At 41.1% G+C, this 144,179-nt stretch overlaps 2 protein-coding genes and 1 long non-coding RNA gene across 4 annotated transcripts; 2 read left to right on the top strand and 1 right to left on the bottom strand.

Moving 5' to 3' along the window:
* Positions 1-37,404: 37,404 nt before the first annotated feature.
* Positions 37,405-53,940, bottom strand: LOC132767381 (uncharacterized). Its single transcript, XR_009630635.2, has 2 exons — positions 53,826-53,940; positions 37,405-43,895 (listed from the first exon to the last, which is right to left on the bottom strand). It is a non-coding gene; the product is annotated as an uncharacterized lncRNA (long non-coding RNA).
* A 292-nt stretch (positions 53,941-54,232) lies between these two features.
* On the top strand, positions 54,233-85,277 carry VLDLR (very low density lipoprotein receptor). 2 transcript variants are annotated; one of them, XM_060762264.2, is made up of 19 exons: positions 54,233-54,740; positions 65,708-65,827; positions 67,317-67,439; positions 69,771-69,893; positions 71,705-72,085; positions 72,175-72,297; positions 72,675-72,797; positions 73,469-73,588; positions 73,671-73,796; positions 74,123-74,294; positions 75,237-75,461; positions 76,567-76,685; positions 78,766-78,905; positions 79,263-79,404; positions 80,702-80,851; positions 81,791-81,868; positions 83,332-83,412; positions 83,538-83,707; positions 84,642-85,277. In XM_060762264.2, the coding sequence occupies exons 1-19, from the start codon at positions 54,656-54,658 to the stop codon at positions 84,675-84,677; spliced, it is 2,637 nt and encodes an 878-aa protein (XP_060618247.2). In that variant the 5' UTR covers positions 54,233-54,655; the 3' UTR covers positions 84,678-85,277. The 2 variants fall into 2 exon arrangements, with proteins under 2 accessions (XP_060618247.2, XP_060618248.2); XM_060762265.2 differs by lacking the exon at positions 81,791-81,868 and having other exon boundaries at positions 54,234-54,740.
* Positions 85,278-99,043: 13,766 nt separating this feature from the next.
* Positions 99,044-140,863, top strand: KCNV2 (potassium voltage-gated channel modifier subfamily V member 2). The gene is made up of 3 exons (XM_060762266.2): positions 99,044-99,260; positions 131,608-133,371; positions 140,432-140,863. Exons 2-3 carry the CDS (start codon positions 131,944-131,946, stop codon positions 140,687-140,689), a joined length of 1,686 nt encoding a protein of 561 aa, XP_060618249.2. The 5' UTR covers positions 99,044-99,260; positions 131,608-131,943; the 3' UTR covers positions 140,690-140,863.
* Positions 140,864-144,179: the final 3,316 nt, after the last annotated feature.

Raw genomic sequence — 144,179 nt, 5'->3', positions numbered from 1 at the left:
GTTTAGCTAGCGACCTCATCAGACGGGCTTAAAATTGGCTGCATATGTCAGTTCCTTTCCATTTGTGCCAGGGAGCTCACCGGCTCCCATCTCATGATGTAGAGCTACTTCCAGCAAGGCTTAGTGTTGCAAATGGAGAAGAGCCAGCAGAGGCCACTGCCACAGCAACACAGGAGGCATCCCGTGTTGGATAGGGATCAATGGGTGGACAATTTCCCTTGTGGGATGAGGTTTGGGATAAGATGGGCAATGCAGGGTGTGGAGCGACGGATTTCCCATGCTGCCCACTGGACACCCCTGGATTTGCCACGATCCATGGTGATTTCGGTAGCCAATGTGATCAGGTCAAAAGAGAAAAGAAAACTGAGAGGAGTCGTGACAACCATGTTTAAGTATCTTAACAGATGTCACATTGAGGGAGGTGTAAGTTTGTTTTCTCATGCACTGGAGACTAGGACATTGAGCAATGGATTCAAATTGCAGGAAAAGAGATTCCACCTAAACATCAGGAAGACCTTCCTAATGGTAAGAGCTGTTCAGCAATGGATGTTCTGGCTTGAAGTGTGGTGCTTGATCTGTTTCTACATGACAGGGAGCTGGACCGGATGGCCCTTGTGTTCTTTTCCAACCCAGGGCCCTTCCACACAACCCTGTATCCCAGAATATCAAGGCATAAATCCCACAAAATCTGTTTTGAACTGGGTTATATGAGTCCACAACTCCATATATTCCAACTCAAACAGATAATGTGGGATTTTCTACCTTGACAGGACTGTGTGGAAGTGCTATCTGTGATTCTATGAGACTGAGTCCCCTTCTGCACTGAGCCTATATCCCAGGATCTGATCCCATATTATTTTCTTAACCCAGATTATCTGGCAGTATAAACTCATATAATTCAGTTCAAAGCAAATAATCTGGGATCAGATCTTCTGATATAGGGCAGCGTAGAAGGGGCCTAACAGAATGTGATTTGCCCAAGGCCACCCAGTCCGTTTTCATGGCTGAGTGAGACCCTGGCCTCCCTATGATCCTAGTCCAGCACTCAAAAACTATACCATGCTGCCTCTCTTGCCCGGTGAAACATTTTCTTGGGTGCTTTGGCCAGAGGCCTGAAAAACTCAGAAAATATGAATCTGTTCTGGGATTCCACTTGGCCTTCTATCTCATTTCAGATTTATTTATTTACAGTATTTATATTCCGCCCTTCTCACCCCACAGGGGACTCAGGGGATTACAATGCACATATACATGGCAAACATTCATTGTCATTAGACATACAACATATATAGACAGACACAGAAGCAATTTAACATTCCAGCTTTCTAGCTTCATGAGTGTATGCTTTATTCTGGCCACCGGGGGAGCTGTTGCTTCATCATCCACTTGTGACACTGAATCTTTTTGATGGAGTACCTCCTCATTCTTTTGCATGCTGCTGGAGGTTTTTATGGCATCTTGAATTAGTTAAATTAGCCTCCCCACATAAAGTGGTACCTAAATTTCCTACTTGACAGATGCAACTGTCTTTCGGGCTGCATAGGTCAACAGCAAGCAAGACTATTAATAGTCAGGAGCTCACTCTGATCCTGGTTGACTTCGAGCTCATGACCTCTTGGTCAGTAGTGATCTAATGCAGCTGGCTACTAATTAGCTGCACCACAGCCCGGCCCCATGTCTGTGTCCAACTGTCTGCCTCGATTTCCCACCTGTTAAAAAAGGGGGAGAAATGGAGAGAGTAGCCATTATCTGCCTGTTCTAAAGAGAACATTATGATTCCCAAAGCATTTTTCAGTTAAACTGCTATTTTAAATAATACATCTTCTAATCTCTGCTGCTGCTGATAATGAATGAAATGTAATACACCATGTATACTGAGGATTTCATCTTCTGTTTTGCCAGTACAGCCTGATGAGGACAGCTCCTCATTCCAGTTATTGAAGATGAAAGAACAGATGGGCTGAGTGGAACAGCACGCGCTGGAAAAAAGAATCACGAGTTACCTCTTTACTATCTGAACCCTTTTTAGCATGCAAGTATCCAAGGGGAACCAGTTTCATTTCAGCTTAGATTGAACAATGATGTAAAAATTTCGATAAGGATCTGGGGATTGGGCTGACAAGAAAAAAGGATCGTTTTGATGAAATAATCCCAGCATTTTTCTTCCTGCATTTCTAAGACATGTCGGCATAAGTTATTGTTGCCACAAACTTCCACATGCACGCAGAGAGATGGATTGTTCTTATAACAATATTCAACCCTTTGAAACAGTGTGCTTTTAACAGCAGGCAACTGTCTCCCTAAAGAGATTCTGCTCTGTTTGGTTAGACGCTTCTCTTTTTTTTCCTTTTTGGGAATTTCAGTTTTGTGAGGCAGTAGCAGCATTTGAAAGAGAATGCAAGAGGCATGGTAAAACTACAACTCTCATAATTCCATAGCATTGGTCCATAGTAGTTAAAGTGACATCAAACTGAATTAATTCCATAATATAAATGGGTCCAAGAACTTGTGACAAGGATCTAATTTCCAGTTGTTGCCCTCTTGCTCACTGGCAGGAGAGGCTGGATGCATCATCTTCCTTATGCTCTGCTCAGAAGCTGAATGGTTTTCTTTCCTCTAATCTGGCTCCTAGCTCTTGAAGTTGGTTAGAGTGGTGTTTAAGTATGCTAACAGTAGTCTTATAAATACAGATGAGTTATGGATCCACAACTCTGGGTCACAAATCTATTGATAGTACTGTATATTGCACTGTAGTATATTTGTGTGTGTGTGTATCTCAATTTGTTATGCTTACTAGACGTATTATATTCATCCAATCATAGCTTATTATGTTAACAGATAGGTGTTCTGACAATATAATATCTGACATATTGTTCTGACAATATAATATATTTATTTATCATATCAGAAGCAAACCAAGGGTACAGTTCTAATGTATTTAGAAAGCACAATATTGAATGTCATTTGACCAGAGGCTGGCCACTTGGAGTGACTCTCGTGTTATTATAAGAAGATGCTCCATTGTGCATGTGGCAGGGCACAGGTTGCATTGTAGTAGGTGGTCTCCACAGTCACATGTTGTGGACTCCACTTTGTAGCCCCATCTCTTAAGCTTGGCTCTACATCTTGTGGTACCAAAGCACAGGCTGTTTAGCACCTCCCAAGTCGTCCAGTCTTCTGTGTGCCCTGGGGGGAGTCTCTCATTTGGTATCAGCCACTGATTGAGGTTCTGGGTTTTAGCCTGCCACTTTTGGACTCTCGCTTACTGAGGTGGTCCTGTGAGTAGGTCTTAGAAAACTATTTCTTGATTTAAGCACTAGCATGCTGGTGAGCTATGGTGCAGCTAGTTAGTAGCCAGCTTCATTAGATCACTACTGACAAAGAGGTCATGAGTTCGAAGACAGCCCAGATCAGAGTAAGCTCCCAACCATTAATAGTCTAGCTTGCTGTCAATCTATGCAGCCCAAAAGACAGTTGCATATGTCAAGTAGGAAATTTAGGTACCGCTTTATGCGGGTAGGCTAATTTAACTAATTTACAATGCCATAAAACCTTCCAGCAGCGTACAGAAGAATAAGGAAGTACTCCATCAAAGGACCTGAGGTCACAAGTGGACAGTGAAGCGGCAGCTCCCCCTGTGGCTGGAGCCAAGCATACCCTCATGAAGCTGGAAAAGCTGCAATGCTAAATTGCCTCTATGTCTGTCTATATATGTTGTATATCTAAATGGCATTGAATGTTTGGCATGTATATGTGCATTGTTATTCACCCTGTGTCCCCTGTGGGGAGAGAAGGGCAGAATATAAATACTGTAAATAAATAAATAAATATCTGATGTCTAAACAGAAATATTTTGCCAGACTGGATTTGGGGGATAGGAATTCCTCAGTTTGGACCATTGCTGCAGATTGAACAATTGTTAATGGAATGGCTTGGTGTTGTCATTTCAATATATCACTATTGTTGCCAAGCCCATAGCCAGGATTTTGATGGGGGGGGGCTGAGTTTGATTCGGGGGGGGGGGCTGATTCTGAGTGAAAGAGTCTACCCTAGCAAACCTTTTGTATCGTTACCCCAATACCCCCATGCATATGAGATATATTGAGCATGGTGATCAGATCATGATACGAATAAACATAACAGTTTAAATAATGTACTAGTAAGGCCTTTTCGCAGACCACCATGAGAATTTCAGGGGGGGGTGAAGCCCCCAAAGGCCCCCCCCCCCCCCAGCTACATGCCTGATTGTTGCAATATTGAGTGTCACTTGGTACCTTTTGCTTATTGCCCTGGTTTCCACCTTCCACTGATGTTTACCAGCAGACACTTCCTCCCACCCCAAATTCAGTCTTGAGACCTCTTTTTAGAAGAGATCAACTCCATAAGTGGCCTATTTATTCAGTAATGTGCATCTTAATTTGTTTATCCTTCTCCTCGGCTTCTCATTTTGGCTTGCCACATCAGGTAAGAGAGATTTTGCTCCAGAGGCACCAGTTTATCAACACCCTCTTCGTGCCCCTGCTGCTTCTGAGATGGCCTTTCCAGCAACCGTCACAAATCTAAATTCTAATTTGAAAATTGTATGTTTAAATTGACAAAGCCTCCCTATATCCTCCCTCATTAACTAATTCCTATTGGCTTGGAAATTAACCCCCTAGAAGTGTTTATAAGCTGGCTGAAGGACCGTAAAACTTGCCAGTGATAAATGACAATTTTCATGAGGACTGATACAGTTTAATTTAATAGGAATTATGCTGTTGGCTTGATTGGCATGGGCAATAGCAACATGGAAGAAGGGGAGCATACAGCAGAGAGAGAAATATTCTCCATCTAATTAGACAGATGTTGTGGATTTCAGCAAATACAGAGAGAGCGTGGTGACACCAAGGTAGGTTGAAAAGACCAGACCAGATGTCAGTGATTGATTGAAATATAGAAAAACTAATCTCTGACAATAATACTGTATTAACTGGTATTAGCAGAAGTGGAACTCGCAAATAACAGGGAATAGAAGAGATTACTTTTGGTGGGATTACAGTTTGCAAATCCAGCAGCCGGTGCATTCTTGAGTTGTGGTCCAAAAAATAGCCTTTCCGAGCTCTGGATACATCTATCATTCAAGAAAAAGCGCAAAATACAGCACCTTTGAAGTGATTACATTGCAGCATTGGAATACTCTCTACAGGCAGTCCCCAAGTTATGAACAAGATAGGTTCTGTCAGAACAGGTACATTTTAAAGTGTAACTCCAAATAATAATAATAATAATACCAACAACAACAACAGCAGCAACAACAACAACTTTATTTTTATACCCCACCTCCATCTCCCCGAAGGGACTCAGGGCAGCTTACATGGGAACGAGACCAATCACACAAAGTTAAAAACATAGTATGTAAAAATATAACAACAGTGTAAAACAACATAGAACAACATTATAAAAATAATAAAACAGGCATCATAAGCAACCACCAAAGATACACTTCGAGTCTCGTTGTGAGTGTGTGTATGTATGTATGTATGCACACAAACACACATGCATGTGTGTTTTGGATAGCATAGGAGAGAGTTAACACCCCTGTGGTGTTTGTTTTGCTGATTGTGCCCCTGTTGTGAGGATGCCTCACAACCTCTAAGGATGCTTGCCACAGATGCAGGTGAAACATCAGGAGAGAATGCTTCTAGAACATGGCCATACAGCCGGAAAAACCTACAACAACACAATCACCTGCACTCTCAGGGCCAAATGTTTCCCAATCCTCGTTTAAGGTTCCCTAAGGCCCTTGTGTTAATAACTATAGTGCTTGGTAACTATATGTGACTTAGGACCTCATCACTCTAGAGCATCTATCCACTTTAAAACCAGTTTCTACCTCGTGCAGCTTTCTGGGGTTTGTGGCTTAGGGCGAGACCTTTAAACGGTTCAACCAGAGAAGTTCTGGGCCTTACTAAACTACAAATTCCAGAATTCTGCAAGAGAAAGCAACTGGATTTAAAGTGGATAGATGCTCTAGTGTGATTAAGTCCGAAGGCTGTAGCAGGCTGAAAAGATTGTCATTGGGCATAGTGAGAGCAGTGTTTGAGAAGACTGGAAGCAATGCTTCCTGTCATCATTAGACTGAGTGAAATAGGATGATTTTATTCAATCATGTCAATATATAGCTATATCAGCTAGAACGTGATGATATTTACAATGTGTTTTCTGTTTGGCTAGGATTTGGTAGTGGAAACCCCTTTCAAGCAAAAAGATGGTGCTGAAAGAGCTAGATGTTAAGGAAACAGTGGCTAACCTCCTGTTACTGATGTTATGTATATCTAAGTTGCACCACATATCTGGAGGATTTTTTGTATCCAGCTCATAGAAATTGAGTTCTGCTTATAGAACCATTGCATATGCAATGTAGTAGTGTATTAAAGTGCAAAGAGAGCTTGTGCATGTGGTCATGAATTGTTGTTCCAAGAGTAGTGTCCAATAAATGCTGGGACATCATCCCATGTCTACTAAGCCACTTGTGCATATATATATTGTAAAACAACAATGTTCTGTATAGGCATTGTGTAATGCAAGCATAACATAAAACCACCACAATGTTTATGCTTTGCTGGAGATATGTAGGTTACCACCCACTGTTTGCAAACATGCATGGAGGAAATAGGCAGAAGAAAGAAAGATGGGGATTCATGGTGAGACTAATGTTGATAAAGTTGATGGTGGCAGGAAGAAAAGGGCCCTGATTGCATGATGTTAAGCACTGGAAAAATAGACCAGATGCCACAATGATGTACACCCACCTACTTAGAGCTGGAAGATTATGTCTGCTATCTCTTGACACCTCTATGTGACCTTGAAAAAAGCATAACAGCGAATGGGGTGTACCAAAATAATCCTGGCCCTTCAAGGAACACTTCTCATACAATTCTCAAATGGCAACTTCTCTGATTAAAAACTGGACAAAATAATCAATGCAGCATTGATGAGGTGGCCTGCAGCTATTGAGATGATCGAATGGGGAAAGTCCATGAGGTCCTCCTGACCCCATTGGCATATAAATAGGTGATATGGCAAAAATGAGAAAGGAAAAAAGGAAAAAGAGAAGAGGGAGGGAAGGAAGCAAAGTTGGTTTTACTAAAAGGAATTGGTGAGATGCTCCCTTCACTTCAAAACACTTACGATGGTTCCTGTAGCTTCCATCTCCATTACATCAGTATAGTATGATATAGCGGTATTTTATTAAAATAAATAACCAACATATTTATTCAATATTAATAAGATGAGCACAAATGGCATTGCTTGCCATTCCTTCCTGAAGCGATACAAAGCTGATTAGGGATGGTGGATTGGGAATGGTTGAAAAGCCAGCTGGTCAAATAATTGGTCATGGAAACAATTAAAACGCAGTATTCTTCAGCTTCGTGTGTGATAGCTATTTCTGTGCGAGCCCTTGGGAGATATGAACATAGCAGCATGGAGAATACAAAGTGCTTGAAGAAAATGGACTCAGCTGCTATTCTTGGCCAACTATGGTAATGTAATCTAACACAAAGGTTCAGCAAACAATGCACACTAATTAAAGATATGAAAATTAGTAAACAGACTTTTTATTAAATAAAGCCATTTTAGAGGAAATCCTGAGATGATTAAAGTGCCTGTGGAATTAATGAATGACTACATATTCAGACATTCCTGGATGTGTAGTCAAACATCATAGCAAGAGGGGGGAAATTGGTGGTTCTCCCACCCGCATGGAAGGAAAATCCTTTATTGGTGGGTTATAATAATAAGGATACAAAGCACCACAGAGAAAAAAATAGTATTTGTTTGTTTCTATCATGCCACAATGATGTACTCCCATCTAAAAACCATTAATTGCACACATGCATTTGTATGGCTATTACTAATGGGAGCTGACCATCGTAAGGAGCATTGCTCCACTATTCCTCCTTATTAGGGAGGGAGTACCATTGAACTAAAGTGTATATGTAATAGGCAGCAATGCTTCTTAAAGAGTCAAGAAGGGAAAGGATGGTGGTTACCAGGACTTCTAAATGGCTTCCAACGCCTTTCCATGATGTTCTTTGACTGGATCCATGATTGCCACTCCAAGCTTTTGACTGCTGTGTAGCAGAGAAGGGTAACACTTGGTCTTCGAGATACTGTTGGCCTGCAGTCAGAGCTTGGAAAAGTTATTCTTTTTTTGACCACACCATGAGTGCATCTACACTGTAAAATCAATGCAGTTCGACATCACTGTAACTGACTTAGCTCAATGCTATGAAATCCTGGATGTTGTAATTTTACAGGGTCATTAACCTTCTCTGTCAAAGAGTGCTGGTGCCTCACCAAACTGCAAATCCCGGGATTCCATAGTCTGGAGCCATGGCTGTTTAAGTAGATTTAAACTGCATTAATTCTAAAGCAGAGGTCCTCAAACTAAAGCCCGGGGGCCAGATACGGCCCTCCAAGGTCATTTACCTGGCCCTTGCTCAGGGTCAACCTAAGTCTGAAATTACTTGAAAGCACACAACAACAACAACAATCCTATCTCATCAGCCAAAAGCAGGCCCACACTGCCCATTGAAATACTAATAAGTTTATATTTGTTAAAATTGTTCTTCATTTTAATTATTGTATTGCTTTAAGTGTTTTTGAACTACAAATAAGATATGTGCAGTTTGCATAGGAATTCATTCATGTTTTTTTTTCAAATTATAATCTGGCCCTCCAACAGTTTGAGGGACTGTGTCCTGGTCCTCTATTTAAAAAGTTTGAGGACCCCTTTTCTAGAGTATACATGCACTTCTTGGCCATGCTGGCTACAGGATCTGGAAGCCATAATGCAAAAAAGCATGTTCCCAAGCTCTGACTAAAATTTTCAACCCTGAGGAGGCCTATGTTCCCTAACAGTGGTCTAGAAGAACCTACAGAACAACCTGATCTGGCTACGGTGGTACATGTCTTGGTTACATCCCGTTTAGACTTCTGCAATATGCTCTACATGGGGCTACTTCAGAAGAGTGTTCAGAAGCCCCAGCTGATTCAAAAGTCAGTAGCCAGATTGCTAACAGGGGCTGGTTACAGGGAAAAAACTACCCCCCCCCCCCCCACTAAAACAACTGCACAGCTACCAGTCAGCTTCTGGGTGCAATTCAAAGTGCTGGTCTTAACCTATAAAGCCCTAGACGACTTGGGCCCAGTCTACTTAAAAGACCACATCACCTTCTATGAACCTTCCTGAGTCCTGAGATCAACAAGAAAGGCCCTTCTCTCGGTCCCACCACTGTTGCAAATACGATTGGTGGGAACGAGAGAGAGGGCCTTCTTGGTGGTTGCTCCACGGCTATGGAACTCCCTTCCAAAAGACATCAGAATGGCCCCCTCCCTACTAACTTTCAGGAGTCAGATAAAAACTCTTCTCTGGAATCAGGCCTTTAATGAAGATTAACACAAGAGCAATAGGCGCCATAGTAACATTTGAGGCTGAACTTTTCCGTGCAATACCTTATGGACAAATGGCAATGGGAAGGGTAATGGCTTTCGTTTAGGTTTATTTAGTTTTTAACTGTAATAATAATAATAATAAATTAATAAATAATAAACTTTATTTATACCCCGCCACCATCTCCCTCACAGAAGCACTCCAAGTGCCGGACAGAAAATAAACAATACATAAGCATATACACAATGACAACATATACTGTAGTTACAACAGCAAACACACATAAAAGTCACACAATAAGTTGTTATTATGGACTATGTCTATTTGCTTTTTGTCCCAATGGACTTGTATATTTTATACTTTGTTGTTAGCTGCTTTGAATCCCTGATGGGGGAGAAAAGCAGGATATAAATAAATTGATAAATAATAAAAAGTAGCAGAATAACCTTTTTTTCCTTTCTATTCTGTTCCTTTTTATAATCCTGCTCCTACGGTCAATTGTGGAAAACAAAGTCAAGAACAAATATTGTAAGCAAAATCCTCTCTGCCTTCCCTCTGAGCACTAATGTGCTAAGACTGAAGTCTGCCACTGGCCTTGCCAGCTGAGGGATTCTGTGAACTGTTGCCCAAAAAAGGGAGCACGTTTTCCCAAGCTTTGGTGGTATGAAGATCAGAAAGCAACAGATGTAAAAGGCTGGCAGAAAATTAAATTTCTCAGTGATGCTATGTGCGATTCTAGGAAACTGCATCTTTTCAAAGAGCATTGGGACATTGAAGCATTAAAAAACCTACCTCTCTCAGGAACATGAAATAGCACAAGTAATATGGCCATCCAAAATGCAGGCAAAATCAAGCACTTCTTAATAGGTTCTCTCAAACCTACATTTTAATATAGCTCTTGACCCTTTAATAAAGAACAATGCAAATTGCATTCCCTTTAGACCTAAGCTGATGTTAATTAGGATTCTCAGGCAGAAATAACAACACATCCCATAAAAGGAGAATTAATTGCAAGGCCAATATTTAATATCCTATGTTAACAGCAGCAGTACAGAGCATTACCGTATGTCATGTCAGTCAACTACCATAAGTATAATGATTTATATGGCAGTAGGAAGAGCATACATCCATAATTTATTTTCTTGTTATGAACCTTCAAATCAAGTCTGTCTTATGACAATCTTCTTATAGGCTTTTCTTGGTGAGATGTATTCTGGAGAGGTTTGCCCGTGCCCTTTTCTGAGGATGAGACAGTGTGACTTCTGGAACTCATTGCCCGGAGAGATTAGGAAAGCCCCCACCTTAGAAACGTTCAAGAAGGATCTCAAAACCTGGCTTTTCCGTTGCACTTTCGGAGAGTAGCCACACAACCATACACTATTGTTCCCTTCAATGTTTCTGTTCCTGGAGTACACTTCCCCCGCTTGTATGAAGGCCTGTTTTTTACAACCCTGATTCTTTATGAACTCTCCCTCACAAATAATCTGCTCCTCTTTTATCTCACCCTGAGTTTTAGCATTTTATCTTGCACATGCAGTCCACTCATTGTTATTGTGTGTCTGAATTATTTTGGAAACCTTTCCTGGTGAGTTAATGAGCAGATGGTATCTTGAAAATATAATAAAACCTTAAACATTGTCCATATTACACTATTTAAGATATGACTATTATTGTTCATTCCAACTACAGTAGACGCACAGAATCAATAAGATTTACCCATATGTAGAATTAATACAGTTTGAGACCACTTTAATGCTATGGAATCATGGGTGTTGCAGTTTTACAAGGACTTTAGTGCTGGTTCCTCACCAAACTACAAATCCCACAATTCCTTTCCATTGACACTATTTGTTCTTGAATTGCTCATTGCTGAGGATCTACATATGACTTTGTAACATAGGTTACCTCCAAGCATTTAGCACCTGGAAAGAAACACTATGCAGACCTCACAACCTCTGAGTGGGTGAAACGTCAGGAGAGAATGCTTCTGGAACATTTCTCCTGGGTGAAACGTCAGGAGAGAATGCTTCTGGAACATGGCCATATAGCCCGGAAAACTTACAGGAACCCAACACTATGCAAGTACTTTGCAACCTCCCCCCCCCCCCCAATTGCTTTAGGAATGCACAAATGATTAATGTGCATATTTTTGTAGTTCCCTTCCTTATGTGGTTACACTGGAAGAAATGCTCAGTCCTAAGCAATGCCTATATTGGAGAGAAGGTTTTCTGCAGCACTGTCAAAAACTATCCATAAGATGTTTGTTTGGACACCCAGTGATGCCTACAAGAAGAAACTGCACTGTAGAAAAAATGTCATGTTACAGTGCAGAAAATTCTGGTTTCTTTTTAAACTTAGGAGTTTCTGAGATCAATAGGCTATGCTGAAATCAGCAAATGTCTTTCATGTTTCCAGCTGACTTGTTTCGGCTGAAGGCATGAATTTATGCCACTTCCCCTTTAAGTGGCCAAGATAGACAGTGCCTCACGAGGTCATATTGATTGCGTGTTTTAAAGTTCTGTTAACTGTTTCAGAAGAAAGTTTATGCATTTCATCAGCAGACCTCCTTGTGCTACATGGCATGTTGAGTGAATGAATCCTCCGTGACACAAAGTCTTTTCTTCAACAATCCAATTTTATTAGGGGAACAATTCATTCATTTTGCTGCCTTTATAGATTTTTGTGCAACGTGTTGGTTTTCTGAAGGTGAAAATCAATTCCCTTTTGCCCAGAATCCAGGCAAGGTCTATGACAATGGATTGGTTATCACCTGGAAACATTTCTTAGGGGAAATGTGCTGCATACTTGTAGGGCTGGTCTCGTTACAGGAATACAAATAGGATGAAATAGAGCAGCAGACAATGGAGCGTCGCTCTCGGCATCTTGTGTTTGCTTTCCAAAACATACAATGAACAATGTAAGAAGAATGACATGCAAGGATGACAACTGTAGCACAAATTTGGTGGAAAGCACAGTAAAACAGCCACATAATGCCAAGAGTCCCAATTGTATATCAGAACTCATCAAGTTTCTAAACTAAAAGACCAGTATCCTGAGCCCAAGAAGAATAATATGTTGTTGTTGTTGTTGTTGTTGTTGTTGATGATGACACACTTTATTCATATTCTGCCTTTCTCTCCTAGGGGACTCAAAGCAGATTATAGTATTTACATACATAGGCAAACATTAAATGCCTTTGCAGTCATATACAATGAGATACACAAACAAAGGCAGAAGCTTCTCCTTTCATTTCCGGCTTCTGGAAGCGGTGCTCATCTCTAGGTCTGGGGAAGTGCTTTTCTCCATTTTCAAGCTGAGAAGCCTACATTGTCACCTCCTGGTTGTGCAGCCAGCAAGACTGCTTGAAGTGTCTCTTTGCCAAAGCTGTACCTATTTATCTATTCACATTTGCATGTTTTCGAATTGCTAGGTTGCCAAGAGCTGTAGCTGACAGATGGGAGCTCACCTTGTCTCGCAGATTCAAACTGCCAACTTTCAAGTCAGCAGTTCAGCAGCACAAGGATTTATTCCATTGCACCACCATAGTTACTAAGCACCACTGCAGCTGTTATAATATAAGATGTTATCATACATTAATGCAACTATTTCAGTGTATTTTTGAGCTGAAAACTGCATCATAAAAGTGTACAGATTAATTCAGGGATTGCATGTCAGGCTGGTTCACTTTGGAAATGTGAACTGAATAAAATATTACACAGCTTTAGAGCCAATTTTATATTAGGTCTCACTCTACCACCTTAAGGACAGTGAGAAGGTCAGTAATGGCAGACATATTTCCCCGAGAGACTGTTGTGTTTTGTTGACTAAGGCAGAAGAAATGTGAAGAGCAGAATGGTGCTCACCCTACATTCATTGTTTGGCTACAAAATGAAATCTTTAGGAGCTCTGTCTCTCATAACTGAGAATGTGTGAGGTGGAGTTCCTCAAACCAGGCTCAAGTAAAGAGCCTCCACATGATCTAAACCTGAAAATGAGCTGCATTGTCTTGTGACTTTTTTCTACTCCAATCCATAATGTTCGAGAATTGCTTGGTGGGTTGCCTCTGTTGATCTTCCCCTGAATATATAACCCTAAAATTGTGTGTTCTATGTTTTTTTTTTTTTTAGTTCAAACATAGGAGAAAGGCTCTATGAATCCAGTCAATGTCCTGCATCAATTTATTGTGCACCTTGTAATAGTGATTCCCAACATGTAGTCCATCATTCACCTGTGGTCCATCAACTACTTATGGTTCACAGTGGTATTGCATAGTCTGTTGGGGCTTTCATTGGCCCTTGAAGACATGCTTTGAGATGATTTTGTCCTTTTGATTTTTGTGTTTATGCTGAAAATATTTGATATGACTTGTCTTACATGGATATTGATGAAAATGTAGTGGTCCAAATAAGACAAAAAGCAGTTGGCAGTTGAGTACACTTGTGGTTTCCATGTTAGAGAGGCAGTGATCAATTCTGGACTTTCACTCGGGCTGTAAAGGAGTTATTCAAGGTGCCAAAACCAAATCCAGAAACGGGTTCAGCAGCTCAGAGAGTTTCTTTGAAGTTAAGACTAAAACCTAGAGATGACTAATCACTTCATTGACCTGGGAGCCATCAGGTATCATTGGGTTTATCCATAAAAGACATCCCAGGGTTCATCAGGGAAACCCAATGCAAATTCTGCCTGGGAGCTCAAAACTTTGAATCTCTTACTGAATTGGAATGAGAAAGCTAAAACCACATTAACACTGACTGATCAATGGAACAATCTGAAACACCTGTATCACATCACCCAGCTCTTTGAAACTTCAGGGCAAGGCACATGATTTGCATCCACCGAGATCCTATTGTATTCTATCCTACCCTCACAAGTGCATAAATATGGGTTGCTGTGAGTTTTCTGAGCGGTATGACCATGTTCCAGAAGCATTCTCTCCTGATGTTTCGCCCACATCTATGGCAGGCATCCTCAGAGGTTGTGAGGAAAAACCTCACAATCTCTGAGGATTCCTGCCATAGATATGGGTGAAACATCAGGAGAGAATGCTTCTGGAACATGGCCATACAGCCCCGAAAACTCACAGCAACCCAGTGATTCCAGCCATGAAAACCTTTGACAACACATTGCATAAATATGCTTTATGCCTAAGAGCTTACCACCACTTGGGACTGCATCTGAAATATTGTGTTTATATCCTTGAAAGCCTTTGCAACAAACCCCTAGTTAGTCTTAAAGGTGCTTCCACATTTATTTTTCCCCCTCTTCCTTCCTTCCTCCTTTTTATTTTAATACCTCAAGGCTGGAATTACATAATCTTCTATCTGGGAGTAATTCTCACGGAAATCAATACGACTTCCTTACTTCAAGGGCACAGTGAAGGACCATACTGTGCAAGTTTGAATATGCAATTGTATGCTTTTAATGATGACCCTGAAAAACTTTGTACAGGCCTTACTTATCTATACTGTATTTTAAAGTGACAGTGTTTGTCAATACTTTTTTTAAAAAAAATCAGGACATGTATTACCAGCAAAACAAAAGTCTGCTCACAGTTGAATATATTGTATACCTCCAAATAGCATTTGTATTTTTTTTTAATTTTTTTATATTTGCATTCCTTGATGTTGTCCTACATATTCTCCATGCCAGTCTCTGCTGTCTTGTGTTTCGTTTGAGTTTCTTTTGAAGTGCAGCTCGGTCTGCTACTTTCCTTCAGCCACTGGCTTTTTATTTTAAAAATAATTGTTTCCTTTTTAAAAGATCTCTTATTCTTAGCCTTTGGGTTCTCCATATACAGAACCTCTCAAAACCTGCTTCTTACCTAGCAAACACTGGGTGGTGTTTTGCATAACCTTTTAAATCTGTGGGCTATTAAGATGTAAGCATGCATGGAAGAAGGGAAACTGTTATTTTTAGTAGGGGGAAAGAAAATCTGTACAATTTATATGCGAATTGCCTTAAATCTAACATCCATTCCCTCGGCATAGGAGAAATATGAATATGTGGGCCTTTGCTATGCAAAGCTGTATGCCCTCTATAAAACTCCTGCAGTCACTCTGCATTGCCATTCTGTGCTTCATTGCAATGAGGTAGGATCAGATAAGCTTCTCTATAGCCAGAAAAACAATGATCATAGCAGTACTGAAATCCCTAGAGGACCCAGCAAGTCTCAGTGCTGATGTCATATTGTACATCTGGCTATAGCAGTGGTTCCCAACCTGTGGTCAGTGGACGACCAATGGTCCATAAGAATGAAAAGATGGTTCATGGCTTCACCATTACTACACCGTTGCCTCGAAACCACATAGCAACGAGCACGACTGGTCTCTCTTAAAGTGCCAAGGCAACGGGAATGTCGAGAGGGGAGAGGCTGACTACCCACAAAAAATTATTACTTCCACATCAGCTCTAGATTATTAAATATGGCTTTCTGTGGCCAAGCAGATGGCAACTACTGGATGGCATATGTTCTGTATCAGAAACTAGAGCTGATGTGGACTATCCAATGCAATTTTCTGTTACTGCACCCCAAATAACCAAACCAAATCTAAAGTAGACCAAAAACTGATTTGTAACCCTTTTGGCACTAATGTTGGAGAATGGTTCCTGGTCAAAGTGGGCCCTGCTCAGGTGATTCCTGGTCTAGTGGTCCCTGGTCAAAAAAAAGGTTAGAAACACTGGGCTACAGGGACACAGCCAGAGGCATCTTCAATCCTGCCCATTTTGCACAAAGCTCAAAATTTCTGTGTAGAGTGGCTTCAGGGACTTTATTGGATATCAGGGAGGGTCTTTTGACACTGTCAAAAGACAACAAGAATACCAACCTTCACAGCAGCTGAAAAAGATCATTCACATGCATAATCCACACAAGAGTACAATTCTGGCTACTAAGTGTGTGTATGCTTATGCTTATATGTGTGTATACATATAGGCAAACATTAGTGACAAAAGTAGATTCATGTTGAGTGGGTGATATTCATGTTGAGTGAGGTTTTTTTGGACAATCCATAAGTTGCATCTGACTCAACAGCAGTACGTGTGAAAAAGATCTTGGAGTCCTCGTGGACAACAACTTAAACACGAGCCAACAATGTCATGAGATGGCAAAAAAAGTCAGTGGGATTTTGGCCTGCATAAATAGGAGTATAGTGTCTAGATCCAGGGAAGTCATACTACCCCTCTATTCTGCCTTGGTCAGACCACACCTGGAATACTGTGTCCTGTTCTGGGCACCGCAATTGAAGGGAGATGTTGACAAGCTGAATGTGTCCAGAGGAAGGTGACTAAAATGATCAAGGGTCTGGAGAACACATTCTATGAAGAGTGGCTTAAAGAGCTGGGCATGTCTAACCTGAAGAAGAGAAGGCTGAGAGGAGACATGATGGTCATGTATAAATATGTGAGAGGAAGTCATAGGGAGGAGAGAGCAAGTTTGTTTTCTGCTGCCCTGGAGACTAGGTCCCGGAACAATGGCTTCAAACTACAGGAAAGGAGATTCCACCTGAACATTAGGAAGAACTTCCTAATTGTGGGAGCTGTTCAGCAGTGGAACTCTCTGCCCCAGAGTGTGGTGGCAGCTCCTTCTTTGGAGGCTTTTAAACAGATGCTGGATGGCCATCTGTCATGGGTGCTTTGAATGCGATTTTCCTGCTTCTTGGCAGGGGGTTGGACTGAATGGCCCACGAGGTCTCTTTCAACTCTATGGTTGTATGACTGATAGTAAGATAAGCAGAATTGCATCTATAAAATCATTGCACTAAAACATTGAAAATTAAAGTGCACAAAGTGGTGTGTGCGTTGCGTCTATGCTTTGCCTTTATGCATTTGGCTTTGTAATTGTGCAGTGGGTTACCAGGCATACACATGTATCTATGTGTGATGACTAAATTGGTATTCAGGATAAGGGTCAAGTAATGTACCATACTCTTAACTCTGCTGCCAGATTTTTATCCTGTCCTGAAGCCATCTAGGATCTGGGCCATGATATGATAGTAACAAATCTCTGTGTGTTGACTTCTGATATCAATACATCTCAAAGAAGGCAAGCGAATGCCTGTGACTGTGAGTCAGCGTGGAGGACAGGTAAATGAAGGAATGGATTTTCTTTGAAGCCAAAAATAGCGCTAAAGTGTCTTGATCTCTAGGGAAATTAAAGGAATTTAGACAGGTGTACTATTATTGCCTTTGAAAGTCTCCCTCATGAAAAAGAAACCAATAGGATAGCTTCTGATTTCATCCTTTCCACGTTGTCTTGTATGCATTTACATGAATGTATGCCATCAGGCATGAAATCAACATTCCTGCTTATTATTATGGAGAATTATTAGCTCTAGAAACACATTTTCTTCCACTTAATATCTTTCTCTGAAGAAGTATTCAGTACCAAATTACGTTCAAATATAAGAAAAAGAAGCATTGGGACCATTTTAAACCCATTTTTTCTACTGACTGGGTGCCAAGTTTTGTAATAAATTTTGGTTGCCACTATATTTCTTCTCACATCAAATTATGTTCAACCAAGAACATTTTAAAAAGTCTGAAATAATTTGCTCAAAACAGCTGCGGCCTGTAAATCAGAATGGAGGATTGGGCCAGGAAACACAAATAGCTGATCTAGGCCTCTAGTTGCCTCTTTTTTGAAAGGCAACTTTCAGAATGCCTGGCATGAAAGACTCCAAAAAGTATCATTTACATTTACAAGATTTCCCCCAGATGCTCATGCAGATGTAGATGGATGGAACATTTGCCATTGCTCCATTCCAGTAGACTATTGATTTGTGCCCATCCTTTTTCATACAATCTTGTCACACAGCCAACAGAGTTTTTCTGTGTCACTGGGGCTGTGGAGAACCCGGTGCCCCATGCCCCACATCACCTGAATCCTCTCCCAGCTGATCCCATGGGGGGAAGCGTGGGGAGTGAGTGGAGTGTGTGGCTTCCCTGCATTGTTTGTAATAGTAAGACGGGAAGCGCCAGGTCCGCCCTCCTTCACCCATGGAGCCACGCCGGTGGCCAGTGGGCTCCATGGGTGGCCAGTGGGCCAGTGGGCCAGTGGGCTTGATGGGAGCCAGTGGGCTCCATGAAATTCTCAATATCTCTCTCTCTCTCTCTCTCTCTGTGTGTGTGTGTCTGTGTGTGTGTGTGTGTGTTTGTGTGAAACATACTGTTGCCTTCAATGTTTCTTGCAGGCTTTCTTCAACATTTTTTAAAAAAATATCTCAGCATGTGTGTGAAGGGAGGTGCCAGCCCATCACAACTCAGGGAATGATATGAAGCAGGGCCTTCGCAGATAAGGGGGAAATGGCCTAGAGATAGGGAAAAGCTGTAATAGAAATAGGACAGTCAAGAAAGGGGAAGGACTGAATAAGGTTTGCAGGAGCTGTGAATGATTCAATAGCTCAGGGATTAATGTGTGATCTAAATGTGTCTTTATAACCTTCCATGTGTTTATTCTCTTTTTCTTACAACCATGTGTATCTATATTTCAGAACCGATGCAGCTTGACACCACTTTAACTGTCATGACTCAATGCTACAGAATCAAGGGAGATGTAATTGGTGAGGCTTTTAGTCAGAACTTGGTAACATGCTTTTTTGTATTGTGGCTCCCAGATCTTGTAGCCAGCATCATCATGATAGACATGTATACTATAGAATCCATGCAGTTTCACCCCACTTGAACAGCCATGTCTTCAGGCTATGGAATCCCAGGATTTGCAGCTTGGTGAGGCACCAGCACTTCTAGTCAGAGAAGGCTAATGACCTTGTAAAATTACAACTCCCAGAATTCCATAGCATTGAGCCATGGCAGTTAAAGTGGGGTCAAACTACATTTATTCAACAGTATAGATGCACTCTATGCCTGATTGTTAGAGAGAGACCATAGCAAACCCACAGAAGCCCAAGTACCTGACCTTGGGGGGGGGGGGAGGTGGAGAAAGTGATTGAAAGGATCCGAAGGGTTTGAGATCCTTCATGGACAACCCAGAGAGGGATCTGTCACAATGTGTGTCACTAATATTTGTGAATGATAACTGATTCCATCAGCAGATAAGACACTTTAGGTTAACTGACTTCTTTCTCAGATTTTCTTCCCAAAACCACATGCTCCACAGATGGTTGAAAGAACCTTCTCAGTTGGTCATTCTGTGATACAGAGGGGTATGGGGATCTCTGAAAATTGAATATCATCTCATGATTTGGAGCTTTATCTATGGTCGATAACTTATCCAAACTTCAAAAAATCCTCTTCTGACCCTGTCTCCCGCACTACAACAGACCCAATTCACAATAGCCCCCATTTTGTGCATTGCCCAGTGGGGAAGCGGGAGGAGTGAGAACTGCTTCTATAGATTCCAATCCATCAGCACTACATTTAATTCCATCCCAATTGTATTCAAACTTTTTTTTTCTTTGAGAAAGTATCAAGAAAGCTCTTTGTGCTCAATTCATCATGTATTTGGGCCAAAAGTTAACATTGCACAGCTTACAAAACAAATAAGCAACACATATTAAACATGGGAGCCCAGGATCAGCTCTTCACTTATCCAGGATTTCTTTTTAACTGAAGCATGAAGCAGTTGCATTCTGTAGAGTATTTCGGAGAGGGCTATAATACTGGAAAATGAGAAAGAGGAATAAGCTTTCTTTGTGGATTTGAGCAGGATGGCAATTTTATCTGAGATAGGAGTTTATATGTTATTTTTCTGCTGGTCAGACTTCCAATCAATGGCTTCCAAGCCTTTGCTTTAAAACCAAATGAAATTATTTAAAGAAGATCAATGTCAGGCTGATATTTTTAAAAGACATTTGAAGATAGAGGTGGGTTTAAGGTTCTGCATTCTCATGATTACTTAGTTTTAGCAGGACTAGCAGGGATTCTAATAAAACTTGAAACCAGTTTCGAAAATATCACTCTCTCTGCCTTAAGACTTTTGCCAACTTGATAGATATCTTTCCCCCACTTTCTCCCACATAGTTTTTCCCCCTCTCCATCTCCTATTTGTCATCCTGATTAGTCTGAGGAAGAGATCTGGGAATCTAAAAGCTCACACAGTTCTGTGGCTGGTATTAATCAATTCACCCAACTGCTAATTTTGTATTTACACATATACCAAGATGGCAATGACTGCAATTCTCTATCACAGTGACAAATGTGTAACCTAGAGTTATGACTGTTACATATTCATGAATCCTACATAGCCCCTAGAATTATATAGGTACCATCAAAGTCCACTAATCCTACTTCCTGAGCAACAGCTACTGCCATTGATAGAGATTTGTTCCCCTTTGGGAAGGAGACTACCTTGTAACCAATTCAGTGCAAATTGGCATATTATTGGTGCAATACTAGCTAATTTATGGTGATTACAACCAAAGCATCTTAGAAATATAGTTTGGTGAAGATGAGACCATTCTCTCAGAGGTTCCTAGCCCTCCTTCAAAGACCTAGAATACCTCAATAATCACTGTCAAATGAGTTTACATCTGAAGCACTGATGTGTTAGGAATAAAGGTAACTGCCTTACATCATATCAAACGTTGGTCCATCTACCATACCACTGTTAATACTAACTAGCAGTGGCATTCTTGTAGCTAGTGGAGATGTGTCTGGCTACATTCCCACAGCCAGATACACAATGATGATGGCTGGATCTATGCTGCCTTATGTCCCATGGTCTGATCTCAGATTATCTGCTTATCCCAGATTATCTGGCAGTGTAGGCTCATATAATCCAGTTCAAAGCAGATAATCTGGGATCAGATCCTGGGATTATAGGGCAGTGTAGATCCAGCCCTAGTAATCCTTCAGGGCTTTCAGAAAGTCCTAGAGAATGATGTTGTTATGCCTCTGATTATAGGGACATAGCTGGACACTTCTTGGCTGCCATAATTTATTGTGGAGCAAGAGACTTCAGGAAATGAGAGAAAAGGAGATAGAGTGGAGTTTTACCCAGGTGGAACTGTATGCTCTTCCCACTCAGGATTTCTGCTCATGTAACCACTCACAGAATCTCGGCATTAATTTTTCCCCATGTCCTTTATTTATTTTGATGCTCAGACAACCAGCTCACTAAAAGTGAAGACTTCCATTGTAATGAAACCAGACTTTCACTCTCTCTGTGTATAAATGTTCTAAGTGCAACAGTGGAAACATTGCAGGAAACTAATTAGAAATTGTAAGAGATTTAATTGCAGAGTGTACGACCCACAGAGCAGTTTCAATTTCCAGTAACATCCCAGGTGAGCTTGTTATAGAAAGGCAAAGCTGAAGAAAAAGAGAGACTAATTGGAACAATTAATTGAAAGAAAACACAATTAATTTCAGTGATGACAACCTTGACTGTGTTGCTGTCTATCAATGTGAAGAGTGGAGAGGATGTTGACACACCATACATGGAGACTCCTATGCAACAAAGTGCACTATCAAATATAATTTGTAATATGTCAATAAGTGTCTGGTCTATCCCAGTAGGTCCATGCTCAGCTACCTCAAAGGACCAAGGAGTGGTAAATTGATACGTTTAAATTGGGGGTGATTTGGAACTTCATTCATGGTTGATAACTTCTATTTTTCCTTCACCAAAGGGGTAATCTCTATATTATGGTCTTGATGTTGGGTAAGATTAGATGAGTATTTTACTTTCTCCCATATTCAGATTACTTTGTTACCAAATGCTTTCCATCACAGTTATGAAAAAATTCCAAAAATATGATGTTAATGATAATAACAACAAGTTACACCCTCACCTATTAACACTGGCCAAATTCAGTGGATATAGCTATTCCTAGTAAGGAGAGGATTATATAATACTTGCCAACTGTTAATAAAAAGAGATAAGAACCCCAATCAGAATCACAAATATGGTTGAATGCTGTGGGGATGTCAGTGCTACATGAGTGGGGTGTCAAATGTCCTCTGTTTATGTAGACTTTAAAGGAGCCCTCCAAGGAACTGAATCTATTTCAGGGAAGGCTTTCGGGACCTTGGACAGCTCCCTGAAAATGCATTGCCCTATAAAATCACAGCAACCCCTGGAGAATACACTCAAAATCTTCTGTCAAGTTGAACAAAACTGTCAACATTACTTTATCCAGCATTTAATTTTTAAATTCTCATCACAAGGTACTTCTGTTTTCTTTAGGAATAATTTTATTTTTTTTTTGGTCTGTTTTAGAAATTTCTTTAAAGTAGCAAATGGCATTTTTAATCATCTCAAGTGGCAAAAATCCACATGCAGAATATAAGAAACAACATAGAAAGATCAAATAGATGTCCTAATGTGGTTTTGGGTTTTATTTTTTTATTTTTTTTTATCAGCAGGTCTCTCGCCAAGAGTTTTAGGTCTATGATAGTAATTAACCCTATTTCTTCCAAAGTGGAAATCATGCTCAATGAGAAAGAATCAAACTTCCACTCATCAACCATCCCACTATGTTATTCTTGGGACCAGAGAAATGATATAACACTATTGTGATCTGAACTAGTGGCAATCTAGTTTGGTGGAAAGAATTAGGGAATAAATTCCAGAGCCAGTTCATGGCAAATGCTATCACCAATCCACATGGATGAAGGTGTATTGTATCCAAATGCCAGTCATGTTACTTTGACACAAGGTTCAGACAATCCTTCAGCTCCACAGTATCATAAATAACACAATGTAATGTCACTTTAAATCTGCTGTCCAAATGACAGAACTGACCCTGAAGAGGTATTAGTACTAAGGGACAAAATAACTACAAATAGTAAATGCTCTTTTCCTTTTGAATATTTACCATTGGAGAGAGACAGGTCATATAGGAATAGTTTTTCTTCTCTTCCCTCCTATGCTTTTTATCACTTTTGCTTGATGGTGAAGCCAGAGATGCTTGGAAAACTCACATGATTTTTTTTTTTGCATTTTTGGTTGGCCCAAGAAAAATATTGGTGTTTTTTGGATTTTGGATGTTGTTTTCCATAGGTATATGGTATGCATTCACATCTTATTCTCTACAGGAAACTCCCTTTGCTTCTTTTTAAAACAGGACATTAATCAAATAGTTTTTGGTTAGTATTTCTTTCATATCTGCAGTTAAAATCTATCTAATCTAAGAAACAAGACAACACATTATTTAAAAATGTAACCAAATATTTCCTGTTTTTGATTTGGGTTGTTCAGACTACTATGGTGATAGAAGCAGAGTCCTCATGAAAGTCAGTCATGGAGAGGGGCATGCATCCTCCTGTATTTACAATTATACCACTTATCTAGATCAACTTAAGTAGCACTTTCCTTATTTCTGTTCATGAAAGAAGCACTGTATATTCATGCAATGCATTCCTAGAAAGAATCTTATCATTGTTGAACAAGGCCACCCTTTAATTTCCCCCAAATTTATACTTACTAAAGTATTTATGGCTGTTGTTATTTAACTACTTTTGTTTTCCCAGAGTACCAAAAACAGAATGCTATTAACTTGATTCTCTAAAGTCATCAAACCACCCAAGTATGTATAATAGTCATCTATTTTGCAATTAAAGCAATGTTCACACAGTAATTAATTTCATTCTGATTCAGTCTCATGCAGGCAGCCCTGATCCCAATACCATGAGCACTGTTGCACACACAGATATGCATATAGCTATGTGCACATTAAACATAAACTAGTGGTGCCTTTAACACTAATCCCTGAACCCATCCAAAGAAAGCTAAATAGATGTCCTTCATCCCATCCAGTAGTTGCCTCTTAATGGCCCAATGACATACAGATATCTTGGGCAGTTGCCTGTAACAGAGCATTGACCTTGACTGTGCTAATCAATGAGGATTATCCAGAAAGTAAGGTTACAAAGCACATAGCTCTTGCGGGGAATTTTCTTGGGGGAAGTTGGTATCACTGTTGTGTAGTAGGAAGCCAACAGAAGCGAACGAGCAGTGCCAGTCATCAGTAGCTCATCGACTGGTGTTGTGGTGAAGGTTAGAGATGAACGCCCACATTCCATTTCCCTCCAAATACAAAGTTTGCACTGTAATACGCTACCTAAACACTAAGGGCATGAACGCCATGGCAATTCATTGCAAAATTGTTTCAATTTATGGAGAGTTCATAATATCAAGACAGCATGTGATAAAATGGGTATGGAATATATTGTGAGACCATGAAGAAACTTCGTAGAGCCATCCAAAACAAATGATGTGGGATGTTGACAGCAAAACTCTGTCTTCTTCATTACAATGCACATCTGCACAGCGTTCATGCAACACAAGAGTTGTTGACTTCATTTGGTTGGGATGTTTTAAGCGACCCTTCTCACAACCCCAATCTCACACCCAGTGACTATAATCTGTTCACTAAATTAAAGGAACACCTTGGTGGAAAACACTTTTCTTACAATGATGAGGTGAAAATCAAAGTGACAAACTGGCAGAAAAACGCAGAGGGAAACTTCTGTGACACGGGCATCAAATACTTGTCTCACGGATGACAAAATGTATTGGACTGAATTGTGATTATGTGGAAAAATAATGTGATACCTATGTTACAATCCATGTACGTTTTATTAAATACATTCAATCTTTGTATTTTAAAAAGATCTTGTAACCTTACTTTCCAGATAACCCTCATATTTGTTGTTGCTGTGTGCTTTGAAAGTTATTTCCATTTTCAGGCGACCCCAGGACAAATCTATCATGGAATCCTCTGGGGCTGAGAGTATATGACTCACCTATGGTCTTTCTGTAGGTTTCCATGGCTGAGTGGAGAACTGAATTGTCATCCAGAACTGTAGTCTAACAGATAATTTACTTACCCCCATCACGCAGGAGCACCTCCTCCCAGCTCAACCATCTGCTAGAGGAGACAGAAAGCATAATTCTCTCCATGGGCTCCCTTCCCATCTGCTTACTCTTGAGGAGACAGGAGGCATAATTCTTAAAGCATAATTCTTAAAACAGACACTATTTCTCTCCATGGGCTTCAATAATCTTTTATATACATGTTATACATATAGACTAACTATAGTTTTATACTTGATATTTTTACTATTTTTTTGCATGAAATAAAGATTGTGTTCATCAAACCATGAGAAAACAAAACAATTGCTATCGGAGCCACACATTTGGACAGTTTTGGGTTTCAGATTTCTGAATGAGAGATATTTATTTATTTATTTGCCATATTTATATACTGCCCCTCTCAGCCCGAAGGCGACTCGAGGCGGTTACTCAGTCTGTAAAGAAGTTGGTGGAGTCTCAAAACTAATAGTCATGAGGTTGAGCAACAGTCTCCCTGTAAAAACTCCTAAGAATATTTAGCAAAAAAAGGACCTGAACCACTGCAAACAATGGTACCAAGCGTCAGCTAAATGGTCCAAAAGGATACCATAGTTGATGGCAATGAATAGGATATGTTCTTTCATCATCATCAGACATCATCATTGCAAACAAGGTTCCTTCTGTCTTATAACCAGCGCTGAACTCAGATTGTGATGGATTGAGATAATCCATGTTTCATGCATGATTTGAATTATGCTGTTTCCTCTATCCCTAAGACCTTACTTAGAAAAGGAGATTACAAAAGGGCTAATTAAGGTTGGTAGAATCTAGTGAAGATCTGTATGGGTGCATCTACACTGCAGAATTAATAAAAAATTAAACCCACTTTAACTGCCACGGCTCCATGCTATGGAATCCTGGGAGTTGTAGTTTGTGAAGCACCAGTACTCTTTGCCTGAAAAAAAGCAAAATACCTTGTAAAGTTACAGCCCCTATGATTCCATAGCATTGAACCATGTGCATTAATTCTAAACGGTTCCGGCCCAGCTTACCTGTCCAAATGTATCTCCCTCTATGAACCACCTCAGAGGTTAAGATCAACTGGGGAGGCCCTGCTTTCAATCCCACCTCCTTCACAGGTGTGGTTGGTGGGGACAAGAGACATGACCTTCTCAGTGGTGGCTCCTCATCTATAGAACTCCCTCCACAACAAAATTAGATCATTTCCCTCTCTCCTGACTTTCAGGAAAAAAACTAAAAATATGGCTATAGGACCAAGCCTTTGGTCAGTAATTTTCAAACAGTGCAATAAGTGGATACGAAATAGTGCAATGACAAATGGAATGGCTCTGGATTATTACTTTGGACTACGTGGTTTTAATGAACTGTTTTAATGTCTAATGTTTGGTGTTTTTAACTTTTTGGATTTTAATGTATTTTTTTTATTTATCAAATGTATTTGTGTGGCATTGAATTGTTGCCTACTGTAAGACTGCTCTGAGTCCCCTTCAGGGTGAGAAGGGCAGGATATAAATGTGGTAATTAATTAATTAATTAATTAAATGTAGGTGCACCCTTAGGCAGGATTTACACTGTCCTATAGCTTTGATCCCAGACTATCTGTTTATCCCTGATTATCTGGAAGTGTAGACTCAATCCAGTTCAAAGCACATAATCTGGGATCAGATCCTGGGATATAGGACAGTATAGATTTAATTAGATAGCAGTCTTCTAACTGCTTCTTTAAGAGAAACTGGATCACAGACAGGTCTCCAAGAAAAATTTGTAGCCTCCACCAATTGGCCAACCCTCCTCTGACACTTTTAATCAGTCAAGGTTGACATGAGTTTGATAAATAAGTGGCTGGCCTCATTTTATCATGCCACTTGCCCATTCATCATATTGAACAAACTGAAACTTATCCCTCAAAACTAGACAAGCAAGAGCCACAGTTACCATCTATCTACCTTCAATGTGGAGTCCAATTTGGTACAGAACAGCATGAATTTTAGCCTTGTAATAATTGAATATCATTTTATAATGATTAAACACTGTTTTGCAGATGGTGCAGTGTTTGAGTATCTAAAACAAAACAAAAATACTCTAGCTATTTAATGTGCAGTTGCTACTCACAACTGAATATAAGTCCAGCTTCCCCAGTGTCGCTATAATGTGGATTTTGACACAAAGAAATAACAGCTAGAGCTTGTTCCCCACCCACATTGTGCCTAATTATCAATTGTGTTATGCAAATGTTCTAGTTCAGTAAAATGTTCAGTAAAATGTCAATGGCTGTAGATATTCCTCCCCATCCTGTGGCTAACATTTTTTATTTTTCTCATCAGCGTCGTTTCCTTTACTAATACTGATATTTTACGCTGTGTTCTACCAGTATCAAGATGTTCAATGTGTGAAATAGTATAATTGCTTGGGATACAACACACACACATATGCACACAGAAAAAGGGGGAGGGGACATTTTGAAAGACATTTAGCAAGGATTCGATATAAATAGGCTATTAGTCACTGTATTGTGGGATGGTCCTGGAGATGTGCATTACTGACTTCTTAGGCACCATCTGCACTGTCTTATAAAATCCAGATTATCTGCTTTGAACTGGATTATATGGCAGTGTAGATCGAGCCTTAGGGTAAATCTACATTGTAGAATTAATGCAGCTTGATACCACTTGCCTTATCTCAAGGCTGTGGAATCTTGGGAGTTGTAGCTTTACAAGGGCTTTAGCCTTCGCTGCCAAGGAATGCTAGCTCCTCACCAAACTACACTTCCCATGATTCTGTAGCTTTGCGCCATTGCAGTTAATGTGATGTCAAACTGGATTAATTCTACAGGACATGTGCATCCTTGGTCATCTTCTATATAACCTAGATGCCTTCAAGGCATCTGTTAATTTATGGTGATCCCATGAGAGGCCAGTAGTCGAGGCTCTTATATTCCAAACAATAAACATGTTGATATCTACCCATTTGTGTTTCTCTGTGTAATCCTTCGTAGGAGTCTTCTCCAGAGCTACATAGCTTGGAACTGAGATATCTGACAGGAGGATTGAGAAGGTCGCTATCTCCAACAGGAACAGGCCTAAAAACTAAGACACCAATTTTTTGTTGTTGTTGTTGGCCCGTGTAATAGATTCTGACGCCACCCATGGGCAGACAATATATTCCTTACCATTATGCCAGTAACTACAATTTGCCCACACACACCTGGATCTAGTGCTATGGGTTTCAGAGAGAGAGAGCAGGGAGACATGCAGATTATGAAATTATAGTACTATAGTTCAACTATAGTTCAACTATAGTAGTTCTCTCATATAAAATCCTGGGGTTGGCAGTTTAGAGTTCTCAACCAGATCACTCCAAACTAAAAAACTGAGGATTGCTTGGGATGGAATCAAGAGAATTCAAGTGGAAGTATAGTACTAGGATTATGTAGAGTGGATAAGCCTTATGTTAGCCAGGATATGGGATCCATTTGCACCCATTCAGTAATTGAGCACTACTACTTTGCTGACAATACAAAATGCAATATGGTAGGGGAAAAATCCCTGGTAGACATGAACAGGTGGGCAAGACCCACAAGAAAGTAGCAAACTGCAATTTAAAAAAACTTTATTGTTATTCTATCTCTAAAGGTCTTCCAACATAACCCTGTGGTCAGCATCCCATGAAAATTGACTGAGAATGCCACAAGAGAAGTAAGAAATTCTTATAGAAAACATTTTAATCAAATGGCAAATAATTAAATCCTCAAAAGTCAAACCCACAGATGTAGAAGGCTAACTGTGTATTTGAATGCTGCTTTTGAAACTGGGGATACTACACGGCTATCATGACTATTAGCCTTTGCCGGATTTATTTCCCTTTACATTGTAGTAAACGCCTATTAAAGCCACCCAATTTGGTGGCCATCCCCACAACAACAATGTGGAAGTGAATATAAAATCTGGGACATTGCTTCTAACTCTGTCGAGTATTGTAATTGTAGTCTTTGTAAGTTAATACACAGGCCTTGTGACCTAATTTTTTCCACCACCAAAAGCAATGGAAGTCTTAATAGCTCCCTCCCCTTTCTTAATAGATGTGCTATTTATAGAATAATCTATTGCTAAAAAGAATTAACAACCTAGTTTTACCTGTAAAGGGTTGCTTCTCTCACCCAAAAGATTGTTTAAAAATTAAGAGTCTATAATTGGCAGTAACTGACATCCTATCGACACCTTTTTCAGCGTATGAAAACCGGCGCATCAAAAACTCTGGCTATTACAGTTTGAAGTGTTTGTTTCTCGGGACATTTATGACATTGTTAGCTCTAATGGCCTACTTCCAAGAGTTTTCTCACACAATATGTAAAAGAACATTTTTAGCCTCTTCCATTGTTGTTTAGGCACTTGTGAAAGCGATGTTTCAACCGAATTAAAATCCAAAACTGATTATGGCCAATGCAAGCATGATCACTTTGCAAGGAGTGTGAAAACCCAATTTAAGCTTTGCATGTGAAAAATACATAATTAACATACTTTTTCATCACATTTTTCCTTTCAAATGTACTGCTCAGGAATCTTTACAGACAGAAAGATTTAATGCCAGAACTTCTTCTAAAAAGAACTTCGGAATATTTTTCCCAAATGAGCAGAAGAAAGCCATTTCTGTATCACAGTAAACTAGCCCCCTTCGGCATCCACAAGGTTATCAAAGCAGAAAATCTACATTATTTGATTTGAACTGGATTATAGTTTACACTGTTTTATAATCCAGTTCAAAGCAGATTTTATATGGCAGTGTATAAGGGGCCCTAGAACTATTATTGGTGCCTCAGGGCCCTTTCACACAACCATATAACTCAGAACATCAAGGCAGATAATCCAGAATATCTGCTTTGAACTAGATTATTTGAGTCCACACTGCCATATAATCCAGTTCAATGTGGATTTTATACAGCTGTGTGGAAAAGCCCTCAGTGTTCCAAAAAACTAATTAATAATCTGAAAAATAACAACCTAGGCTAGGTCAACAAAGTCAATGTTGTGTAAATTCAAATATTCTTCGTGAAAATTCTAGAAAAGCAGAGTTACTTTTAGGATTTTTGTTCTGGATGAATTTCTTGATAACTATATCAAAGATGTCTAAACGTCCCATTCAGGCTCCTTCTACACAGCTGTATAAAATCCAGATTATCTACTTTGAACTGGATGATATGGCAGTGTAGGCTCAGATAATCCAGTTCAAATCAGATAATGTGGATTATATGGCAGTGTAGAAGGGCCCTCAGATGTCCCTCCTCTCCCTGAATTTAGCTGCAGTCTTCAAAATCACTTTGAGGTAGAGGATTTTCTCAATAACAATACAGTCAAGTCTCAGTACTCACAGATTCTGCATCTACAAATTCAACCAACGGTGATTTTGAAATAATTCCAAAAATCAAACCTTGTTTTTGCTATTTTATATATAGTTTGACTTGATCATGTCTTGATTTTTAATATCCACAGTGGATCCTGGAATCAAACCCCAATGAATACCAAGGGCCTTCTGCAAGTTGTTGTGTATTATCCTCGTTTTAATGCAAAATCTTTGGAGACTTAGGGTCCTTCCACACAGTGATATATCCCGGAATATCAAGGCAGAAAATCCCACAGTACCTGCTTTGAACTGGGTTATCTAAGTCCACACTCAGATAATGTGGGATTTTCTGCCTTGATATTCTGGGATATAGGGCTGTGTGGTGGTGCCCTAAGACTTAAATGAACAATCAAGACTCATTAGGTGTACAAAAATTCATTTTGACAGCAAATTTGTACACTTTCTTCATAATGTAAAGCTATGTGTTACACTTTGAGCTTCTGTTTGTATATGTTACAAGGTGACCCCATTAACTTCATAGGGCTTTCTTAGGCAAGGGATACCTCTAAAGGAGGTTTTGCCAGTTGCAATCCTTGAAATATACCTACAGCACATGGAATTCCTCCACAGTCCCCCATCCAAGTCCTAACCAGGTCCTGCACTGATCAACTTCCAAAACCAGAGAAGATCTGGTTTTTCTGGGTATTTTTACAATGGCAGAGAAATGAATAAAATGATCCTTGGGGTTCCTTCCACCTTCTTAAGTTCATGATTTTTTCAGCGACAACAGGAAAGATACATGGTTCTGTTGGACCAATCTGACAGTTTTTCCAGGCCTTGTGCAGCATCTTGTGAGTGAGCAATTTACTCTTCACTAGCAAGTATTAGCAAGTCTTTTCTAAAATCCACACCACCTTTCTATTCATTATTATTACCTGCATAGCTTTCTAATGGTGTCTACCTCACAGCTTTTATAATAGTATCAGGGCTCGCCTAATATTGTGAGCAATGAAGGATTTAAAAGGAAGAAGATGTAATCATCCAAATTAGGGCATATATTGATGGCCTGCATCATTTGAAAAAGATTGTTTCCGTGAAGTAGGAACTGAGCTTCATCAAGCCCATATTGATATTGACTTTATTTGTACATCTTGTTTGTACTAATAATGTGTCTTGAAAGGGCTGGAAAAGCTCAAATGTATTTAAGGATGTAAACAGAAACGATGACATTAGTAAGCCTTCAATTGATTTAATTAAGCATTTAAAATTAAAGAGTGAATATGTTTTGCCTGTGGTATTCAAGACAGCTCAGTTCCTCGAGATTCAGCAGATGAAGAAAAATAATCAGTACCTTATCAATCAATGTACTGTTTACCAGGAGTAGGTGCTATTTCGAACCTAACAAAATTAAATGTTTGACTCCAGTTAGAAATCTAACATTGTAATACTGTAGATTGGGACGTAAGTATCCTAAAGGCACCTGATCCCATCTGATTTTGGAAGCAGAGTGGGATCAGTCCTGATTAGTACTTGGATGGGAGACCTCCAACAAATACCAGCTGCTATAGGCTATGGCCCCTTCTACACTGCCATATAAAATCTAGATTATCTGCTTTGAACTGGATTATGTGGTTGTGTAGACTCAGATAATCCAGTTCAAAGCAGATATTTTGGAATACTTGCTTGATCTGGATTATATGGCAGTGTAGAAGGGGCCTATATTTCAGAGGAAGGAATTGGCAAAACCACCTCTGAGTATTCCCTGCCTAAGAAAACCATATGAAAGCCCTGGGATTACGATAAATCAACAGGTGACTGGAAGCACACTCATACAAAATGCTGTGATTTTCAGGTCAGGTAGAGATAACACGGTGCTTGTTTATAAAGCTATTGTCCTCCCAACCTTGCTACATGCCTGCGAAACATGGACTATCTACAGACGTCACATGCAACTCCTGGAATGATTCCAGCAGCGTTGCCTCCGAAAAATCCTGCAAATCTCTTGGGAAGACAGGCAAACAAGCTTCAGCGTGCTGGAAGAAGCAAAGACCACCAGCATTGAAGCAATGGTCTTCTGCCATCAATTCTGCTGGACCGGCCAAGTTGTCCGAATGCTCGATCACCATCTCCCAAAGCAGTTACTCTACTCCAAACTCAAAAATGGAAAACGGAATGTTGGAGGACAGGAAAAGAGGTTTAAAGATGGGCTCAAAGCCAACCTTAAAAACTCTGGCATAGACACTGGGAAGCCCTGGCCCTTGAGCAATCTAACTGGAGGTCAACAGTACTGTAGAATTTGAAGAGGTACAAATGGAGGGCGAAAGAGAGAAACGTGTCAAGAGGAAGGTGCATCAAGCCAACCCCAACCGGGACCGCCTTTATTCTGCAAGGATAAAAATAGGGAAGAGGAATATGCAAGCTGCCTTGAGCTCCATGGAGGAAAGGCGAGTTTTTGGGGTGCAGCTACACTCTAAAATGGACGCAGTTTGACACCACTATGACTGCCATGGCTCATTACTAAGGAATCATGAGAGTTGTGATCTTGCAAGGTCTTCAGGCTTCTCTGCCTCACCAAACTACCACCCCCAGGAATCCATAGAATTGTGGCTTAGCAGTGAAAATGGCATCAAAGTGCATTAGTTGTTGCAGTGTAGATGCACCTTTAAGGGTCATAATCATTGCAATCATTTTCTACATTAGCCCCCCCTGACCATTCAGTTTATTAACCATGCCTGGTGGGCATGATAGCCAGAAGCAGATGAAAAGCCCTGCCTCCATCCCAGCTTCTATAGATATGGTCACGAAGGGAGACCATTTGTGTCCTGTCTTAATGCAAGGCCAAGGAAGCTGTTTTACTTTTACGTTGTCAAAGGTTTTCATGGCCAGTTTTCAGGCAGTGAGTTTTCCAGGCAGTATGGCCATGTTCCAGAAGCATTCTTTCCTGACATTTCATCTGGATCTATGGCAGACATCCGCAGACCTCACAATTATTTATTTATTTATTTGCAGTATTTGCCTACTGCCCTTCTCAACCCTGAAGGGGACTCAGGGTGGTTTAAAGCATTGGCAACAATTCAAACATCAAAACATTAAAATTGACCCTCCCCTGATAAAACTTTAAACATTATTAAACGCATCACATATTTATTTATTTATTTATTTATTTATTTACCTTACTTATATACCGCTGTTCTCAGCCCGAAGGCGACTCACAGCGGTTCACAACAAATACGAACAGCAAAAATTCAGTGCTACAGTATAGAAACAGTTAACAACCTAACACATTACACAATTAATAAACAGTTACTACAATACCCATTCACTGTCGTCTCGTCATCAAAAACATGTTCCAGATTCGTCATCTATTGTTCCATTCCAGTGTTCATTAACCAATCATTGCACTAATTATTGGAACGCCTGCTCAAACAGCCAGGTCTTCACTTTTTTGCGGAATACCATTAGAGATGGTGCTAGTCTAATGTCCGTAGGAAGGGCGTTCCACAGCCGAGAAAGCCCTATCTCTCGTCCCCGCCAGCCGAGCTTGAGAAGCAGGCGGGATCGAGAGCAGGGTCTCCCTGGAAGATCTCAAAGTCCTGGTGGGTTCATAGGCAGAGATGCGGTCGGATAGGTAGCTTGGGCCCGAACCGTTTAGGGCTTTAAAGGCCAATGCCAGCACTTTGAATTCAGCCCGGTAGCAGATCGGTAGCCAGTGGAGTTGGCACAACAGGGGGGTTGTATGCTCCCTGTGCTCCGCTCCTATCACACAAAGACAAATTCTGAGGATGCTTGCCATAGATGTGGGTGAAACGTCAGGAGAGAATGCTTCTGGAACATGGCCATACAGCCCAGAAAACTCACAGCAATCCTGTTTTACTTTACTTGGAAAGGGGATTTGGGGGTCATACCAAATCTGAAAATATACTTTTAGACCATAGGCTGCTTCAATTGTATTAATTCCCAACTGTATTTATCTTTGCAATTTATTTTCAAAATGCAGTTTCCAACCTTAAAATGCCAAGTCATACCGTCTTCAGATGGAATGCCAAGCAATCGCCTCTAGAATCTAATCACCCTCGCTGCCAAATACCTCAAAAGTAAAACGATTGCTTTTTAAGGCAAGACTCTCTGGCAGCAGGCAAAGCTGAATCAGGAACCAGAATTATAACTTACATTTACGATCCATCATCCATCTGGGCATATACGGCTGAAAAAGCTTGTTTCTGCAAGCACATCTGCCTGGTTTGATTGAGGCATGCATTTTTAATATATAATCACACTTGAAAGTCTGTGCTGGAAACAAAAAATACATGTGAGGATTTTTTTCTCCTGAGACATTTCCTGCTTCCTGTGGCTTTAACTCCAATCTATGCTCAAAATCACAAAGCTACAGAATTATAATGGAGAGCAGGAGCCTTGCACTAAGGCAGTGTTTCTCAACCTGTCTAATGCCGTGACCCCTTAATATAGTTCCTCATGTTGTGGTGACTCCCAACCATAAAATTATTTCCATTGCTACTTCATAACTGTGATTTTGCTACTGTTATAAATCATAATATAAATATCTGATATTTTCAAGCACTGGACCAAATTTGGCACAAAACTGAATAGTGGTGGGGTAGGGGGAGGGAATTGATTTTATCATTTGGGAGTTGTAATTGCTGGGATTTATATTTCACCTACAATCAAAGAGTAGTTTGAACTCCACCAATGAAGGAATTGAACCAAACTTAGCACACAGAACTTCCATGACCAACAGAAAATACTGGAAAGGTTTGGTAGGCATTGACCTTGAGTTTGGGAGTTGTAGTTCACCTACATCCAGAGAGCATTGTGGACTCAAACAATGATAGATCTGGAACAAACTTGGCATGAATACTCAATATGCCCAAATATGAACACTGATGGAGTTTGGGGAAAGTAGACTTTGACATTTGGAGTTGTAGTTGCTGTGATTTATAGTACACTTACAATCAAAGAGCATTCTAAACCCCACCAATGACAGAATTAGGTCAAACTTCCCACACAGAACCCACATGACCAATCAGAAGTTTTCTGATGGTCTTTGGCGACCCCTCTGATACCCCCTCACGACCCCCCAGGGGTCCCAGCCCTCAGGTTGAGAAATTCTGCATGGAGGGAACAATAAAAATTTTTAGAGCTAGCAGCCTCCTTTTCCCATATTCACTCCCACCTCCCTCACCTCATGCAAGCCCAGCTAAAGTGCTATCCATCTCTATCTTCTATACACATAATAAAATTGAAAATGAAGTGAAAATAAAAGTTAAAATAGGTATGTGTGTATGTAGCTAGGGTGTCCACTTACAAACACCACTTCCCTCCCCAAACAGCTATAGCTCCTATTCAGGAGACACCGAAGCCCTCTCCACAATGACATTGCAGGTTAATAGTAAGCACCATGAACATGTACAAGAGCACCTCCAATGTCCTCCACAAACACCATTCTGCCCACCACCCAAGTGGAGGCTTTCATACGAGGACAATTCCATCTTAGATTTTATGTGTTTCCTCTATCACAGGAATCTCAAATGTTTCTTACTCTCTCCATTGGTGTGGAATTTGCATGACCTCACCCACTGCCTCTCCCTTAATCCTTTCCTTTCCTGTTCTTTTCTGTGGCTCTCAGCAAACAGAGAAAATGATCAGCAACAGAACATACTAAAGAGGTTTCAGAAGAATTCACCTTGATTTATAAGAGTTGTAGGTACTGGGATGTATAGTTCACCTGCAATCAATGAACTCCACCAAAAATGGAATTGGTGGAGTCCCCATAACCAGCAAAAAATACTGGAGGTTGATCGGGGGAAAATTCACCTTGATTTGGGGGGCTTGTAGTTCACCTATGTCCAGAAAGCATGGTGAACCCAAACGCCAATAGATCTGTACCAAACTTGGCACACATATCCAATATGCCAAAGATTGATTACTGGAGAGTTCGGGGAAAACTGACCTTCCTTTCTGGGAGTTGTAGAAACCAGAGAAACTGTGATCTCCACCGATGATGGACCCGGACCAAACTTGGCACACAGAATCCCCATGACTTAGTCATGGGGACTTTAAGATCATCTGGAGAGGCCCTGCTCTCGGTCCCACCATCATCACAAGTACGGTTGGCGGGAACGAGAGACAGGGCCTTCTCAGTGGTGGCCCCTTGGCTATGGAACCCCCTTCCTATGGAGATTAGATTGGTTTCCTCACTCCTATCATTCCAGAAGAATCTTAAGACATGGCTATTTGAACGGGCATTTGAAAATACGGAGTAACGGATATAATAATGCAATAATATATGGCAGAACTGGACATTGTTTTAATGATTATCAATGGAAGTATGTTTCATTATAATGTTTTATTTTATTGTTGCTGATGTTTTTTATATTGTATATTGTAATTGTGTCCTTGATGGCATTGAATTCTTGCCTTGTAAACTGCCTCAGCCGGAAGGCTGAGAGGGGTGGTATAGAAATGTACTAAATAAATAAATAAACCTACTGGAGAGGTTTGAGGGGACTGACTAACCATAGTGGGAGTTGTAGTTTACCCTACAGCCAGAGAGCACACTGAACCTCACCAATGATGCAGCTACAGCAAACTTGCCTAACATAACAAACTTTAAGTACTGATGGAGCTTTTTGCGGTTAATCTGGCATGATGTGAGTTGAAGTTCACCCACAACCTTATGCATTTTGTACAATTTAAAAATTGGCTTTTTTCAAATCACCTGGGCAACACTGGGTACCCAAGCTAGTTGTTAATAAATACAGTATGACTTCCATATCCATGAGGGATACATTCCCAGACTCCATGTGGCTATGTGAAACTCTCAAAGCCCTCTCAGCAACCAGAACTGCAAATTAAGCCCATATTTATTTTCACAAATCAAAGCAGAGCAAGCAAAAACATGTGCATTGGTATACTGTGGGGAAAACACAAGTGGCTGCTGCTGAAGTCAAAAGTTGTTTCAGCTTTTGGAGGAGAAACTGGAAAGTGAAATCAAGGAACTGAAATGATAATATGTTGGAAAATAGTTAACCTGTATAGATTAAAAATTGTTGGGCTGGTTGTGGGAGCAGATCTAAAAATGGAAGTACAACTTTCTGTGTAGCGGGTTCACACAAGAGTGTAGTTGCAAATTCACATTTACCAAATCTCTCTCTTTTTCAAAACTATCCTGAAAAAAATGCAAGCAAAGAGGCCATCAAATAATGTTGAGGTTTTCAGACATCATCATTCAGGCAGAATAATGCCCGACTACATATTCAGTTTGGTAATCCAGAAGATTAATAATGTCTGGAAGAAAGGTCTTAGTATTATTATTAATAAAAAAAAATGTTGAGACCTCATAAGTAACATTGGCCCCATTGCTAGTTAGATAACACTGTCTTAAATTATATTTCACGGGTAAAATTTTACTCCAGTGCATTTGAATTATACAAGCAATTCTACAACCCACCACTGTTGGAAAGAATGGGGGATACTGGGAATATTTTAATAGGAGTGGGATGTGGTATGCTTGCTCTAGATAGAAACTTTTTAGCAAACAGAATGGATTACAACACAAGATGTAGCAATTGCCCTATGAAAATATTTTATTTGTCTCTTTATTTGAAAGACGGCAATACACTTCGGCATAAAGATTTTCTTCTTGAAATAATGTTGCCATAGGGAAAGGGTCCAAAAATCATCCAGCAATGGGAAAAGAGATGCTGAAGTCCTGCACCAATGGAAAACCTGGGAAATGAAGTTATGGTTATGAGAAATGCTGAAAGTCAAGGTATATTCAATATAGCAGAGCAACTCTTCATTATATTAGTGAATGATATGGATGGATGTTTGTATTTTGTGTATGACCATTATCATTCAAAAATACATGATCTGCTTTTTTCCCTTTTCTCGCCCCAGATATATTCCTCATCTTCAATATGAAAGGTATCCTAGGTAGTTAATTGCTGCTGTTAATTGCACTTTTGTTTATTGTGTGACAAATTGCATATTGCTTAAATATCAGGCATGGGAAAACTTTCTAACTTAGGGGCCACATGGTGGGTTGGGAGAGAGGGGTTCTCTCCAAGTCTCACTTTAACTGAGGAGTCATCATATAGAGCAATCATAAGTACCAGGAGTCTTTTATCTATGTTGGACTTCAAAAATTTCCTCCAGAAAAAGTGTATCCATTAGACCCCATATTGCCTACTCCTAACATATTATACTAGAATCCTAGAGTTGGAAGAGACCCCCAAGAGCCATCCTGTCCAACCCCCTGCCATGCAAGAAGGCACAAAGTACTCCCAATAGACAGCCTCTGTGGAAAAGCCTCCTGAGAAGGAGACTCCACTACACTCTGAGGCAGCCTATGAAACTCTCCAGGAAGTTCTTCCTAAACTTTTCAGTTGAAGTTCTTTACCCGCCATTCGAAACCATTGCTCCCTGTGCCCTGGTCTTTAGAGCAGCAGAAAATCAGTTTTCCCCCTCCCTCCTCCTCAATGGGACATCCTTTTAAATCTTGAAATATGGTTCTCATGTTCCCTCTCTACCTTCTCTTCTCCCAACTAAACATCCTCAAGGAGGAAAGGAGGAAGGAAAAAGAGAAGGGAGAGAGGGAGGAAGAGAAGGATGGATGGATGGGAGGGTAGAAGGGAATGGAGGGAGGAAAGGAAGGAAGGGAAGGAAGGAGAAGAAAGGAAAGACAAAAGGGTGGAAGGAGGGAGAAAGGGAAGGAGGGAAGGAAGGGAGGGTGGAAGGGAATGGAGAGAAGGAGAAAGAGAGAGGGAAGGGAGGGAGGAAAGAGAGAAGGAAGGAAAGACAAAAGTGAAGAAAGGAAGGAGAGAGGAAAGGAAGGACAGACGAAACGGTGGAGGGAAAGGAAGGAGGAAAAAGAGGGATGGGGAGGGAAGGAGTAAGGAAAGACAGAAGAAAGGAAAAGATGGTGAGAGGAGGATCTGAGAAAAGAGCCAGATCTGGCCCCGTGCCTGGGTTTGCCCATTCCTGTTATATATCCTCATTTGAAATTATTATTATTTCCTACATTTGTACCTCACCCTTCTCACCCCTGAGGGGGAACTCCGGGCGGCCTCACAGTACCTGTTGCTTTCTTTAGGGATATACAGTCAGCCCTCTGTATCCATAGGTGTAACCATCCATGATTGGGAAATATCATACACATATACACACATCAAAAATAAAAACAAACAAACCTTGATTTTGCCATTTTATCTACTGAATACTATTTTACTATGCTAGTATATCTAATAAAGTGGTTCTTAACCTGTTGGTCCTCAAATGTTTTGGCCTTCTTCACCCAGAAATCCTAACAGTTGGTAAACTGGCTGGGTTTTCTGGGAGTTGTAGGCCAAAACACCTGGAGACCCACAGGTTGAGAACCACTGATCCAATGGAACTTGGACACCCAAGGATTTTGGTATCTACTGGGAATTCTGGAATCAAACCCAAGCGGATACTAAGATCCCACTGTGCAGCCCAATGTTTTTGATGCATAGAAAACAACATAGAAATGTCTATGTGTATGTCTTACACCATATAAATCAACATCTCAGCCCATCTTGCTTAGATCTTTCTCATTTTAGACATGTTTTCGGTTCCTGTCCTTGAAAGCCACTATACTGTTGACATCCCATTGTCACTGTAATTTAAAAACAGCAACAGTTCTATCCCACAACAGGACTTTGCGAGGCATATTTCAAGAGCAGCAAATTCCAGGCGACAGCTCACTTCCAGCAACAATTCATTCTCAGCTATCCTGGGAAGGCCAAACGGGAAGAGTGGCAGCAGGAGGGGAAAGACGTGTTGCGTCCATGTCTATCACCTTTCTGTCCTGCAATACCAGCATTAAGTGCTTATCGCTCTCCTTGGCGACATGAAGGCTTTGTAGATTCTGAAGATACTATATTGTACTGCAGCCTCATTTCCCAGAGCTAGCTGGAGTTCAACCCACAGGCATGCCTCAAAAAAAGAAGAAAAGAACCATATGTGGATCAGCTTAAGTTGCAGCTGTGACTTGAGCTGCCATTGCGACTCCTGTCTGATCTTATGTCCAGCAATTAAGCTCTTCCCTAGAAAGCTTTATTTCTTCCTTCCTAGAAAGATACAGCTGGCATCAGATCCTGTGGCTTTGGAGGAACTTACAACACCACCAAACAAGGAGTATTAGAGACCTCAATATCATATGGCTGTTTATCTGCATATTTCACTAATTCTCATAGAACTCTATGTAAACAGACTTTTTTACTATTGCAGTTTTATTTTTAAACTTGGGGATTTTTATCCTTCCCTTCCCTCCCATTTTGCCTGTTTATCTGTCTATGGTTACAGTACCAATAAAATATATTCTATGGTTTATGGGGAATAAAATGATAATAAGCTGCTACTGAATGGAACAGAATGAGATCTTGTTTTCTATAATTTGCACCATTGAAAGCCAGCTTTTAGGTATGTCATGGCTCTAAATGACTTGCAACACAGTGCTTCTCAAATTTTAACTCTCCAGATGTTTTTGACTTCAACTCCACAAAACTCCTGGCTGGCTGAGACTCCTAGGAGATGTCCAAAAAGTCAAGAGGAGCAACAATTGAGAAGCACTGTTGTAAGGCACATGAAGGAGCCTTTTCAGACATCCTTGCATGAAATATTCCAACATGTTTCAACAGCTGGGTAATTGTCTTAATCTCTAGGAGCACTTGTCAGCTCTCTTGCCTGCTAACAGCTATTTACTTCATTCCTCCACAGCACCTGCTTTTTTTGCTTCCATGCTATTCCCATCTCTTGAGGGCAGGATATCCAGTGTTGGTGTAAATGTAGGCAGATTCTCTAAGTGTTACTAAAATCCTTGGTGCTACAAAATACAATACATTTCTATCCCACAAATCCTTCTCAATGCGATAATAAATAGAAACGCCACATTGGGAGTATTGGAAGATCCTGAAGCTGAAACGGCTGCTATTATTAAGTCATTCCTCATTAGTAGTCTGCTAATTAACCTTCTCAAAATAGTAACATTTCAGCTCAGCGGGAATGATTCTCTAGCCATTGTAATGACTGAGGATTTCACTCTAGGGAGCAGAAAGACTGACTTCATTAAAATTTTCAAACAGTGCTAGAGTGTAAAAGAGGGAAGACAGATAACCCTGGCAAAGAGCTTTCACACTGTACATTTCTCCAAGGCACCCACCCCACTGACCCCAGACACTCTGTGTTGTCAGGAACATGTGTGCTAGGGCTGCCAAGTGAAATAAGGGACAAGGTTCCTATCCCTTTAATGGTTGTGTAGAAGAGGGAAGTTCAGCACGTGTTCCTTGTCATGCAGGCATTTGACAAACACCTACTTCTCTCTTCTGCATCATCATTAAAATGACAGAAGCACCAGCATTAATTTCAGCTAACAACCCAAGTGTGTGCCTTAACCTTTGCAACTTAACAGCACACGTCTGATGTTGCAGCATGTAAGAAATCAGTTAATGTGCGTGTGTCAACTGTAAAATAAGATACAAGAAGCTGATTGATTGGGCAATGCTTGGGGAGATGGCTGAGCCTGGGACTTTTGGCTACTGTTACATTTTTGTTCAGGCTTGAGCTATGAAGGTGTTCAGAGAGAAGAGCGCAGAGACAGTTTGAAGTGTGCTCTTGCTTCATGAGCTGCTAAAGGAGTTTATCCCACATTGATAAAGAAAGACTATTTTAAAATCTCTCATAAAAGGTCATTATGTGAGTTGATGTACATATGTTGTTCTGAGCTATAAAGAGTAAACTACTTGTTTTTTATTGTTCATCTGCATGGCATATTTCCTTTCTCTGGCAAGGCAGTGTGTGGGCTGATCACACATGAAATACATGTGGTTTATTTTACATCTGATTCATCGATAAAGTTAGTTGAGTGAAATCTATTCTAGCATATCAAGGGGTGCACACAGACAGCATTGGGTAATGTTCTGAGTGTCAGACTAGGACTCCAGGGGACCAGGGTTCCTTGAGTAGAGTGGTGAAAAGGAAGACCATAGTCCAGAGATCCCCAAACTAAGGTCTGTGGGCCAAATGCGGCCCTCCAAGGTCATTGACCTGTCCTCCGTCCTAAACTATATAGACTTAGTGTCTCCCTAAGTCTCAAATGATTTGAAGATACACAAAAACAACAATCATAATTAACCTGACCATCTCTTTAGCCAAAAGCAGGCCCGCACTTGCCATTGAAACACTGTTAAGTTTATGCTCATAATAAATGATCTTCATTTTAAATATTGTCTTGTTCTTTCATAGTTTTTTGCACTACAAATAACATATATGCAGTGTTCATAGGAATTTGTGGGGTTTTTTCCAAACTATAGTCCAGCCCCTCAACAGTCTGAGGGACTGTGAACTGGACCTCTATTTAAAAAGTTTGAGGACCCCTGCAATAGTCCACCCAGGAAGAACCTGAAAGATACACTGACCATATCTACTCTATCTGTCCCAGAACCATTTCAGGCTTTTTTGAATATGAGGGTGGGGAACACTGGCAACATTGTCAAAGGACAGCTGTCCTCCTGAGGCAAAATTTGTGTTTTCCTGTCTCCACAGAATGATCCTCAACTTATCCATGCATCTTATCAAAATCCATAATTTTGGCTCCAAAATCTGTCCTTGACTTACATTAGATCATCTTATACACAAGTATAGGTGGTAAATATGCAGGCATGTTAATAATTTATGACAGAAATTTCAAAACAATCTGAAAGGCAAAAAATATTTGTGAACATCCAATATTTTTGAAGGAGTGTTCAGAACAACTGGCCAGTACTATTAATCATATTAGTCTTCTGCCAGATATGACTGGTATTCAGATTCAATCCTCATTCAATGCTTTGTGCAGCATTAGTCATACAGAAGTCTGCCAACAGTCTTGAAAGCTTCCGTGGCAAAGATTTATAGGATGGGATCAATACAAGGAAAATATTTTTTTCAAAAACCAAAAAGTTCTGGATCATCTGCAATCCAAATAGTAGCTGATGCTCATTGATCGTAGTTCTACATGTAATCCTGAGTTGATCTCTGAAGATTCCTTAATAGTTTTATTGGCAAACCAAATCTCCCATAGTACATTTTTCTTAATAGTCATATCAGTGAGAACAAGCCAGACAGTGCTCATAATTATAATTCCTGTCATGACTTGAGCCGCAATGTCTTTCTGGAGCTGGATGTCCATGATGGATGAAGAAAGCAAAGTTAATGGTGCCGCACACCTTGAATGATGCAATGTTGTATCCACCCATAGTCCATTTCCGGAATGTGATCTCTGCCCATTGATTAATCTTGTTCCTGGGAAACATCGATATCTTCCACAGTCTGCAATCATCCAAGAGAAAATATTATTAATTTACAATGTCAAAATATGTTCTGAAATCAGAATTTCTATTGCTATAAAGCAGGACTGGAAAATGCAAACCCATGGTTGTTTGTTTGCTTTTGATAGGGAGACAAAGCATTATCTACAGTGTAGAATTAATGCAGCTTGACGGTACTTTCACTGCCATGGCTTAATCCAATGTCTTGCTGACACCAAACTTCAACTTCCAGGATTCCATAGCATTGAGTCATGGCACTGAAAGTGCTGTCAAACTGCATTAATTCTATAGTATAGATCAGTGGTTCTTAACTTGTGGGCTGTGGACCACCAGTGGGCCGCAAGGACAAAAATCTGGTGTATGAGCCTCCTTTATACCTTTGGGTAAACAGTATTTCTTGGTGTTTCTTTGTCAGTGTTGATGTGAAAATTGTGTGGTTTGCCTACTCTGGAATATGCAACATATAATTGTGCCTCTTTAGGGGTCCCTTTCAAATCTATGATACTATATCTCTGTATGTGTACAATTCTTTGCTAAAATGAGATATGCCCAACACTTTAAGCAAAAACAGAACAAAACCCATACTTTTTAGTTAAGTTAAGAAAACTGGATATAACAATGTTGTATTCTCCTTCTCTGATATATCTGGATCATAAACCCATGAAGTGCTTACTAAGAACATTCATGTAATGCATCTATTTATTGCCATTCTGCAAATTCCAGTCTGTGTTCTCTCTCCTTCAAGAGAAAGGAGGTGAGTCTTCAGTGACCTGGGACATAGAAATTCCTTTTTCATTAAAGCACTAATAAGCAAGTATGGAAAAGAACTCTGCTGCCCTAGCAAGGTTTGGCAGAACAGCTAAATTGCGGGCTTTTTGGAAAGAAAAGGTAGAAAGATTTCTCTGTGTCCAAACAACCCTTCCATCACCTTCTTTGGTGTATATGAATTATCTGGAAACAGCAGAAAAAAAGATCAAAATCTGGGAAGAGAACAAATCCCCATATCACTCTGCTGCTCCCTTTATAGCAGTGGTTCCCAATCGTTGGGCCTCCAGGTGTTTTGTACTTCAGCTCTCACAGTTCCTAAGAGCTGGTAAGCTGGCTGGGATATCTGGGAATTGAAGTCCAAAACACCTGGAGACCCAAAGGCTGGGAACCACTGCTTTATAGGAAATCATTGTGGTCTCCTAAAGTAATTGTTTAATTTATATATCACCTTGTCACCAACGTTTTAAAAGCACAATACAGTACAGTTCCCATATCCATAGGAGACCCGTTCCAAGACTTACTGCAGAAATTTGAAATTGCATATAATAATGAACCCCACTGAAACAAAAGACGTCTGGTGGAAGCATACCATAGCATTGTAATGGAAGACATAAAATGCATTTAGAACATATTTTCTCTCCTCTTTAGCATTTTTAGGTCCACCAGCATGACTCTGTAGTCAACTTCTGGTGGAAGCATACCATACAACCATGCTGGGCAACCTAGAAAACACCTAGAGAGAACTTATTTTTTTCAGATGCAGGTAAGTGCCATTGGGAGTACTGTTATTGCAGGTCTGTAACCTGCGGATGGTATTGTCCAGTGAAAAAACTGTTAATCGAAAATCATGTGGCCACATTCCTTTCTCTCTCTAGAGGTGGAATATTTGCTTTCTAGTGCACGATGATCCATACCTATAGCTTTACTAGACCACTCATTGTGGTTTTCCCCCCTCAAGACTTTACCACTAGCAACTGATGGCTTTGATGTCAGTAAAGCAGTGACTCCATTCCATGTTTTAATCCTAACTTTCAAGGGGCCATCTATGGTTCTGAACCCTATCATAAAACATAAGTGTGGCACCCTTGGGCTGCTCACTGAAAGTGCAGATTATAACCTTGAGAAGATGCATCATTCCACTGGCATGGGAGTCATCAGAGTCTACATTCCTGTTGTAGTTTCTATGCTTAGCTACATAATTCCACCTGAAATCCCCTTTGGGGTCTGGGTTACCATGCCTCCCTCATGAAAAAACTCCCCCCCCCCTCTCTATATATAACATAATTTTATCAAAAATTGCATTGAATCATTGTCTCATACCACCATGGTCCAAGCAAGAGCTGGCATTGAAACCTTCTTTCAATCAACGTATTAGCAGTAATTCCTCATCACACCCTGATAGTGTATTTTCTGATAACACAAATCACCGAGACAGAGTGAGCTCCTGTCTGTTAGCTCCAGCTTCCCATGCAGGGACATGAAAGAAACCTCCCACAGGATGGTAAAATTTCTGGGCGTTCTGTGGGCAACATCCTTACAGATGGCCGATTATCTCACACCAGAAGCAACTTGCAGTTTCTCGAGTCACTTCTGAGACAAAAAAAAATGGCAAGATTTGTTCAGAGTGGGTTTTCCTTTGCCTTTCTCTGAGGCTGAGAGAATATGACTTGCCAAAGTGGGTTTCCATGGCTGAGCAGGTATTCAAACCCAGGACTCCAAAGTCATACTCCTACACTCAATGCACTACATCATGCTGGCTGTTGTGACCTTTATGTTCCTATAAAAATGCACTTGCAAATATGTATTCCTTTTTTTTTTAGCATGGCCTGATACGAAAAGAAAAACCACGGGTTCCCTTCCTCTTCCTGTATGGAATTATGCCAGTTATAGATCTTGCTGTTAACATCAACACAAGTTGGCTATAACTCCAAAAATATACACAAATCTACTTCAATCAAGTGGCCAGTGAAAGAAGAACCTGCTGAACCTGAAACTCCTTACAATTAAAGAACCCAAGAGACTCCTATGAGACTTATGAGTCTGAGTGGTTTCAGGATGTCTCCCTTCTAAAATCCTACCATGAACAGAATAAAATGTGCTTTATTCCGTTCTCTCTTTATCTCACTTTCTTCTTGCTGCATGACTTCTAACTGAATGTTCAAACAGGACAAATGAGCATGTTTCTCTTTCAAATGCAAGCTAAAGCTTTAATTATAGGATCCCTCCATGTCATTTTATAAAATTAACATTTAACTATAATCCTAGACAAGAGAAAGTAGAAGTAGGGCTTTTCTGCTTCAATAGGAGGGTCACGTCTTTTGAATCAGTGAACCATGTGCATGCGTGAGAATGTATCTGGAAATGAATCTCCTTTTCTTGAGGATCCAAGTACATTTTCAAATTTAATTCCAACAAGCAACAGTATAAAAAGAACAGCCTGAGCGTACACCCATTCCAACATCAGAACGTGCTATCTGAAGGCAAGGCTTGTGTGTGTTGTTTCTTTTGAAAATGTAAAAACCACATGACTTGTATGGAAAAATACATGGACAAGAAGCTAGGGAAATCAGTGGCAACCAGCCAGTTTCCAAAGCAGCCTGATTTTGCTAGAGGCCTTTCATCACCTGCAAGGGATGGCAATGATTTACAATCTATCCAAACAGATGCTCTCACAATTAATTGTAGATTGGCCTAATTGGCTTAATGAGAAAAATAAAAAGATTCATCTACACTTGTAGAATTATGACACAGTTTTGACATCACTTGCTGTGCAGCCTTGAGTGTTGCAGTTTTACAAGGTTTTTAGCCATTACTGTCAAAGAGTGATGGTGCCTCACCAAACTATAACTCCCAGGATTCCATAGCATTGAGCCATGTCAGTGTGGTGTCAAGCTGCATTCATTCTTCAGTGTAAATGCTCCCAAAGAAAGTGGAACGTAGTCTGCTTGTGTGCAAGGATACTGGTTTTGGTGAAATAGCTACATGCGCAGCAATACAGCCTTTCTAAAGTTGCCTCCTTCCAGATGTGTTGGATTATAATTCTCATTACTTCATGCAATAATGGTGACTAAGGATAGCAGCATTATAGTCATCAGCGGCCATCACCCTGCCTAAATAAACATGCCAAGACTCAAAGGCTCACTTTTAATTTGCTCCAGTCAGTGGAGACTGGTAGCTTCCACCCCATGTCTAAATTCAAACATTAAACAAGCTAGTCAAGAACCTATTTTGCAAATAGGGGGTGCGTCTAAAAGGTAAAATAAAGGTTTCCCCTGACATTAAGTCTAGTCTTGTCTGACTCTGGAGGGTGCTGCTCATCTCCATTTCTAAGCCGATGAGCAAGCTTTGTCAATAGACACCTCCTAGGTCACGTGGCCAGCATGACTGCATGGAGCGCTGTTATCTTCCTGCAGAAGCAGTACCTATTAATCTACTCATATTTGCATGTTTTTTCAAATTGCTAGGTTGGCAGAAGCTGGGGAACAGTGGGAGCTCACACCGCTCCCTAGATTTGAACTGCCAAACTTTTGGTCAGCAAGTTCAGCAGCTCAGAGTTTTAACCCACTGTGCCAGAGGGCGCAGGGGGTGCATATACACTGTAGGATTAATTCAGTTTGACACCACTTTAACTGCCTAGGCTCAATGCAATGGAGTTGTGGGGAAGTGTAGTTTCTCAAGGTCTTTAGCCTTTCCTGCCAAAGACGGCTGGTGCCTCCCCAAATGACAACTCCCAGGATTCAACAGCACAGGTGTCAAAGTGCATTAATTCTATGGTGTAGATGACCTAGGATTAGGAAATAAGATTTAGCTGGCTTCTTTAACATTCAGATTGAAACCCAAAGCAGACTCACCATGCCTTTGGTGCGAAAAAGAATACTGTGGCCACCAGCTTAACAGCATGCAGTAGGAATTCTGGCATTTCATTGTTGCACAGATTAACATTACATCATAGTGCAAGCTAGTTTTCAAAGTATATCCCTTTCCTATACAGCGTGAGAAAAAAGAAACCCAAAGTCACCTGGATATTGCATTCCACCAGTTGTGGATTTACTGGATCTATCAGATGAATGTAAAAAGTGCTCAGTGCATTGTGCCATTGACAGCTGCACTTATGCTGCGCTAATATTTCCAGCAGTAAAGTGTAGACAGCCATTAGGCTCTTAAGCATGTAGTACAGTTGAATCCAAAGGAATGGCCAGTGATTGATCTTCTTGAGTTTTTAAAGATAATCATCATCTGCCTTTCATGTATTTGTTACAGGAAAACAACCACACTACCAGTTTAGCTCTAGCAAACACTTTTTGTTGGTTACAATAGGAATTGATGTACATTCAAAATTCTCCAGAAATAAAAGGGATTTACCTCCATGTAAAATGTTAGAGACCCAGGGCCCTTCCACACATATAACCCAGAATATCAAGGCAGAAAAATCCCACATATCGGCTTTGAACTGGGTTATCTGAGTCCACAATGTCATATAGTCCCATTCAAAGCCGATAGTGTGGAATTTTATACAGCTGTGTGCATGGGGGCCCAGCCATTTTTATACATATCCTTATGCGAGCCAGCATCGTTCACTGGTTTGAGTGTTGTACTCAACACTAGAGACTCCGGTTCAAATCCCCACTCAGTCATAGAAACCCATTAGGTGACCTGGGGGAAATCACACTTTCTCAATCACAATCTCTTCTGAACAACTCTTGCCAACAAAAATCTGAATTTTCTAAAGTAATAGGGTCGCTTTAAGATTACCACAGGCTGGAAATGACTTAAAGGCACACAACATAATAAGCCTGACACTGAAAAAGTGGAGTGGTTACAGTGTTTTGCAGTCAGAAGGCTGACAGCTGTGAGTTAGGCAAAAATCCAACAGATGGATGTAAGCAATGTAATGTGTGATGCAAAGAGGTGGCATGTTAAATGGCTGCCTTTTGTGCAGCTATTAAAAAGACAGTAGAAAGAACTAGACCAAAAAGGAGAGAAGTCTGCAAACAAAAAGGAAGAAACCATGAAAATGAACAAAATCTGGCTACCAGTATTTTAAAAAAACTCTAAAATCAGGGCAGCAAATAAAGAACAACACTCAAAAAACAGTGGAATGCTGGACAATCATGACCAGCAAATCGCCTCCCAACAAAGGATTCCCCTGGGCAGTAAGAAGCCAGACCTTGAAACTGCTAAGCCATTAAATGCTAATCAAGATGGCCAATTGAAACATTCACACCTACATCCACCCTGGACATTCCACAGATATATAAACCCCATTTTCCTAGTTTCCAACAGACCTCACTACCTCTGGAGATGTCTGCCATAAATGCAGGAAAAACATCAGGAGAGAATGCTTCTGCAACATGGCCATAGAGCCCGGAAAACTCACAACAACCCAGAAAAAAGAAGGCTTGCAAAACCCTCAGTAGTTCCTACTGATTTCAATGTCCCATTTCAGCTATTAGTGACTGAACTACTATAGCCCATGAGAGAGAAAATAATTAATGCTCTAAAGAATGAAGATCAGTATAATCAATACACCAGATAGTGTGCAGAATAAGGATTATCAGAGGATAGCAGAGCAATCCCATCAATGCCAACTCAGAAGTCAGGCCCATTTAAAATTCCCAGAAGTCTGACAGTTGAATTGGTTTATCTCCAGCTGCTGCAGGATGAATTTCGGAGGAAGAAACTGGCAAAACCACTGCATGAATATTTTTTTCCTTTAAAAAAAACCCTATGGAATCCATGGGGTTGGCAAGTGACTTGAAGGCACATGCCCACACCAAGTGGTTTCATTTAGCTAAAGCTAAATATCACTGACTCCTAAATGCCACTGACTCCTGATTAGATACCCCAAAGACTGCATTCCAAAGAGATCTGGTTGAGGGTATGCACAGGGTGAGTGGCGATGGGTGCCATGGCACTGTCCTTTCACTTGGCATCACACCCAACTGAGCTCCACTTCCAAAGGCAAGCCAAAGGGATACCTTGTGCTATTATCATTCCACTGAAGTCCTTCCGGCAACACTTGGAAGTCAAGCCTGGGGACTTGATTAGCATTGGGTGAATCTAAGCTGTAGAATGAATGCAGTTTGACACCACTTTAACTGCAATGGCTCCAAGCTATAGGATCGTGGGAACTGGAGTTTACAAGCCTTCTCTGCCAAGGGGTGCTGAGGCCTCACCAAATTGCAACTCCTAGGAATCCATAGCACTGTGCCATAGTAGCTAAAGTAGTGTCAAGCTGCATTCATTCTACAGTGTAGACTCGGCATCCGTTGGTTTCAAAGAGAGGGCAAACTTGGGCCCTCCCTCCAGGTGTTTTGGACTTCAACTCCCATCATTCCTAACAGCCCCAGGCCCTTTTCTTTTCCCCCTCAGCTGCTTAAGCCAAAACACCTGGAGGGCCCAAGTTTGTCCATGCCTGGGTTATATACTGTTGCTGGTCAAATGTGTTTAGCTATTATATGCATTAATTTTATACTCAAGGCTGACTTCAGTAAGTTCCCAATTACATTTAACTTTAATTCAAACTGTAATATGAGAATTACATTTTCAAATGACATCTTGCAATATTTTGTGCTTCAAGCGTGTATTCCCTTTCCATCCAACAACCTGCCGGTTTGTTTTCCAAGTATTTAAGCTTTTTAAATAACAAGAAATGTTGTGTGTTTGTGTGTGTGTGTGTGTATGTGTGTGTGATATATATACATATATCTAAGACCTACCCTGTTTTTAGATGATTATATTGGGGGGGGGTGTCTTGGAATCAAAGAAATATGGTTAATCACTTCTATTTTATAATATCATATAATACTATAAAAGTAAAGGTGAAAGTTTCCCTTTGATATTAAGTCTAGTCATGTCCTACCCTAGGGAGTGGTGCTCATCTCCATTTCTAAGCCAAACAAGACACCTCCAATGGAGCACCATTACCTTCCTGCCAAAGCAATACCTATTGATCTACTCATATTTGCATGTTTTTGAACTGCTAGGTTGGCAGGAGCTACTAACAACAGGAGCTACAATGATATAGTATTATATAATATAATAGAGCAATATATTGCATGATATATCATGATATTATATTATATAATACTATATCATTGTATTATATTATATTATATTATATTATAATAGAATATAACGTTGTATTTCTATAATATAATATAGAATACGATATCATTGTATTATATTATAGTATAGCATAATATTGTGTTACTATATTACAATATTAATGGTATGGTATTATATTATAATATAGTAATACTATACCATTGTATAATATATCACTATATTATATTATATTATATTACAATATAGTATAATCTTGTATCACTATAGTATATTATATAATATATATTATATTATATAAAATGATATTATATTATAGTTTAATACTGTGTTACTATATTATATTACATAATACAATATCACTGTATATTATAATATAGTATAATATTGTATCACTATATAATATTGTATAATATGGTATTCTGTAATATAGTTCTATATTATTTTATTATTTAAAATTGTATTATATTACATAGTATAATATTGCATTATTATATTATATTATATCATTATATTATAGTATAGTATAATAATGTATCACTATAGTATATCATCTAATATGCTACCATTGTATTATAATACTAGCCGTTCCCTGCCACGCGTTTCTGTGGCCCAGTCTGTGTATATGTGTTTTGTATGTTTACGTTATGTGTTATGTGTATATGTGTGTGTTTGTGTATACATGTGGTTTTGTGCATGTGTTGTAATGTATTTTTTGGTTTTTGGCTTTTTAAGTCCCTTCCGCTGTGTTTTTATGAGTGATGGTCACTTGTTGGCCTGAGAGATATATTGCGTCCAAATTTGGTGTCAATTCGTCCAGTGGTTTTTGAGTAATGTTAATCCCACAAACGAACATTACAATTTATATAGATAGTATAATATTGTACAATAGAATAGAATATATAATATAATATTGTATGATATTATAATGGTATCATTATTGTATTATATTATAATACAGTATAACATTGTATCACTATAGTATAATATTATATAATATATAATTATATTATATAATATAGCATATTATACCACAATAGTATAACACTAGGGGAGGCCCCCATGGCGCAGTGGGTTAAAGCACTGAGCTGCTGAGCTTGTTGATCGAAAGGTGGCAGGTTCGATTCCGGGGAGCAGCGTGAGCTTCCGCTGTCAGCCCTAGCTTCTGCCAACCTAGCAGTTTGAAAACATGCAAATGTGAGTAGATCAATAGGTACCACTCCGGTGGGAAGGTAACAGCGCTCCATGCAGTCATGCCGGCCACATGACCTTGGAGGTGTCTATGGACAAAGCTGGCTCTTTGGTTTAGAAATGGAGATGAGCACCAACCCCCAGAGTCAGACATGACGGGACTTAATGTCAGGGGACTACCTTTACCTTTTTAGTATAACATTAGAATATATCATTGTATAATATAGGAGCCCCCGGTGGTGCAGTGGGTTAAACCCCTGTGCTGGCAGGACTGAAGACTGACAGGTCGCAGGCTCAAATCCGGGGAGAGTGCGGATGAGCGCCCTCTATCAGCTCCAGCTCCTCATGGTGGGATATGAGAGAAGCCTCCCACAAGGATGATAAAACATCAAAACATCTGGGTGTCCCCTGGGCAACGTCCTTGCAGACGGGCAATTCTCTCACACCAGAACCGACTTGCAATTTCTCAAGTCGCTCCTGACAGGACAAAAAAAAATATTGTATGATATATCACTATATTATATCATACTATATCACTGTACTATAGTATAGTACAATATTGTATTACTATTTTATAATATTATATAATATATCACTATACAATAATGATACATAATACTATAACATTATGTTATACAGATTATCATTATTATCATGACAATCTTTTTGAACCATTGATCTTCCAATAAAAACCTGGGCTCCTGCCAAAGGCGTGCAATCCCCGCTAAATGCCTGTGTGTGGACACATCCACGCGGGGAGGGAGGGAGGGAGGAAGCACACATCATTGGCTATTTGCCCCCGAGTCAGCGCGAGCCTTGCAAAAGGTCAGGGCGGGGGCGCGATCTCCGTCCCTATTGCTCAAAAGAGGGGCTCGAAGGGCTACCACCACCCAATGGAAGGACTTACCGCGGGATTGGAAGGTCCAAGCGGCTAGTCCTCACTCAGGTGGAGTCAGGCTCACCTGGGCGGAGGCTCATCAGCGCCAGCTGGGCGGAGACCCGGCCCCACCCACCAATCACCCACCGACCTTCCTTGCTTCCTTCCTGCCTTCCGCGGGGTCGTCCTCCGGCCAAAGGACCCCGCCGGGCTTTCCTCGCAGGTTGCGCGGATCAGGAAATCCAAGGCGCCGGGCGGGGATTGGAGGAGCGCGAGAGAGAGCCAACCAGAGGCAACCGCCCGCGACTCACCGGCAGGCGCTCACTCACTCACCCTCACTCTCTCTCTCATTCCCAGGCAGGCGCGCGCACGCGTATAAGAGGCGAGCGCGGAGGAGTCAAGCCCCCCCCCCCCTCCTCCCCAGTGTCTCGTGCCGCCGCCTCCTCCTCGCGAGCCGAGAAAGAGGCGGGTGAGCGCGCGCGCGCTCGAGAACGAGAGAGAGATTGGCTGGCGCTGTGCACGCGATCCTGCCTTTCCTTACCCTGGATTTTTTTTTAAATTTATTTCCCCCCCTCTTCTTCTTCATCATCATCATCCGCTTCATCCTCCTCCTCCACACCTATAGCCAGCCTGCTCTCCCTACCGCTTTGCTTCCTTCCTTCCTGCCTTCCTTTCTCCCATTGCATTGTTGCTTGGGCATTTTAAAAAAGCCCGACAGGAAAGAGAGAGGGAGGGGGGAAAGGAAGAAAGGAAGGACTGAGAGAGGGAAAGAGAGAGAGAGAGAGAGAGAGAGGACACTCTCTTCCAGGTCCACCCCCTCCCTCTTGGCTGCCTGGGAGTCGGGGCGCTGGGTCCGCAGCATGGAGGCGCCTCCGCTGGGCTGCTGGGGGCTCGCGCTGCTGCTCCTGCTCCTCCTGGCCGGGCTCCGGGGCCAAGGCGCGCGCGGTGAGTACAACTGGGGCGCCCCTTTTCGCCTCCTCTCCTCTCCTCTCCCTTCCTCCCTTTCTTTCTTTCTTTCTTTCTTTCTTTCTTTCTTTCGCGTGGCGTGGAGGCTTCCTGGGGTGGGAAACCCTGCAGACGGGGAGGGGGGAAGGGAAGGGGCGGGGGAGGCAGCCTTGGCATTGGCCTCCCCGGGTCTCCTTGCCTCCTCCAAGGGATCCCGGGAGTGACAACAGAGGGGAAAGCAGTGGGATAGCACTGTAATAGTAGCACTAGTAATGGCAATGTCAGCAATAATAACAGCACTAGTCGTGTCAACAGTCGTAAGAGCAATAAAAGCAGTAGGGATACCAATAGTAGGAGTAGCAATATGAACAATAAGAGTAATAGCAACAACCATACTTGTATCAGTACTGGTAATATCAATAACAGCAATGGGAATAGCAATAGTAGGAGTAGGAGCAATAACAATAATAACAGCTATAATTGTGTCACTAGAAGTATCAATAGTCATAACAGCAATAACAGCAGTGGGAATAGCAATATAAACAATAGTAATAGCAACAGCTATACTTGTATCAGTACTGGGAATATCAGTGGGATATAGCAATAGTAGGAGTAGGACCAATAACAATAACAACAGCTATATTTGTGTCAATAGTAGTGATAGCAGTCATAATTGCAATAACAGCAGTGGGGATAGCAATAATAGGAATAGGAGTAGGAGCAATAACAATAATAGCTATAATTGTTTCAATTGAAGTGTTAATAGTCATAGTCATAATAATTACTAGTCATAGTAATTACTATTCATAGTAATAGTCATAATATCAATAAGTATTGAGAATAGCAATAGTAGGAATAGGAGTATGAGCAATAACAATAACTATGCATAATGGCGTCAATAGAAATGTCAACAGTCACAATAGTAATAGCAATAGTAGCAATAATAGCAATAATTGTATCAATAGTGATGATAGCAGTCTTAGCAGTAACAGCAGTGAGAATAGCAAGAGTAGCAATAGTAGCAGCAGCAACAATTTATCAATAGTAGTAGCAACAGTTATAACAGTAGTAATAGCAGTGGGATAAAACAATGGTAGTAATAGCATTAGTAGCAATAATAGTAATAACAGCAATAATTGTAGCAATAATGACAATAGCAATGACAGCAATGGGCATAGCAGTAGCAATTGTAGCAGTAATTGTAGCAATAGTAGTGACAACAGTTATGATAACAACAGCAATGGGAATAGTAATAGTAATAGCTGATAATTATATCATTGGTCATAACAGTTAAAGAATTAGAATAGCAACAATAGCAGTAATAATGAGAAAGGCAGTGGCAGCAATAGCAGTAGTGATAACAGTAGTAGTAATAGGAACAGTAGCAATAATAGCGATAACAGTAATAGAAATAGTAGTAATAATAGCAATAATAGTAGCAATAATTGCAGCAATGGCAATAATAGTAGAAATAGTCATACCACTAACAGTAGTAGTAATAACAATAATAGAAGCAGCGGTAACTATAATAGTAGTAGAAATAACAAAAGTAAACAGCAGGTGGTAGTAATAGCAATAATAGAAATAGTAATGGCAGTTGCAATAGTAGTAATCGCAATAGTAGTAATCGCAATGACAGTAGTACTGACAATAGAAGTAGTACTAGCAATAATAGTATAGTAGAAATAAAAATAATAGCAGCAGTAATAGTAGTAATAGCAATAATAGCAGCAGTAAAAGTAGTAATAGCAATAGTAGTAGAAACAGTAATAATAGCAGTTTGCTAGGGAACCCTCACAGCTGAAACCAGACAAGGTCCTTTCCATGAAGCCATGATATATTAAAGAGGCAGGGGAGGAATTGAGCACCAGAAGCCACTTTGGGACCCAGAACTGGGAGGAAAGTGGGTTACAAATAAATAGAATAATATAATGATGATACTAACAGTAATAGGCCTTGGCAGGAACCAAGCAAAGGGCCTGTGTTACAAGTGGAGAGCAGGTGCATGAAAGGAAGAAGGGGCCTTACTTCTGAGTAAAAGTAGGGGGGGACTTCAACTCCCACAATTTTGGACTTCAACTCCCACAATTCCTTACAGACTTCCTTTTTTTCTCTGGGCTGTTGCTATGTTGTTTTGCCTTAACCCTAAAGCATGTGGAAGTGGAGCATTTTCTTGGGACCCCATTCTGGGAGGAAGGCAAAGTGTACATTAGGAGTGTCAAGAGACTGGGAGTGGTCTCTTCCTCGCCTTCTCAGCTACTCCTAGCCTCTAGGTCCCAGTATATCAAATACTTTTACATGCTGGCAAGCTAAGGATGGGATAGGATGCAATCCAAATCTTGGGTGGTTATTACTGATAAGGGCACATGCTGGGTGATAATGTACAGATGTTGAAAGAAAGAAGAGGGACTGGCCCACAGGAAATCAGGCCTACAGCTACACTGCTTCACTTAACTGCTGTGGCTCGATGATTCTATGGAATAGTGACTGCTGTAGTTTTGCAAGGTTGTCAGCCTTCTCTGCCAAAGAGTGCTTGCGCCTCACTATACTACAAATCCCAGGATTCCATAACATTGAGCCATTTTTTGTTAAAGTGGTGACAAACTGCAGTAATTTTACAGTGTAGCTTGACTGGAAATAGTGGGAGTCATGGTGCAACTTGACCTTAGGATGATGTATATTGGTATGCATTGTTTTGGTTAGGATATTGATTTAAGCTAGTGTGTGAGGGGCTTTAGGAGAGAGAGAGAAAGCCCTTTGGGCTGCAAATCTTTAACTAGAGAAAACTCTGGAAAGATAATCCTGAAGCCACATTGTTGTTGTTTTTTTCTAAACATGCTTCTTTTGTTTGAAGTGTTTGAGGTTGAAAAGATAAGACGGAGAGGCTAAAAGTTCATAATATGTTGAGTAACCAGTTCCTAGCTTTGCAGTTATTATTAGGGGATTCTGCTACACCTGGCTCACCAAATTACAATTACCATGATTCTGTAGCTTTGGTCTATGGCAACTAAATTGGTGTTAAACTGCATTAATTCTACACTGTAGATCAGGCATGGGCAACCTTGGGCCCTCCAGATGTTTTGAACTTCAACTCCCACAATTCCTAACAGCCTCAGGCCCTTTCCTTTTTCCCCTCAGCTTAAGCGGCTGAGGGGAAAAAGGAAAGGGCCTGAGGCTGTTAGGAATTGTGGGAGTTGAAGTCCAAAACATCTGGAGGGCCCGAGGTTGCCCATGCCTGCTGTATATGCAGGTTTTGGCTTGGCTGCTAGTCTAATGCCTCCTGAGCAATAGAAGTACAAGCACTGCATGAAGGCTGGTGGTGGTAGTTCACCATATCAGTCATTTATGGGTCCTGGCATAAGGTTTCATTTCCTTGGCCATTTGCCTCTGAAAGCAAGCTCTTCAAGAAGCAAATTTACTTGCCAAGGCCATCACTCCTTTTCTCTGCATGGCTGCTGTGAGAGCATGTTCCATCATTCTTATTTGGCCTCAAGTCTTCAGTGGTTTCAGATACAAGCTGGCAGGAGTGTTGCAAAATGTACTGGACTATCTTGGCTCTTCTCCTAAACATCCTTGGATCAGTACACAGAGCGAGCTACAACAGCTATTACAGGTCTTGCTAGGATAGCAGTAATGCTTGGAAGACATACAGCTTCACTGAGCTGAAGACTCAAGTACTACTTTCATTTAGTAGGGTAGGATAAAACAATAGAAAAGCATGAGCATGGCTCTTTTAAAGAAAGGAATAGCCCTCAAAGGATGAAGCAGGAGTTAAGTATTAATTTATTGTGGTTGTTTTTATAAGAGAAAGCTGTGCTATAAGGCTCTCCAAAGTCTGAATTTGAGTCAGATGAGAAGCATATAGAATAAAATAACTCCTTCATATGCACTTACCTGGTAAAGTAGAGATCCCCTAAACATTTTGGGTTCTTAGCACATACTGGAATATGAGGGCCCTTCCACACAACCATATAACCCAGAGTATCAAGGTGGAAAATCCCACAATATCTGCTTTGAACTGGGTTATTTGAGTCCACACTCAGATAATGTGGAATTTTCTGCTTTGATATTCTGGGATATAGGACTGTGTGGAAGGGCCTTGGGTTATTTGAGTCCACACTGCCACATAATCCAGTTCAAAGCAGATAATGTGGGATTTTATTCAGCTGTGTGGAAGGGACCTAAGAAACACCTCGTAGCTCTCTTGTAGGCAATGCTGGTCAGAAGAGATAACTGACTAGCCCAAGAAACAGCACCTGTGTTTGCTCCTCAGAAATGTCAAAATGCATATTTGCCTCCTCATATTATATTTATTATATAATATTTTAACTGTATTAACAGGTTTCAATCTTTTCCAAGTGGTTACTTAACTCTTTTCTGCCCTTTATAGTGTTCAATCTATTTTATTTTAATTCAAAATTGTGACCCATTTGGGTTCCTTATTATTAGGAGAAAAGTGGGGAGATAAACTAAATAAATTTCTGGAAAGGTTGCTGCCAAAGTGAATGCCTTTTCTCTCTCTCTAATCACCTTCTCCAGCCTTTTCCTTCCTTCCTTTCTTCTTTCTTTCTTGGGACTTCTTCACCTTTCCCACTCCTTTGAGGGCCCTTCCAGATAGGACCTATATCTCAGGATCTGATCCCAGGTTTTCTGCTTTAAACTAGTTTATATGAGTCTGCACTGACAGATAATCTGGGATAAACAGAAAACCTGGGATCAGATCCTGCGATATGGGGCTTGTCTGAAAGAGCTCTGAGAGCCCTTCCACACAGCCCTATATCCCACAATATCTGCTTTGAACTGGGTTATCAGAGTCCACACTCAGATAATGTGGGATTTTCTGCCTTGATATTCTGGGATATTGGGCTGTGTATAAGGGCCCTGAGTCAGCCAGGTGATGGTGGGGAGCCTTTTTAAAATTTCTAGACAGCTGAGATGGTGGGTATCTACAGGGTGGAAATACTGTCCTAAAGACACACAGCATCTTCACTTCTCAGGAACGTTTGCAGGCCAGTGTTAATTCACCTAGTTTGTTTGTTATTTTAACATTAGGATGGGGAAGAATAGGGGGCATGTGTGCATGAGATAGGTTCCTCATAAGGTGAACTAATTCTCATTTAGCTGTAATCTGAGATGAGAAACCTATGATCCTTCAAATGTTGTTGGACTCCCAGAATGGGGATTATGAGAATTATGGGCCAGGACATTTGGAAGGCTGCCTGCACCTGCTTTCGCCACAGCAGTATATGCTTGAAAGCTGAGTAGCATGTTTGAGAGCTAAGAAGGTTTACAAAGTCATTGTAAACTAGTGAACTGGCTGTGTGTAGTTGATAAGAACATACCATTCTAGAGATAAAAGTGTATACCAATGTATTCTAGTCTATTCCTTATTTGTAGATGGATGTTTGAATACATTGTGGCAGAAATTAAAAACAGCCAGGAGTGTGGAGTAGCCTTTGGATGGATTCCTTTCTAGGACTCTTTGGGCCAGAAGTCATTAAGGGAACTACTTTGAAAATATTTACTACATAAATCTGCATCTAGTCTTTGTTGGTGTCGGGTGAGTGTCCTTTTTCTGAAATGAATGAAATTAGAAGTGTTTTGGATTTTGATTTGTTTGTTTTTTCAGATTTTGGAATACCTATATTTACTTATACACAAAGTCTAAATGCAAAATTCTTTGTTTCCTATGCACTATATACACATAGCCTGAAGGTAATTTTAGATATTATTTTAAATAATTCCATGCATGGAACAAGGTTTGTGTACACTGAACCACTTGTCTCAGCCATCCCATGGATCATTTTGGAGAATTTTAGATTTTGGAATTCCAAATGAGAGATAGTCAATTTATAGTAATTTTTTACCACTTGAACTGTCATGGTTTGATGTAATGGGATCCTGGGAGTTGTAGTCTCACAGGGCCTTTAGACTTCTCTGCCAAAGAATGATGCTGCCTTACCAAAGTACAACTCCCAGGATTCTGTAGCTTTGAAACAGAGCAGTTAAAGTGCTGCCAAACTTCATTAATTTCTACAGTGTAGATCAGGCATGGGCAAACTCTGGTCCTCCAGGTGTTTTGGACTACAACTCCCACAATTCCTAACAGACTACTGGTAGGCCATTAGGAATGGTGGGAGTTGTAGTCCAAAACTCTTGGAGGACCAAAGTTTGCCCATGCCTGGTATAGATGCACCCTAAGTAGGAATTAAATCAGTTGGCTTTCAGAGAGAGTATGCCTGCTAATCATGATAACTATAAATGTTTACCAGTTTCAGGAGCAGCCTATCTGTGATAATGTCTTGTTTGTGGCCTTCCTGTGCAGACTATTTCAAGAACATAATGCTAGTGTAGACAGGCACTTGGTCTGATCCATAACAGACCCTGTGGCATTTTCTTTTCTCTAACATGTGATGAGGATTTGGGCAACCAGGATAGATGCTCCTTTGGAAAAAAATGTGGCAGAGTCTCCTCTTTGGAGGTTAGAACAATTCCAGTTAGGCACTGAGAGCTTTGAAATATTAGCAGTGCCAAGGAAAAGCATTCCCCGTGTGACATTTCGAGATAATGGTGCTGGCCCAAGATTAAACAGAAGTACTTAAAGGTCTTTCCATGATTGCTGTTGACTACTATCTAGTGATCTGGTGGCACAGACCTGAAGTTTAATAAAATGTGAACTAGAATTGCAGGTTTCTGGATCTGTATTTTTATCCTTAGAGAGGGGAGCCCTGAATGCTTGAACACCTAAAGCCTAAGCAAGGTTTCCTAAGATATCAATGACTCTGTACACTAGAGAATTCATGCAGTCCAACATCACTTTAACTGCCATTGCTGAATGTTATGGAATAATAGGCGTTGTAGTTTGGTGAGACAGTGGCACGTTTTGGCAGAGAAGGCTAAAGTCCTTGTAAATCTACAAGTCCCATGATTCCATGGCAGTTCCAGTGATGTCGAACTGCATTGAGCCTGCAGTATAGATGCATCCCAAGTCTCTCCTTTTTGGAAATACAGTGTGACAGCGATGATATCTGACGAGAAACCTGTTCTTAGTGATTGGTAAAAGGTTAGAGTTTTCTCAAGGACTGACTTGAAAACCATTTTAGTTACTGCTAAAAATAAACAGCTAACCTTGAAGTGACAAAAGCAAACATCTAAATGATGCAACACATTAGGAGAGTGTTGCATCATGCTGCGCTTCCTTGACCTTTTAAAATGCCTGTATCCTGGTTCATTGTGTTTCTAGGAAGAGAAGACTGGCTACATGTGCTGCAAGAGAAGCGTATTGTTGCCCTTCAGATCAGCTTAGCAAGGAAGACGGGAGTGAATGCTTTTGGGGTGGAGCACAATTGCTCATTTCCTGGGAGCAACAAGTCTCTTCTCAGAAGACGGCACAAGCGTGCTCTCAGTTCACTTATGCTAGGGAATTGGCAATGTGGCACGGCTTGGGCAGTTTCCTGTTTTGTCCCTCTCTAGTTGCCGTACTGACTGCACATAAGTGCCCAAAAATGTGGTGGGTGGGTAGGAACAAATGACAAGAATAAGCCAAAATTGGCTAGAACATTAGAAATTAATGAGAAAAAAATTGTTTGTGTCCATGCCTCACATTTCACAGCCAGTTTAAATTGTTTCCAAGGTTGTGTATACACTGTAGAATTAATGCACTTTAACACTACTTTAACTGCCATGGTTGAATCCTGTTGAGTTGTGAGAGTTGTGGTTTTACAAAGTCTTTATAGAGATTTTTGCCAAAGAGTGCTGGTACCTCACCAAAGTTCAATGGAACCTTATGGTACATTTGATCACCCTAAAGCAGGGGTCCTCAAACTAAGGCCCGAGGGCCGGATGCAGCCCTCCAAGGTCATTTATCCAGCCCTCGCTCAGGGTCAACCTAAATTGATGTGAAGGCGACCTGGCTGCCCATTGATCGCCAGGGTTAATTCGGCTGATCTGGCTGGCTAGGCAGGTGTCCCCTTCCTCCCTCACCACTCCAAGATCATTTACCTGGTCCTCACTCAGGGTAAACCTAAGTCTGAAATGACTTGAAAGCACACAACAACAACAACAACAATCCTATCTCATCAGCCAAAAGCAGGCCCACACTTCCCATTGAAATACTAATAAATTTATATATGTTAAAATTGTTCTTCATTTCAATTCTTGTATTGTTTTTAGGTGTTTTTTACACTACAAATAAGATATGTGCAGTGTGCATAGGAATTCATTCATGCTTTTTTTCAAATTATAATCCAGCCCTCCAACAGTTTGAGGGAATGTGACCTGGCCCTCTGTTTAAAATGTTTGAGGACCCCTGCCCTAAAGTATACTTAAGGTAGATCTACACTGTCAAATTAATTCAGTTTGATACTACTTTAATTGCCACGGCTCAATACTCCGGAACCATGGGAGTTGTAGTTACTTTGGGCCCAGCACACTGACAGAGAAGGCTAAAGATTTTATAAAATTACAATTACCCAAGATTCCATAGCATTGAGCCATAGCAGCTAAAAGTGGTGTCAAACTATATTGATTCTACAATACAAGATGCACCTCCAGCCTACTAAAGCTTCATCATACAGACTTTTCTCTTCATTAGTATCAAAGGTAATACAATAGCCCTTTGTTTGCCTATGCAAACAAACACAGCTATGTATCTGAGTACAATCATACATTATTCAGCCATTTCTATGTCATGGCTGGATATGTAAGAGATGAACAAAATAAATGTAATTTTCACATATGAACCCCTCTGACTGCTCATTATAAACTTATACGATCTTACTTACTTACTTAGGTGATCTCTTGTAGCCTGAGGATGATGGTCTGGTGTCTTGGCAGTGGGTCCGTAGATGGCTGTGGAGCCCTATTCTTGATCCACATGTTTTCCCGCAGTGAGGACATTGGTTTCCAGGTGGAAGGCAATCCCAGTCAGGGTTGGCTTGACATGCCTTCCTCTTAACACATTTCTCCTTTTTGCTCTCTGTTTGTGCCTTTTGAATTCTGCATCACGGCTGGTCACAACTGACCTCCAGTTAGAGTGCTTAAGAGCCAGGGCTTCCCATTTCTCAGTGTCCATGCCACAGTTTTCAAAGTTAGCTCTAAGCCCATCTTTAAATCTCTTTTCCTGTCTACCAACATTACATTTCCCATTATGTTGGGAGTATAGTAATTGCCTTGGGAGATGGTGCTCGGGCATTCAGACAAAGTGGCCAGTCCAGCAGAGTTGATGGTGTCGAAGCATCGCTTCAACACTGGTGGTCTTCGCTTCTTCCAGCAAGCTGACATTTGTCTGCCTGTCTTCCCAAGAGATTCACAGGATTTTTTGGAGGCAACACTGATGGAATTATTCCAGTAGTTGAATGTGATGTCTGTAGACCATGTTTCACAGGCGTTTTGCAGGGTTGGGAGGACAGTAGCTTTATAAACAAGCATCTTGGTCTTCCTACGGATGTCCCGATCCTCAAACACTCTCTGCTTCATTCAAAAAAAAAAAAATGCTGCACTTGCAGAGCTCAGGTGGTGTTGTGGGGAGGTTACTGGTCGGAACATGTTCTTTGGGCGCCGAATCTCTGGTTCAACATCTGCCCATCTGCAAGTTGGGTTGGGAAATGCTGGAAGTTTGGAGTTTGGGTCATTTTGGTGTCAAACTGTTTAATACTAAAAACTACAACTTTCCGTTGTTAGATCTTGGACATTTCTCAGTTTTCTGCACTATAACTTGTGGCTTTCTTCTGCAAAATCATAATTTCCATTAGCATTTGAGGAATTATAAGGAATTATGTGGAATATAATGATCCTACAATCTAGGATGGGGAGCAGCTCGATCTTGATAGATACCCAGATTCTGGGTTATTTCCAGTAGGTTAGCATTTTTTTTTATTCCCAGCCATTTATACCAATGAGAGCAACAAAGTGATTTTTTAGCACCTGGTTAAACTTTTAAAGTGCAGCCAGCCAGGGCAACTGGGAATAGGCTTTTTGATAGACAAAGAAGTCCATACAGTTGTGATATCCAAGCCAAATTCTGATCTCTCTGGGAGAAAAGGAATTGCATACAAAAAATTATTCTATCAGCTAACAGAAAGGGATTCTTTTTTCTCCACAATTTGCCCTAGGTCTCGAATCTTGGAAATGGTGCTGTAGATACGATGGCTGTGGTCATTTGAGTTTCAGTTCTTTCTGTCTCTCCAAGTCAGCATCTCAAGAAATGTCTGTTCTTAATTTTTCTCTCCTCTTCTTTGTTTTCCTTTTCATAATTTAGAATTCTCCAGTTCTAATGTTGCCTCCTCTCCACCATCCATGTAATAGAACTCTTGCTGTCATCTTGACGAACATTCACTCTGGTGGAATCATGCATAAAAGCTTGGATACTGTCTTATGACACTGTAACAAAGCAAGAAAACCACTTCTGGGTTTTTACATGGTATACCTTCAACTGCAACTGGGGGCCCTTCCACACAGCCCTATATCCCAAAATATCAAGGCAGAAAATCCCACATTATCTGAGTGTGGACTTGGATAACCCACTTCAAAACAGATATTGTGGAATTTTCTTCCTTGACATTCTGGGATATAGGGCTGTGTGGAAGGGCCCTGGCTTTGTCTCTTAGAGCACTGCTAAGAATGACAAACCAAATATTAACCAGAATTCATACAAATAACCATTGAGTTGATCTTGATTATGTCAATATTGTTATCCTGGTGGGCCTAATTTCCCTAATGGATTAACTTCCATTGGCGTGTATTCTTGAGCAGACTTGGTTTTGTTAATATCTTCTTACCAACCTCAAGTAAGATAGTGAATAAATCCAAACTACTTACTGTTTCCAGAAGAGTGAAATCACCGCTGACCGCTGAAATTATTAAGGGATTGCAGTGTCAGCCCTGATATTAGATACTGTCATACCATCAGACCTGTTGTATTATCTCAGGTCTACAGCATCTAACTGTAGCCTATTTCTCATTTCAAGGTACAAGGGTAACGTGTGATGAAAATCAATTCCAGTGTCAAAATGGCCGCTGCATAACTCTGGTGTGGAGGTGTGATGGAGATGAAGACTGCTCCGATGGCAGTGATGAACTAAATTGCGGTAAGGTCCTGCCTGGGAACTGAAGCACTCTCAGTGTAATCAAGTAGCTCAGTAAATGTTTCACTATACCTCTGACATGCTTTGTCTGAACTTATTTAGCTGATAGCAAGGTATGTAGGGCAAAATGATTGCAAAAATGAGTTTCGGTTTTTACAAGATTATCAAAAGCATCCATCCCTATAAAAAGAGTATAAGAAGGATATTCATAATCAATATTCTTAGGCATCGGGCCACTGGTTTCATGAAAGGCTACCCACAGAGTTCTGGTGTTCAAGACCAATAGTCAGAGTTATGCTTCATTTGTTGTGCTAGATTAACATGAGTTATGATTGAAAGACAATAAATCACAGTGTGCTAAGGAAAAAAGCAGTAACTTGTAGACTGGATTATTTTTTGGTAGGTTTATAAATGTATGTCTACATACTTATAGCATACAGTTTGATGTCTGTGAAATGCATCCGTGCCTCAGCGTTTTTTGGACAATAGTGCCAAGGTCCGCCATTGCTCTAGCTCCTTGTCCAAGGATGGAGGAGGAGATCCAACCTTGCAAAATCCCAAATTATTTTCCTTTCTTTGCAACCAATGCTTCTTCTGCCCTGTCAGCATGAACTCAATTTCATGGAGATCTCACGTTCCTCCCATAGTAATAATACCTTTCCTTTAAAACTGTAGGTAGGAAACATCTTCACTTTGCAAAGCATTAGAATGGACTAAGATGGTATCTCCAAGCAGGGAAGAGCAACTGCCATAAGCCCAGAACTGATTTCCCCTCCTTGAGTCCTCTGAGGGATGCATGGACTACCAAAGTGCAAAAAATAGAACCCTGTGGAAGTTTTTAAAAATAGGTATTGATATTAAGTAGTGCAGAGGGGCTTCAAGCTATATAAAGGATGAACTGCTGTAGTAGGGGCAATTCTTTTTCTTTTTTTGGAGGAGTCAGAAATGAAGCCTGGAAGGGGCTGCATGTTGGCCCAGGATGCATATTACCTATCCTTGTCCTAAAGCAGAGCTTCTCAACCTGTAGGTCCCCAGGTGTTTTGGCCTACAACTCCCAGAAATCTCAGCCAGTTTACCAGCTGTTAGGATTTCTGGGAGTTGAAGGCCAAAACATCTGGGGACCCACAGGTTGAGAACCACTGTCCTAAAGCAAAAGGGTTTCTAAAAAATATGGCCAACTTATAGTACAACTGTGCCACTACTCAATTTGGAGCTTGACGCCATTCCCTTCATGGCCTGACTCTCTGGCCTAGCATTCCTATCAAATTCCATACTTGTCTTTTCTTTCATATTTGTTTGTGTTCAGAAAAAGAAATGTGATTTAAAAGGAAACGGTATGCACTGTTAAACATCTGCTTTGAATTCTAAATCTGGGAACTCTGAAAAGAATGTTGTGATGCAAATTATTTAACTGGGTATGTGGTAAGTCAACTAAACACATGGTTCTATTTGCAAATAGGATATCTCTTTATTTTTCACTGTTTCCCCGCAGTGAAAAAGACCTGTTCTCCATCAGACTTCGTATGCCAGAATGGACAGTGCATACCCAGCAGATGGCATTGTGATGGAGATACTGACTGTGAAGATGGCTCAGATGAACACTCTGAACTATGCTGTGAGTAAGCTTGCCTGATATGCTTCAATACAACCATAGGTTCTTTCAGGTTTTAAAATGGGAACTAACTCAAATACAATTGTACTCTGCACGTCATGTTTCCAGCTGTATGCTGTTCCATACAGAATGTTAAAAACCTGTAATATATGCATTACACTGGCAATTGGGTTAGGGGTAGAGTTGAAAGAGACCCTGAGGGCCAGCCACTCCAATTCCCTGGCACACCATAAATCACCTCAATACATCCAATCTCTATTTACAGTGAAGGAGACTCTACCACACTTCAAGGCAGCATAATGCACTGTATACATCTGTTGCTACTAGGAAGTTCTTCCTAATAAAAAAGGTAAAGGTTTTCCCCTGACATTAAGTCCTGTCATGTCCAACTCTGGGGGTTGGTGCTCATCTCCATTTCTAAGCTGAAGAGCCGGCATTGTCCATTGTGGCCAGCATGACTATATGGAGTGCCATTACCTTCATGCCGGAGCGGTACTTGTTTTCGAACTGCTAGATTGGCAGAAGCTGGGGCTAACAGCTGGAGCTCATGCTGCTCCCCGGATTCGAACCTACAACTTTTCGGTCAGCAAGTTCAGCAGCTCTGTGCTTTAACCCCACTGTGCCAACAGAGGCTCCTAATATTAAAGTGAAATCTCCATTTCTGACTTTACTGCTCTGTGTCCTAATCTCTAGGGCAATCTTCAATATTATGGCTTGTGTAGAGAGCGAACATGTTATTCATTTGGTCTGCCTTCAATTCTCCCACATATTTTAGATTATTTCTTCTGTGTGGAAGAGATATTGTTGTATTAAGTGTTAAACTTTATAAGCAAAACAAAGTTGTAACTAAAGGGTTGGGTTGTACAGGTTAAAAAATGCAGGTCCAGCAGTGCTTACTTAAGTGGCAGTGGTAGCTAGCCACTGCTTTTGGTGCTGCTTCAATTGATGTAACAACTGTGTCCCTTTCTGTGAAAGCAAATGGAATGGACTGTACCTTAAGCTGCAGCAAAAGTCTATGTAGAGCTTTTTCTTGAAAAATATTTTGAAACTACAGGTCAAGCAAAATACAGCAGACTAAGTCCATCTGAAGTGTTTGTTCTTACCGTAAATGTCTTATGACCATAGTGCAAGGTCACCCTTTTTATATAGTGACAGCTAGTGCCTTCAGTGTTAATGGACAGTGAATCTGCTTTTGGTTTTGTCTGTATGTTAAATGAACTGTCCAACTGGATTTCTGTGAGTTTTCCGGGTTATATGGTCATGTTCCAGAAGCATTCTTTCCTGACGTTTCACCTGCATCTATGGCAGACATCTTCAGAAGTTGTGAAGTCTGTTGAAAACTAAGCAAGTGAGGTTTATATATCTGTGGAAGGTCCAGGGTGGGAGAAAGAACTCTTGTCTGCTTGAAGCAAGTGTGATTGTTACAATTGGCCACCTTGGTTAGCATTTAATGACCTTCCATCTTCAAAGCCTAGCTGGTTGCTGCCTGGGGCATCCTTTGTTTGGAGGTGTCCAACGTGTTGAAATCTATATTGATGGTGTGATTCAAATATCAGATAGCTCCTATAATATTGAGGCAAAAACTTGGAGTGGAGTTCTATGAGCTTATGTTCCTCATTTCTGATGTCCCCATCTCCTAGACAAAGTGGATCACAACTTGAGATAGTAATGTCTGTGTAGTAATGCCCTGGAGCTTCCTTCCTAAGAAGTTTATATTATATTAGGTACCTTATAAAGCCATAGAGTCCTGTCAAAGTTTTACTGCTTGACCTTTAGATAGTCTTTTATTGTCTTTTTTACCTATGCCATCCATTTTGTTAACTTTGTTTGAAATCATTGAATTTTCTTATCTTTATTACTTTGTTGTGTGTCGCTCCAAGAATTAAAGGAATAGATGGATGATTCAGAAAAAGTCAAGAACAGTAAAATATAAACATTTAGTAACCTGGCATAATCCACTGCTTCATCCTAAAGGGCATTTGGTTCTAGAGTCTGAATGATTTGCTCAAGTGAACTTTTGAGTTGGCTTAAATATGTAAACATGGCCACAAATGTCAAACAAACAATGCAGCAAATCCATGTAAGATTAAGTTAAGAAATTGTCTCCCTCCAGTGAACTCTCATCAAAGCCTCCCTGAACAAAGTCTCAAATAATACATGAAAGCTGGGGAAGAAATGCTAGGAAGCTCCCTTCTGGGTAGTTAGTTTTCAGATACAGAATAGCAGATAACACTGAGCAAAGTGTTATCTGAACTGGCTTGAATACAAAGCTTAAATCCCCAGGTACAGACCTTGAATCAGTTTCTAAGTGACCTTGTGATCACTTCTCAATAGATACAAGAAAGTGTTCAGTGGGTGAAATCAGCTGTGGTCCTCGATCAAGTCGGTGTATCCCAGTGTCCTGGAGATGTGATGGTGAAAATGACTGTGGTGATGGTACAGATGAAGATGACTGTGGTAAGCTGGAGTCATTCAGGGTGGAAGGGATGCCTTACTCTGGTGTTCTATTTCTTAACCAGTTCTAAATTTGCAGAATGTTGTCATCTACAGGGGAAACGAACAGCCCAAAAGGGAGTACTTTGATGATTGTGCTTTTCCTGCATGGAAGGGGGTTGGGCTAGATAGCCCATGTGGTCTCTTCCAACTCTATTATTCTATGATTCTCATTCTAAAACTCGTACTCTTCTTCCTCGTGTGTTTGCTATACATGAATTATAACACCTGAGTCAGGTTCCAGACTGTACAAGATCAAACACCCAACATTTTAATTAGGCAGAATCTAGCCGCACTAATGCACACTGTATATTGGCCTTAAAATACTACTGTATTTATTTTATTTTATTTTATTTTATTTACCCTATTTATAACTCACCTTTTTCTCAAGGGGGACTCACACCAGCTTACATATGGCAATTATTCAATGCATTAAACACATACATACATTAAGCTTAAAATTAATTGAATTAAACTTAATACATATTAAACAGTTCAAAATTACATTCAATATTAAAATCATGCCATCCAGAAATCATAGCCTAAGGCCATTCCATAGTGAATGCACATGTTCCAATTGCATTATTGCGTTATTCGCTGAAAGCCTGATCTCACAGCCAGGCTTTTACACTCTTTCTGAAGGCTAGGAGGAAGGGGCCAATACAGTGTTGCTAGGGAGGGAGTTCCACAGCCACCACTGAGCCGAGGAGCCACCACTGAGAAGACCCTGTCTTTCATCCCCACCAGTCACACTTACAAAGAATGTGGGGCCAAGAGCAGGGCCTCCCCAGACGATCTTAATCTCTGAGTGGTTCATAGGGGAAGATTATCTATTTATTTATTTATTTAATGCACTTGTAGACCGCCGTTCTCAGCCCTAGGGCGACTCACGGCAGTGTACAACATATAAAAACAAATTACAATATAGGCAATATCACAAACAACAATAACAACATCACTGTCAATAATACAATTACACTAAATCATTCGCGACGTCTCATCGTAGAATCACGTAGATATGTTCAGACAGGTACAGGTTTCTCTTTGGTTGAACTGCATTTCTATAGGCTATACTTTAGCTCATGAATTAAATAGGACTTGGTTAAATTCCTCATTAGTGTTCCTGTGAATGCTGTGAGATGTTTGTTAGGTACATCATCAAAACACTTGGCTCGCACCATATACTTTCCAATGAACATTGAGGACAAGAAATGTAGCCTGCGTCAGCTTTCCCAATGGACTACAATTCCCATCATTCCCAGATGTGAGGTGTCATTCATTAAATTTGGAGAGCACCCATTGAGTGCTGAATCATTAGGAGTATAGTAATGAAATCAGATCTTAGTTACATGACATTCTATCCACATTCCCATTCCAGAGTAGAAATAGTTGTAACTTGAGAAGGAACTATAAGCCTACAGTGAAATGATCTAAATGAGGAGCTTCCTTACCTTAGGCAGCATTTTTCCCATACCTTTCAGTTAGAATCATAACTAATCACCAGTTATTTTTTTAAATGCTGCCTCTATCAAGAATACAGTTGCTGCAGTGCCAAATTCTGAATTTATTTAGACCTTAGTTTATGTGGCAGTTCAGTAATCTCCCAAGCCATAGTTTGTACAGTGTTCAAAGGTGAAGATCAAAGCAATATATTACTGTGCCCTTGGTGTGGAAACAAACCTGATTAGTATAGTATTGCAAACCTGTTCTTGCTTTTCAGCGACTTCCAAAGCAGTAGCACTTGGTAAATCTAATTGCTCTGTCTCTTCCCTTAGCCAATATAACTTGTAGCCCTGAAGAATTCACGTGTGCCAACGGGAGGTGCATCTCAAAAGATTTTGCCTGCAACGGGCAAGAAGACTGCAGTGATGGTAGCGATGAGGCAGGCTGTGCAGCGCCTACTTGTAAAGCAGGGGAGTTCCAGTGTAAAAGTGAAAGCGACAGCTGTATCCCAGTTAACTGGGTGTGTGACAGTGAACCCGACTGTACCGACTGGTCAGATGAATCCCCAGAGCAGTGTGGCCGCCAGCCTGTCCTGACCGTGAAGTGTGGAGAAAGTGAAATGCTGTGCGATTCAGGGGACGAGTGTTTTCACAAGAAGTGGCGTTGCGATGGAGACACAGACTGCAAGGATGGAAGCGATGAGATCAATTGCCGTAAGTTACAGTGAGATATGTTGCCTTCGAAAAGTTGCTCCTCATCCACCAGTAGGCTTAGTTCTTCCATCTTCTCTCCCTCTTCCCAGCATCTCGGACATGTAGGCCTGATCAGTTCAAATGTGAGGATGGCAACTGTATTCATGGGACCAGGCAGTGCAATGGTGTGAGGGACTGCATCGATGGCTCTGATGAAGTCAATTGTCAAACAGGTAATGGAATGGAGTTATTTATTAATTTAAAACTTTTGTATTCTGATCTTCTCTACCTCTGTAGAGGGACTCACACCAGCTAGTTATATACCAATGAAGATTTTGGCTTATGATATGATACTTTAGAGGCCATATTCCATGTTCTGTTTCCTGGAGAAATGACGTAGTTTCTTGGAAGGATGACATCTGGACAAGGGCATTCTTCTTCAGGCTACTAATTACTACTCTTTAGTGTTTCCCTCTGTTTTCCTGGTTGGAGAAAAGTAAATATTCAACAAACCCCAAAATGACATTAATGCCACACAACAAGTGGCATTTTCAGTGGGGAACAGAAATATTCCTTTTAACTTTGTCTCCTATTTTTCTCCATCCTCCAGTTAATCAGTGCAGTGGGCCTGGAAAATTCAGGTGTAGAAGCGGGGAGTGCATAGATTCCAGCAAAGTGTGCAACCAGAAACAGGATTGCAAAGACTGGAGTGATGAACCTCTCAAACAATGCAGTAAGTAATAGGTAAAGCTGACAGGATTGTTGACATCTGTGAGCTGTTCCTCTGCTTGGCTTGGGTCTATTTCATATTTTTCTGATTAGCTGTTGACTCCCATATTTGGGGTGAGTACTTTCGATATTAGTTAATTACATTCTGTATCCATTTTATAACCCACCAATAAAATAATATCCCCACTCAAGCAGTGATATAGAGTTTATTAACGGGGTCACGCTAATATCCCAAAACTGTCTCAAGTCTCACTTTTTTATTTCAGTCATCAGTATAATGTCTTCAGACCCCTAGTGGCACAGTGGGTTGAACTTCCTGACCAAAAGATTGGCATTCAAATGCAGGGAGTAGGGGAGCTCCCGCTGTTAGGCCCAGCTTCTGTCAACCTAGCAGTTCGAAAACATGCAAATACAGGTAGATCAATGGGTACCGTTTCTGTGGGAAGGTAATGACTCTCCATGCAGTCATGCTACCTCCGTGACCTTGGAGGTGTCTATGGTCAACACTGGCTCTTCAGCTTAGAAATAAAGATGAGCACCACCCCCTAGAGGCGGAGACAACTAGGGGAAACCTTTACCTTATAATGTTTCCTTTTGGAAAATATCTGTCAAGCACTCCCAAGTGCATAAAATAAATCTAAAAGACTAAGTGGTAATTCTAATTCTTTCTTCCAGACATCAATGAATGCTTGGTAAACAATGGAGGCTGCTCCCATATCTGCAAAGACTTGGTCATTGGCTATGAATGTGATTGTCCTGCTGGCTTCCAGCTGATAGACAGAAAAACATGTGGAGGTAAGCATGCTGAAGTAGGATTGGAGTCACTGAAGCCTAGCTTTATATTGGAATGTTGTACTAAGTGCCTCTTCTTTTCTAGACATTGATGAATGCCAGAATCCTGGTATCTGCAGTCAAATCTGCATCAACACAAAACTGGGATACAAATGTGAATGTAGCCGTGGCTACCGAATGGATGCTCAAACTGGAGTATGCAAAGCAATTGGTAAGTTACATGAGTGGTATTGTTGTATTGTCCAGATTCTGCTACTAGAAAGCCTTTACCAAGTCTAAACTGGTCACTTTTTAAAGGGCTCCTATAATATCCATCAATTCAAAAATAATCTGAGTTTTAAAAACCTTTTAGACTACAGACCCCCAAATCTCTTCTCCAAGGTGGCCAGGGGATTGTCCTAAAGAGTGATGTTTTTCTATCTTCTGGAAACAAAGCTTGCTTAAATCCAAGAAGTCTTGTTTTCAACTGTGTAATTATAGTAGACTAATGTTTAGCTTTAAGGCTTTGTCTTGTATAATTGTACTGATTTCTTTCAGGAGGGGAACCAAGCCTGCTCTTCACTAATCACTGGAACATCCGGCAGTTTGCTTTAGAAAGACAGGACTACACACAGCTAGTAGGAGGCCTGAGAAATGTTGTTGCTCTGAGCGCTGACATGGTTGAGCGCAAAGTTATCTGGGCTGATGCTGGACGAAATGGTATCTTCAGGTAAATGGACTCTGTTTTGTAATGGGCAGTAGAGCTTCAAAATGTCTTCAGCATCTACATGAAAATTACAAAACCGTGTTGATCACCAATTATTCCTTTAACATATAGCTCATGCCTTGTACGCTATCGTATTTCTTAACCCAAGCAAGTATGGTTAATCAAAAGTCTATCCTAGTTTGTGCCTGGTGTTGTCTACGTGGTGTTGTACAGACACAGGAGACCTCTCTACCTGTACTACACAAGGTAGAGAACATACCACTTACATTTTTTCTTGGACCTACAGAAGAAGTGGCTGGTATTTTAGTGATTGGGAAGCATGCTCCCAATCACTAAAATGATGTAGTTATCACAGTCTGCTAACAACTAACAGTCAGTACTCTTGACCATGGCCCTGATAGTGACACTGACAGTGTTTATAGTCCATTAAATTGGTATTCTGCATTGTGCTGACCTTCAGGACTGCTTTCCAAAGCATCACTAAAATGAAATACTAACAGTGGTTAACACTACTTTATTCCCAACTGCTGTTCTATCTGCCAAGTATCATTACTGCTGTTTGTGCCCCTCAACCCTGTGAATGTGGAAGGATATGCTTGTCAAAACTTGCTAAAAGTCAAACTTTGATGGTCATAATATTGTCTTAGAAGTATGGGTGTTGAACATTATCTGAAACTAAGCTTCTAGATAGGATGTATGGTGCACTTTATGTGGATGAATTACACTTCTTACCATCCTTAGCTATTGTTGTCTAGGATTGATAGAAGTTGCAGAGCAGAAACATTTGTAGTGCTTCAAGTTTCCCACTACTTCCTATTCTAGACAAATTTGAGTCCAGGATTAACTCTTAACCATAATTTGCATGTTTTAATGTCTATACAGTATACTTTTAAAAATTGAATGTGTATCTACTTGAGACAACATTTAATGAATCTTTCTTCCTAGTGCCTTACTTACTTCTAGTAACAGCCCAGGACGGCATTTGCAGATTGTAGAAAATGTCCAGAGTCCTGCAGGAATTGCTGTTGACTGGATTTATGAGAACATCTACTGGACTGATTCTTCTCTTAAGTCCATATCTGTGGCTACTCTTAATGGTACTAAGTGGAAGGTCCTATTTAACACTAACTTAACAGAGCCAGCCTCAATTGCTGTGGATCCACTTTCTGGGTAAGGACATATATGCATGTGTTCATGCACAGAAGTGTCTTTTAAGTGTCTTCGTGTTGAGGTAGCATGACTAAAGGGTATTCCTGAAGGGTATCCAGTGCTGCAATCAGAGCCTTTTGATACCACTTTAAGTAACATGGTTCTGTGGCATTCTGGATATGTAGTTTGGTGAGGCAATGAGAATTCTCCACTTTACTTGAACTGTATCACTAGAGTTCTGTAACTTCCAAAGCCCTATATCCCTTAATATCAAGGCAGAAAATCCCACAATATGTGCTTTGAACTGGGTTATTTGAGTCCACACTGCCATATCTCCCAGTTCAAAGCAGAAAATGTGGGATTTTCTGCCTTGATATTCTGAGATATAGGGATGTGTAAAAGGGCCCTAGTTCATGAAAGTGCAAACCCTTGTTTTCCATATGATGAAGCTGTGGCGGTTGCAGTGGCACCAAAGTGTTTTAACTTAGTAGTATGGATATATGTACCTGGAATTAGATCAGCATTGGCAGCACCAAAAGGCTAAACCCATATATTGACAATTGTTGAAAGAGCTGCCTCTTGGAAACAGCTGAGGATTGCACAGCCTAGCAATCCTAGAACAAGACATTCTTGCTAAACAGCAGCTCCAGTATTGCCATTGGCTATGCAGGCTAAGTTTTTTTGGAAGTTGCAGTCCAACAACAGCTGGAGGGCCACAGTTGTCCAGCTTTCTTAGAGGGAAAGCCTGGAATAGCAAAGCCATGAAATAAGTGTTGACCAAAAATGCATAGGTAGAATTTACTCCAGGAAGAATTGCTAGTAACCAATGTCTGGAAAATTGCCAGTGTTTGTGGCATACACCATGTGAGTATTTTAGCAATAGTGTGAGGCAGAGAACACCCCACTATTCATGAAGCTATAATAAAGAAGATCTGACCTTCATGGAATAAACTTGTTCAAAGAGCACTTGGGGCACCTAATGGCCATTCCATGTTCAAGCATTTTTTCATCAGAAGGGAACCCAAAATCAAACAGCAGGGCTGAAAAATCAAAAGCAGTAAGAAACATGTATTGAATGAGGAAAGCAAGTAGACTTGTGACAGCTCTTACCTGGTTTCTCTTACAGCTTCATGTATTGGTCTGATTGGGGTGAACCAGCCAAAATTGAAAAAGCAGGGATGAATGGACTTGACAGGCAGCAACTTGTAACAACAGATATTGAGAAGCCCAGTGGAATTGCACTAGGTATGTTCGATTTTTTTATACTACATTGAAGTCCCTTACTTAAGGAATTCTTAATCTTTTGGATTTAATTGAGACGATGCCTTAAAGAAATGAAAGAACTTCTACAATGAGGCAAGTGAAGATAAGACCAATCATTTCCCATCACTGAGCCATCCACTTCCCAGCTTTGGTGTGTTTAGCATGCTTCCATCATGGTTCTTAGACTCCTCCTACACTGCCCTACGAGGGGTCTGAGAACCATGATGGAAGCATGCTAAACACACCAAAGCTGGGAAGTGGCTTGCTCAGCAATGGGAGGGAAATGATTGACCTTATCTTGAGTTCTCTCATTGTATAAGTGCTTTCATATCCTTAAGGTATCATCTCAATTGAATTCCCAGCTTTGGCGTGTTTAGCATGCTTCCATCATGGTTCTCAGACCCCTTCTACACTGCCCTACAAGGGGTGTTCATTAAAGATTTCCCCTGACCCACTTCCTATGGACTGAGAGCAATGAAACTTGGCACAGTTATTAGGCCTTCTCTACATAGGTGCCACCTAGGGACACACACTTCTCCCATCTTTTTAAGCAACTGTGAACACCTCTCTTGTAGAAGTGAAGAGGTTGCTCCAAATTCACGTTGTGACTTCGGAAATCAGAGTCTCATCATCTCAAAAATGCTTGCCCTTCAAAAATAACTAATTTTGTAAAGAGGTGAAAGTCCGATGGTACAAGGTCGGGGGGATGAGGGGGATACAGTAGAATTTCAAAGCCACAGGAGCATACTTCCATTTGGGCAAGGTGCGAGTCATGAACTGGTGCATTGTCTTGCAGAAAGTGGACACCTTTGGTGAGCATGCCATGTCTCTTGGTTTTGATGGCCTGCCGCAATTTCTGCAGCAATGAAGCTTAGTATGCCCCAGTGATCATGGTACCCTTTGCTAGGAAATCCATCAATATTACTCCATGCTGGTCCCAAATTACTGTGAGCATAATTTTGCCTGCTGAGAGTTGGGCACATGCTTTCTTTGGAGGCAGTGAGTCATGATGCTTCTATTGCATCAACTGGACTTTAGTCTCAGGATCATAGTGATGGGCCCAGCTTTCATCCTGTGTGATCAGTCTGCTGAAAAAGTCCTCCTGGTTTCCATGGCACATTGTCAATAGAGCCTGAGAGCATTCGACTCATTCCTGCTTCTGCAAAGGTGTGAGCAGCCGGGGGACCCAGTTAGCAGATACCTTATGCATGTGAAGATGGTCTTGGATGATTTTTTCCACAGACCCCACACAAATCTTGACTTTTTGGTCTAGGTGGTGAATGGTTATGCAGTGATTTTTCAAAATGGCAACCTCCACTTGCTGGATGGTGTGTTCATCAATAGCAGAGTGAGGTCACCCTGGAATTGGAGCTGTTTGCACCAAAGTCTGGCCACATTTGAATTGACAATGATTCTATGATTCTATGATTCTATTATTCTATGAAAATGTCCTTTACTACCTCATATGATGGGGAATTGTCCCCATAAGGCTCTTTCATCTCATTAAACGTCTCCTTTGGTGTGCGGCCTTTCAAGTAAAGGAACTTGGTGACTGCTCTGTATTCCTCTGGGTCCATTATCAAACCTCACACCACTTCAGCACCTGTACAGTCCAGACTATTATCAGTTCTGAGTTGTAAATTGGCATGTAACCTATTGAGGCTTCCATCATTACACATATGCAGTTTCAGCATCCTGTGATAAATAGAAGTGGGTCAGGGGAAATATTTAATGAACGCCCCTCGTATATCCGAAGATCTGATCCCAGATTATCTGATTTAAAATGGGTTATATGAGTCTCCACTTCCAGATAATCTGGGATAAGAAAATAATCTGAGATCAGATCCTGTGGAAGGGGGCTAAGTATTCCTTGCCATGTGTTTCTGGTGATGCTGGTTTTGCTTTGATTCTGTTTTCTTCTGGCTTTCATTGCCCATTACATAGCCAAGGATGCTGTTTTAGAGATTGTCCAGACTTCCAGGCAATAAAGTACAATAAAGGAAAACTGCATGCTCTTGCCAAGACTTCATTCAAATTTAATTGTATTAATATCTCTTTCTAGATCTGGTGAAGAATCGTCTCTATTGGGTTGATGCTAAGCTCCATAAGCTTTCCAGTGTGGATTTGAATGGCCAAGATCGCAGAATTATATTGCATTCTCATGAGTTCCTTGCTCATCCTCTTGGTTTGACAATATTTGAGGTAAGGATTAAAACTCCCAGTTGGAAAGAGGGGGAGAGGGGTTGTTGTTCCTAGTGTTCTTCTTACTGTAGAACCGGATTTTAGAAAGCTATCCTTTAAAAATGTCCTAATTTCTTGAGTTATTATAACAAAATTCGTTATTGGAAAAAGGGTATTGACAGTTAACTTGTTATTTCCTAATTAAAATCTTTACTCTGATGGGTAGGCCTGACCAAACAACTGAATAGTTACAGCAGCTTGTTGAGACTTACTATCCTGATACGACTGAATCCAATTTTAATCATTTGCTCCTTGGTATTTTGTTAGCATGTCCAAGAATAATGCTGCACTCTGAAATGATATTACCTTGATTCCTAGGATACTGTCTATTGGACCGATGGGGTAAATGAAGCAATATACACTGCAAATAAGTTCACAGGAGCGGATCTGGAGACAGTAGTAAATAACCTGTATGATGCTCGGGGCATCATTGTGTTTCATGAACTTGTACAACCATCAGGTAAGGGCTAGATGGCCATGTGAGTCAGAACCATCTTCAGATTGAATGATATAGTTGAGGGGAAGTATATTGCCTAAACTAAGGATGGTCAAATTTCATGTCTCTGGGGGCTTTTTTAAAACTAGAACCAGTAAAAATTGTTTAAAAATTGATTTAAAATTAATTGTTTCTATTGATATGTTTTAATTCCATGTTTTAATGTTAAATGATGTCATTTTTTATGATTTAATTGATAATTGTATGTTATAATGTTATTATTGTTATGTTAGGTCTTAAACAATGTGTTTGTGTATTACTTAATACACAATTTTATTTTGCTAAAATATATCATGTGCGCAAGTAATTGTATTGCTGCTGTTTTAAAACAATTCAGAATAATTTAGAATCATAGGTTATATTGATAGTGTCATTCCACTGTTTTATAAAATTGTTGTCATTATCATGGAATGGAGAGTATTTTCCTCTCATCCTGTGCACCCTTGATCTGCTCCAAAGGACTAAAAAAAACTATTTCATTTTTGGGGAGGGGGCACAATAAGCAAGGAGGAGAAGATCCCATTCTGCTACCAAACTTCCAGCAGCACAGTGTTGGGTTTAAGACTGCATTCCTTGTAGATCTGTCTATCAGAACATCCAGCTTTTTGCTTACCACAAGCCTAAAGACCCTAAAGAAACTAAACATCTGGAATCTTGCATTTTCCAGATTATCTAATTTGGCATCCTATTCTTGGGTGGTTGTAGGTTTTTTCGGGCTGTATGGCCATGTTCTAGAAGCATTCTCTCCTGACTTGCCTGCATCTGTAGCAGGTATCCATTCTCGCCTGCATCTGTAGCAGGTATCCTCAGAGGTTGTGACCTCACAACCTCCAAGGATGCCTGCCACAGATGCAGGCGAAAAGTCAGGAAAGAATGCTTCTAAGAACATGGCCTTACAACCTGAAAAACCTACAACAACCCAGTGATTCCAACCATGAAAGCCTTCAACAATACATCCCTTTCTTGGTCTGTATAACCTTGCAGGTGGGTTACAGATGTTGGCAAGTGCCAAGGTGTCATTCAGGATCCTACAGTAGGTTGATGGAGGGAGGGGAGAGCCCCTTTTCTGGCCAACACATGTTGCTTTTTGCTGCTCCTAGGAAGATCTTCAAGAACAGATCTGAGCTAGGAGGTTAAAGAGGAAAAAACACTGGGGACATCCTTGGCAGCAATAACTTTGCCTGGCAAATGGACCATAGATTGTCTGTGACAGGCCAATTCCCAAGGCTAAGTTAACATGTTTCAAAATGTCTCCCTTCAGGCAACAACTGGTGCGAAGAAGACAACATGAAGAATGGAGGCTGTGAATATCTGTGCCTGCCTGCTCCCAAGATAAATGACCGTTCCCCAAAATATACTTGTGTCTGCCCAGATGGAGATACATTGCAAAGTAACGGCTTGAGATGCAGAGGTACCACTTGTATGCTTTCTGATATACTGAAAAGCAAGCTCAAGAGTCTATGCCTTGCCATCCCATGCAAAAACACATCTTGCTATGTTTGGGTGTTATCATTAAACAGCATTCTGATTGCCTGGCTTCTCCATATCCATGGACATCATATGCTTTAAGTGGACATACATGCAGGCCAAATATCGGTCTGATCTAATTACTAGCAGTATTTATCAATGAAATAAACCATAAAAGAATACTGCCCCTGCCATGAACTTGCTCGTTCACATTTGATGAATGGCTACCTCTGCCTTATCTCCCCATTTGGAGAATAAAGTAATCTTAATCTAAATGGGACAGTCATCATTCTATATAAATAAAAATGTAATGTTTGCTTGTGGGATTAACATAACTCAAAAACCACTGGCCGAATTGACACCAAATTTGGACACACTACAGCTATCAGGCCAACGAGTGACCATCACTCATAAAAACACTGAAAAACACAACAGAAGGACTTAAAAGGCCAAAAAATAAAAAACACATTACAATGCATGCGCAAAACCACATATATACACATATGCACAAATATATACACGCACAAAACTGGGTCACAGCAATTAGTGTTGGGTACCCTATTAATCAGTGAATTTCTTTGTCCTAGACTCCAGCTCTTTCTTTTCAAAGTATATTTGACTCCCCTTTTTACTTAAAATACCAAATCTTAAGGAGCGAAGATAAGATTATCAGAGCCTGCATATTTTCCAACCATCTCAGAACTTATTTAATGGCATCCTTAACCTTAGACTGCAGCTTCATAGCACAGTAAATCAAACATCTTGGAAGCAAATCTAAGTAGACATGCATGTCCATGCTCATTTGCTGTGGGTGTTGCTACCTTCCACAAAGCAAGAACCCTGGTTCATCCAGAGCTTCAAAATGATTGATCTATAATTTCAGGTACAGGAACTGATGTGGCTAACACTGAGACAAAAGAGAGCAGCAGAGCAGAAAAACCACCTGGACCACTTTCTGGAGGTATTGGTCCTAAGGCCATGGCAGGGGTACAATTTGTTGGTGTAGCTGGAATAAGTTAATATACGACTCAGGCATCTGAAGCAGGGGTGGGTGTGGCTTTTCTTTCCCTAATTCAAGGAACAGTGGGCTAATTAGCATTTCATGCGATACCTGAAGGTTCTTGAGTTCTAAAGCAACAATGAATAGTCAGGAGAAGGACTTCATATGGACCGCTAAGTGTGCCATAATGACATAGTACAACCGTTATTATTTATATTAGTTGTTTGAAGCAGCGATCATTCTCTTACACTTTTATTGCAATTAATACAAAACAAGAGCTTCAGCAACTAGTGGTTGAAAAGCTTGCATCAGAGTCCTGTGGGGAGATACGTCCTAACTTCCCGCTGACATGTAGTCATCACTCTATAGCAGATGTTCCCAACCTGTGGGTCCCCAGGTGTTTTGGCCTACAACTCCCAGAAATCCCAGCCAGTTTACCAGCTGTTAGGATTTCTGGGAGTTGAAGGCCAAAACACCTGGGGACCCACAGATTGAGAACCACTGGTCTAGGCAAACACATTATGTTCCAATAATTTGTAAGCACCACCACAAAGAATGCCTGCTCCTTGGGCCCATGCGTTTGATTTCTGGTGTTATGGGGACATGGAGTAGAGCCTCAGAAGAATACCTACCTGATTGGGCAGTTTGTTATGATTGGAAGCAGTTTTTAAGATACTCAAGTCAAACCATTGGGGACTGGAAAGGTCAGGAAGTACTTTGAGCCCAGCAACAATTGGTAACCAGTGCAAATAACGCAAAAACTTCAGTAAGTCAAGAACAGAAACACCAGAAAGGTACTTAGCATATCTGAATATAATTCCCAGCACTGTACTGCCTTCAGTAGCAGTATCCTAGAGCTAATTGTAGCTATGACTCATTTCTCAAAAAAAAAAATGCTCCTGGCCTATAGTGGGTGTTTGTAGCCATCCAAGAATAAGGTGGACCTCAGAAGCACCCATTAAGCTGTAACTGTGACCCTTAATAGATGCATAACCCTGTCATACAGGATGAACACTTCTCTGTTGATTTACCAGAATCCCCAGCTCATGTCCTGTCTCTGGATTACATGTTCGTCCCCTGACAATGTCAACTGTGTTGTGTACTCTTCATTTGGTAACTTGGTTTTACAAAGTTGCCCCATTCCTACTGTAAACTGTAAAGTTTCTATTCTGATGGTAGTACATGGCATTGCTTTACTAGTGTAATAATGGGACTGGCATACCGTAATACATTACAGTCTGTTTTGTAGGTGCTAGTGGGTTTGCTGCTTGGTTAGCTGATCTGCCGTCTGCTTCTGCCTTCTCTAGAGTATATATTATTTAGGCAAAACTGTACTCTGTATGTCACAGCCATTTAACATTTGCTCAGGGTGTACTTGGAAGTACATGGAAATTGTTTTTAAGCTATATTTTTTTTCTCCATAGGACAAAATCAGAGCAGCCTAGTGACAGAAGAGCTGTCTTATTCTCGAAGTTCTTCAGCAGCATGGGCAATTCTTCCTGTATGTAAGTATTTCCAGTGTGCCACCCTTTTGCTGGGGAAAATAGCACAATTAAACCTTTACTCAGAAGGCTGTTCATATGCATGAGTTAATATTTTAGATGGATAAAAGGTGTCTTCTTTTTTCTAGTATTTTTGGCAATGGTAGCAGCAGGCAGCTATTTCATGTGGCGCAACTGGCAACACAAAAATATGAAAAGCATGAATTTTGACAATCCAGTATACTTGAAAACAACAGAAGAAGACCTTGCTATAGATATCGGAAGACACAGCAGTTCAGTGGGACATACATATCCAGCAGTAAGTGAACACTTCATGACTATGGGTAACTTCTAGCAAATGCCAGTAAAGCTCTACTTCTACCTCTATATCATGTCTAAAATTTTAGAAACATATAGGAAGCCATAGACTGGTTTTTATGCTTTACAGCAGGCTTTACAGCAGGCAATATAATATGTTTCAGGATCTTCAGGGAACCTAGTGAAGTTTCAGATCCCAAAATACCTTCTGTACATTAACAATAACAGTATAGAAATGCCCACTAGTTTTTGTTTTGTTTTGTTGTGTGTGTGTGAGTGTGTGTGTGTGTGTGTGAGAGAGAGAGGAGCTACTTGAGAAACTGCAAGTTGCTTCTGGTGTGAGAGAATTCGCCGTCTGCAAAGACGTTGCCCAGGGGATACCTGAATGTTTTGATGTTTTTACCATCCTCGTGGGAGGCTTTTCTCATGTCCCCACATGGAGAGCTGGAGCTTGCAGAGGGAGCTCCTCCATGTTCTCCCAGGATTCGAACCTCTGACCTGTCGGTCTTCAGTCCTGCCGGCCTATTGTGCCACTAGTACAAAAGGCCTAGATCTGTTTGAGGTTAATTTTAGCAGCCACCATAAAAATATCTTAACCATAGTGGTTTGAGCTTTGAACTACAACTCTGAAGACCATAGTTCAATTTCCCTCTTGTCCATGATGGAAATCCCTGATCTTGGGGAGGCCACGCATTCTCAGCCCCTATGACGCATTCACCTTAGGGTCACCATATGTCCAAAACAACTTGAAGACCCACAACAACAATAAGCAGCTATTTATTAGTAGGACCTTTCTTTTGTGGGTGAAAAAAGGGAAACTGAATAAATAGTTTGTATTAATGCTGGCAGACAAAATAAAAGGGAAAAACTGCAAGATTAATTGGTTTGGATTACATTGTCACTATGATGAATGTTTTTCTCTCTCTTCTAAACAGATATCAGTTGTAAGCACAGATGACGATCTATCTTGAGGACTCTAGCAAACCCCTTTTTAATCTACTTGTGTTCTATACTTTTTGGATGGTGGCCAGACCAGTGGCTGAACACTTTCCTTCCCATCCTGGAAGAATGAAGACACACGTGGAACAAGTTCACAAAAAACATTTTCATACAAAGTTGTAAACATCTGCCTACAACAATTCAGCTTTTAATAGTTACCGGTTACCTGCAACCCTTTAATAAGTATTGCTACCACTGGCCATGTATAAAGCACTTTCCAAAAAGCCATATTGAGGTAATAAGTGCTACACAAGTACTACCTGTAAATAATTGTACAGGCCCAATTGTAAATCTTCCTGAACATAGTCTATTAAGCACTTTGGAAAAAAACATTTCAATGTAAATTATTGTATAATCTTTTTTTTTTTTTCAATGGTTGGGCAATGGCAATAGGAGAAAACGGGTTACTCAGATTAATTGCCAAAAATTTGTAAAACTTTAACTTTTGTATGAATTGTGAATTTGTCCTCCATGAACCACCTACAGGGGTGTGCAGAGGACAACTGCTCTGTATCAGAAACCACTGTACATTTCAACACTGAAATTAAATTAAAGAGAAGCAAATCTATGGATATGATTGACTCTCTGTAAGATTATACTGACATACTTGAACATTACTATGACTGTCAGGAAACATTTACCTTGTTCCCAATGTCATGGCAACAGTGTCTGGAGCATCCTGAGTACAGGTTTTGCACTTATTATATAGCCTAGATAGATAGATAGAGATAAAGGTTTTCCCCTGGCATTAAGTCCAATTGTGTCCAACTCCGGAGGTTGGTGCTCATCTCCATTTTAAAGCCAAAGAGCCGGCATTGTCCATAGACACTTCCAAGATCATGTGGCCAGCATGACTGCATGAAGCGACTTTACCTTCCCACTGGAGCAGTACCTATTGATCTACTCACATTTGCATGTTTTCAAACTGCTAGGTCGACAGGAGCTGGGGCTAACCAGGGGCTCCAGATAGTTACGAGGGTTGAATGAAAAGTAATGCCTCCACCTTCCTAACTCCTCAACAGATGGCAGTACTGATATGCGGCAGGTACTGGCTTGTTCAGTAGACTCTCCTCTACAGTTCCATTTGGAAGGCAGTCTTAGCATTGAACAGTTGTGTTGTTAAAGTGTGAAGTATGGAACCCTGCGCAGACGGTTGGTCAATGCAACTTAAGCAACGTGCAGTCATTGAATTCTTAACAGCAGAAGGTGTCACCCCAAAAGAAATTCATCAGAGAATGCAAGCTGTTTATGGTGATTGTGTTGATGTGAGTACTGTGTGTCATTGGGCAAATAAGTTTAAAGATGTTGAGATGGGAACATCTAACTTGCGTGACAAACAAAGAGGTGGACATCCTGTAACAGCAACCACCGAGTTTCACAAGCAAAAGGTTGACAGATTGATTCAGGAGGATCGTCATATCGCTCAGAGAAATTTCAAGCATAATCGGCATTTCACAAGAACATGTGGGTCACATTATTGCTTTGCTTGGCTATCGGAAGATCTGTGCATGATGGGTACCCAGGATACTGACGCCTAAAATGAAAGCGCACAGACTTCTTCCATGACGGCTTCAGAAAACTTGTTCATCATTGGCAGAAATGTATCCAATTGCCTGGTGATAATGTGGAAAAGTGAATAGTGGTAGTTAAAGATTATTTCTAAGTTTGATTTATTAAAATATTCCCATCCAAACCCAAGTAACAAAGGTGGAGGCATTACTTTTCATTCAACCCAGGTAGGTAGGTAGGTAGGTAGGTAGGTAGATGATAGATAGATAGATAGATAGATAGATAGATAGATAGATAGATAGATGTCTATCTGTATCTGTATCTCCACCTGGCTTTTTGTACAATGTAACAAATAGAAAAACTTTATATTAAATAATGCATATGTCAGGACTAGACAAACCTGTATCTAGCAGAAGTAGTGATCTTCAAGCAACTGGAGTCTGCTTTGTGGTGGAACCCATATGAGAACATTGTATATTACAAATCATAAGAATTGGCTTAGTCCATGTCTATCAGTATAATGTGGGAAGCAGAGCCATATGTCAAGCTCTAACCTATTACTTCCAAGTTTTCCATCCACACTGCAGCTGTGGCTTCTGATTTCAGCACTGCAGGAAAAAGGAGAGCTATCACAGGCTTGACTTCGGTTGGTGTGAGTGGTCCCTCCTCCAACGCAAACAGCAACTGTTCTTGTGTCAGGGTTTTTTGTTTTGTTTTTTTCAAAATTATTGTGAGCAATCACTTATCTGGTGGCTGACATTTTGATTATTAGCCCCTCTGCCCTTTGCTAGCCTAATATTGAATGGTAAACAGTTGATGGGCTGTACTTTATGCTTTACCAGCTTGGTAGAATTTATCAACTTTGTGCTTTTGTCTGGTATAGCTTTTGAGAGTCCATGATACTGTCCTGCCTTGATAAGGCAGCAGGGCAGGGCTTTGCTGCTTCACTGGTTCTCAACCATTGGAGTTGTCTCTCTGAGATCTGATTTCTTTAGACTGGACTTGGAATTCTAGATGATGTTGGCCTGCAACTCCAGTAGTCCTAATGAGCACAGACAGTTGGGAGATCTGCAGTCTAATGATATCTGGCAGACAACACAATTGCTTGCCTTAGAAAATGAACATGCTGACTTGGGGTGATGTGACCTATTCTCAATGAGAGGATATCAGGTTGACTCACAGGTCGTCTTCTTAAAACTCTTAACTGTCGTCAAATCTACTTCAACTTAATGGTGATTCTATGAAGGAGAGACATCCAAATCCTATCAACAGCCCTACTCAGGTCTTGCAGGATCAGGACTATGACTTCCTTGAGTTTATTCATCTGGAGTGTGATTTTTTTCCTTTCCTTCTGACCTTCTCAAGCATTATTGTCTTTTCTATGCTATGCCTTCTTGTGACTCACTAGAAAATATATGAGTTCAGTCATCTTGGCTTTTAGGGATGGTTCTGGCTTGATTTCATATAGGAACCATTTATTTGTCTTTTTAGCAGTCCATTGTGTTTTCCCAGCACCACATTTCAAAGGACTTGATTTTCTACCTGTCAGCAATCCCAACTAAACATAAAAACTGGATATACAGTGACATGGACAAATCTAAAGTTGGTATTCAATGATACATCTTTATACTTCAGAGTATTTTCTAATTCTTTCACAGCTACCGTTCCAAATCCTAACCTTCTTCTGATTTTTAAACTGCATTTGCAATTCAGATTAATTTCAATGCAAAACATGGAAAATGGTGAAATCTTTCAGTGTTTTCATTGTCTACTTTAAAGTTATGTATTTTGGGTTACTTAAACATTCAACTGTGAACCTGCCTTTGTGTTTTCTTCCTTGACTTTCTACACTGCAGTAGTTCTCAAGTATGGGTCCCCAGGTGTTTTGGCCTACAACTCACAAAAATCCCAGCCAGTTTATCAGTATGTTAGGATTTTGGGGAGTTGAAGGCCAAAACATCTGGGGAGCCACAGGTTGAGAACCACTGTTCAGTAATTCTTCCAAGTCTTTGTTATTTTCAGTCAGTAGCATGGCGTCATCTGCATATCCTAAAGTGTTGGTGTTCCTCCAGTTTTCATACCTCATTCCTCCAAATCTAATCCTGATTTAATTATGATGTGTTCAGTACACAGATTCAACATATCAGGCGATAAAATCCAGCATTGCATTTTGATTTTTTTACGTATAAAAGCTATATTTCTATATAGACAGAGTCCTCTGAGTATATCAAAGCTACAGACTTTTTAAGGGTGACTTATTTAATTTCCATTAAATCATTCATGTGGTATTGGCCACCACATGAGAAGATTTTATAAAGTCTCGTTTTCTTAGAGCATCATGCTTACAATGCAGACAATAGAATTATAGCACTATTATTCATTGATTATTCCACTGATTTAGAATTTTTACCCAGAGTGCCCAGTGCCTCTCCAAACTACAAATCCCAGGATTCATTGGAATGGGACCCTATGAGTTAAAGTTGGAACAACAGTGCTATAATTCTGTACTGTAAATGGGCTCAAGGTGAGACATGGCAGTCACTTCTGCTGCTGCCTGGAATAGCTGCCACTTTTTACATGGTCTTCAATGACAGGTTGAGGTAAATTATATCCTTTATGTTTGCTCACTTTGTAACTCAAACTGTTAACAAAGCCCTATTTAAAAACTGAATGTTTTGAGTTGACGGCTGTATTAACGTTATTTTTTTTTCTAATTATAACTAGGCTTTCGGCTGCAATAATTCAGGCTGGTATTTTAAGAGGAATAACATGAGATGACATTTAGCTGGAGTTCAACCTAAACTGACATCTGGTTCATGTGCTATTTGAAATAATGCTTATGGTGTTCTTGCCCTGATTGTTTTCTGGTGGTAATCCAGGGTGCCTTTCCACTGAGCATTGCAAGAATGGTCTAACAATCAGAGCAAGTAACACAATTGCATGCTTTGCACAGGGGAAGGCCTGACTTTGAACAGCAAAATGAAATCCTCCCACCCTTTGTTTGTGGTGCTTTTCATGCAGCTCTTAATGGAGCTCTGGTACCGGAATTGACTGCAGCTGAATGTAGGAAAAAACAATGAGCGGTAAGAAGGGGTGGTTGCAATAGGGATTCATTAGCTCTTATTCACATGTTCCTTTTGTGGTTGGAATTATTTCTTTTCATAAATGAGATACCTTACCTGGTCCACACAGGCAAAAAATATGTATTCATCTCCTACCTCGTGCTGTCAGAACACACAATGTTCATGAGGATATGAATACACAGAGCACATGACATGAGGATTTGAAGTGAATATGCTTCTTTTCAATGCCTGAGGGCTTGGATCCAAATGTCAAAAATGCATCTTTTACTTTGCACTTTCCTGGGGAAAAATGGTTATACATCTGTCTCATGCTCTCAGTCAGGATTGCAGAGTGGGGACAGGTTAGTGGACAGAACAGGTTGTTCGGAGGCTACCTGGACCAGGTGGTCCCCTGAGCATCCCCGCCACAAAAGGCTTCTTCCTTTGTTTCTTTTACCACCTGGCTGGAGTGCTGCCACCATTATTTTTTTTAAATGTACCTGTGTGCAGAAGCACTCTTGGTGAACCATTGCACGTTTGCCATTTTGAGCCATGGGTGAGAGGTCAGGAGAGGGATGTGAGTAGGAGGAGTTTTAAACCAAGCCAGACAGACATGGATAAACCCATCAGTGATGTACATATCTGGCCTCATAAAGAATGGTCATGATCCTTAGAGTTCCCAATGCTGGTCCCCTAACTCCCCACAAAGTGTTGTCAAAAATGTCTATCTCACGCAGTTGCTCTTGCTTCTTTTGTCTGTAAAGGGGCAAGTCCAACCACCCATATGTCAAAATAGATATTTGCAGAAAAGCAAACATAAGAGAGCAGCCATTGATATAGTAATAGGTAGAGAAAGGTACAGGGTAGGGAGACAGACCTGTCAATCGACTAGGATATGGCGAATTGGAACCTAATTATTTTGTAACTAAGTAAAAACCCCTGAACCAATAAGGTTTAGGTAAAGGTAAAGGTTTTCCCCTGTCATTAAGTCCAGTTGTATCTGACTCTGGGGGTTGGTGCTTATCTCCATTTCTAAGCCAAAGAGCTGGCGTTGTCCATAGACACCTCCAAAGTCATGTGGCTGGCATATCTACATGGAGCACCGTTACCTTCCTGCCAGAGCAGTACCTATTGACCTACTCACAGTTGCATGCTTTCGAACTGCTAGGTTGGCAGAAGCTGGGGCTGGCAGCAGAAGCTCATGCCGCTCCCTGGAATCAAATCTGCAATCTTTCAGTCAACAAGCTCAGCAGCTCAGCGGTTTAACCCATTGAGTCACCGGGGGCTCCCAATTGGATTTATATCTGTTTTAACTTACTATTGAGGAATTGATTCAACTAATTTGTTCTAGATAGGACTGGCAATTCTTTATACTCTCCCTGCCCCTACTACTTTAATGTTTCATTTGTCCTCTCCCCTGTCCACAAGTTCTAACTGCAAGTTACAAACTCTTAGGATCTGCAAAGTAGCCCTTTTGTTAATATTTTTAATGCTTCTTAAAAATATCCATAGAATTAATAACCAGTTTGCTCCTGTTGTTATGCTGGTTTACACTGTTGTGATATTTTGTTTAGGGGTTTTTGGCTGTTTGCCTTCTTTGTGAACATTCCCCTTTGCAGAGCTGAATGCCACCTGCGAATAGCTTGGTATCATGTGTAATGTTTTCTCACCTCTTCAGAAGTGTTTTTTCTTTTCTCTGGCACTGGTTTCCAAAGAGATATGAGTTTCCATCCCCTGCTGACATTTCATCTATTGACAACTTGCTGACACAAACATGTATAAAATAGCACCACCTACACAGTTCCCTGTAGGTGGGATACATGCCTAGAACAATGAAATATACTTTCATCTCACCATCCAGATAAAGTTTGTCCCTCACATAGTTCATGCCCTTCGAGAAAAAAAGCTTGGCGATAACAACATTTATAGTAATGCTTAATGCAATCTGATGCTTTTAACTTCAAGCATGTCCTGTGGCATGCAGGCAGCCTTTTTTTGTGATGCTAGAATTACCTATGACATAAAAATGGGAGAAAAATGAAATATTGTCCATATCTTTCTGACTTTAAAGGCCTTAAGGAGGCAACCCCTCATGGCCATCTTAAGTGTTTAAAAAAAACTCCAGGAAGCGAATAGGAATGGACTTTGGGTTGCTTTGAGGCACATCCAAGGTCTTGAATGTCCCCAATGCCTCTAATGCCCCTATGCTTCCTAGAAGAGGTTCGGAAACAACAACAACAACAACAACAACAACCGGATATTTGATCCCCAAAGAAGTATAGCTTTCCAAGATATCGGGGTGAGGAATATCTAATGCAGTCCACTAGCTTCCAACAGTTCCCATCCCTGCTTCAACTCATCTTGCTCCCCATTTGTGCTATGCAAATCATCATGGATGGGAACATTATAAGGGATGAAGAAGTGTTACGGAAGGAGAAAATATCAGACAGCATTTAAGATTATGTTGTATCCTTCTCAAAGGATGGAAAAACAATAAAGGACTGAAAGCTATATCATTTCTATCTGCCACAATGCTTCTGTATATCTAGGAAGACAAATGCATTTGTGTCTTCCTCACTATCTGCTTTCTGTTGGAAGTGCAGCCATGCTTAGCAATAAAGAGTCAAGAATGTCTCACAGCGAGCAGTGGTAATAGGATTAGATAGCATGAATGAGCCAAAGATTTCTCCCTCTATGGTTGCATCTGTGCTGTAGAATTAATGTGGTTGGACACCATATTAGCTGCCATTTATTGATATATTTACTGCATTTATATACTGCATTTCTCACCACTGGAGGAACTCAAGACGGTTTACAACATACTAATGGCAAACAAATGTCATGGCTCAATGCTAGGGAATCTGGCATTTGTAGTTCAGTGAGGTATCAGCTCTCTTTGGCAGAGGCTAAAGGCCTTGAAAAACAACAACTCTCAGGATTCCACACCATTGAGCCATGGCAGTTAAAGCGGTGCCAAACTGCACCTTATGTCTACTTATACTGGCTGTGATGTAAACTGATACTCTAAAGGCCATTTCTTCACATTTTTCTTGTCAGTGCCCTTTCAGCTCTTGCCTAGAATGAAGTTGATTACACTATGTAACAAAATGTGAAAAATGTCATGCTCTTGTCTTGAAAGTATTGTTTCCTGCTTAATTATGTGGTGCTTATTTTGAAAGTGCAGTGGAGTCTCGCTTATCCAACATAAATGGGCCAGCAGAATATCGAATAAGTAAAAATGTTGAATAATAAGGAGGGATTAAGGAAAAGCCTATTAAATGTCAAATTACATTATGATTTTACAAATTAAGCACCAAAACATCATGTTTTACAATAAATTGACAGCAAAAGCAGTTCAATATACGGTAATATTATGTAGTAATTACTGTATTTATGAATGTAGCACCAAAACATCGTAATGTATTGAAACAGATGTGGATCGGGGCGGGAGGCAGACTGCGTTGGATAATGCAGAACATTGGATGAGCGAAGATTGGATAAGCGAGACCCTACTGTAGTTGTTATGCTCCAGAAACTGTGGTTTTGTGGCTGTCACAAACTATGTTGAATTTGTTGAGACTGTTAAATATTCATTGAAAAACTTTAGCAAAATTTCCTGCAGGTTGTTCCACAATCTGTTTGCAGATTTTATTTGCAGTTTAATAAACGTTTCCAAGTATTTATGATATAACCAATTAGGAAATAACATTTATAATCCAGGAACAAACATCTTATTACATAGTGTTAACACCCTGTGTGGAATTCCTATAGCAAATCCTCTGCTGCTTAATTAGGATCTTCACACACCTTATCCCCAACTACTTCAAATCTGCAAGTCACACTCTCTCAGCCTCAAGGGAAGACAAAGGCAACCACCCTCTGAACAAGTCTTGTCAAGAAAATACTGTGATAGATTTGCTGGAAATGTCTTGAAAGAACCCAACAACAACGTGAGCATTTTGGGATTGTTTGAGTTTTAAAGATATGTGATGGCTAATCAGCCCATTTGTCATCAAATAGAGGACTAGCTGAAAAGCCAAACTACAGGATGCTTTACTGAACGGACTTGCTGAAGCTGGATGTACTGTACCAACCTGACCATCTGTTGCCACATTAAAAGTGGCGTGAAGAGCGAAAGCTGCTCTTGGGAAAACCTTTGCTTGTGACAGGATTTAAAAATCGGCAGCAATTCACCAGGCTTTTGCTAATGCGCTGCTTTTGAGTGCATGCCTGGATTTGGGCTCGGGAAGGTTGCAGTGGTGGTTGTGCTAAATATAGCCTTGCTTTTTTGCGCAAGAAACCTCTGTGACTGAAGCAGGCAGGCGTTGCCATCTGGGAGTTTGTAAAATAAGTGTTAACTGTTCTTCTTACTCATGGATCTCCACTGGTATCATTACTCGCACCCTGTGAAGTATTCAGAAGATATCTTGGCACTGTTTCAGTCAGTTCCTTAGACTACAGATGAAGATTTGTGGATCATTAATGATCTAGGAAGTTGCATGGAATCTTTTAGAGACTATTCAGAATTTAAAGCACTAAAACATTTTGTCACAGAGGTGAGACCATAGCAGAGTTTGGACAAGTTACTTTTCCCATCCACACACAATGAGCAGAATCAAAGAGAAGCTTATTCTGCTGTGTTTTCTCCCCATCCACTTCTTCCAGAAGATGCTTCAACTATCTGAAGAGTACATTTAAGGTGAGTGGGTGGGCTACAAGCAAAATGGGCAATTGCTTTTTTCTTTTTCTGCTGCCAGAAGGTGCTCTGTCAATGGAAGGGCTTCACTGAATTCCATTCAAAACTTTTCAAGATTGATCCATTTGCTTTCAAGTTGCCTGTCTACTTATGGTGACCTTATCAGTCTTATAGGGTTTTCATAGGGAAGGAGTACAGTAAAACCTATTATCCATGTGGGATAAAGGTAAAGGTTTTCCCTGGCATTAAGTCTAGTCGTATCTGCCTCTGGGGGTTGTTGCTCATCTACATTTCTAAGCTAAAGAGCCGGCATTGTCCGCAGATGCCTCCAAGGTCATGTGGCTAGCATAACTGCATGGAGTGCTGTTACTTTCCTGCTGAAACTTTACCTATTGATCTACTCACATTTGTGTGTTTTCAAACTGCTAGGTTGGCAGAAGCTGGGGCTAACAGCGGGAGCTCACCCTACTCCCCGGATTCAAACTGCCAATCTTTTGGTCAGCAAGTACAGCAGCTCAGTAATTTAACCTACTGCACCATCAGGGGGCCCTCCATGAGGGATATGACTCCGGAATGCGTGTGGATATACAAAACCATGGATAATAGTGAACCCTATTATTTTCAATGAGATTAATGACTGGGCTATTGAGAAGGGAATATAACTTGCACAGAATGCCCTAAGAGAATAAGTGAAACTACGAATAAATTAAATCACAAATATCACTTCGGCTAGTATGACAGTTGTGCTGTTCTTGGATGTGGTTTTGCCATTTCCTTCCTTTGCAACACCTCTTATTTTTAACAGTCCCTCATCCAAGTACTCACCAGGTCTGACCCTGCTTAGCTTCCAAGAACAGATGGGATCTTATGCCTTCACATCACAATTAAAGGCAGCAGGTGATATGGAGGAGTTCTTCAATTTGGTACTCTGATGATCAGTGCTAGACCCTGTCCCAGAGGTTCCCAACCATGTGCCCCCTCATGTTGTTTGACTACAACTCTCTTAAGTCCAGGCCACTGGATATACTGACTTGGGTTTCTGGGAACTGAAGCAAACAACATCTGAGGCCCCTACTTGGAAGCTACTGGAATAGTCAATACTGGAAGAGGTGAACAAACAGTCTAGTCTGGTATGTCAGCTATTTGGGAACCTTTATAGCCTTTTGGTATTTGGTGCCGATAGGCAAAAAATCAACTCATTTTAAATATATGATGGAAAAGGGTTCTATGCATACTATGGACTACTAAAAAGATAAATAAATGGGTCCTAGAACATATTAAGCATGAATTCTCCTTAGAAGTCAAGACGACAACACTGAGACTGTTGTACTTTGAACATATCATGAAAAAGTCAGTAGAAAAGATAATGCTTGGTAAGGGAGAAGGCAGTAGGAAAAGGGGAAGACTACATTCCAGATGGATAGATTCAATCGAGTCTACAATTGCAGAACAGGTCTGTTGATGGCAGGATAACTTGGAGTTCTCACATTCATAACATTACCATAAATTGAAGTCAACTTGACGACAACAAAGGTCTTCAAAGCATGTTTTGATCCACAATGATCAATTATAAAAAGCACTGAATCAGCAGCAACAAAATAGCAAAAACAGCACATCCTTATATAACTTGAGAAAAGAAAACAGTTTGATGTTATTGGCAGGCATTCTGCCTGGGACATGTGTCTTCGTAAATGGCCTTACGTGTGCACAAATTTAAACTGAGTAGTTTTTCAACATCCATATTCATCAAAGGGCTGCCATGATTTTATAACCCATAGGCATTCATTGCACAGCGGTAGAGTGACTGGTGTACCATGGCAAGGTGCACAATGAGCATCGATGTACACTTGGAGACTAGCTAGGAAGTGCCAAGACACAACAGGAGTCTCTGATGTACATCAGAATTGCCTGCTGCACATTGGAGCACTCTTACCAATGCTCCAATGTTCATCTTTGCAAAGCACTAACAGAATGTTACTATTTCTGCAACATAGTTATAGATTCATAAGGTTATTGTGATACAGAATGAAGCAGAGAGTGTTTGAAGACCAGGACATCCGTAGGGAGACCAAGGTGCTTGTTTATAAAGCTATTGTCCTCCCAACCCTGCTATACGCCTGCGTAACAAGGACTGTCTACAGACGTCGCACTTTCACTCCTGGAACAATTCCATCAGAGCTACCTCCAAAAAATCCTGTGAATCTCTTGGGAAGACAGGCAGACAAATGTCAGTGTGCTGGAGGAAGCAAAGACCACCAGCACTGAAGCAATGTTCCTCCATCATCAACTCCACTGGACTGGCCACGTTGTCCGGATGACCAATCACCGTTTCCCAAAGCAGTTACTACACTCCCAGCTCATGAGTGGGAAATTCAATGTTGGTGGACAGGAAAAGAGATTTAAAGACGGGCTTAAAGCCAACTTAAAAATTGCAACATAGACACCGGGAACTGGGAAGTCCTGGCCCTTGCGTGCTCTAACTGGAGATCAGCTGTGACTAGCAGTGCTGTGGAATTCGAAGAGGCACAGACGAAGGACGAAAGGGTGAAACTCGCGAAGAGGAAGGTGAGTCAAACCAACCCTGATCGGGATCGCCTTCCACCTGAAAACCAATGTCCTCACTGCAGGAGAACATGTGAATCAAAAATAGGGCTCCACAGCCACCTATAGACTCACAGCCAAGACACTACACTTGGAGGACCATAATCCTCGGGCTACAAGGGATCATCTAAGTAAGTGATACAGAATCTTTCCCATTACAGTGAGCCTTCATTATCCACTGGGGTTTGTTTTCTGGGCTTCAAGGTTTCCTTTTGGGATTCCTGTCCCCACCCCTCAAATATTTTCAAACCATGGTTGGTTGGTTGAACCCATGGACACCGAAACTGTATATACAGATGTTTGGCATTATATATGATGTATTCCATTTATATCTCACCTTTCTCCCTAAATTAAGATTCAAGGCAGCTCACAGTAACATTAAATAGAAGAATACAATAAAAATGAGTTCAACTTAATCAGTGCTCAAAACAGAACTAAATTAAAAGCCTAGTTTAAAACAATTAAAAACATGCTTTAAAGGCACATGCTTTGGGAAAGTACACAGCACCCTCAAGGAAAGGAATTCAGGCATAAAATGATTATTGCTGCAACACCACTAGAGGAAAATAGTTTCCAGATTATAGTGAAGTTGCTTCTTTCCCTGCTAGGAAATTGCAATCCAACCATGCAAGCTGTTCCACCAGCACTGGTGACTTTCCTTCAAGTCTGGGATACAAGAAGAAACTGCAGATTTAGCATTGTTCAATATCCCTGAGTAGTAAAAACAGTTCTTAAACTGTCAGACACATAACAAATGTTTTTTTTTTCTTAAATATAGGGTCCTGCTGCTATATTGTTCTTTGTGCTGCATCTGCTATGTTGGTATGCAATGCCAATGCTGCCCGGAATCCTGGATTTGTTCCAGCTCCAATGGTTTCCATTTCCAATCAGGACACACAGAGATGGAGGCAGAATTGGAGGTTTATGACTTTGTTAATGAAAGAAGGATGCCAGGGAGAATCCCAGATCTGACAGGCAACAGCATTTTATAGACATTCAAATAATATACATTTTTTTCTGTTTGGTGCAAATTACAATCTGTGGTCTCATTTATTTGGTGCACACTAATTGTTGTCATGGTTTGGGATGATACAAATAAGACAATTGTGTTTGTTATGTCACTGTTACTATAATTTTAAAGAGCCAGTATATGGAATAAGTTTTAATATTTATATTGGTAAGTGCTTATTGTACTTTTAAAGCTTGTATATTATGTCATGTCATGGCCAGTACAATAAACCATTCATTCATTCATTCATACTTTGGGTGGGGAAATGGGTATTATTTGGCGACAATTGTGGCAGTGATTGCTATCAGAGTGGAATGGTCGTTAGGTGATGAGACAGCAGTTGAGCAGGGCACAAGGAGGTCATTCATCTCAGCCCCGTTTTCAGGCTCTGATTTGGGGGGAGGGGTGTCTGGGTTTCTGATAACACCAACATCAAGCTAATCTGAATTACGATTGGTTAATATTTATTTTATTTTATTTATTTACAGTATTTATATTCCTTCCTTCTCACCCTGCAGGGGACTGGGGGTGGATTACAATGCGTATATACATGGCAAACATTCAATGCCATTGACATACAACAGATATAGACAGTCACAGAGGCAATTTAGCATTCCAGCTTTTCTGGCTTCGTGAGGGTATGCTTAGTTCCAGCCACAGGGGGAACTGCTGCTTCACCATCCACTTGTGACACCGAGTACTTGATGGAGTACTTCCTCATTCTTACGCATGCTGCTGAAAGGTTTTATGATGTTGTAAATTAGTTAAATTAGCCTCCCTGCATAAAGCAGTACCTACATTTCCTACTTGACTGAATTGTCATTGACTCTAACTCTTTTGGGCTGCATAGGTCAACAGCAAGATAGACTATTAATGGTCAGGAGCTGACTCCGACGCGGTCTGGTTTCAAACTCATGATCTCTCGGTCAGTAGTGATTTAATGCAGCTGGCTACTAACTAGCTGCGCCACAGCCCGGACCTTTGGAAAATGGACCGGGCTGTGGCCATATTTTCAAGGTAGGCAATGACAAACCTTCTCTGAGTGCTCTATGCCAAAAACAACCCTGTGCAATATATGAATTTACCATAAGTTGATAAGTGGTTTGGAAACAAATATTTTAAAACCTTTGGTTTTCTACTAGGAGAGAGGGGTTGATGTAGAGGACTTGCAAGTCCTGCTTTCCATGCTTTGTCAAAGTTGTGGGATTGCACTAGAGTTGCTCTGGAGTTTCAGGCAAAATCTAAGAATCCCTTTTCTTAACATAGGGTTGATGCAGCCTTCTTAATAGTCATTGGACTCTAACTCTTATCATCCCCCACCCAGCATGGCCAATAGGGAAGACGACTGCTCACCTCCCATCTGCAAGCTTGGCTTTGGGTTTCATATTGCATTTATTCAGAGAAGGGGTATTGATACTAAAACCTTTCGACTGACAGCTGTTGCATTAATCTTCCCACACATTTCTCTCTCCATTTGTCCGGATGCTTTGCTGTGCTTATTTCTTGTTTTAGAACTTCAAGACAATATCCTGTCCACGTGATCCTCCCATGTATTTGTGGATATGGGTCAATACCTTGACCTGTTATAAGCTTTCACATACCTAATGTCTTTTGTCGTTTGTTCTTTATCCCCACCTACTTGCTGTTCTCTGACCTTTCCCATGCATTTTTCTTTAAGGTAAGTGGCATGTGTTTCTATCTAAAGTATAAATTCAGTGTAATGAAGTGTAGACCTAATAGCTGTAAATGTTAGGGTATTCAGACTTACAGTGTGTATGTTACTGTGTGAAAAACAACATCAATGTAAAAAAAAAAGCTGATGATACCAACAAGAATGGTGTGTGAGATGTGTCATGGATATAATTCCTTTTCCCAACATTTTGCATTGTGATAGCAGAATAATATTTTGTGGAAAGCTACTGCTGCTGTATTCTTACACATGGAGAAACTGACAAACTGGGATTTTGATTTTGGTAGCCTCATAGTGGATTTCAGCTACTGAACTGCTTCAACTGTCAGGAATATTGTCAGAGCTGTGAATTAGCAAATACTACTAATAATACTAATACTACTACTAATAATAATATAAAACCTTAATTATAAGCTTCCCCCCCCCCCCCCCGAAGGGACTCAGGGCAGTTTCCAAAGTATAACAAAACTGGCAAACATTTGATGCCAAGAACTAACAAACAACAATCAAGGGAAAACATGAAATAAAATAAAATAAATATAACTTATCAACAAATGTCTACAAGTCTTTTTCATCAAAGGAACTGAGTTAACTGAACTTATTCTTTGGTGGAACAGAGTGGAATGGGTGAAAGACAGAAAGACAACATTATTGTGTAAGCCTAGGAACATGAGACATTCAGTTTTTCTGCTATGGGATCTAAAATAGTTTCATGGATCAATGAGTTCATTGACACTGCCAAATTAATGCAGTTTGATACTACTTTAACTGCCACAGTCCAATGCTATTGATAGTAGTGTTTTTGCTTTCTGATGGTTCAGTGTACATAAACTGTGTTTCATGGAAAAACATTTTATTGTATCAACACACCTTCAGATAATGGGTATACAAAATATATTCTTTTGGGCATGTTTATGCAAACACAAGTATTCCAAAATCCAAAAACATCCAAATTCCAAAACACTTCTTGTCCCAAGCATTTCGAGAAAGGGATACCCAATTTGTACTGGCTTTAAGGAAGCTATAATCTAACAACATCCAGACAACCAGCTGATATCCACTTCCCTGCATTATGTGTTTATTTCTGAGCTTAGTAAAATTTATTCTCTTGATCCCGACTTCTAGATTCCGCCATGCATTCTGGGAGATATACTCTTTAAAGATAAAGGTAAAGGTTTCCCCTTGACATTAAGTCTAATTGTGTCTGACTCTGGGTGGTGGTGCTCATCTCCATTTCTAAGGCGAAGAGCTGACATAGACACCTCCGAAGTCATGGTCAGCATGACTGCGTGGAGCACCCTTACCTTTTCACCGAAGCGATACCTATTGATCTATTCACATCTCCATGTTTTCGAACTGCTAGGCTGGCAGATGCTGGGGCTAACAGCGGGAGCTCATCTTAATTCCCCAGATTCAAACCACCAACCTTTTGGTCAGCAAGTTCAGCAGCTCAGCAGTTTAACCCACTGTGCCATCGGAGGCTCCCTAGATATTCTTTAAAAAGTAATTTTTCAAAACTCTGGTTTAGATATATACTAAATGTTTGAGGTATATGTTTTCAAAATGCAATTTGTAAAGCAGCCCTTACGTTTCATTTTTGCTGCAATTGTTTTGATTTGCATAACACTAGCATTTCACAATTCCCCTTTTAATTGTCATGGCAACATCCTATGGAATCCTGGAGCTCTTCAAAATAAAATACTAGAGCTCTTCAAGAATTCTTCCTAAACACCTCTTCCTAAACTACAACTCCCAAGATTCCAAAGGATAGAATGATGCCAATTAAAGCAGAATCAAAGCACTACAAATGTGTAGTGTGAAAGGTCCCTAATGAATTTCACCAGGTTTCTCTTGGAGTTGAAGACAACTCTCAATAGTTGTGGGTTTTCCAAAGCAATGCTGCAACTCATGGAGTTCCAGTTCTCCTATAGTGTGAGGGCTGTGTGATACTCTAATTTCTGCAAGAGAGATATTATGCAAATAAGATCCCCATGACCCATGGAATAGGCTGGTTCGCACCCTTGTATTATAAAGTGAATCATTAAAATGCCAGTTAAATTTTCCACCATGAGCTTTCTGTCTTGTTTAATTAAAAGGTACTCGGCTGAGTGTTCGGCAGCATCGTCTTGTACAAGAGGCAATTCCATAACATACTCTAAATGTCCAAAGCATGGGGCTTATTGCATAACAATTTAATCTGCTTGATTTGATAGGTTTTTGCACCAATTAAATGAGCTTAGAGAACCATCCAAGCTTTAAGGTCAGTCTCTCTGAGGCTGGAGTATGCCGCAGACGAGGAAGGTAATTTTGATCCACCCAAGGGGCAGAAAAACCAGATTTCCTTTGCGGTTAAAGCATATTCCTTGTTAAGAAGGCCGAGCAGGAGTGGGGAAACTTAAATAGAAATCATCCAGCAGTGTCCAATGTCTTTTTGTACTTGATCCTACTGACATACAGGAACAGTCAGAAAAAGGCAGGTTTATTAACTAGTTGTTTCCAAAATTTCTCAGTGCATTTCACATATAAAGGTTTTCTGCCATAAGGCAACAACTCCACAGCCTAGATCCAACACTGCACTTTTCCAGACAGAAACAAATGCATGGGCGAAAATGAAAGCTCTCCCCCTGCATTGCTCTTTACATCCTCAAAATCTGCTTCAGACAGATCAAGCTCCTTCAGTGAAGCAGAAGAAGTAGCAAAGGGAAAAATCAGCCTTGTACCAATGAAAATTTAATAGCGCAAGTGGAGATTCAAATTTATATAGAAGTGGAGTATCCATTTCTTAATTTATTCCAAAAATAAATTCGACTCTAAATAAGCACAGTTGTCTGGTTTGAAGGCTTTTCTATATAACATTGCAACCTATACCGAACTGTGTCTCTAAAGTAGAAAACTTCAACAACAAAAATAGAAAGAAGAAAACTTGATATGAATGTGCTATTTTTTAATGTATGGCGTACATTGAATCAATGGCAGACTCAGTCCAAAAATATTGGTTGCCAGGAAACAAATGGGGCCACTATAATGATTTTATTAATTTTTTATTGAAATAATAATACAACATACATTTTAGTCGTATACACTAGTAATATCATTAACATTTTAATATACTGTCCAATGTTTAAGAGGCCAACTTGCCATTGGACAAACTAATGCCCTGGGCAAGCCACCACTGTGTTGAACGTGCTTTTAATTTTTTTTAATCGGATGGGTTGTTAATGCTTTTTAAAACTTTTGCAATATATATTGTTCTTGTTAATTTATTTTAAACTCATCTTCATATATATATAATCATGTCAGAAGTGAATTGAGAATACAGTTATAAGGTATAACAACAAACAAAGTTAAAAATTTGGCATTGTGCTAAATGTCCTTTGACCAGTAGCTGGCCACTTGGAGTGCCTCTGGTGTCTCTGTGAGAAGGTCCTCCATTGTGCATGTGGCAGGGCTCAGGGCTCATTGTAGTAGGTGTTCTGTGGTTTGCTTTTCTCCACACTTTCATGTTGTGGGCACCACTTTGTAGCCGCATTTCTTAAGATTGGCTCTGCATCTCATGGTGCCAGAACACAGTCTGTTCAGCACCTTGCAAGTCACTCAGTCTTCTGTGTGCCCAGGAGAACACCTTCTAAGACACATCATCTATTGCAGACACCTTGCATCATCTTCTTTTGACCAGGGACCACTTTGACCAGGGATCACTTGACCAGGGGCACTTTGATTACGGACGATTCTTCAGCATTAGTACCAAAGAGGTTATGAATCAGTTTTTTGTCAACTTTAGATTCCGTTTGGTTATTTGGGATGCTGATTCAGAAAATTGCATTGGACAGACCACATCAGCTCTAGTTTCTGAAACAGAACATATGCCATCCAGTAGTTGCCATCTCCTTGCCCACAGAAAACCACATTTAATAATGTAGAGCTGATCAGCAACTGGGAAGGAGTGGGAAGCGGCATGAAAGGAGCAGAAATAAAAAATAAAATACTTAAAGAGGAAGGAGGCTCACGGACCAGATTTTCATCCTCGCGGCCCACTGGTGGTCCACAGCCCACAGGTTAAGAACCACTGCTCTATGGGGGAAAAGGTATGATCATACATTAATGAGACAGAGAGAGTGAGATACTAATAAATATAGAAGATGATTCTCAAATTCATAAAATTAATAAATGGCTACAGTACTGGGTTTTTCAGTCTTCTGTATATATCTATTAAATGAAGTCTTTTTTATTGCAGCAGCTTCCCAAATCTCTACCATCTGTACTTTTGGTGTTGTGAGCAGAAAGGTCATGATCAATACATTTCAAACCAACTCATGCTATCTTTGCACTGCTCCACTGAAATGCCCAAGAAACCATTTAAACATGATAGTCCTGTTTCAATTCTTCAATTTGTGAATTTTTTTTAAAAGGAGGACTCCATACAAAGAGTCAGATCTGTCTTACACATGGTTCAGGTGCATTACATTATGGAATTAATGCATTTTGACACCACTTTGACTTCTATGACTAAATATTGTAAAATCCTGGAAGATGTAGTTTTATAAGGTCTTTAGCCTTCTCTGCCAAAGAGCTCTGGGTCTTCACCAAACTGCAACTCCCATGAATCCATTGCATTGAGCCATGGCAGTTAAAGTGTTGTCAAACTGCATTATTTCTACAGTGAGTGCAAATACATATATTCAAACACATGCCACAGGGCTGTCATATTCAAAGCTAGAGGTGGCTCCAATACTTTTAATAGCTATGGCAAAGAGGGAATTTCAATACCTGTTGCTTTTTACCTGTTTGGCCAGAAACAGCTGCTGAAATTCTTCTTCTACACTTACTTCTTACTTCTTCATTAAAGGAGCAATTTCCATTTTTCAGTTCTAATTAGAATACATTTTACTTAATCAACAGCATGAACAATTTTATGATCCTCCTTCATACACACTGAACATGTATTTTGATTGCTATATTCTCCAAAGTCCTTCCTAAAATGGAATATTCAATTGAAGGGAGGAATCCCAGTGACTTTCCCCCTCCTTTCTCACTTTCACGTTTCCTAAAGACTACCTTCTTTCAGGGCACAGTTCAGCAAGCGGCCTCATATGGGTGGCTTGTTCATTAATTCGGGAACTGCCTCAGACCTTCTTTTATACTCAAGGCAGAGTATAGAAAGCTGGCATAGCTTAAGGATGGCTAAGAAGCAAAGAAGTAGTGACATGAGAGGAAGCAAATTGTATTATGAATATGGGGGGTCTTAGCTTTGAAATGTTCATCCAGGGATTTGTTGGTGGTATAATTAGCATTTAGCTTTGCAAGTCCCGATACTTCTGTGAATTGCAGCACACAGTGAGCTGGAACATGTTAAATTTTGTCAAACATTTCTCCTTTTAATGTATTAGCTGAATTGAACGTCCATAATACAAGATACAGATGGCAGTGCCTTATTTATGAAAAGTATTGTTAAATATGTATTATAATATGTATTTTAAGGAAATATTTTTAATGTGTGTATTCGGGGGGGGGGGGCGATGGCACAGCAGGTTAAACTGCTAAGTTGCGGAACTTGTGGTCTAGAAGGTCAGTGGTTCAATTCCGTGGGACAGGGTGAGCTCCCGTTGTTAGCCCCAGCTTCTGCCAACCTAGAAGTTTGAAAATATGCAAATGTGAGTAGATCAATAGGTACCACTTCAGCGGGAAGGTAACAATGCGCCATGCAGTCATGCTGGCCACATGACCCAGAAGGTGTCTATGGACAATGCCAGCTCTTCGGCTTAGAAATGGAGATGAGCACCACCTCCCAGAGTTGGACTAGATTAGACTTAATGTCAAAGGGAAACCTTTATTATGGGTATTCTACATAGTGTTTTTAAATGATTATGTGTTTTAATTATGTATTTTAGCAATGTTGTAACCCACCTCTAGCCGTGAGGAGAGGTGGGTAAGAAATAAAATTATTGTTATTATTATTATTATTATTATTATTATTATTATTTTAACAATTTATGGTTCACATTCTATATTGTGCTTATAGACCAGGGCTTCTTAAATTTCAGATATGCAGAGAAACCATATGTATGTATTTTAAGCAAATGCATTTTCCCAAAGGAGCCCCGGGTGGCGCAGTGGGTTAAACCCATGTGCCGGCAGGACTGAAGACCGACAGGTCGCAGGTTCGAATCCAGGGAGAGGCAGATGAGCTCCCTCTATCAGCTCCAGCTCCTCATGTGGGGATATGAGAGAAGCCTCCCACAAGGATGATAAAAACATCAAAAATCATCCAGGCGTCCCCTGGGCAACGGCCAATTCTCTCACACCAGAGGCGACTTGCAGTTTCTCAAAGAAATCTAGAGATATGAATAGTGACTTCAAATTACACAGAAATGCTCATATTCTTGTAGAGCAGGGTGGGCCCTTGGTATCTGCTTTGTGGCAACCAAAATTTGTGGATCCTCAAGTACTGCTGCAGTAAAATGGGTTTGTTTTTGTTTTTTGTTTTTTGTTTTTTTTGTGTTTTTTTTTGGTGTCAGGAGCAACTTGAGAAACAGCAAGTTGCTTCTGGTGTGAGAGAATTGGCCAACTGCAAGGATGTTGCCCAGGATATTTTACCGTCCTGTAGGAGGCTTCTCTCATGTCCCCGCATGAGAAGTTGGAGCTGACAGGCAGGAGCTCACCCCACTCCCTGGATTCAAATCTCTAACCTTTCGGTCAGCAGTCCTGCTGGTACCCATTGTGGTGTCCTATCTATCTGTCTGTCTGTCTGTCTGTCTGTCTGTCTGTCTGTCTACCTATCTATGGCAAATTTAAGGTTTGTGAATGTAGAATCTGTGGATATGGGGGACTTATTGAAAATGAAGCATTGTCTTTTAAAGACCTGACTGATGATCTTGAAGAGCTTTACATGAAAGATCAAAAATAGCATGCAGACTACTTGGACCTGACTCTGTTCCAAAACTTCAGTAAGCTTATTTTTAGCAAATGGTGATGTTCCAACACATCCAATGGCAGCCTCAATCTCTGTCCATTTTAATTTTGACATGGAACAAATATTGACAAGTGAGAGCATTAGCACTTGTCCTTAAAGTATTACATTTAACCATCAGTCAGTTTAAAGGTCATCTCTGGTGCAGCAAGAATAGTGAATAAATATTTGCACAGCTCTGGTATTAGTAAAGTTATCAAACAGGATGGTGCTATCTCTATGGGCTATTTGTAATGAGTAATGCCAATAACTGATCCACATAGTGACTGAAGCGCCTGTGTTTACCTACAACCAAAGAGAATCCACCCAAAGAAAACTATGCTGTGTATGTGCTTCTTCTCACTCTTTACATTTATTTAAAACGCAACAGGACAATTGAAGGGCTCTTATGAGGAAAAGGCTGGGTGTCAGTTCTCACAGCTGGTGTTTATTTTCCTGTAATTATAATGTTGTAAGTCCAACTTGTGACATCATAATTGCACTAATTCCCTTTTACTGTACTCCCGTGATCCTTGCCACTGCCTGCAGTAACGCATCTTCTACTGAGAGAGGGCTAGATACATCATTGCTCACCATCACGCTCTCCAGCAGCTTAGAAATTAACCTGTTTTTTAAGGGATGTGTGTGCAATGATTTAAAACATAGGTGGGCAATGGCAGAGAGGGTAGTCCTACCCTGTGCCCACCTGGTAGACTTTGCCGGTGGACTTCAGGCATACTGAAAGTGAGATAACATCACTTCCAGCTCCCAATTTGAATGGTTTGGAACTCATTCCCCCTGCCCTGTGCTGTTGGGAGAAAAGAAATCAAAACATTTCCCAGAGTTTGGGGAAATTCGGAGCTGGTTTTTAGGTGGAAAAAATTCAATCCAAAATATTTTAATTTGGAGAGGAGCTGGAGACTTTAAGGGGTCCCAAGATCTGCATGTAGCCTGTGAGCCGCACTTTGCCCATTCCTGGCTTAAAAGTTATGTTTTGTGGGCATAGCACTGGAAGCCGTAGCTATGTTGTCGTAACTACATCTCCTGCTGCAGGGCTGGAGGTTTAGCACAGCTGGTAAATCATCAGCAATTATAAGATCTATCAACCAAAAAGTTGCAAGTTCAAAGCCCCAGGTTGGCGTGAACTGCCAACTGTCAGCCTAGCTCATTGTTTACCTAAGCAATTTGAAAACAACTTTAGCTGTGATTAGAGAAATTAGGTACCGCTAAAAGTGGGGGAGGTGTTTTATGAAGCCATAAAAGAAAGAAGATCAGAAAATCACAGTGCTTTCTGCAACAAGCCGTGTTAAAAGGAAACCAAGTTGCAGAATGCTTTAACAATGGTGCAAAAACAAAGTGCTTTGCCATGGAAAAGGCGAAACATCCAACAGGAAATTGCCACATCATTTTCCTGAGTAAGTTCCTCAGTAAATGGTGGCTAATGAATACATGTGGCAAGGGCAACACGAATTACACCAGGATTGTTGCTGCTAGACCAATACTCATAATGAACACAAAGGGTGTGTGGGTGGGATTTTAATAAGATGCCTGTAGGGATCTGCAACAATCCAGAGTGGAGGTGGCACTGATCATTTGTAATCACCTGGTTGCCCTTGGGAGGGCATGGCCCTAAAAAGCAGCTTATATGTACTTAAAATAAACAAGCATTATTAGATGCCAGGTCAGATATGTCAGACAACAAGCTTACGCACAACACTGATAATATTACTTGTACCACTTCCTCTGAGTTCAACGGCAGTAGTCCAAGATGTATCCTCTTGCATCAGAGATCCCCAAATGTGCTTACTAGGTTCGTTCAATTTCAAGTGTAGGCAGCAGGAATGCTGGCAGTCTGCCCAAACTAGGCAGTTCTTTGTATTAATTACATTATCCAAGCTCCCCAAAGTTCCTAAATACCTATTATTTTGCTAGGGAGATAAACAACTGTTTAAAAAACAATCCATGCATTCTGAATGTTGCCGGCGATTATTACTGTTTTTCCCACAAACTCATAAAAAGGGATTTGTGGGATCAGAGAGAAGGATCCATCAAAACAATAATTTCATTGCCAGCCAAATGTATTGGGAAAGTCCACAAAAGGGAGGTTAAAGCTACAGCATTCCAATGCTTTGTTCTCCTTGGACAATAATAATCAAATTCTCAAGGTAGACAGCTGATTTAGCTTTCCTCTAGGAATAGTTTAAACCCCGTTTAAGGCTATCAAAAGATATATTCAATCCAACAGGGCTGTATGAATTTAACATTGTGAAAGCAGACCCATTTGCTGGGCCCATCTCGAGTCCCTGTGTGTTCAATGTAAAACCTGAGTAAAGCTTATTTGTGTCCATTAGGAATACTTTCTTGCATCTCAGAAATAAGTATAAGGTGTGGTCTCCCACCAGGCACTAATCAGAACCAGGGTGCATGTATGTTATAGATTAATGTCATTTGACACCACTTTAACTGCCATGACTCAATGCTTTGGAATCATGAGAACTGTAGTTTTACAAGGTATTTTGCCTTCCCTGCTGAAGAGTAGTGGTGCCCCACCAAACTACAACTTGCAGGTTCCCATAGCATTGATACATGGCAGTCAAAGTGGTGTCAAACTGCATTAATGCTAACTGTAGCATTAAATGCACCCTAGGACTAATTTGGTTTTTTTAAAAAATGGGGGGGGGGATAGGGATAGATGATCAGGGGAGATTGGGGGAGGTTTTGGGAAGGGAGTTATGTCTTTGAATGTGGGGGAGGGGGAAAGGGGAGGGGAAGAGAAGGGAAGGGGGTTTAGGAGAAGTAGGATAGGGAATTTCAGCTTCCAATCGTCTTCGCTGTGGTTGTAATTCTTCATTGAGTTGTCAATCGTGTTGGCTGACCCTCTTGCACCATCTTCATTAAGAACGTTGTGATCGGTTTTCATTGTACATTTATCATTTATTAGAGTTTTTCTTGAATTAAAAAGTTCTTTACTGGGGACCAATCTGTTTTGGGACTAATTTGGAATCATCCTCAGATTTGATGATTCACACCAATAACAATTTATGAATGAGTTAAGTAACATGAAGTTTTTTCTAATTTTACATGATAGATTGGATAGATAGTTAAATAGATAGATAGACAACTGCATGGCAAAAGAGAATATTTTGTCCTTGCTCGTTTTTATTTCCTCATAAAAGGTCCTTACCCTGCCAGTTCAAACAACATTTGAATATACCCTTTATCTTACGAGTATCTAGGAGATGGCAACCTTCAAAGCAAAATGAAAGAGGAAGAAGAGGGGAAGGCATCTTGTGTTTTGTGACAGGATGTGCCTTGCAAGAATTGTACTTCGTCTTCTTGGTTGTTGATTCTCCAATGGCCCCACCAACTCTTGTTACTATTGGATTTGCAAGGCCTAATTTGTTGTCTGGTGAAGAGTTGAACTAGTGGTTGGACTGGATGTCCCACGAGGTCTCTTCCAACTCTATGATTCTATGATTCCATGATTCTATACCTCCATGGATAGGTTATAATTAAGTTACATGTATTTTAATACTGAGGTCCTGAAGCTGGGTAATAGTGGATTCACCAGACAGCGTGGTAAATCCGTGGGTCAGCGGGGGAAACCATCAGCACACAACCCGCAACACTCACTGCATCACTTTCCCCATCACACGAGGGAAAGTGTTGCCACCCAGCTTCCCCCATTCTATCTAATGAGAACACAGGAAGCCTTCCATCTTCCCTGGGCAGCGTCCTAGGATGCTGGCAGAATGCTTCCTTTATGAAGCCCTGCAGGAAGTAGCCTTCTGTTGTATGATGGACTCCAGCACACTCCATCAAGGAAGCATCCTAGAAGCATCCTAGAACGCTTCCCGAAGTCCATGTGATAGGATCCTAAGATAATTTTGCAGGAATAGGCACTATAAATGTCACAAATGTTATGAAAACACATAACCTGTAGAGCCCATATGGTCGGACCTACATATCACAGGCTTAGGATTCATGGATTCAACCAACCACAGATCTGGTCATCCCTTCATTTGCTCCTTGATGCTGGAAACATCTTCCCCTCTCTCTTTCTCTCTCAGGGGATAAATCTGTGTGTGGCAAACGGTTCTGTCTTAAACACCTTTAAGAATCTCACCACCCTTGGATGTCTTCTCTGTCCATGTCAAAGAAATGTTTAGCTGCTAATTTGGTTTCTGTATACAGAATAGAACGGGCAAATAATCTTGTCTATCACCTCAGGCAGCAAAATATCTTGGAATGACTACTTGGCTGAAGTTGAGATTTGTCACTCTTCATGTTGGGACTCCAGCAAGTCAGACTAGCTGGGTAGTGACCCTGAAGCATCCTCTGCCCTTTCACTTTCAAAATGCAGCCTGCTTTGCTTGAAGGATCACATGTATTTAACCTCTCAGTCAACTCTCTGCAGTGCATTTTCTCTATTCTTGTAGTCTGTAGTTTTCTTCTTTGTGTTTGCTGGCCTTCTTAGGACTGTTCAGCCTTGTTTCTCCATAGGACTCCAATTGGAATACCTTTCTCAGTTTTTGGTTGTGAGAGAGACAGAACAACACAGTTGCTAAAGCTGTCAGGCATGTGGACAATTTCCTGATAGTAAGCTCCATTGAGGAGCACACGACAGCACACTGGGTAAAAGCGCTGAGCTGCTGAACTTGCTAACCAAAAGATCACAGGTTTGAATCTGAGGAGTGGCGTGTTAGCCCCAGCTTCTGCCAATCTAGCAATTTGAAAACATTCAAATGTGTGTAGATACCTTCAGCGGGAAGGTAACAGCACTCCATGCAATCATGCCGGCTACATGACCTTGGAAGTGTCTACGGACAATGCCGGCTCTTCGGCTTAGAAATGGAAATGAGCACCACCCCCAGAGTTGGACACAACTGGACTTAATGTCAGGGGAAAACCTTTACCTTTACTAAGCTCCATTGAATACAATGGGATTTACCCTTATGTAATCATAGATGGTGCCCTGTGGTAGTTAAAAGAGTGAGGCAACCCCTAGCTTTACTTTGTTGCAATTTCAGTTTGCAGTATTCGAACAATCTATTGTGATTCAGCTTTCTAGTAGCATTGTGGACATGATCTACCTAATTTACATATAAGGATTTCCAAAGTAAAGTAATAACGTAAAGGTGCTTTGAGAACTTTAAATAACAATGATTGAGATTCTACACTGGGATTATATAATATAAAACTCCAAGTTCAGGGTAATACATTAATTTTTGAAAAAATAATTTTTATTCAGACATACATAGGAAGAACACAAAACAAAATTAAAAGTACCAAGAAGAATGAGTAAATATGTCCCAGTCTTTCTTTAATATAGTCAAGGATTTCTCCGTAATCAACACCATCAAGTTTTCCATCTCAGTCAATTCTCATATTTTCTTCAGCCATTTTTTTGCATTGGAATATCTGTTTTTTTCCATCTCTGAACATAGATGATTCTCCTGAAGTAATCATATATAATAGTAATCTTCCATATTTCTTTTCCAGTTGGTCTTTTCTTTTCTAATTGGTCATCCCCACCAAATACAGCTCTGGTTTCATTGTAATTTTAAGGTTTACAGTAACAGCTGGCATTATATGTGAGTCCAATACATCCAAAGTACATTTTTTAGTATTTATTCCTTCTCTCTTGCTTTCCTCAATTTATAGATTAACCATCTTTTTGGTTTGTCTGCTGATTCAAAATGTTCATTTGCAGAGTAACACATTGCTCTGCTAAACAACCAGCATAGTCTTTTCTCCCGTAGAAGCACACAATTCTGCCAATGGGATTATGGCCTGCATCAATAGGAGTCTAGTGTCTAGATCCAGGAAAGTCACGCTACACCTCTATTCTGCCTTGGTCAGACCACACCTGGAATATTGTGTCCAGCTCTGGGCACTGCAATTTAAGGGAGGTGTTGACAAGCTGGAATGTGTCCAGAAGAGGGCAACTAAAATAATCAAAGTTCTGGAGAACAAGCCCTATGAGGAGAGGCTTAAAGAGCTGGGCATGTTTTGCCTGCAGAAGAGAAGCCTGAGAGGAGACATGATGGGATGTGAGGATGTGAGGAGAAGTCATAGGGAAGAGAGAGCAAGCTTGTTTTCTGTTGCCCTGGAGGTTAGGACGCAGAACAATGGTTTCAAACTACAGGAAAGGAGATTCCACCTGAACATTAGGAAGAACTTCCTAACTGTGAGAGCTGTTCAGCAGTGGAACTCTCTGGAATGTGGTGGAGGCTCCTTCTTTGGAGGCTTTTAAACAGAGACTGGATAGCCATCTGTCGGGAGTGCTTCGAATGTGATTTTTTTTTTCCTGCTTCTTGGTAGGGGATTGGACTGATGGCCCACAAGGTCTCTTCCAACTCTATGATTCTATGATTCTGAAATTCCATCACGATGGAAAGGTAGTGTCAAGATTTGGGAGGACAACAATGTTTGGCAAAATAGAAAGCAATAGGAAAAGAGGAAGACCTCACCAGTTGCAAAAGTTCAGGTACCAGCATCTGGAGGACTCATTCATGGCACTGCCATAAACTGAAGCCGACTTGATGACAAATAACAGCAAAGATACCAACAGAATTGTATTCCATGTGTGCTAAATACTATTTTGAAATAGATTTTTGCAGTCATACTATTATGCATTGCTCTCAGCCATTTTCATCATCTTCATCCCTTTGCCTTTGCTGCTGTTCAGTGAAGCCAGAGTATTTCAGGATTACATGCGCACACACGTCCTTGATCACTGCACCTCACAGCATTCCTTCAGTCACGTAGAGGGAGGTGGATACTATATTGGGACTCATCAGTGTATTACGAGTTTCATCACACTGTGCACATTATAACTCCAGGGTGATTAATTAGCTAGAGTACTTCAAATCTCAGGAACACTGTAAACCATTAATATAATTGAACTGTACAGTCAGCACAACAAATTAAGAGGGAAAAGCATGGCTCATTCCCACCCCCCTTTTCCCTTCAGTTCATTAGTTAGGTCATAAACTCTCTTCAAAACAAGGTGGTTTCTGTAACTTCGCCATTTTCATGCAGCCTTTCACTTAAGATTCCACCAGCCTATTAGGAATATTAGTTCATTTAAATAGGAAATTCTCTGTTTCTCTAGATATCTCTTGGAATCTTTAGTCTTTCTTTTTGGACTCCAAAATGACTGTAACAGATAACCGGACAAAACTAACAAAATGAATTTCAACAGGGAGAATTGTTTTTTCTTCCCAGGCAGGGAAAAAAGGAAATGCACAGATAAAGGATGAATGACACCTGGTTTGAAAATAATACTTGTCAAAAGAGATTTAGGAGTTTGAGTAGACCACAAGCTAGGTATGAATCAACAGTGTGAGATGGAAGCTTAAAAAGTAAACATGATTCTAGGCTGCATCAATAGGATTATAGTGCCTAGATCAGTGGTTCCCAATCTTTGGTCCACTGGTTGGTTTGGACTTCAACTCCCAGAACTCCCAACCAGCTTACTTGATGTTAGAAATTGTGGGAGCTGAACTTTGAAACACCCAGAGGGCTGAAGGTTGGGAGCACTTGTCTAGATTGAGGAAGTCACTCCCACTCCATTCTGCTTTGCTCAGACCTGACCTGGAATACTGTGTCCATTTCTGGGCACCACAATTCAGGAAGGATATTGACTAGCTGGAATGTATCCAAGAAGGGTGACCAAAATGATCAAAAGCAGGGGTCCCCAAACTTTTTGAACAGAGGGCCGGGTCACAGTCCCGCAAACTGTTGGAGGGCCGGATTATAATTTGAAAAAAAAAATGAATGAATTCCTATGCAGTCTGCACATATATTATTTGCAGTGCACCCCCCCCCCCCCAAATCAAAAAACAAAAACCCACACTTCCATATAAATAAAAATGTAATGTTCGTTTGTGGGATTAACAGAACTCAAAACCCACTGAACGAATTGACACCAATTTTGGACACAAGACACCTAACAACCCAATGTATGTCCTTCACAAAAAAAATTGATTTTGTCATTTGGGAGTTGTAGTTGCTGAGATTTATAGTTCAACTACAATCACAGAGCATTTTGAACCCCACCAATGATGGAATTGAACCAAACTTGGCACACATTTCTCCCATAACCAACTGAAAATACTGGAAGGGTTTGGTGGGCAATGTCCTTTAGTTTTGGAGTTGTAGTTCACCTACATTCAGAGATCATTGTGGACTCAATGATGGATCGGGATCAAACTTGGCACTGATACTCAATATGTCCAAATGTGAACACTGGTGGCGTTTGGGGGTTGTATTTGCTGGGATTTATAGTTCAATCAAAGAGCATTCTGAACTCCACCAATGATGGAATTGAACCAGTCTTGGTACACAGAACTCCCATGAACAACAGAAAATACTGGGTTTAGTGGGCATTGACCTTGAGTTTTGGAGTTGTAGTTCACCTGCCTTCACCACACCGGCCACGCCCACCCAGCGCCACTCCGTCAATTGCGGACACCCTCTGCTCCAGCTGCTCTGCTCTGCAGAAGACCCATCTGGGGGGCTTCTCCCTCCCACACAGGCAGAGCGGCCGGAGCAGAGGGTGTCCGCAATTGGCGGAGCAGTGCCGGGTGGGCGTGGCCAGGCCAGGCCGCGCGGGCCGGAGAAATGCCCTCGGCGGGCCGCATACAGCCCACGGGCCGTAGTTTCGCGACTCCTGATCAAAAGTCTGGAAGCCAAGCTTTATGAAGAGTAGCTTGGGGATCCTGGAGAAGAGAAGGGACATGTTAGCCATGGTTAAATATCTGAAAGAATGTCACATTGAGAAAGGAACAAGCTTGTTTTCTACTGCTCTAGAAATTAGGACATGGTGTAATGGATTCAAATAGCAAGAAAGGAAATTCCACCTAAACATTAGTAACAACTTCCTGAAGGTAAGAGTTGTTTGGTAGTACAATATAGTCAACTTCCAGCAGATGATTTCATAAAATCTTACTGGAGAACCAGAGAATCTCTAGGTTTTCCAATGTGACTCTATAGTTAATTTTGGGCAGAAGCATGCCATTGAATCATGCTGGAAGACCTAGACAATCATAGAGATAACACTTTTTTTCAGAACCAGTGAAGTTGCAGGGACTGATCCCACAAATTTGAGGATTTGGTACTGTTCCAATATCTGGGTGGAGGTCAAAAGGGTGTGCTACACAGAGAAAGATAGTCCATTTTACAGAGGGGAGGGGGTTTGAATGAATACAACTATTTCCCTCTGTTCTCCTGTTATTCCCCCCACCCATACCGTCATTTTAGAAACAACCTTTGAGTATGACATGGGAAGCGGGGAGGGGGGGTGGATAACGTGTAAAAATAGGGGAAATAGTTTTCTGCCTTCAACTCACCCCCCCCCCCCCCAGTAAAATGGACTCCCTTTTTGCCTCCACCCAGATAATGGAACAGTACCAAGGGTTCTATTGTATATGTAAAGTTATCTAATGTAAACCATGATAAAGGATTCCAAACCAATATATTTTTAAAATAATAAAGTAATAACTGACATGTTCAAGTTTACACCTGAACCTGTAGTATAACCCTTCTTCTATCTACTTAGAAATAAACCCTTATTAGAGCACAAAGATTGACACATCATTTGACATCACATTGAGAAAACAGTATTTTACATGTATTGTCGAAGGATTTCATGGCCAGAATCTCTGGGTTGTTGTAGGTTTTTTCAGGCTATATGGCCATGTTCTAGAGACATTTCTCCTGACGTTTCGCCTGCATCTATGGCAAGCATCCTCAGAGGTAGTGAGGTCTGTTGGAACTAGGAAAAGGGGTTTATATATCTGTGGAATGACCAGGGTGGGACAAAGGACTTTTGTCTGCTGGAGCTAGGTGTGAATGTTTCAACTGCCAGGCAATCAAATGCTAATCAAGGTGGTCAGTTGAAACATTCACACCTAGCTCCAGCAGACAAAAGTCCTTTGTCCCACCCTGGTCATTCCACAGATATATAAATCCTTTTTTCTAGTTCCAATAGACCTCACTACCTCTGAGGATGCTTGCCATAGATGCAGGCGAAACGTCAGGAGAAATGCCTCTAGAACATGGCCATATAGCCCGAAAAAACCTACAACAACCCAGTATTTTACATGTACCACTGATATAGGATGAGCAAATGTTTGGGGTGGGCTAGGAAGAAGTAGGTTTAAAATCTACCTAAGCCAGTAAAATCCTGGGCCCAATCATATTTATTTCATTTTAAGTTACTTCTGACAAATGTGACATAGAATTGCAACCTGAGCTGGGTATAGGAGTGCAGCTGTAGTTTATATCCGTGTAAAACTAAACAATGTGGCTAAAATCTTATTGGGTATTCCCAATGTGTAACCGTTATGGATAGTTATGCAGTGTATTTTGCACCAACCATCCCAATCCTCACTCATCAGGAAGCAGCTACCATGATCAATGAGAATCCATTCCCTCGTTGCTTGGGGAGCACTTAACTGATGTCAACCCTTCCATGAGCAACCACCATTGCAGCATTGTTGCTATTCTTGCACCAGATTTGCTGGCATGAGAAGAAGTTGAAATGTCAGTCAGTGTTTTCCAAGTGACAGGGGAATTGATCCCCATCCACTGAAGCAGCCTCTTCCTGAGAAAATGGTCCTCACACATCCCTTAAATATGGCTGTGTGGGGATCCTGAATTCCAGAGTTACAAATGCATAGCTCCAGGTTACGCATTCCTAACTCTCCATCAGGACTGCAGCGTATTCTTGTACTCTTTCAGAAGTGAGAACAGACATCTGTCTGTTCTAGTGTGTGATTTTCCTAACATATTTTGCGTTCAGCATGCTTTATTGGTCCTCAGAATGTGAACATTTGCAAGTCTGATAGGCTAAGACAAATGTTCAAATATCCCATGCATATTATCACCAGTGCAAAATCCCATGTGATAGCAAAAAACAATTTATCACATTCTTGTTGATCTTTAGTTTGAGCTTCATTCTATCTTGACTCCCTACACTATCTGTACTATAAACAACATGACAAACACTGGAAATCACCAAAGTACTATATAATTCATTGTAAAAGTGAACTAACTGTTTTAATCTGGGTATGCATGAGTTAAAAATGTGTAGGTAGCTGAGGCGTCTACACCTTGCGTGCTAAACATCGCAACTAGTCCTCTGGTGCCTTTGCGTATCCAGCTGTCGTGCCTTTCCTCATTGATTCCTTTCAGTTTCTCCCTCTGTCTCATTTGGTATGCAATGCTGACAGCATTTCTCCTGACAATGAGTCAACACAGAAGTTTCCCTCTTCTTGATTTCCACTTCAAATCCACCTAACAGCGCCTGCCAATTCAGAACCCTGGAGGTTTGTCTCCCCATCTGCTGAAGTGAAATCTCTAATCCAAGCAATCCCTTCTCATTGCGGAAAGCACTCCTTCGGTATGTAATGCAAAAGGCACTCCTTCACAGCTCGCCATCTGTACCATCACCAGCTATTCTCCAGTGTCATCTTTCTCATCTTTGAATTTGCTCTCAGCACTGTAAAAATCTCCTAAGACTGGTCACTTATGTTTCTTTGCCTGCACTTTGCAGGCAAAGTTGGGCAGAATCATATCTCCTTTCTTTTCTCCAGCATGCTTAATTTCTACTTGAACTGAAAACCCACTGGCATATTTCCACATTCTTAAAGATGCCAGGCATTGCTCTTTGTGCACCTTGTTTCCAAACATCCAGCAAACAATACATCTATGGGTAGAAAATAAATGTGTGTAGTACACATCTCCTCAAAAGAGCATCTATTCTGCTCCTCCTGAGTTTGGCAAAATAATGTAGCAGATCAAAACTGGATATTTTTGAGGCAAAAAACCTGTTTGCACAAAACCATGTACACATTTGAAAAATGTGCATAGCTGGAGAAAATAATGCACATAAACATGCTTAGTACTATAGGCCAATGTGATCACACTGGCATGAAGATCCACATAGTTAAAAATAGGGTATTTCCTGTAGTAACCTATGGATGTGAGAGTTGGACCATAAGGAAGGCTGAACGAAGGTAGATAGATGCTCCTCACTGGAGGGAAGGATATTAGAGGCAAAAATGAAATACTTTGGCCACATAATGAGAAGACAAGAAAGCTTGGAGAAGACAATGATGCTGGGAAAAATGGAAGGGAAAAGGAAGAGGGGCCAACCAAGGGCAAGAAGAATGGATGGTATCCTTGAAGTGGCTGACACTGAAGGAGCTGGGGGTGGCAATGGCCAACAGGGAACTCTGGTGTGGTGTGTCCATGAGATCACAAAGAGTCGGAAGCAACTGAACAAGCAAACAACAACAACAGCAAACTACATGATAAGGTCTTCCAAGAAACCTGTTCTCAGTCTCCTCCAGCAATCAACTGAGGGGCAGAACAAGGGCAAGATGGATGGATGACTTCACCTTGAAGGAGCTGGGGGTGGCCACGGCTGACAGGGAGCTCTGTCGTGGGCTGGTCCATGAGATCACAAAGAGTCGGACGTGACTGAAAGAACAACAACATAGGCCAAAGCCAGGGCTTTGGATTTTTTTTCTGTGAAAGAATTGAGTAAAAAAATCTCTAACCTCTGGTAGAAAGCATACACTCCTCCCATCCACCTTGCTGTCACCTCAACACCCACCACACCGCCTGAGGCAGCAGCACAAGGCATAGCACAAGTTGACGATTGAACCAGTGAACATTTCTTTCCCGCTCTTTAGTGAAGCCATGGCCCTATAACTAGTTAGTGCAAAAAGGAATTCATTATAAGCAACAAGCCCAGCATTTCTTGAGCACCAAAAGGCAACAATGGCACAGCTGAATATGTCAGTGACTGTCATGATGCTATTAAAAAATATAGGATTGGAGTAGCAGGGTACAGCAAAACTACTTTCTTTCAGGTTTCCTCTTGACTCTTCGCTTAAAATAAGCTGTTCCCACAGGTTTCTCACTAATGGTGCCTGTCAAGGGGAGCAGGGATTAATTAACATGGCAAGGCAAGGATTTAGATTGCTTGGAACTGCTTAAAAATGCCGGGGAATAGAGGTATTTTTAACTGTAATTCTGTGCCCAAGACCGACCCAAAACATTTTCCTGCTAGAAGCAGAACAACAAACACCACATGCGCGCACACCCCACATATATGGAGACTCATATAAGTCAAGGCAAATAGTATCCCAAACAAGCAAAATAGTATCCAAAACAAGCATAAAATGCTACAAACAGCTCTTCCCCAACTGGTACTAAAAATACAATAATAACAAAGTAATAATAATAATAATAATAATAACAACAACAACAACAACAACAACAACTTTATTTATAACCCACCGCCATCTACCCAAAGGGGACTCGGGGCGACTAACATGAGGCCAAGCCCAAAAATAATACAGCATAATTAGTCACAAAGCAACAAAAATACATCACAACAGAATATATAAAATAAACAAAATGAAATGAAAAGTGCAAAATAACATAGTAAAAATCAAACACAAAGGGCAGGCCAGATGCATGAAATAAAATGTTAAAAGGAATAATAGGAATAAAAAAAATATTAATATTTGTAAGGGAGGAGCTTAAGATGGAGGAGCAGTGGGGTTAGGCCTTTATTAAGAACAGGGGAGGGTGTATCATGAGGACAGCTGTAGATGGAACAAATAAATGGGTTAAATGGTCACTCTCCGAAGGCACATCAGAAAAGCCAAGTTTTTTAAGTCTTTCTTAAAGACTGGTAGGGTAGGGGCTTGCCTAATTTCACCAGGTAACAAGTTCCAAAGCTGTGGAATTTGTTACCTGGCAAATAAAAGTAAATAAAATAAGTGCCACTGTGTAGTGGTTTGAGTGTTAGACTAGGGCTGGGTCTACTCTGCCAAATAATGCAGTTTAAATTGCCATATATAGTCAGTGCAGGTCCATGTAATGCAGTTCAATGAAGTTCAAACTTCATTATATGGATCTACACTGAACATATGATGAAGTTCAACATGCATTATTTGGTAGTGTAGATCCAGCCCGGGACTCTGGAAGATCAGGGTTTGAATCTGTACTTAACCATGGAAAATAGCAGGTTGAAAGCAGAAATACAAGTAGATAAAACAGGTACCACTTTTAGTGGGGAGGTAATAAAAAGGCACCATTAAAAGGACATTGGTCAGAAGAAAGTTCCTCAGCATGGAAAATGGAGCAACAGCCCCTCCTGTGGCCAGAGTCGATGACAGCCTCCAAGATATCAGAAATAAGATGGGAAAATCTGCCTTTACCTCTGTGTTGTCTGTCCTTGTTAATTGTATAATCAACATTGAATGTTTGCCATATATGTGTTCTGTAAGCTGCTCAGAATCCTCTTCAGGGTGAGAAAGGCTGTAAATAAATAATAAATAAATAAACTCTTTGGGTGACCTCAGTCAAAGCACACACTCTCAACCTAAGTAGAAAGCAATGACAAACCTCCTCTGAATAAATTGTACCAAGAAAACCTATAACAGAGTTGCCATAAATTATAGTCAACTTGAAGGCGCATAAGAACAACTACAAAGAAAATAACTGCAGATGTTGGTGCTGTTTTGTCTCAGGCAGACACTTCACTCAGGCCCCACCTACACTGCCATATAATCCGATTTCTGAATGTGGATTAACAGCATTAAACTGGATTATATGGCAGTGTAGACTCATATAATCCAGTTCAAAGCAGTTAATCTGCATGCAGAAACTAGATTATATGGCAGTGTTAACAGGTATGGCTGCCTATACCCAGTTACCTGTGAGCAAGCTCCACTCATGCTGTGAGGAGCCCTGGGTGCTATTCTGGTGGTGCATGTTGTTCTTGTGTTCCTTCAAGTCTTATCTAATAGTGATCCTTGGGGGTTTTCTGGGGCTGAGAGCATGCAACTTGCCCAATGTTAACCACAGCTGAGTGAAGGAACTATCCCTGGCCTCTCAAGTCATAGTCCAACACTCAAACCATGACACCACAATCCTTTCGAAGAAAGAAATACATGATTGCACCCATAGCTTCTTCTGCCACAACTTTGAAGCCGGGGCAGCTTTCAAAGGTGAAGATTTGTGTATTTCCCAAGGAAAGAGCCGTTTTAAGTTGTTCTTCTGTTCTGTGCATGCTGTTTTATTATACTATATTAATAAACAGTCTAACTTGGTATGTTAAGCTCGATCACTTCTTTGTGACCTTCTGGAAGGTTACTAAGCAACACAGGTTTTGCTGCCAATACCTACTGAGTCATGGTCAGTAGCGCTTAGGGGACTTCATCCACATGGTTTATTTTCCTTACTAATCCAAGGTGTCACAATGACTTGGAGGATAAAACTCTCTTTAAAAAAAGATTGTATGATTATAACAGCTACTGCTTTTCCTTAACACAGCATTATGGTTCTGCCTCAGTAGAAACTGATGTTTGATCATCCTTGTTTGGTAATATTAGATTTCTCTCTTAGGAAAAAAAAGAATCACATGTTTATTTTTATTTGCACACCGCCTTGAGTTTATTATAGCAATGTGGGATATACATGCCCAAATACATGGTGCAAGCATGTCTCAGTTAAGCGTCTGACAATAATGCTTACTGATTGGACTCCACTTTCTCCTCATCCTGGCTTGTTTTGATTTTTCCCCAGCATTGGAATGGGAAGTATGGTGAAACTGGGCTGGAAAAACAAAATTTTAGTCTAGGTTGCAGCAGTAGACACTCACAAAAAAAAAAAAAACCCCTAGATTTGCAATCTTGTAATTTGTTATGGCCATTAACTACTGAAGATCACTCCCCAAATATACCATTTCAGCCTGGCAGCATCTCAAATGAAGAAGTCTTTTCAGAAACCCACCTCCACATCTCAGGGTGCTTCCAGACAGCACCAAATTGCAGGTTTTAGTCAGGGAGGAAAACCCAGGATCTGAGAAGGGCTCTACATACAGACCTATTGGTCCTGGGATTTCTGCCTCCATCGTCCACACTTGCTGCTTTGTCCGGGGAAATTGCAGACCCCAAGATGGTTGTCCAGAAATGTATTTTTTAAAAAAAACTTAAGATGTGAATATGAGAATATGTGAATGCTTGTATAAGTTCCGTTCCTGGGTTATAGAGGCTGTGTGGCCATCTGTATAGACAAGTTTGACCATGTACTTGTGCCTGAAACTACAAGGTGCTGTTCCTGGGTTATACATGTCTGTTCCTGATGTCTGTTGCTGTCATTGTGAGAAGATGTACAACACTGACTACAGGGTGACAACATTGTCCTGACAAAAGAAACTTTGCCATCCACATGTTTAATGAAGTTTCTTGCACAGAAACAAAATGTATGGAGTAGGACCACTACTTTCGAAGGCAGTTATACACTATCAACACTTTCAAGCCAGGAACAGAAATTAGTCATTATTACCACTTTTTAGAGGCTGCATGGCCATCTGTCCAGAGTGGTTTGGTTGTGGACTTGTGCCTGGAAACTACAGGGTGTTGTTCCTGGGTTATATGTGTCTGTTCATGATTGCTTTTATCATAAAAACACGGGGAAAGTTGATTACATGGTAAAACTTTTGTTTGTGTGTCACAAACTTCATTAAATGTGTGGAGGATGAAGTTTCTCTTGTCAGGATAAAGTATTCACCCTTAGTCAATATTTCAACCTGAGTGAATACCGTTCAAGGAAATTCTAGGTCCTCTGGGGGCCTTTCCATACAGCCATATAACCCAGAATATCAAGGCAGAAAATACCACAATATCTGCTTTGAACTGGGTTATCTGTGTCCACACTATCATATATTCCAGTTTAAAGCAGATAATGTGGGATTTTATTCAGCTGTGTGGAAGGAGCCTGAATCCACATTACAAATAATGTGGGATTTTATTCAGCTGTGTGGAGGGGGCCTAGCACAGGGCTTCTTACACTTTTCCCTTTAAGACTAATTTTTTTCCATGACCCTAGGTATATAGCATAAAAATAGGTATAAAAATCAAACATTTACTGATAATAAATCAGCATTTGCATGGCTTGCTAAAAAGGCTGCTTTTCCTTTTTATGAAGTACAGCTGAAGCATCTTCTGCAGAGTCCACTGTAAAATGATGCACAACAGATTTGTGTAAATGCTCATAACAACCACTAGGTGACATTCCTCTCCTGGTAACAGTACTCCTAAACACCATTAACTTGTAAGAGATAGGTTATAGGCCTGTTTGATCAAGAAAAAATTTGTTTCTAAATTCGATTCTTAATTGGGGTGTTTTTTTGTTTCGATATTTAAAATATTTACAAAACTTTCCAAAAAAATGTTTTGTTATTTACGAATTTTCGTTATTATTTACAAAACATTTTAGAAAAAAAAATTTTCTTGATCAAACAGGCTAAGTGTGAATGTTGCAGTAATGGTCACCTTGATTAGCATTGAATGGCTTTCTCCCACCCTGGACATTCCATAGATAATATTAGATGATATATAACTCACCATTTGCCTAGTTTCCAACAGACCTCTGAGGATGCCTGCCATAGATGTGGGCAAAATGTCAGGAGAGAATGCTTCTGGAACATGGTCATACAGCCCTGAAAAGTCACACAAGCCGGATGGCGCGCGGAGGCCGCTTGTGAGCGCGCGCGCGCCATCCAATGGGCTCCGGAGGAAGAGGAGGAGCCAGAGCCGGATGACGCGCGGAGGCCGCTTGTGAGCCCGCGCGCGCCATCCAATGGGCTCCGGCTCCTGCGCCCCCCTCCTCCTCCTCCTCCTCCTCCTCCTCTTCCTCCCAGCTGGGAGGAAGAGGAGGAGGAGGAGGAGGAGGAGGGGGGCGCAGGAGCCAGAGCCGGATGGCGCGCGGAGGCCGCTTGTGAGCGCGCGCGCGCCATCCAATGGGCTCCGGCTCCTGCGCCCCCCTCCTCCTCCTCCTCCTCCTCCTCTTCCTCCCAGCTGGGAGGAAGAGGAGGAGGAGGAGGAGGAGGAGGGGGGCGCAGGAGCCAGAGCCGGATGGCGCGCGGAGGCCGCTTGTGAGCGCGCGCGCGCCATCCAATGGGCTCCGGAGGAAGAGGAGGAGCCAGAGCCGGATGGCGCGCGGAGGCCGCTTGTGAGCCCGCGCGCGCCATCCAATGGGCTCCGGCTCCTGCGCCCCCCTCCTCCTCCTCCTCCTCCTCCTCCTCCTCTTCCTCCCAGCTGGGAGGAAGAGGAGGAGGAGGAGGAGGAGGAGGGGGGCGCAGGAGCCAGAGCCGGATGGCGCGCAGAGGCCGCTTGTGAGCGCGCGCGCGCCATCCAATGGGCTCCGGAGGAAGAGGAGGAGCCAGAGCCGCATGGCGCGCGGAGGCCGCTTGTGAGCCCGCGCACGCCATCCAATGGGCTCCGGCTCCTGCGCCCCCCTCCTCCTCCTCCTCCTCCTCCTCCTCTTCCTCCCAGCTGGGAGGAAGAGGAGGAGGAGGAGGAGGGGGGCGCAGGAGCCAGAGCCGGATGGTGCGCGGAGGCCGCTTGTGAGCGCGCGCGCGCCATCCAATGGGCTCCGGAGGAAGAGGAGGAGCCAGAGCCGGATGGCGCGCGGAGGCCGCTTGTGAGCCCGCGCGCGCCATCCAATGGGCTCCGGCTCCTGCGCCCCCCTCCTCCTCCTCCTCCTCCTCCTCTTCCTCCCAGCTGGGAGGAAGAGGAGGAGGAGGAGGAGGAGGAGGGGGGCGCAGGAGCCAGAGCCGGATGGCGCGCGGAGGCCGCTTGTGAGCGCGCGCGCGCCATCCAATGGGCTCCGGAGGAAGAGGAGGAGCCAGAGCCGGATGGCGCGCTCAGCAGCAGCCTCCATGCCATTAACGAGCGGAGCTTCAGCTCGTAAAATACATGGGGCTGCTGCTTCGATATTTTTAAACCCTTCCGGGTTTAAAAATATGTTTTGATATCGCTTCGGATATGCAAAAAATAACGATTTTAATACGAAATAACGAATTAACGAAACGAAACCGACAGGCCTAATAGGTTAGCCTATGGGGGTCCACCATAGAAATTTACTCAAAAAAGGCTCAGTGAGTCAAAAAGTTTGGGAACCACTGTTGTAGGTGACACTTAAGTAGATGGTGTATGTGTGTGTATGAGGGAGGGGGAGAGAAAAAGATTTAAAGATAGAAGCAAACTTCTGAGTTACAAACAGGAGAAAGCGGCTGTACCTCTTGCATGCTTTAGTTTTTCTGATTCAATTACACAAGAGATGCTTCACCTCAAAGTACCATATGCCAAAGTCAATGTAATAAAATAATCAAAATATCAATAGCATCTTGATTGATTTACCCTTGATTCCACATCCTTCCCTTTCCTTTGTTGTTGCAGTGTCGATTTCTAAAGTGTAAGGTCTTTAGAACATGGACTTTTAACTTCGTAAGTCTAGGAAGATCTTTGTACTACAAACCAGCTAGATGCAAAGAAGGCAGGTAAACAAAGCAGCTCACAGCATGATTTAAAACAAGGTACAGGAATTAAAGCCTAATAATAAAAAACATTTTTAAAACAGTTATTATAATTTTCTCTCCCGGTTTTCCTTTTTTCATCGCCAGCTCCCTCTGCTGGTATGAAAAAAGCCCTGTTTTTAGCATTCTGTCTGAACAGTTTAATAGAGGAAAAGTGCAAAACATATGAACCTTATTGTTCTTGTGTGCCTTCAAGTCAACACCAAGGATTGTTCAGTGGGCCATGAAGAGGAAAATCTGGTCCATGAGCCTCCTTCCTCTTTATTTTCTTTTCTTTTCTTTTATTTCTGATCCTTTTGCGCCGCCTGCCACTCCTTCCCTGTTGTTGACCAGCCCCAACCCCTTGGGTAGACCACATCAGCTCAAGATTATGAAATATGGTTTTCTGTGGGTGAGCAGATGGTGACTACTGGATTGCATATGTTCTGTATCAGAAACTAGAGCTGATGTAGTCTATCCAGTGCAATTTTCTGAAACAGCATCCCAGATAACCAAACCAAATCTAAAGTTGACCAAAAGCTGATTCATAACCTTTTTGGTACTAATGTTGGAGAGTGGTCTCTGGTCAAAGTGGTCCCTGGTAAAAAAAAAAAAAAAAAAAAAAGGTTGGAAACCACTGATCTAGACCAAATTGCAACTAGACCAAATTTCTCCAGCAATGGTTGTGCTGCTTAGGGAGTTGTAGACCAATCAGCTATGGAAGGCTCTATTTTGAGACTAAGGGCCTTTCAAGACAGGCTTTCATCCCAGGAGAATCCGTGTTTAAAAAACGTGGATCTTCCTGGGAGCCCATCTACACTCACCCCAGAAAGAATGCGCTTTCTGAGGTAGGTGTCCAGATGTTCTACTGAGACTTCCCAAATAGAACGCCAAGACACTGTAACCCCCTCCCCAGAAGCCCCCAAAACACAGTAAAAAAAAAAAAGAAAAGAACTCACCCAGGCTCCATCAGATGACTGTCAAAGTTTTCCTGGCACATACAAATGACGCGTCAGGAGAAGGGGGGGCAGGAACCATTTTCCTCCCCCCTCCCCCCTTTCTCCTACTGTGTCATCTACAGCCATCTGATGGAGCCTGGGTGAATTATTATCTGTTTTTACTGTGTTTTTGGGAAGGGTTTGGTATTCCCACAGTTTTCTGGGCTAATTGCAGACACCGGAAGTAGTGAGTTTATCCCGTACCTTCCAAGAAGGTGTGGAATAAACCCACTATCAAATTAATTCGCCACAAACCAGGGTTTTCCTGGTTTGTGGTGGATTAATTCTGATTTGTCCAGAACGTCATCTGGACAGCCACCTTTTTATTGCGGAAGTTTCTCCATTAAAAGGCCTGTCTAGATCCGCCGAAGGCACCAAGAGAGAGTCGTTTTCAGATCTGCTTCAATCAGAAAAGAGCCCTTTCTCCCAAAACTTGGAACTTCATAACAGGAAAGATATCAAAGACAATAAGAGAATCCCAGTGAACATTTCCAGTACAGTTGTTTAATTTTCCTTTGTTCTCACTTTTAGCAATAACCTATTATACTTCTCTTTGTGTTCTGGAGGCTTGACCCCCCCTCCCCCCATCTTTCACATAAAAATATGAAATCTACCTGATCTTTTAAAATATTACTATTTTTTTTAAAAAAAAAACCTCACATATTTGATTTTAGAAGCACATACTGACATTTGTGATTTCCTTGTTTGTATCCTCTCGTTGCACTGGTAAGAGCACTGGCTATTTTCCACCTGAAGAGAAATCGTGGAATGTCTTTATTGTCCTGCGTGTTAATTGAGAACAAGCTGGGTTTCGTTAGTGCCCATTTACCAGTGTTTGCTTGTTTGGTCTCCTGACCAGTTTTTATTTTACGTCACCATGTTGATAACAAGCATTCCTGGTGAGATATCATGCAGAGAGTAGTGGAATGTGCAGCTCCCAGGAATAATCAGAAGTTTGTTGGGCACTGGTTTATCATCCTCCATCAAAGAACATGCAACCTTTATAAATAAAGCTGCCAAACTGGTTTGTGGTAGAGTTTCTGCATCTTTAATTTAGCGGCTAGCTAATTCGACAGGCAAGTCTTCCTATGTTTCAGGCAGAAAGTCTCTGCTTGTTGTTCTACTGTCCTTTGTGCACTTGTCAAAGGCACAAGATAGATTGCAAAAATATAGTCGGGTTTATAGCAAGAGTGTGGACACAGTGACCCACAGATTGTATGTGGCCCAAAACAAGATTTCTTTGTGATCACCAGACCTCCCCAAATCTCCCCAAAGTTCTAGTTCATCCTGAATAAAAAAATTTCTAGGCAATTTTCCATTGTAAAATTTCCCTGGTCCTGATTTTTGCCCCTAATCAGATCCACAATGCCCTTTAGGGACAGTGGATTAAACCGCTTAGCTGCTGAACTTGCTGACTGAAAGGTCAGTGCTTCGAATCCAGGCAGTGGGGTGAGCTCCCATCATTAGCCCCAGCTTCTGCCAACCTAGTAGTTTGGAAACATGCAAATGTGAGTAGATCAATAGGTACCACTCTGGTGGGAAGGTAATGGCTCCCCGTGCACTCATGTTGGCCACATGACCTTGAAGGCACCTATGGACAATGCTGGCTCTTTGGCTTAGAAATGGAGATGAGCACCACAGCCCAGGGTCGGACACGACTAGACTTAATGTTAAGGGGAAACCTTTACCTTTTAAGGGAACCCATCTGCAGAAATTGGAAGTTCTTATCTGGTGATGTGATTGTCCCCACCACACACGCATACACATTTGCATACCTACACTTTACAAAAAGAAAATCAGGTTCATGCAGGGGGCTGTTCGTTGGACATGCCAAGTTCAAATATCTTTGGGGAAACTATTCTCTCTAAGCCAAACTTCGCAGGGTGATTTTGAACACTGAATACCACAAGGCAACTGCCCAGGAGGCTTTGCAGAAAAAGCTGGAGGGCTTTACAACGTGTTTCAAAATGATGGACCCAATTTCAAAGGAGTATATTTCATGATGGCAACATGCCACAATAACACAAAAATGTACAAACAGTTTAATGAACAATCAAGTTATTAAGTTTCACTCTGCTGATATTGGTGAAAAGATTCAGCTCCATGCTGATCTGTTTTAGTGAGCCTAGGAAACATCAATTTGACAATGGCTAGCATTGCCAACTTGTAAATGACTGTTTATGCACTGAGAGAGGCATCTAGCAGTACTCCTTTGAAACTCTATGCCCCACCCTTTCAAGTGGTAAGAGTTTTAATCATGCTTGGTTCGTGGTTGCAGAGATATAATGATTTAAAATCAGGCCCATCTTTTGAAACACCCCCAGGTCATTGATCTATCAGTGCCAAAAAGAATTTATCCTCGGTACCGATAATTTGAGGAATCAGGCTATTTATGTAAGAGGAAGAACACAGGGTGACCACACACTTCAGAAGTCAAATTGATGGCTAATTAACTTATTTGCCATCATGAAATACACTGCTTTGAAACTGGATCCATTATTTTGAAATTGTGTGTATAATAAATGCACAAGGAAAACTTCCAGAAAATGATAGTCTTGTTGCCTTTTGGAGTACAACCAACATATGCATTGATGAACAAGGCATGGTTGTGCCGTCCTCCTGTGGCAAAGGCTCAAATGACTTAAACTGGGTTGAGACACATGACCTATACAAAACATTTGCTAAGAACAATTCACACATAATCACCCCCAAACAGAGATAAGATAGCCACCAAACAAAAGGGCTGGGTGATCCAGTCTTATTGAGTTCCCTGTTGTTTACTCATGGAAAACATTCACTGGATTGTGCCAGTAAATATTTGACATTCTGTCCAGCCCGCATATCAGATTTCAGCTTTGGGCAGCCAGATACCTATGAAAACAGCTGTGTCAGTGCAAGTAGTAATGGGGAAGAGGAAGGGAAGTGCTTGCAGAAGGACTCATACACTGTACAAAGACAGTCAGGAAAAAGTACAAATTATTATACCGCAACAATACTGCCAGCACTGTATATACATGTTCATCGTTACTCTGCCCATGTAGCAGAGCAGCATTGAGGAAAATTTGGGTAACCAGATGTTTTGGATGACAACTCTCAAGAGCAAGATTTCACAGATTTCTTCTCTCTTCAGTCTTCTGCTGAGTGCAAACTAGTTTGGCATTTTGAACCTCCCAGAGATGGTAGAAATGGTAGATAAGTTGGCATGGTGGCATCAGATCACTGGTTCATTCAATTCAGTATTGTCAGGTGACAGGCAGCAGCTCTTCAGGGTTTAAAAAAAGCTGCCTTTTCCAGTCCTATCCAGATATGTCAAGGCTTGAAGCTATGATCTTCTGTGAGGAAAGCATCTGCTCCATCATTGAGACACAATCCTTTCTTCATTTGAGACAAGTACCTGTGGCTTCCAACTCTTGAATTCCATCAGCTGTTTTCACTTCCTGGGCTGCTTCATCTTTAAGATCACTCAGCATGTGCTGATGTGCACACAGACACACGCTAATGCTGCAGCAAGTTAATTCAAATTCGATTTCATGAGAAGCTTAAGCAAGTATAAATGCAATGGCTGTTTATTGGCATTTTTTTCTCACTTTGCAAATCAAAGCACTGAGCAGAAAGGGATATGCACACCATGAAACCCCCACCAACAGTGTCTAATACTAAAAAAATGTAATTGATTAACTTCCGGCTTCTGCAAGTCATCCCAACACGGTCAAATTGCTTTCAACCTCAAATCTGCCTTCATAGACCTAAGAGCTAGAAGCTCAAAATAATTAAAAAAAACAAGAAAAAGGTTTAAGTTCTCAAGCTGTGAAGTCAGATTTGGATGCAAATTTCTGTGCTTGCTGTGATGCAAGCTTGCAACTTCTGTGCTTGCAAGACACATGGTTCAGCCCCACTACTGTATTTTTCTATACAAGTCTTCCTGATTTTGGGGTGAAGCATTTCTCCCATTCCACCTAACAGGTATATTTGGTGAGGATGCAGGCAAGGGGCTTCTTCGTGGTTTCTCCTTGGAGCTCATTTGTTTGGGAGTCTAGACTGGCTCCTTCCTTGTTATTCCTGTGTTTCCACGTGGAAGCCTTTCTATTCCAGCAAGTATTTGAGAAGTCATTGTTTTATATAATGTATTTTTTGTTCTAATGCTGTATTATTTTTAATCTATGGCTTTGTATCAATGTTTTGTGCAGTTTTAATTCTTTAGACTGAAATTCATATGTTTCTAGCTACAGTAGAGTCTCGCTTATCCAACCTTTGCTCATCCAACATTCTGTATTATCCAACACAGTCTGCCTCCTGCGTGGATCCACAGCTGTTTCAATACATTGCGATGTTTTGCTGCTAAATTTGTAAATACAGTAATGACTACATAATGTTCCTGTGTATTGAGCTGCTTTTCTTGTCATTTTTTTGTAAAACACGATGTTTTGGTGCTTAATTTGTAAAATCATAATGTAATTTGAAATTTAATAGGCTTTTCCTTAATCCCTCCTTATTATCCAACATTTTCGCTTATCCAATGTTCTGTTGACTCATTTATATTGGATAAGGGAGACTCTACTGTATAGATTGTCAGATTTGCATTTCTGTTTATTCTGTAGGCTGTCTTGACTTCCTCTTTTGGGGAGAAGGCAGGATATAAACAAAGTGATTGATTGATATTATTTGTAACTCCCAAAACAACATTAGAATTGAGTCCTTGGGTCTTCTGAAAAGACTGGGATTTATTATGCCACCTGTAAAATGGGTTGTGACAGCTGGAGACCTATGAGATAGTGATATGAACAATGGCGGGGGCAGACAAAAAAAATTGGGAACAAGATGAACAAATCCGTAAAGATGCATAAATCCAAAGTGAGTCATTGCTATTCATTCTCTCACTGAAGAATCCTACCTTCTTCCCCTATTCTGAAGATATATTGAGACTATGGAAATAGAAGCACTTTGCATTTTTTATTATTAGCAGTAATAACTGCATTTTATTTTTTGACTGATTATCCCCAGATTTCTGGATCCATAATCGTTCACGTCACAGATAGAGGGAGCCAAGGCTGAAACAGGATAATAGCCTTTAAATCCCCTTCTCTAAGCACTCAGATCTTCCCTGTCAGCAAGATTAAAGCGGTCAACAGCAGTCCCCATGTGTCTGTATCCCACACTGAGTTTTAACAACAACTGGAGCTGCTGGCTGCTGGGGAAAGAAATGTGACGCCGCCTTAGTGCCTGATGCTTCAGACGGGAAGACACAGAGGGGAACGCCGCAGCCAAGGGAGCACATCTTACAGCGGTGGTGGCGGCAGGACGGAGAGTTGCATCCAACTGGCTGACTAGAGAGGCAACATGTGGCCTTTGAAGCCAAGAAAAGACTCCCAGGGCAAAGCCTACAAAGCCAAACTACAGGAGGCCTCCTTGGACTCTACTACAGGAGGTAAAGGAGACACAGTGTGCATAGACACACACTCCAGGGGATTTGGTGTGCCTCAGTGGGGACCCAAGCGGCAATTGCTGCTGGAAACAGAGAAAAACTATTATTCCTTTGAGGATGATGAGGAGGAGGAGTTGGAGGAGGAGGAGGAGGAGGAGGAGGAGGAGGAAGAAGATGAAGAAGATCAAGCAAGGCTTTCGCCAGTGTTTCCATTCAGTCCGTCATTTCATCCTGAAGCGGGTACGACCACTGCAGCTTCCTCCTCCGTGCTCAACATCAATGTTGGTGGCCGGACTTATCGCCTTACCTACCAGGCTGTGGCCATTTATCCCAACACACGACTGGGCCGCTTGGCCACTTCCACTGACCGTCGCTGCCAGTTAGGCCTGTGTGATGACTACGCTGCACAGGGGGATGAATATTTCTTTGACCGAGACCCTGCTGTCTTCCAGCTCATCTACAATTTCTATGCTTCGGGAGTGTTGCAGGTGCGGGATGAGCTGTGCCCCCGCAGCTTCTTGGAGGAGCTGAGCTACTGGGGGGTACGGCTAAAATACACCCCCCGCTGTTGCCGCATCTGCTTTGAAGAGAGGCGTGATGAGCTGAATGAGCAGCTAAAGGTGCAAAGGGAGCTCCGGGCCCAAGCGGCCGTTCAGGAGAGCGAACGCCTCTTCCGACACATGCGCTATGCTGCCCAGCGATGGCGCCTTTGGAACCTTATGGAGAAGCCCTTCTCGTCCACCATGGCCAAGGCTATGGGTGTGGCCTCCAGCTTCTTTGTCCTCATCTCAGTAGTGGCACTGGCTCTCAATACTGTGGAGGAGATGCAGCAGAAGGACAAAGTCAATGGAGTGATCCGACCCATGCTGGAGCACGTGGAGACCTTCTGCATCGCCTTCTTCACCTTAGAATACATCCTGAGGTTGATCTCCACTCCAGATCTGCGCCACTTTGTTACCAGTGCCCTCAACGCTGTGGATCTCATTGCAGTCTTACCCCTCTACATCCAGGTATTTCTAGAACATTTTGTAGAGGATCTGCCACGTGGACAAGGCTCCTCACATGAACATGACATTGAGAAAGTGGGACGGGTTGGGAAAGTAGGACAAGTGCTCCGTATCATGCGCCTCATGCGCATCTTCCGCATTCTCAAGTTGGCCCGCCACTCAACTGGGCTGAGAGCTTTTGGCTTCACATTACGCCAGTGTTACCAGCAGGTGGGCTGCCTCTTGCTATTCATTGCCCTGGGCATCTTTGCCTTCTCTGCCATGGTTTACACTGTGGAGCATGATGTTTCCAGCACAAACTTCACCAGCATCCCCCATGCCTGGTGGTGGGCAGCCGTAAGTATTCACTTGGCTCTTTGCTATTTGTTGCCCTACCTCTGCCCTTTCTCTGTGTGTGTGTCTACTTCGAAAGCAGTAAAGTACACCCAGATTTGTGAACATCTGTTCTCAGCTTTGCTTTGACATAACATGTGTGTGCGCCCACACAACACATACACATACACCACCTCAGCTGGAAGCTTTAGTCCATCCATTTCAGCGGATAAGTCTATAATCGGCGAAGCTGAGTATGAATTGGATGGCTATTTGTGTCTACGCTCAACACAGACTTCCTGCTGCTGCTGCTCATTGAGAAAAGAGATGAAAGTGTTGGGATGCAGAACACATGTCTGCATTACTGGCATGACTAGTTTGCAGAAACTAATGTGCATCTGCTGAAATTTAAACTTTTAGAGGAAATCAGAGTTGGAAATATTACCTTTGGAGATTACAGTTCCCAGAATCTCACTGGATGGAGGAAATGTAGGAGTTGTAGTGTCAAAAAGTAATATTTCCCAGTTCTGATCTTTAAGGGATGGGGAAAGGCTTTATTTCCCTTCTTGATGGGAATTTAGAGAAGCAGCTCTACCAGAAGATTCCGCAGTGCCATTAAAAAGGTCCATCAATTTGCCCACAGTTGAAAATTAAAGACAAGGATGGCAGCTCATACATATGTATGTGTGTGCAAGGCAAAGACAGGCAGATATGACAGCTGCCTTTCATAAGGCTTTCCAGACAGCTGGCAAGAGTGACTACAAAGAGAACACAAAATGATATTTTGTTTTATTTATGCCAAGCCAGTAACAGTGGGCAGAAATAACAAAACAGAGCAGGAGAGTCTGGCTTAGTTGTGAGTAATGTGATATGGAGCTTCTAGTTAAGAAATCTCTAGTTGAAATGGATCACAAGCCGCCCCTGACTAATAAATATCCCCTCTCTTTTTGTGGAGTTGGATGAACCCTGGGGTCTTACCAAAGTAGCACCTGGGCAGAAGCTCATGCTGCAAATTATCCCGGGATGTTTTGGTGTCAGAAATCTTTGCTGAGTTGCAAGAGCTAATCAAACATGAAAACTGAGCAGAGGATCTGTTACTTGTGTCTTCTTCCATATTTCCCCTGCTGTAGCTTCTGTCCAGGTAGTAAAATATGCATGCAGCACAGGTGATACGTTCAGCAGTGACATCTGTATAGTTTTCTGCATGGATCTCTAAGGAGTACATACATATCACGACATAAGGCAGAGGAATCTGGATCTTCTTGGACCACAGTCATTAGTCCAGCTATGTCGGGAGGGCCAAATGTTTTTCACTATTGATACAGTGAGATGCTGAACAGAATAATTCCATTGGTCTATATAACCCTATACTGGCTGGCAGTGGCTTCCCCAAGTTTCAAGCAGGAATAGTTTCCTTGTCTTACCTGGAGTTGTCAGGCATTGAACTTGGGGGCTCTACACAAGAAAGGAAATTTAGTTTATCCTCTGAGATAAATAAAGCCAGTATTTAATTCAATTCATGGAAGGTAGAATTTAAATCCAGGTTGAACAAAGTGAGGACCCTCTAGATCAGTGGTTCTCAACCTTCCTAATGCTGCGACACCTTAATACAGTCCCGCATGTTATGGTGACCCCCATTTAAAATTATTTTCACTGCTACTTCATAACTGCAATTTTGCTACTGTTATGAATTGTAATGTAAATATCTGATATGCCGGATGTATTTTCATTCACTGGACCAAAGTTGGCACAAATACCCAATATGCCCAAATTTGAATACTGGTGGGGTTGGGAAGGATTAATTTTGTCATTTGGAAGTTGTAGACCTTCAGTTTTGGAGTTGTCATTCACCTACATCCAGAGAGCACTGTGGGCTCAAACAATGATGGATCTGGAAAAAACTTGGCATGAATCCTGCTACTTCATAACTGCAATTTTGCTACTGTTATGAATTGTAATGTAAATATCTGATATGCCGGATGTATTTTCATTCACTGGACCAAAGTTGGCACAAATACCCAATATGCCCAAATATGAACACTGATGGAGTTTGGGGAAAATAGACCTTGACTTTTGGGAGTTGTAGTTGCTGGGATTTATAGTTCACCTGCAATCAAAGAGCATTCTGAACCTCATCAACGATAGAATTGGGCAAAACTTTCCACACAGAACCCCCATGACCAACAGAAAATACTGTGTTTCCTGGTGGTTTTTGGCGACCCTTTGATTTGCCCTTGCGACTCCCCCCCCCCCAGGGGTCCCGACCCCCAAGATGAGAAACACTGCTCTAGGTATTGTTGGACTACATCTCCTGGCATTCATCAGTATTAGTGTTGCTAGCTAGGACTGATGGGAGTTGTAATCCTACAAGATCTAAGGTGATGCATCATTCCCACCCCTGATGTAAGCCAGATACTCCCAAAATGTTTACAGAAAATAGAAAGCCTATAAAACGCATTGGAAACTGTAGCAGAGCAAAACCCCATCTACACAGCCATATACAATCCAGATTATCTACTTTGAACTGGATTACAGGAGTCACACTGCCATATAATCCAGTCCAAAGTGGGATAATGTGGATTTTACATTGCTGTGTAGATGGGGCCTGAGAAAAGTTCTCTATTTGCTGTCTTTTTCTTTTTACAGGGAGTAGTCATAAAAACACAACACATTTGTAAGGGTTTTTTTGGCAGTGATATTGTTTTATAGCCATCTAGATTCTGCATCTTGTGTGTGTACGTGCCTTCATGTCGCCTGTCATTTTATTGCAGATCCTGTGAATTTCACAGGTTTTTTTTTCTTTGCAAGGGATGCTCAGAAATGGTTTTGCCAGTTTCTTGCTCTGAAATCTAGCTTTGCAAGGGATATTCAGAGATGGTTTTGCCAGTTTCTTGCTCTGAAATCTAGCTTACAGTGCCTGATATTCGTTGGCAGTCTCTCCTCTAAGTACTAACTAAGACTGACCTTACTTGACATCCATGATCAGATGCAAACTGGTGCCTTTGGGGTAGTTATACCATGATCGTATGGTATTATAATTATTGTTATTAATCTAGAAATAAATTGTTTTCTAGAATCAATTATTGGGTGTTTCTAGAGAGCCACATCCTACCCGGGTGGCCTTAGAGAGCCACATCCTACCCCATACCCTTCATTGTACTCATCTCATTGAAATAATAATAATAATAATAATAATAACCAAAATGCCGCAAAAAAGCCTCTAGAAAACATGGGACATTTTTTGTTTTGCACATTTTGGGCCCCTTTTGGCCATTTTAGATGGTAGGCACAATTTTTAACAGCAAGAAATGACTTAAGAAATAGTTTCCTATTCACTCCCTCTTTGTAGGCAGGCATCTCCTGGACCTGGAATAATATAGGAGGTGGTCAAAATGTGGTGAATATGATGCCACATGCTCCCCAGAAGTCATTTGAGGTGTGGGGGCAAAGGCGGGAAGGCATACTTTGCTCACCCCCTGTTCTACATTAATGGGTTTGAGGACAAACCACAAGTAAATGCCATATCAGAGCACTTCTAATCTTCAAGCAAACCGAAGGTTAGAGCAAAGAACTAGGAGGGTCATGATAGCCATGAGGGAAAATCATAGGAAGAAGGGAGCAAGCTTGTTTTCCGCTGCCCTGGAAACTAGGATACAGAACAATGGCTTCAAACTACAGGAAAAGAGATTTCACCTGAACATTAGGAAGAACTTCCTGACCGTGAGAGCTGTTCAGCAGTGGAACTCTCTGCCCCAGAGTATGGTGGAGGCTCCTCCTTTGGGGACTTTTAAGCTGAGGCTGGATGGCCATCTATTAGGGGTGCTTTGAATAAGATATTCCTGCTTGTGGTCAGGGGGTTGGACTGGATGGCCCATGAGGTCTCTTCCAACTCTATGATTCTATGATCTCTTGCTACTTTGACCCATAGCCAGGGGCCAAGCCTAGAACTGTATTGGCAAAACTAGGGGAATCCAGCAGATGGGATCAATCTCTCTTTCAGCCTCTCTCCACCACTAAAAAAAAACCTCTTCAAGTGACTCAAAATGCTCTGAATCTGACTTTGGGAAAAGAGTTGCAGAGAGGACACTTCATTCAATCACAATGATATAAAACTAACTTTACCAGTTTTCTATCTGGTCCTCACCTGGTTACATCAGATGAGAAAGGTCAAAGTCACTGCAGGTAAATGCCAAGAGGCTCAAAATATATGGAACTGAAAAATTCACAGAAGTCCCCCCCCTCCCCGTTTTTTTTACAAATAGACAAGAAACTGCCCTCTCCAGTGTTCTGCTTCTGCATTTTCAGACTTTGTGTGAGAAACATTTACAAATGACAATTTTCCATTCTAGAACCCACAGGCTGCATACTAAGCAGCACGTCTCTCTTTCATGCTGCCGTTTATTTTTGGAGATATTCCTCCTGCATTAACATTCAAGCCCAGTGAGTTAATTTCCATCAGACCACAAAACTAATCCCATTTATACCAGCAAATGCGCCAGGTGCATCCTACAAATAAGCTTGCCCAGGCTCCAAGCTCAGGGAATCAGCCTTATGTTTCATTCATTCGAGGCATCAGGCTACTTTTAAAGAGAGAGAGAGAGAGAAAAAGGAGTAGGAAAGGGCCGGGGCGTATGCAGGGCTGCCTTAGCAATGAATATTCCCCTGTTAAATTAACCGTGGCTGCTGTCTAACAGAGAACAACGGTGCTGCCCTGTTGTAGGCGGTTCTCCCTTTGTTTTGCCAACACCATCATCATGCCTTGGAATGGGCTATGATAACCATTACAAGGTGAACTCGGCAGAAATACAAGAGCAGAGTGAGCTATTATTCTTCAGACAAAACACAAGATTTTGACAGGAGGGCAAGCAACTCCAGGTCAATCTCCTCAGCAGGCTTCTACCTGCTTTCTGTCCTGTTCCAGATCCCTTCTGTGACAATGTATTTTCAGAAATCCATATTTATGAAAACAGGTTCAAAATACACTCCTTAGAACAGTGATTCTCAGCCTTCTTAATGCCACGACCCCTTAATACAGTTCCTCATGTTGTGGTGACCCCCCAATCATAAAATTATTTCCATTGCTACTTGAAACTGTAATTTTGCTAATGTTATGAAATGTAATGTAAATATCTGATATGCAGGATATATTTTCATTCACTGCACCAAATTTGGCACAAATACCCAATTTGGCCAAATTTGAATACTACTGGGGTTGGGTTTGGGGACTGATTTTGTCATTTGGGAGTTGTAGTTGCTAGGATTTCTAGTTCACCTACAATCAAAGAGCATTCTGAACTCCAGCAGTGATGGAATTGAACCAACCTTGGTGCACAGAACTCCCATGACAGAAAATACTGGTAGGGTTTGGTGGGCATTGACCTTGAGTTTTGGAGTTGTAGTTTGCTTACATCCAGAGAGCACTGTGGACTCAAACAATGATAGTTCGGGACCAAACTTGGCAGGAATACTCTATATGCCCAAATGTAAACACTGGTGGAGTTTGGGGGAAGTAGAGCTTGACATTTGGAAGTTGTAGTTGCTAGGATTTATAGTTCACGGACAATCAAGAGCCCGCTGAACCCCACCAACGATAGAATTGGGCCAAACTTCCCACATAGAACCCCCATGATCAACAGATTGATGGTCTTTGGCTTTTGGACACTTGTGAAGATGGGTTAAGTACATTGGGTATTTGTTCAGTTGTGCAACCTTGCCACTCAACAAAAGTGTTGCAAAATACAGTTGATGTGCAACTATGCATGCAGAGATTTACTATATGCAACTCTGAACTTAGACCCAATATATAACATAAGATATTGGGCCTTGTCGAGCATTGTTTTCATAGAACTCAATGCTGCTGTTTTATACTCTTATGTTTTATTTAACTGTGTTTTTATCTGGATTGTTATATTTCATCATATTTTTATCATGATTGTGTTTTTGTTTTAATGGATTGTTTTGATTTGTGTTTTGTCCTGTATGTAAGCTGTCCCGAATCTCTTCGGGGAGATGGTGGTGGGGTATAAGAATTAAGTCATTGTTGTTATTATTGCTATTGTTGCTGTTGTTACATAATGCATAACGTAAGATTGCTATAACAGCCACCGAATAAGTGTTGAGGAATGGCATCCTGACACTTGCATCACAATATTCAGCATTTGCAGAGTATTATTGGATCAGCCTGTTGCTTTGGACATAGTCCACCACTGCAAACTATATTGTGTACACTTAATTTTATTGTCACTACTATATTGTATTAGTCTTTTTGGCAATGCATTGCAGCCTGCTTTGGGATTCCAAAAACAAAACCCTTCTGTTGTCATTTCAAACAAAGCAATGACATAGGAACATTAAAGTTAATTAGTTACATTATAGTTGCACCAAAAAGTAATTTGATACTTTCTCATTCATCAAAGCTAATCAAATGGTTCATTTTAGTTGCTTTTTAAAGAATCTAAGGGTGCCTCTGGATGGGTATAAAATTTCATGGATTATTGAGACTTTCTATTTCTTTTTGTTTTGTTTGTATATGATATATGTATTTGCATGTGCATTTACAATGAGGTATCTTGGAGATGAGACCAAAGTCTTAACTTAGAATTCATTGGTTTCATATAGATATCATACACATCGCCTGAAGATAATTTCATGCACAATATTTTGAATAGTTTTGTGCAAAAAAAAAGTTTGTGTACTTTGAGGTTCCAAAAGACCAAAGAGTCACTATCTCAACCACCTACATGGTTGATTTTGGAGTATTTCAGAACTCTGGATAAGGGATACTCAGCCTCTACAAGAAAAGTTTCTAAATATATCTGGATCCCCATTTGCTCACTGTGCGGGAGGTATGGCAGAGTGGCAGAGAACTGTCATTGACATTTTCTTTCCCCTAGCAATGTGTCTTTCCCCCGGAGTCTATAAGCACACAGGGAAACCCAAGGATATGGTCAATTTATGTTGAAGTTGACTCAAAAACACTTAACAGCAGCCAACAAATTAATCTAAATTATCTGTCTTTCCTCAATATAAAATGCTGTTTTTATGTTCTTAGTAACAGTCTTGTTTTTTTTATTTGCTTTCAAAGGTCAGCATTTCTACTGTGGGATATGGAGACATGTGTCCAGAAACCCACCTCGGACGACTCTTTGCTTTCCTCTGCATTGCTTTTGGAATAATTTTGAATGGCATGCCCATCTCTGTCCTCTATAATAAATTCTCAGACTATTACACCAAACTAAAAGCATATGAGTATACAGCTATACGGAAAGACAGAGGGAAAGTAAATTTCACACGGCGGGCTGTGAAGAAGATGTCTGAGTGCTGTGGAAACAGGCTATCCTGACTGCTAAGATGGAGAAACCATTAATTCCCTGGAAGGGGGGGAAAAGGAAAAAGAAATGGAGAGACACGAGAAAACAAGTCAGTCAGCCCACAAGGTCAACTGGTCTAGAAATGAAGATGGGATGTGGATGTCTTGGTTCAAAACATTTTTGTTAAAAAAAATAATAAGCATAAAGATGTGGGTCTCATTATTTTGTCTGAGAAAAGTTCCTTCTGACATCCAAGTATCAACTGGAATTCAATGGTGCATCAGGATTGTGATCAAACAGTTGATTCTAATAAGCAATTCACTGAAAAACGGGGTATAGTGCAGCATCAAAAATTACTTTACAAAAATAGTGCTGCCACAGTGAGAACAAAAAGGAAGTAATTTATTTTCTGTCTCTGTTTGTGTGCATACACATATAGACATCATAGTAGTGGATATTGCCTGCACATATAGACCTATAAGTATATATGTGCATAGGTCTGGTGGAGATTGTCTCAAGATCAGGACAAGAGTAACTGACTTTCAGCCAGAAATATCCTGATGATGTGTACCTGAATTGTGCTACAGTCTTGATCTCCAAAGAAGAGAATATGTACATCATCTGTGTCCTGTAAATATATCCTCAGATACCAGAATTAAGTTGCTGTAGTTAATTTAAGTATTACTGCAGTAAACGTTCAAGCTATCCTTTTTTAAAAACAGAGAGAAGAGAAACCCCACCCCAGACATTTGGCTCTGTAGGCCACTGCTTTTTAAACTGTGGGTTGCAACTAGGGTTGTGCATTCGGGGTAAACCCTGACCCGTTTTGTGTCCTGGCTTTCGGTGGGGGCACCAATCAATTTTTTGGGAGCCTCCCAAAATCAGGATATCTGTTTTCGCTTGCTGGTGCCAAAAGATCCATTTTCTATCAGCCCGGGGGGGGGGGGGGGGGCTTCCCACCTAGGCTCCCCTTCCTAGTGCATGCTTTAAAGAAGCTTCTTCTTACCTGCTGTTTTTACTCTAGAGGAGGTGCTCAGCTGCAGGCCCTGGCAGGCATGGGCACTCCTGCACGCCACACATGCACTCTCCTTGGAAAGAAAGTGTGTGTGTGGCATGAAGGCCCAAAGTGCCTGCACCTGTCAGAGCCTGCAGCTGAGTTCCTCTTACTCTAGAGTAAGAGGCACTCGGCTGCAGCCCTGGCAGGTGCAGGCACTCCTGCACGCCACACATGCACTCTCCTTGGAAAGAGTGTTCGCGTGCAGGCCCAGCAGCCAAGCACCTCTTCCTCTAGAGACACATGCACTTTCCTTGGAAAGCAAGCAGGAGTGGGTCCCAGCTCCTAGCCTGCTTTTCAGCATCACAGAGTAAGAGGCAACTATGCCCAGTATTTACAATGAACTCTGAAGAAAATGATTCATCTGTACTTCATAAAAAGGAAAATCAGCATGTTTAGCAAGCTTTGTAAACACTGATTTATTGTCAGTGCTTTATTTTTATTCCTCTTTTACATACCTATATAACTTGGGTCACATGAAAGTTTCTTGAGCAAAAAAGGGGTTGCAAGTGGAAACGTTTAAGAAGCCCTGGTTCAGCCCAATGTGAGTACAAGGAATCAAACTTTTTAGTTTACATATATTGGGCAGCATTCAGTATTGCAATTATAGAGCCATAATCTGGAGCGATGGTTCTGAAACTGCTCCATATTCAGAAACACGGCATATTCACAATGGTGGCACTATTGCCATGACTGTGAATACAGCCCTCCCTGGCCTTTTTTAACAGACAGAGGCCACACCAGCATGTTACTAGTGGGGGGGGGGGGGGCAGTCGGGGGGCAGTGGAAATATCCCGTTGTCTTTCAATTGGCAGCAAAACAGATCTCCATCTCTTGGAATGGCTGCAGCCTGTGAGAATAGGTTTAGAACATCATGCCAGGTAGACTTTCTTAGGCCCCTTCTACACTATCATACAATCCAGATTGTATGAAAATAATCCCCATTATTTGCTTTGAATTTAATTATATGAACTTCCATATGATCTAGTTCAAAGCAGATAATCTGGATTTTATAGGGAAGTGTAGAAGGGCCCAAGTTACACATTAGTACATTGTTCCCTCGCTACTTTGTGGTTCACTTACTGCGGACTCGCTATTTCACAGTTTTTAAGTAGCAAGGGAACACTGTAACAAGGAGGGAAGAACCCGCACACCCTCTTTACCTTCCTCTTCCTCCTCATTGTTGCTGCCTGGGCCTCTTGCCGCTGCTTGGGCCCCTCGCCGCCGCCACTGCCTCCTGAATCGTGGGGCCCAAGCGGCGGCAAGAGGCCCAGGTGGCAATGAGGAGGAGAAGGGTGAGACGTCCCTACTTCATAGTTTTTCACTTATCGCGGATGGTCCTGGAATGTAGCCCCCACAATAAATGAGGGAACACTGTAACTAGCACTATGCAAAATGTGGACCTATACTTTAAAGTTCAAAGCAGCTCTGAGCACATGCATAGCTCAAGCCTGAACAAAAATGTAACACTAACCAAAAATCCCAGGCTCAGCCACCTCCCTGCATGAAGCTCAACCAATCAACTTTGTGCATCTTATTTTACACTTGACACACACACTAACTGATTTCTTGCATGATCCAACAATCTTTGTGCCTGAATCTTTGGCACATCACCATTACACAGGCAAGTATGGTTGGGCAGTGGTGGAGACCCCTTGAGACCAGGGGGAATGGATACAAATACAAGCTTTAAATCCATCTCACATGCAAACCCCAAACTTTCCTCTCCTTCAGTGCTCCTGACCTGGAGATCCAAAAAAGCACAATTCCGTCAGACCTCAACTTGAAACCTAAGACCTGGGACTTCATCCCATGCAATAAGTAAAGTGTTGGGGATCATTGCTTTTCACTTAAGCTTTGCAACGCCCCATTTGGAAATTAAATGAATTATTTTCCTTCCCCTGTCATGTATTCCTTCATTCAGTTTTCTTTTCAAATCGTAGTTCTTAGACCTCAGGACCTGACCCCCTCCTCCCCAGCCAAACCTGAGAGTATAGAGAGCAATCTCAGAGTGAAAGAGCCGGTGTGGAAAAAATGAATAGTATGCTGTAGATTTATTGTTGCTACGGAACTCTTTGGGACAACTTTTGTTAAGACTGCCACATTTCAAGGTGCCAAGAGGGTCCACAATTTTGGTGGGTCACTTCTGAGTGACAGGCAGGATGTTTAAATACAACAGATTACATTACTCCAGGCAATAGATAAGGCTGCATGCAACCCTTGGATTAGGTAAATGTCTTCTAGGTTGTTGTACAGCTTGCTGCACTTTGCAAAGGTTAATTAAATCAAGCATTGCAATTTGGAAAAGACACTTATTTTGCAGCTTTGAAAATATGTTCTGTCTGTAAGTGTTCAAATGACAAGCTGTGAGCAACTGCTGTAGCTTCTTAATGACATCTCCAGGGCTGTTTGTATGTCTCAGGTTTGGCACGGATATCTCAGGGTCTGGCATGAAGATGATCTGGCAA

The sequence above is a fragment of the Anolis sagrei genome, chromosome 2 (genome assembly GCF_037176765.1).
Source record: "Anolis sagrei isolate rAnoSag1 chromosome 2, rAnoSag1.mat, whole genome shotgun sequence".
NCBI classification, from domain to species: Eukaryota; Metazoa; Chordata; class Lepidosauria; order Squamata; family Dactyloidae; genus Anolis; species Anolis sagrei.
The sequence above is the reverse complement of the archived record's forward strand: the minus strand, read 5'-3'. Positions and strand labels throughout refer to the sequence as shown.

Coding starts and splice junctions, on each gene's coding strand:
- VLDLR (XM_060762264.2), top strand. CDS start 54,656: ATGGAGGCGCCTCCGCTGGGCTGCTGGGGGCTCGCGCTGCTGCTCCTG. Junction 72,298..72,674: donor TGAAGTCAATTGTCAAACAG/GTAATGGAATGG, acceptor TCCATCCTCCAG/TTAATCAGTGCAGTGGGCCT. Junction 73,589..73,670: donor AGACAGAAAAACATGTGGAG/GTAAGCATGCTG, acceptor CTTCTTTTCTAG/ACATTGATGAATGCCAGAAT.
- KCNV2 (XM_060762266.2), top strand. CDS start 131,944: ATGTGGCCTTTGAAGCCAAGAAAAGACTCCCAGGGCAAAGCCTACAAA. Junction 133,372..140,431: donor ATGCCTGGTGGTGGGCAGCC/GTAAGTATTCAC, acceptor TTGCTTTCAAAG/GTCAGCATTTCTACTGTGGG.